Source organism: Lissotriton vulgaris, chromosome 1_1, assembly GCF_964263255.1.
Source record: "Lissotriton vulgaris chromosome 1_1, aLisVul1.2, whole genome shotgun sequence".
Taxonomy (NCBI): Eukaryota; Metazoa; Chordata; class Amphibia; order Caudata; family Salamandridae; genus Lissotriton; species Lissotriton vulgaris.
The window spans coordinates 1109061464-1109205642 of record NC_141685.1 but is presented as its reverse complement, the minus strand read 5'-3'; the positions used below and the strand labels follow the sequence as shown (position 1 = coordinate 1109205642).

The 144179-nt window shown below is 44.9% G+C and overlaps 1 protein-coding gene across 1 annotated transcript; it reads right to left on the bottom strand.

Moving 5' to 3' along the window:
* Window positions 1-41271: 41271 nt before the first annotated feature.
* LOC147748691 (regulator of G protein signaling 5-like) lies at window positions 41272-125546 on the bottom strand. Its single transcript, XM_086963574.1, has 6 exons — window positions 125268-125546; window positions 104801-104865; window positions 75426-75536; window positions 74583-74644; window positions 53912-54075; window positions 41272-45416 (listed from the first exon to the last, which is right to left on the bottom strand). The coding sequence occupies exons 1-6, from the start codon at window positions 125502-125504 to the stop codon at window positions 45255-45257; spliced, it is 801 nt and encodes a 266-aa protein (XP_086819700.1). The 5' UTR covers window positions 125505-125546; the 3' UTR covers window positions 41272-45254.
* Between the last annotated feature and the right edge of the window lie 18633 nt (window positions 125547-144179).

The window sequence follows — 144179 nt, the reverse complement described above, 5'->3', positions numbered from 1 at the left end:
GCTATTAGACTACGCTGAGGAGGCGAAACGCGAGGTGAAGTTCTTGGGTAAATATGCGGAGGCAGGGAGATATGGAGAGGGGGAGAACCCGGGTCGCACACTGGCGGGCATGATTAGACCACACAGATCCACGACGTACATTCACGAAGTACGTACTGCACCAGATGTCATGATTAGGGGTCCAGGGGAAATTTTGAACGCCTTCTTCGGTTTTTATTCCAGCCTTAACATTGCCACCCAGAAAGCATGTCCGGAGGGAATAGAGTCCTTTATGGACTCAATTGGGCTAGTCTGTTTTAATAACACTCATAGAAAGTATGTGGATCTCTTGATAACCACGGAAGATGTCGCTCAAGTCATAAAGAGCCTGCCTCTCAATAAGGCACCTGCCCAGATGGCCTAACTACATATTTGTATATGGCTTATGTTGAGGAGCTGGCGCCCAGACTTATGGTGGTGTATGAAGAGGCCTTGGAGGAGGAAATACTGCCTGCAACTATGAGGGAAGCTATGCTTATCACATTGTTAAAGCTTCACAAGCCAGCAGAGGAGATGGACTCCTACAGACCTCTCTCTTTGATAAACGTAGACGTGAAAATTCTGGCCAAATTAATAGCTAACTGGTTGCAGCCATTGCTGCCTATGATAGCGCTCCCCGAACAATCGGGGTTCATCCCGGGAAGATCGACATCACACAACATACAAACAATATTCTCATCTTTACACTATTTACATCCAGATGTGCATGCTGCAGTGGTGTTCTTGGATGCCACCAAGGCCTTTGATACCCTCAAGGGGCCATATTTATTTGCTATATTGGGGCGGATGGGCTTCACTCTGCTTTTTAATAACAGAATTTGTCTGTTGTATACCCTACCTAGCGCTAGGATCAGAGTAAACGGTTTGGTTTCTGACCCCTTCCCAATTTCCAGAGGTACAAGGCAGGGATGCCCCCTTTCCCCGCTACTGTTTGCAATAGCAATGGAGCCCTTGGCTGCCTGAATCCGACAACACCAAACGGCACAGGGACTAGGGTTCAGCTCCAGGAGCCTTCTTATATCGCTGTATGCAGACGATGTGACCCTTTATCTTATTAACCCGGAAGAAAATCTAGACCCAGTGTTGCGTGCATTTATTCACTTTGGGGGGCTGGGTTGGGTTTCTATAAACTGGTCAAAATCTGTGATTTTTCCTCTGACGGACAATACCCCACAGGTCGCTTCTGAATATCCCCTCAAATGGGAAAAAGAAGCGGTAAAGTACCTGGGTATATGGATAAGCCAGGATATTCAAGAAATTTGGAGGTTAAATTACGGGAGAGCTGTCATGTGGCTGCAGGAGAAGGTCAAGATATGGGAAAGACTGCCTCTGTCACTAACTGGGAGGATTCTTTGTCTAAAATGGCCATATTACCCAAATTCCTGTATTTATTTGCAAACATTCCAATTCCACTTACATCGCACTTTTTCAACACTCTCAGATCGCACCTCGTCGCATTGTCATGGACGGGCGGACAGGCAAGAGCCTCCTGGGATTTGTTGACACTGCCTTTGAAACAGGGCGGCTTGGGCACCCCAGACATGCACCTTTATGGCTCTGCGCTCAGGCCCAATTTCTACATTTCTGGGTTCACCCGACCCCCTTCCAACCCCATGTGGCAGTAGGGCAAGATGCTGTTGCGCCTGTCCCACCGAAGGTGGCCATTTGTGTAAAGGCGCAATGTCCTGGGGGGATGTAGACTCCGCTGGAACACTACGATGGATATGGGAGGAGTTGCTTAAGAGGGCGGGAGTCCCGATACTATGTGCCCCCTCGCTCTCATTGACGCATAACCAAATGTTGCCATGCATCGCAGGTGGGATTAGCAAACCCCTGGAACAGAGACTAAATCTCTATACATTTGCTGATCTGTTCCCAGACAACGAGTTTATGCCCTCTCCAACAGCTGCTGAGGGACAGGCTGTCCCTTTCTCAGAACTGTTTTTGTATCACAGACTACGGGCGGCGTGCCGCGCCTTTAGGGAGGATTTCCCGTCTGCCCTCCCGGTCTTCCCTGCACTGGAGAGCCTGGTGGGTCCCCCGTCCCGCACAGCGAATGTCTTAATTGTTATAAAGCTCAATATATACAGTACAGAGCACAGCAAAATTATTTTTCCAAAACTGACTCTGTTGTCAGAGGATTTCTTTTTCTCTAGCGGGATACTATCTACGGAACGGGATGCCCCCGCCGGGACCACTTATTGGCCACTGATGTGAACACACATTTGCGAGCTTACGTCTATTCTAACGAGTATACCAACTTTACCTAAATTTAAGATTGTTCCCGCTACTACTTTGAAAAGAAAGGGCATTTACAGAAATTCACTGTGCCTTTGGCAACTTATCTTCGAATCTTGTAACCATAGCAAGACTTTTTCCTCCCAAGCGTTCACAAGTGCTACTTTTATACTTGGGGGATGACACGTGACATTGCGCTCCTTTCTATTTGTTAACTCAACTTTCCCAAAAACTATTAGAGGACTACAGATTATATTCGTGTCTACTTAGTTTAAGTTTGAGCCTTGAAAATGTTGTCTACACGACGAAACACATGTCGGCTGTCTGCATCTACGCGACTACTCTGTGTCAACAGTATCAAGAGCTTATTTGACACTTCTTTACTTGGGCACTCCTTTACTTTTTTGGGGGGGGGATCATATTATTCTGTGCACTTAGTTGTTTCCCTGAATTAACTACTTGAAATTAAATCTGACTGACAACAGAGTCAGTTTTGGAAAAATAATTTTGCTGTGCTCTGTATTGTATTTATTGAGTTTATGTACAGAGGGAAAACTCCTTTTTCCTTATACAGGGTAACACTGGATAGGTGGCACAGTGTTTTACATTGAGCACACATATAAATGAGGTTTCTAAATACATTGCAAACGCTATGGAGGTACTGATTGTTTCTTATAAAACCACTGCCACTTGCTCTCAGTGTGACATTGATATAAAGCTGTACTTTCACTTTCTTGAGTTTTCCTAAGCCATAGAAACAACAATTGGAATCAGCTCATGATCTCAGACTGAGCACAGAGGGTGTAGTTGAGGGATATCAGTAAAAACAAAGGAATTACTTTCTGTGTTGTTCAATCTAGTTTAGACATATCAGCCTACATTCAAAACATGACTTTCTGACCCCTATGGTGACACCATTGGCTATAGATACACAGACAATTAAATTGATAATTTCTCTCAAGATTTTTTATTCTTAAAGTTTTTTTCTTTAGTTGAAAAATTATTGGTACACATTTAATAAAACATAATACATTTGAATAGTCAGATATAGGCTTATTTTAACAGTTTTTGTTTGAAAAACATTTAATTATAGTACAAATCTCTGAGTTGCCACTCAGTATAGTGCAATAAACAATCTCAAATTAGTACACAAATTACCGTAAAAAGTATAAAATTGGGTCCTTATGTCGACGCGTTTCGGTGCTTCATTCTTTATCGTATAAACATCTTCCCCAGGACAGAACTTTTAAAAACATGGCTTCTTCATTCTGCTATGTGAGTAGATTAGACAATTTCTTTTGGGTGAAGACAGCGTCGCTTGTGGTTCCGACCGTTCGGTTTTTTGGAACACTTTCGGAGGGATGTTCTTTTTGTGCTGGATTCCTCGGTTGCCAAATTAGAGTACTGAAATGGGTGAAAGCAAACAACAGTCATTCATCTGTTTTTTTTTTAGGGATATCAACCCCATGTCAGTAGCAGTGGCAACACTGAGCAAACAGGCACCCGACGAAGTCCCTTGTAGGACGTGAATGGTGGCTTGCACCAATGTCTTTTTGTATTGCATTGTCGCTATGAAAGACTCTTCAATTTGCAATGGCTTAGAAGCATCCCAGGTATATACCTTTGTTCCTGATGGTGTAAGATAAGGCACAGGGGATAGCCTGTTAAACTTTTCCACTGGCATGATATTGAGTGATCAATGTAATAATAATAATAATAATCTTTATTGCTTTGTTAATAAAAACCATTGCAATCAGCTACATGGAGCGACACATATAAGAGTGCTTAATTCATAAAAAAACATTACAGTCAGCTGCATGGTAAGTTACATGTGAAGAAAATATGCCTAAAACAACCCTTTTTATAAATAAAGTTAGTTAAAATAAGTTTGAGAAATTACAATGTGTTAGAACTATATCAAATGTGATGAATAATGTGTGATTTACTATGAAGTTTGAAAGTTATTTATTAATTATTAATTAAACACAAGGTACAATGTGCAACCATTCATGTATTGAATGGTGCATACATTTCTTTTATATGTATTTTAATATGAACAAAACATAAAACTAAAATAATGAAAATAAAAATATGTTTCTAAATTGACTGCTATAATGTTGGCTATGTATTAAATATACCTAAAGTTTGTGCACTACCTTACTTAGAATTGGCACTGAGACCGGTGCGTGTCCACTTTACAAAACAGAAATTACAATCATTCCATAAAACTACAAGAGGAGTAGAAAAATTGGCACTTAGTGCGTTCAGTAAAGTGAAAAAGGCGTCGTAATAAAGTGCAAGAGGTCGAATTTGGAGTCCATTCATCTACAGGTACCTAGGGCAATGAACGTTTCTATAAAGTTGGCTTTGAGGAACACGGCTGGGCTAGCGTGGCAGTCAAGAGGTGGTCCTCGGGAACAATGTGTTGGCTAGTTGCAACAATTTTGTGACATAGTAACCAATGCGCAGTAGCGCACTGTTTGTAATAAAAATTTATAATCGCTTTTGTAGCATGGTTACTTAAAAACATTGCCTCCGTAAATTCCATGTGACGACAGAAGAAAACAGTTTTGAATGTGCAAACATGTCTGAAAAGCATATGGAGTATTGTACTAATATGGGCACTTCCAAGTTGAACATTGCCTCCATAAAGGCCGTGTAATGACAAAAGGAAGACAGTTTCAGAAGTGCAAACATGTTCAAAAAGAATGTGGGGTATTGCGATAAAGATGGGCACAGCCGGGTTATCAGAGGTCAGAGCTTAGTTTGTGGAGTAACGTGTATCATTTCATGAGCCTCCTTCAAAACAAAATAGAAGATGGAAGAGTCTCAAGTTTTGCATACATATGTTTTAACATAGAGATATTTATTCCTTGTTTGCTACCAAAAAAGCAATAAGACTTAAATGCGGTATGAATTATCTTTGTCTTTCAATGTGATTTTGGGCTAATGTCCAAATAAAATTTGAAATTTGTTGCTTTTTCTTATGAGCTTTCTGAGAACTGTGATCTTCTTTACAGGCAGCTAACCCCAAATGTGCACGCCATCCTTTGGTAGATATCATTAGTGCACACCCATCTTCTTCACTGGTACATGATAGTGATGTTGAAGAATCTTTGTACGATGAACTTAACAGTGATTGATTTCGCCTGGTTTTTACTTGTGTTAGCTGATGTTGATTTTTGATTTTAGGGGCATGGCGAGAATGCGTCCAAAATGTTCTAGCGTCCATCTTTTCTTGCCGTCATGATGGAAATGGTTTTCTTTCCCACAAACTGTGCAGACTTGTCCTACAGCTGGACATTTATCTTCATGGGGAAATGAAAATTCCACATCGGAAGCATAGCTTTGTTTTGTTTGATGACGTCGACTTACGCGTGTCTTGTTTATGCTTACTTTTCACAGTCAATGCTGATTCATTGTGTGCTGTTCCTGCTTTCATGTCAGCAGCTTGTCGATCTGCTCGTTGTGCTATCGCTGCCATCAGCATTTTCTCTCAACTGTGTGTTTCTCCCATCATGCACCTTTAAAATGAATCTGAAAGGCAGCCATCAATGATTCTTAGGTGCATGGCTTCTTCGCTAGTGAAGTCGCAGAACTTGCAATGCTTAATGAGTGCATCAAGTCATTTAACAAACTTGTTCATTGCTTCAACAACCTTTTTTCTTGCTTGGTTGAAGATGTACCTTTCATAGTTGACATTTGGCAGTGGATTGAACTTGGCCTCCAAACTTTTTTTTATCTTTTGATACGATTTTGCATCAGTCTGTTAGACTTTCTTTAGCATTTCTCTTACTCTATCACCTGCAAGGTTTTTCAAGTATTTGATTATCTTCTTGTCATCTTCTTCTTCTTATAGCACTTCTATGAAGACATTGAGTGTATTGATCCATGCAGCCCACCTGGCACCAATGTTCTACTTAGAAGTGCTGAAAGATGGTAGCAGCTTTAGGAACATGGCTGCATTGTATTTCGCGTTCCCTTCTTCTGTCATCTTGATGGCACGCGGTCTTCAGGTGAAAGTGGTGCAGACTGGCAAACAGAAGCAGAAAGGCCGGTCCCTTTGATTTGGACAGATCACTATTTAATCAAATGGCAGATTACCAAGATGTACAGGCTAAATAAGTCTATCAAAGTAGAGAAAAAATACCTACAGAGTCTGGAACTATATCTTGTCAGAGACATTTTCCAAATCATTTGCCAGGGCTCCGATGTTAATTCTGCCTTTGCTATCTATCATCAGGCTCTTACAGTAGCATTAGATAGAACTGCACAAAATTAAGCAGGCCAAGCCCATGTCATCCAGGCACCATACTCCATGTTTCTCTGCAGAACTGCTCGTTATGAAGGCAGCCTGTAAGAAGCAGGAAAGGCGTTGGTGACAATCCAAATCGCCCGAGTATAGAGAGCCTAAAAGTTGATCTCACAAGCTGCCATGTTCATATTCGGAATACCAGGAGAGCCTTCATCTTAAATAAAATTGAAAAGGTTGGTAATTCATCAAAGGAGCTCTACAGAGTTTTCATGGATTTTACCAAACCCCATACCCGCTCCCATTTTATTCCAACCTCTTAGCAACTCTGTGACTCTTTGGCTGACATCTTTGATGGAAAGATAGAAGCAATCTATAAAATGTTTCCCACCAGCCAGACGCACATTAAGAAATTGGATCTGGCACTGTCTCCACCTGAATCCTTACCCATTCCTAGTCAAGTTTGAACCTTGCACAATAGACCAGTTGACTGGGCTTTTGGTTAAAGCAAAATCTGTTTCCCTAGCCAATTTATGCCCACCCAGACTTTCCCCTAATCTCGAGCACTTCATCATGCCCACCATTCTTTCACTCTTCATCCTCTCCTTAGACATGGCTGAAATCCAGCTAGCCTGGAAAACTGCACTGGTCTCCCTGATAATAAAAAAACAAATGCAGACCCCAAACGCCTGTCTAATTACCGCCCTATCTCCCTGCTCCCATAGCAGGGAAAAATTCTGGAAAGCCTAGTAAACAAACAGCTTATGCATTTCCTAGTGAACCATCAAATTCTTGATATCTCCAAATCAGGTTTCAGAGTGGGCCACAGTATGGAGACAGCGCTGGTGGCAGTCACTGACACCATTTGCCTCTCTGTAGATGTGTGCTCTCCTGCAATGCTTGGCTGTTAGATCTGCCTTTATTGGGATGAGCCCTGAGGCGCCCCTTTATTGATGGAATAATAAAGGGTCCAACATTGCTTAACATTTACATAGCCCCCCCTTGCCCAGATTGTTAAATCCTGCAGCTTTTATGTCATCTCATACGCAGATGACACCCAGCTGGTTATCTCGTTTGGACAAGATTATGATGGAGTTACGCTTTGTTTTCTGGACTGTATGAGAAAGATTGCTGCACTGATGACAGCAAACTGTCTTCAACTGTTGTATAATCTCCTCCCCCTCTAAACTGGTCTCCAGCATTTACAGTTTGGTGCAAGATCACAGGCGCACATCACTGCTTAGGGCGCACCTAGACTGGCAAAAGGATTTGGGACACATAATAGATGATGATGGTTGGAGCTACTGCTGCAAGATGACTAGGCTAGTATCGCTCAATGTCAGACACCGCCTAATTTATTTCAAATATTTGAATAGGGTGTATTGCACGCCAGCCAGACTATTTAGATATGGTTCAAGAGATTCTGCATCTGCGCTCATTGTGCGGAGCCAGAGGCCGGGTTCCTGTACGTTGCATGCTCCTGCCCCAAAATTCAATAGTTTTGGAATAGGGTATTCCGGACCCTTCACAATATAATTGGACTACCAATGGATCCTGACCCGTTTGTTGCGCTGTTGGGGTATGATAAAAGAACTGCCAAAAGTGTGCGGTGACTGGTCGCGATTGGCCTGTTACTGGCCAAGAGGCGGGTAGCCATGCGGTGGGCTAAAGGCCCTCCCTCCTCCAAGAATATAGGATCGGTCGGCGGATTTGTTGTATTGTAACCCCCAGCCTGAGGTATACACAAGGTGCTACCTCCTCAAAACTGTCCGAAAAGCTTTTGGAGCCTGTTTCAGCATTATCTAATTGGCAAAGAGACAGGAGAGCCGGGGGGGGGGGGGGGGGGGGCTGGCTTCTGACAAGGCAGAAAGCGGCCTCGTTGATCCAAGTGTGGAGAGTGAAATGTGAGTATAATTGAATGTACGATGTTAGGTTGCATCAGTTCCTCACCAACATATATACTCAATAACATGTCTATAAGTGTTGGCCCGGCTAAAGTAATGTACATGGAAATGTCCTTATTTTTACAATGCACTGTATGATTGTGTTAATGAGCTCAGCACGATGTACTTGACTGGACTGTGGGCGTATTGGTTTTTTTGTGTTCTGTATATCAAAATACAATAAATAAATTAAAAAAATAAAACTGTCTGCAAATGAATAGTGATAAGACAGAAATATTACTGTTTGGAAAAGCTCAGGATTTTTGGTTCCCTGAGTGGTGGCCTCCTAAATTTGGAACAGCCCCCTCTCACAAGCTAAGTGTGAAAAATTCAGGACTAAAATTAGACTAGGCACAGTCCTTGAAAGATCACGTCTCTACATTTTGCGGCACATGCTTTTCTATTATGCAGGTACTGCTGAAAGTCTTCCGCTGGCTGTCATCTGTTGCAAAGAAAACCCTGTTTCAGGCCCTAGTTTTCACTGTCTTGACTATGGTAATGCCAGCGACTGGGAGCAGTCTCGCTCAGGTGGAAGTGCAAGATGAGCCATTTGATGTTCGTGTGACTATAAAGGACATCATTACCCTCCCAGACCAGGAAGCCGGTATCCCCTAAACTCTAGGGTTATTATACCTTAATCCACACTCAAGTAGGACTTACCTATGTTTCTTTGGCTATCATTATAGGTAGCTCGGAGACTAGGCCGCCTTAGTAAGTTAGGGATTCACAGCCCTGAAGAGTGACCCAAACCTGTTAAGGCTAAACATTAGGGCAGAAACATGCCAGCTGAGAGAGACAGGTGAGCCAATGCCCTTGAAAATACTGCCTCAACTCGGTTTTTAGATTATACCTGAGGTCCCCTTTATTAAAGGTGATATACTAGGGAACCACAAGGTATTTTTAATTGATCTGCATCCTGCCTTTGTCCAGTAGTTTTTATCTAAGGACTCTCTCCTGTCAGGGCCTGTCAGGAGGTTGCGTCCGCCCTGGTGGCAGGGTCCTACCAGAGTGGGGAGAGGTTGCCAATGATGAAGCATGACACAAATATGTGTGTGACGCTTCCTCTTCCATAAGAATGGTCTTCCCTTATTTTCTGGCAGTAGTTCTATGAAGTCCCTACTTTGTAGTCTGTCTTGTTTACCCAAATAGGGAAAAAGTTGATTTTCTCTCCCCTGAAGCTACTATACCCTTTTGTGATTAAATGTCCTGCTTATGGCCCCTAATGACTCCTTATTGGCGAGACTTCAGATAGTGCATAATACAGCTGCTTTGATTCTTTTTTATCCTATTTCTAACTGAGGCATTGCTTTTTTATCTCTTAGTCTCCTTTCTGTCTTTCTACCCTGCTTTGGGTCAAGGTCTGCTGGTGAAAAATTATCCCAAGTCTCCTAAAAATTAGTGCAGGTGTCTACCAGAGACACATTAAGTGGTGGGTAGCACCTAGTAAGCGTACTTTGCATAGGAATGCAGTCTCACCTCTGGAGAGTGCAGGCAGCTAAAGCAATACCCTCTACATGGAATATTGCATCTAATGGGGTAGGCTGGCTGCAGAGTTAGTTTGTTCAATCCTTGGATAAAGGAAGTATTACGCTGAAAAAAGGCAACAATACTTTATGTCGAGCTTACAAAAGCGTGAGTCTTCTGCATAAATCAGGAGTGTTTGTTTGTATACTCATGATGCTTAACCACAGCTCCTGTGTGGTGAAATTCATCTGCATGCACCAGGACTGGAGAAGACATACAAATGCACTCATGATAGACCTCAAATGTACTCATGATAGACCTGCTTAACATATGTGTGAAGTCTTAAGATCTGATGTCACTTCTTGAGATGTCACTTCCTGTAAAGTTATGGCTTGTGATGCCACTTCCTCAGATGTTATGTCCTATGATGTCACATGCGATGTTAGATTTGAAATGGTATTTCTGTAATGCACAGAATCGAAATGCTCCCTTTTGCAATGCTCAAACTCTATTCCGTGTTAAGTTAGCATTCATGGCGCCATCGTTATTAGCCCCATCTTGTTCTGTAACTAAGATCAAGCTTCTGTCTCATAATGCTTGCCTCAGCAGAAAGGCTGCCCCTGCGCCTCAAGCTTGTACTTCTCAAGTTTGAAGCTTCGCTGTATTAATGAATGTACTATCTTTTGTTGCATACATTTGCTTTTAGATAGACCTGTTCCCACATCTTAAAATGGTAGACACTTGCTGAGCTGCTTTGGGGTCGGGATAAAATGTCCCCAGCCCTGTGCCATGGCTCATACTTGTTTGCCTTCTTTGTTTACCATGGCCTGAGCTGGAAAAAATTCCAGTTTGGGTGGGACTCTAGAGGTGTTGGAAATGTATATTTTGTGTCACCGTGTGGACGGGGTGGCCAGTCCCTCGGCAGTCATCTCAGGAAACTGGTCAGACTGGGCTCAAAAGCAGCGCAATAATAATAAACGAATTGGTTTGTATTCTCTACTGTCTGACCGACTCTTCATTTATAGTCCCCAATTAGGTAGGTGTTCTCTCTGTTCAATAAACATTTATCAGAAGCGTAGCACACTATTGATCTCCTTGGATGAGGTCTTGTGTCTGATGTTGAACATTTATCTGGGCCCAGAACCGCTATGGCCCTGATTACAAGTTGATCAGAATTTTATGACTCCTGCATGACCCCTGTTTGCGTAGGGATCGGAATTCAGAGGTAAGTTGTATTACTGCATCCAGTAATAACTAGATTTTGTTAAATATTTCACTCCTTTTTAAGTTTTGCAGGTCAAACCTGACCGAATTTAACTGGGGAAGTGTGCAGTATTTACCATACTATGCGGATTTGGGTAAAGTAGGCACCTAAACCCACATGTTATTCCGCAAAAACTCATAATAGGTGCTATTTATCACACCCAATAAATATAATTCCGGAGGGTATTGTTATCTGGTGCAATATTAGCACTTTCAATCCGACAAACTTTGAATCAGTGTGTATGCATCCTGCATTGATGGTAACTTTCTAAATATTTGAAGAATGTAATTTCTCATTGCAGCATGAGAGAAGCTATTTATATACATTATAATCAGGGCCGGACTTGGAACCAAAACCGGCCCTGGCAAAGAGCTTGGCTGGCCGGGGTGGGACTTTGCTAGTGGAAAGCTTTGTGCTGCTTATGTTGCTGGTGGCCGATATTGCAGCTATGCCTCGGTAACAAAAACACCCCCACCCTCCCGGGTCTAAAACCGGCCGCCCACAGGGGAAATGTCTGGTGCCTGCTACGGCCAGTCCGGCCCTGATTATAATGAATTGTACAAAACATACCTCTCTCTTGCACGAAAGCACTGTATAATGTGCCATTGTGGGGAAATCATATTTGCCCACAGGGAGTCTTGGTTGGGTCCATGTTAGTTGTGGTTTATATTGGCACATGCTTCTTGAGTGAAATGTATTTTATGCCATTTGCAGCTCAGGTTCACCTATTGAAAGTTCTTTACTATCCACAAACAGCCACATCTTCAATATCACTGAGGTGCTATGGAGGTAATAAGCGTTATATAAATCCAACTATATACCACCTCTGAGACACAAACATAGAGCATGGTGCCTATATAGGCAACACTCCCCACCTTTGCAAAACTTAGCATGCACAATGGAATAAATAATTACACAACACAATTTTTCGATGGGAAAGGTTTGCTGCAGGTTTATTCCACACAAAAGTATGCAACATGGTGGGTTAATTTACGGGTGATCCTAGGCAGGCAGCGGTGAATGACCCACACTGCCCTGCCCGCCTGACGAGCCAAATTGCACTGTGGCTACCCCAATCAGCGCTACCAGTTATGATGGGATCCCCCTCCCTTGTATCCTGTGGACCACTGGTCCACCATCGTACTCACACCCTTTTCCGGGCAGAGCGTGGCAAGGCAAGCCCCGGGTTGTTCAGGATTACAACCGCCCTGAGGACTAGCGGTGCGCTAACGATTTTCCTCCAGGGGCCTGCCATAAAGACTTCTGGGATTTGGCACTGGCACCCCTATTGTGCTCCCGAGCGTCGGGCTGTGGGACTCCTCTCCAGGGTCCCAAGAACTAGAGAGTTGTTTGTGTGCCTAAGTGGCACTTAGGTGGCCGCAGGGGCGGCTCTAGGCTCATGGCGGCCCTGGGCAGGGAGCGTAGGTAGGGGGCCCCAGAAGAAGGGGTCCGGGTGGGGCGGAGCCCCCCGGAGCTCACGAAGGGGTTCAAGGTGTTTGGAAGTGGAACAGAGCCGGAGGCCACCAAAGTAGGGGGCCCCAGAAGAGGGGGTCCGGGTGGGGCGGAGCCCCCCGGAGCTCACAAAGGGGGTCAAGGTGTTTGGAAGTGGAACAGAGCCGGAGGCCACCAAATCCCTGCCACTGAGGCCGCCACACAAATATGTATCCATCCTCAGAGGATTATTTTATTAAGGATATATATTGGCGTGGCGGCACCTGGGGTTTGGCGGCCCTGTGCAGGTGCACAGCTTGCACATGCCTAAGGCCGGCCCTGGTGGCCGCCCATTTAGGTGGCCCACTACGTGAGCCGTGGGCAGCCACAGTACCTCAAATTCTGCATTATTGGATTTGGTGTTATTGAACATGGAAAGGTACTTCAAGAAAACACTCCTAAAACAAGGCATTGGGGGCGAAAGACCCAGAGGAAAACACAGTGATACACGGGAGGCATCTCAGCACACTGAAACGTACGTGTGCGCTAGAAGCAACATTAGCCGTATCACTATTGCCTCGCAACAAACGGTAATCGCCCACGGTATCGACCGCCCAAAGGAGAAAGGCGGGTCAGTAGGAGATTGGTCGATATTCAATTTCAGGACTAAGTGGAAGTTATGGGGGTATGAGCATTTCCCCAGTATTGCATTTAAGGTCCACCTTTCACTAGCCTAGAGCCTACGGCAAAGGGACTTGGGACGTATGCTAGTATGTGTTCCAGCCCCGCAGGCACAGGGTGGCGCGAGAACAGGGGAGAGGTGTTCCGGCACTCCAGGAGGCAGTAGGGTACAGGACGAATTGGATGTGTCACCAGGCAGGTCCGTGACGGGAAAATAAAGGTCCTCGGTCGGGGAGAAAGGGTTTTCCTGTACGGGCCGTATGGTTTGCGGTGAAGGAAGGAGAGCCACTGGGTTCTGGCACTGCATTCATGCAGCGGGTAAGGATGAAGGGACAGTGACGGGTGGGTTGTCGCTAACACTGGAGGTAGGAGAGAAGGGGAGGCATATCTTCTGGTACTGTAGGGCCCTGGGGTGAAAGAGGGCGGGGCGGGGGCGCTTTGGCACCTAAGGCCCCGGGGTGCCAGGAGGATGCTTGGCTCGCATTGCACCACGGTAACAGGAGAGGGCGATGTGCTCAGGTAATCAATACATTGTAATGAAGGGGCGGTGCCATAGGGTGCGCGCGGAAGGAGAATGAAGGGTTGTTTTCTGTCACAGGATGATGTAATACAAGTGGAGAACCGACGGTGTGTTCTGCGGCTCCGTGTTCGTTTCAGCACGCACGGGCCTTAGGATAAAGGGAGAGTGGGGGTGTTCTGTAAGAAGTGTGACCAAGGGCGTTAGGCCTCACACTGCACCAGAGTGAAGGCGGCAAGGGGGAGACAGAGAACCGAATACATCAGCCTAACGAAAGCAGCCAGACCATGTGACCTTGCACTGCTTGCGCCGCGTAAAGGGAAAATACGAGTGTGCTCTTTCCCTGCCTGCACTGTGAGGAGTGGGAACAAGCGCTGTTCTGCATTGCAGGCGCCGGGGGGATGGAGACAAAGGCGCTGTGTTCTCTCAGTCATGGCGTGTCTTGTGGCGAAGGCAGAGGCAGCGGCCCGCCCTGGCACTGCACGCGCTGTCAGGGAGGGGCTCAGATATATTTTGTCACTGCGTGCCTTGGCGTCAAGGGGGAGCAAGGAAGGATGTGTGGTTTGGAACTGCAAAATGTAGGGGGGGGCGTGCTGAGAAACTGCCGTGCAGTAGGGCGAGGTTGACACGCCAGATGCCAGACGGCTCGGTGTAGGGGGGCATGGGAGATGTGTTCCGCACTGCTACATGCCCTGGGTGTAGGGAGAGCAAGATGTATGTGTTCTGTCACCCCCCTAAAAGAAGGGCGGGGAGGCGTGATCTCGTGCTGACACGGCATGGGTTGGTGTCAAGGGTCTTAAGGGAGATGACTCTGCCTGCACAGTGTCATGGAGACATGGGGGCGTGTTCTGATGTGGCTTACCCTGCTTTATTGTCCGTTTCTGTGTTCGATTTCGGTGCCTTTCCGTTCGGCTCTGTGTCCTGAAGGTTGGGGTGGGCTGGGGCACCTCACCTCATGCACACAGGTGCTGGCCGATTGCGCCGGCCCGTGTTTGAAGTAGGCCTCCTTTGGTGGCCATTACACTTCATGTTGCAGGTCCTTCTACGTTTTGTCCCAGTTTTTACACTATCACGGTGTCCAACATAGACCCAGGAGAGCAGGATGCATGTCAGATAACCACATGCTATGCAAATATTTTATTTTAGATTACTTGTGGTTAAACATGTTTTATGGGAACTTCCAGAAAAACGGGCAAGGATCCAACCGCCCTGGACCTGTTTTGGATACCTCTAAATTCATTGTGCCAGTGGATTTTTCTAAAATGCCCTTTTCGTGCTCACTGAGCCGAGGGGCATAGCTTCTGGTGGTGCCCGGGGCCCAGAGGCCCGAGGAGCCCTCTGAATCATGGTAATTGCTGTATTTTATAATTCGAACAGCTTGGGGAGGGGGTCATTCCCTTTCTTGCTATTGGCCCCATGTATGGGTGACCAACTGGCACGGGTGCAAATTCAGAACGGTGAGTGTAAAAATTCAGGATACAAATTCAGGACAAGAGGTAAAAATTCAAGACAAAACTTCGTGACAAAATGTACGTTTTACAGACGCGTCAGAAGAGGTCGAGCAATAGTATATAAGTAAGTAAATAGACAACCACTTAAGTACAAGTTAAAATAGGTTTATATTAGGTTGAGACAAATGTGCACTTCACGGTTTTTCAGTATGCCAACAGCTTGCTACCTTAGATGATTCAAAACTCGAATCTCGCTCCAGCAGGTATATTAGTCACCAGACAATGGCGAACCACCCCTGAATATTTGAGGCCGCTTTTATTGTTGATTGAAAACTACTGGATATACAAGGAACTTTGCAGTGCCAGCCCCCAGTAACAAAACCGCTCCCCCCCTTTCCAGCCTCCCAGGGAAACACCTGATGCCCAGTTCGGCCAGTCCGGCCTTGCTACCACCCTCCAATGGTGCCCCTCATCTACACATAGACCGTCTCTCGTGTGTATTTAATTTCTTTTATAGTGTTACTCATTTCAAGTATGTAGGGCAGGGTGTCGATGTGCATTACATCACACACACATTATATAGAGACAATGACTCATATAAACGTGAAAGTCAATGTATAGGAAATGTTACTTACGATAATGGGTGCTACAAGGTGTAATCATTCTTTTATCTATCATTCAGTCTTTTACCATTCATTCTGTCCTTCCATCTGTGTGCCCATCTATATCCAAACAAATTCAACCATTTGCAAACCTACTCACCATGTATCCTTCCAGCCATCATTTCACTCATCCATCCCTTCATCCACCATTTTACTCATCCATTATTCATCCATCCACTCTTTCACCCCATCCATCCAAACAGTCATCCATCCACTCTTCCACCCATCCATCTATTCACTCATCCATCCAGCCATTTACCGTTTCACCCATCCAGCCATCCTTTCACTTACTCATCAATCCACCCAGTCACTTATCCTTCCACCCATTCATCCTTTAGTCATTCATCCTCCCTTTCTCTCTCCATCTCCTCTCCCTTTCACTTGTCCATCCACCCTTCCACCCACCCACCCATCTACTCATCCATTCATGAATCAATCCATTGACCCTATTACTGATCCATCCTTTCACTCATCCATCCATCCGTTCTCTCATCCATCCACCCTTTCACTTCTTCACTCATCTATCCATCCTTTTGTCCATCTACCCCCCTTTCACTCACTCATCAATTCTTACATCCACTCGTTCACTCATCCGTCCATCCATTCACCCTTTCACTTATCAATTCATCAATCCATCCATCCTTTCACTCATTCATCCACCCATTCACTCGCCCATTATCTACCCTTTCACTCATCCATCCATCCTTTCACCCACCCATCCACCCTTTTAGCCATCCATCTACTCTTCCACCCATACATCCATCTATTTACATTTTCTCTCATCCATACTTCCACTCATTCACTCATCCATCCATCCTTTCTTTTATTATCTACCCATTCACCCTTTCATTCTTTCATTCATCCATTCACTAATCCATCCAGCCATTCACACATTCCTTCACTTATTTACTCACCCACCTTTTCACATTGAGCTGAGCCTTTGTCGGCAGAGCTGCAGACAGAAGAGGCCCATCAAGAACTTCACCTCGATGTAGTTCCTAAAGCAAGGGGTGGGGTGGGGGAGGTTCACTATGCCCCTGCACTTAGGCAATCTGAAAACGTAGAAGCCATGAGTCATGCATGATGCACAGTGCTAGGACGTAAGGTGACTGTGACATGGTGTTGTTTCCAGGGCTTTAAGTGGTGTAAAAAAACTGGGGGTCTCTTCAAAGGGGGTGTTCGATGTAATTAAGGACCTAGGCAAAAAATCTGTGCTTAGCATCACTATGCTAAGCACAGAGATTTTTAGCTTAGGTGTTTTAAAACACGTAACCATAATACCACCGACTGGTATTATGTTGTTTCTGTCATTGCATCCAGATATATAATACAGCAAGTATCATTACACCAACAAAAAGCCAGGACTATTGGCTTTGTCAATGGTTGTAAGTTGCTTAAAATAAAAAAAGCAGCAACCATGGCTTCCTTGAATATAATATTGAAAATGTGTCAGTTTTAAAATGATGACAGTAAAACAACTATAACCCGTTCTATTTTACTTGTTTCACAGGCTTTCTTATATAAACTGTTTTCTCATGTTTATCCTTCTAACAGAATGCCCTGCTGTACCCTGAGGCAGGAGGGGGCCGACACTTGTATGTGGCAATCAGCGGCATACTGAATGACAATGAGCGGGTGGGGCTGCTCTTGTGCTCCCAGGAGGAGTGCGAGGAACCCCCATCAAGGGGCTACGGCCTCTCACAGGGGAGCAGTGCTGCTCCCTGTGATGGCCAAAATTACAGACAAAATGCGTCCGTAAGAGGGATCCTCACGGACAACGGACATGAGGTCCAAATTACGGACTGTCCATGAAAATTACGGACGGTTGGTCACCGTAGCCCCATGACACACTGACTGCACTGCTGATTCAGCTCTTTCCTTCTCGAGGAAAACCCTGCACGCCCCACTCCCACCTCCTCTTGAAAGGCACTCTGTGCAGCATCCTTAGCACATCGATAATAAGAGCCTTACTTCATTATTACACAAACGACAAATAGCCGGCTTCAACTCTTCGTACAGCTGCAGTACCAAGGATGGGATTACACAGAACCTGATCCACACGCATTCAAAACCTTTTTGAAGAGGTTGGCCCCTGTGTGCCAGTCGTACTTAAGCTGTGTCATGGTGAGGCTGCCGCAAATAATGCTGCCCTACTAGGATACAGCAATTTCTTAATACATGGAAAATGAAGGAATTAACACAAACACTTGCTGGCACATGCATCAATATTGCATTTTGCGATTCCTTAATTGCGAAAAATAAGGAATCGCAATTAAGGAATTGCAAAATGCAATGCATCAAAAAATCGCTAAAAAAATAGCGATTCCCTAAAATTCCTTAATTGCGATTCTCTAATTGAAAATCGCAATTAAGGAATACCACCCCATTCATTCCTTTGGTTCTAGAGGCCCATAGGAATGAATGGGAATTACAATCTTAATTTGCGATTCACCATTAGAAATTCGCAAATTAAGAATGCAATTTCAAGGGTGCATGGGTGTCCAAAGGACACCCAGTTGCACCCCAGAAATCTGCCCATAAGTACATTTTGCCCACACACATGCCCCAAGGGCATGTGTGTGTGTGAAATGAAACTTTGAAAAATGCACTTTAGTGCATTTTTCAAAGTTTTCGCAAATTACCATGAAGGTCAAATTCATGGTAATTTGCACCCCTTATTTGCGAATTCGCAAATTTTTAAAGTTTGATACATTGCATTTAAGGAATCTCAATTTGAGATTCCTTAAATGCAATCGCAATTTAAGAAATCGCAATTGTGCGATTTCTTAAATTGCGAAAATAACAAAAATGATAATGCATCCCAAAAATGGGATTTGCATTCTCAAACGGCCGAATTTTGCAATTCGCACCATTTGCGAATGCAATTTCCTTTGATGCATGTGCCCGTAGGTCTCTGAGTGACGACAGCTGAATTTTCAGACTTCTGACGCGGAACACCTAAATGAGAATGTTGACAGAGAATACGTATATTTACTCTCTCATTCTCTTTTACATTCTTCTGAATAAGTTAAGCACTCCATACCTGCCAACTTGAAGACCAATCTCACCCTGTGAGGAGGGGGCGAGGGGCGGGGCTTCGTGCCCAGAAATACCTAGGAGGCACTTTTGAACCCCACCCTGCCCCCAAGCCCCCTCCTCCCAACAAAAAAAGGTTTCTGACGTTGGTGTCGATGGTCTGGAGTGCTTTCACACTCTATAATTGATGTCGGCAGTTCATAGTCCCCAAAAACGGTCTGAAAACCACTGTTTACAGTGGTTTTAAGCTCTTTTTCCTGCTGCGCCTGTGTGATATCAGCTCCTCAGCGGGAGACAGTGTGATGGGAGCAGATATCGTGCGTCACACGGTGGCACCATGTGAATTGGCAGGTCTGGCACTCATTCTAGAGATCTGTTTTTAAGCTACGTACCACTCACACCTTAAGTGTACATGTTCTGTGTGCGATGAAAGCTCATACAACTCAGCCCTGCTCCATCTGCTCTGCAGGAAATGGAAGACTGCACTTTCTGCCTTCTGTGAGAGAGGGAAGCTTGCTTTGCTACTGCCTTCCTGTCCCTTTTCTGTTAGGGAGTGAAGCTTACACTGCTGCTGCCTCATTTCTACCTGTCCTGTGATGGGAAAAGCTTGTGCTGATGCTACCTTTACTTCCTGTCTTCTAAAAGAGGGAAACGTGCACAGTTTCTGCCCAAGGTGTATCTGTTCTATTAAAAGGGGTGTTTCCAATGATGTTGCCCCATCTCATAAAAAATGATATCTTGAAATCACATACATTACCAGTCCAGGCCTATCAGAAGCTTCTACTGGATCAAGGGTACGGCTAGTAGTAGGGCCCTAACACAGAGACCCTGGTTTGTATTGTAGCTTCTCAGCTTAACCAAATGATGTGGCCCTGGGCAATTACTTTTCTTCTCTCTACCTCCTTTTCAGCGATCATCGCATCTGAGTGCACCTTGAAATAAACCAGTTCAGGATGCACACAGCACACAAACTTCTCATGTATATAGTTTAACAGACCATAATGTAGCTTAATCTATAGCAACAATAAAGCCTTGTATAGGAGGCACAAGACAACTGATTTGCCTTTTGAGTCAGTGATTAACCGCATGCGCGCTAGCGGTTTTCCCGCTGCGCGCTGAAAATTTAAAAAACCTGCGTTACGTGACAAAGCCAGCTCGTCATGCGCGTAGCGCAGGTAACGCCCATGACGAGCTGGCTTTGTCATTAGCACTGAAGGGGTTAAATCGTCATCAGTGCTGAAGGGGGAAAGAACACGATATATATCCAGTATCTGAACTGCACAATGCCTGTTAAGGAAACCTGGTTCCAATCCCAGCATCCGAGCTTGAGCGTAGTGTTACCCTAGTAAATTACTTTCCATCACTGTGCCTCCTATTCAATGATCTTTACATTTGAGAGCACCTTGAAATTGTACAGGATGTTCTCTGTACAACAACCTATATTGTGTATGGTTTAACAAACCTTAATGTTACTCCATAATGATGCTCTATTGCTCTTTACTCGAATACTACCTGTTTAAGCTTATCTTGATTCCATAGATGTAACCTACATGATTCTTGTATCATGAACAATGCTTATCATTTTGCTTAATTTTGTTCTTCACTGTCACTTTAACCCCTTCGATGCTGATGACGGGCTCAGCTCGTCATCAGCCACGGGGGGCGTGTGCGGATGACAAGCTGAGCTCATCATCTAACGCGGCTTTTTGAAAAAAGCCGCGTAGCGCGAAAATTACCGCCGCAGCGATGAGGTTAATGAGCAGAGGCTTGTGTTGTGCAGTCTTCCGTTGCTCCTGCTGACGCTTGTACTATCACCCCCAAGTGTACTCATGATCGCCTGTTCCTAATCTTTGTAAATAGCTTGTTTATCTCTGTAAAGCGCTCTGATACCATAACGGGTCACGTTTGCGCTCTATAAAACACTAAATAAATACTTTTATAAAAAATGGCTTTTAGAAGAAACCAGACAACTTTATTCATTAATAAAATTGTCACTGCAGAAAAGGTGTGGTTCGCTAATTTTAATAAAGGGAATTTAGTGCCGTGGTATAATCTAAGGTGCTAAAGTGAAGCAAACCAAAGTACTCTTTTTCATGTAAAAGTTATAAATAAAGTGGCAGTCATTAATACTTGCAGTGGGGCGAAGGTCCAGGCTGAGCTAAGTGCTGTTCTCCACAACCTTCTCAGAGCAGTTTTTTTCCATACAGGTTTCAACACGGAAGGGTCCATGGTGAATTATGGGAGCTGGCCATCACCGCCTCGCTTCCACTGCCCTCTTGACACTGGTATCAAGGTAGGAGATGATTAGTGTTGGGCACCCAGTTTGCATCCTCAAGGCCTAAGCACTTCTATTGTCCACACCCAATAAGTCGCAAGTGTGGCTTGGCATTTTGGACATGGCCTGTTTCATAGCAAAGGCTGGGAGTATCATGACTCGCCATGCAAAACATACTGCACATGTGGACATACTCACCAACAATTTGTTGAGGGACCTCGTCAAGGGGTGGGGCCTCAGGAAATTCGTCCCATCGCCTGCCCCCTTCTGAAGCTGGTGAACATTCTCTATGAAGCAGGGATTAAGTTACACTATTTGATTCAAGAAACCTATATTCCTGGGGAAGACAGCTAAGCTCGTAGGGGCATATTTGAGCACTGAAATATGTTGATGGAAAAGAGAAGTAGGGTCTGTTGCTTGGCCCTCCTGTTTTTAATGTTGTGGTAGAGAGACACCAGTAGAACATATTTTTAGTTCACCCACGTGCAATTTTAATGTAGGTCTGATAATTTAATAAAGGGAGAACGTAAATGTCTATATAAGTGACATCACCTCAACCAGATAAGCCATATGTGAGGAAATAAGGTGTAATATATGGTGTGGTTATGCAACCTCACTGTGTAATACACTTACCAACAAAAACAAAAAGGTGTATGGAAGGTCAAGGGGAATATTTAATGACCTGTCTGCTCTCAGCCCTAATATCAGGACAAAAAACACCCAAAAGAACAGACCAGGTCTATGAGATGGTGTGTCGCCATACCGAGAGACTGTGAAACAATGAGATGCGTGTATGAGCGAATGCTGTCAAAGACATAAGCTAGAACAAATCCCATCAGCCCACCCTTATGGTGGAGTTAACGTCATGTGGGAGGTACTGATCATTTAATACCACATCCGACCATGTATTGCCGGTGCGGGAGTAAATGTCAGTGATCTTAGCCATATTGTCTGTGCTAGAATGAAGTTAATGGAAGTGCAGTGCTCTAGTGAAGGTGAAAATAAATAAAATTGACTACATAGACTTTGAGAAATGTTCAAAAGAAAGTCAGTGTGTCAAAGATTAAAAACACGCCTAGTAGTTAGACTACCTGATGGCGCTATGCAGAACGGTCGACATGTTTCAGCCATAAGGGCACTGCCCCGGCTTTCTTCAGGACCTTAGATGTAGAGAAAGCTACTGCAAATGAAAGTGATGTGTAAAGTGACACATAACAATAAATGTACTTTAGAAAAGTTACATATCTACCAGGAATTTATCGCGTTTGGATACCCACTGGAAAGAAAGAAGAGTATCTTCTTCCTGAAAAAACAAGAATGTTTTACAATAACACTCAATAACACACACAACCATGAAAGTACACAGAGACTGTATTGACAAACACACCTGTGTGAATGAATGTGCTGAATGCAGCATGATACCAAAAGCATATTAGCTTAATCAACTGGAGGCATTTCCTCCCAGTGATACTCACCCAGCTTTGTGTGGGTGAAGACCTCACCTCACCCGGCGACCGCTCGGGAGTATGAGGCCCCGCTCTGTCGTGTGGAAAAAGGACACTATAAGTGCACAGCTCAGCAGTGCCCACTCTAATTGGTCCACACATTAACCCAACAAACGTGTGTTAGTGACCCACTATCACACCACACCCTGGCCCACGTTAAAAACTACCATTGAACACTTTTAAAAGCACACTAGCTACGATATTAGTATTGTATAGGAAGCCAGCATTGACCCTAATATGTGCCATTAGGCAACTTCTGTATGGCTCCTGGAAGTCTATCTCGAACCACAGTCTATTAACATAAGTAGGGGGTCCTGCTAAGTGCCACAAGAATAGCTATCTAGGGCACCTATAAACTGAATACGAAAGGATAGTGGCGCTGCCAAGGCTCCCTCTAATCTTATCTCTTCAGACAAAGATTCTACCGATCTATTATAGAGCAAGAACTAACTAAGTAGGGGAAGAGGAATCAACCTACAGGTTACTGACCTGTCCGTCGGTGCCTCCCGTATTTGACCAAGCGGAAGTGGAGGTGTGTGTCAGAACGACCTTCACCCTTATATGGCCACCTACAATTGGATAATGAGGCATGCCGGGCGTATACTACGAGCAACAAATTCCGAATGGAGGCGCGTCATGAGACGCCACTCCTTCGCGCGTGCGCGGTACTTAGGAGCCGCCATGACATTATGCATTATTGCAGCGCAAATCGCCGTTTCTTTATAATCAGGGGGGAGACTGAAAAGTAGTGAAAGATTCCATCGCACTCGTATAACCCGGTGCAGTGCGGGCTGTATTTCATCGTAATCCAATACAACAACGGAGCACGCGTGACAAGTGTAGTGTCTATCTCGGTGATGTCCCAGTGTGAATTTACGCACATGATCAGTAAGGATACACTGTTCCTATGACGTGCATACAGCGAGAGATATGAAATCGGAATTCACATGACATTGAAGGTTCCTTTAAAAGATGTCCTGGGTACACCTCTTCCAATCTCGGAACCAACAATATGTAATGAAACTCAGAGCTTACTTGCTACATAGTCATTCATGTTCATGAAGTGAATTATGTGGTTATTTCCATATTGGGAGCATCCATACTGATTCGACGAGAGTTCATGCTCACTGTTCTGTAAGTGGTCAATTTTATTTATTTTCACCTTCACTAGAGCACTGCACTTCCATTAACTTCATTCTAGCACAGACAATATGGCTAAGATCACTGACATTTACTCCCGCACTGGCAATACATGGTCGGATGTGGTATTAAATGATCAGTACCTCCCACATGACGTTAACTCCACCATAAGGGTGGGCTGATGGGATTTGTTCTAGCTTATGTCTTTGACAGCATTCGCTCATACAAGCATCTCATTGTTTCACAGTCTCTCGGTATGGCGACACACCATCTCATAGACCTGGTCTGTTCTTTTGGGTGTTTTTTGTCCTGATATTAGGGGGGAGAGCAGACGGGTCATTAAATATTCCCCTTGACCCTCCATACACCTTTTTGTTTTTGTTATATTAAGAGCAACTTTTTAGTTGCGGGTCTTTAAATGAGTGTAACATACTTTTGGTTACACCCCATAGCTCACCCAACTTAATTGTGTGTGCTTCCACTCTATCTACCACATCTAGCCTCTCCCCACTGTTGACACTTTATGATATTAAACATTCTTCTCTTCTTCACTCTATGATAAATACTGCACAAGCATAAATAATATGTAGCAGTCTATAAAGTGGGTTCACCTCTTTTAAAATCTCTGAGCATATTTGTCCTTTTGAATATATGACCACTTACAGAACAGTGAGCATGAACTCTCGTCGAATCAGTATGGATGCTCCCAATATGGAAATAACCACATAATTCACTTCATGAACCTGATGACTATGTAGCAAGTAAGCTCTGAGTTTCATTACATATTGTCGGTTCCGAGATTGGAAGAGGTGTACCCAGGACATCTTTTAAAGGAACCTTCAATGTCATGTGAATTCCGATTTAATATCTCTCGCTGTATGCACGTCATAGGAACAGTGTATCCTTACTGATCATGCGCGTAAATTCACACTGGGACATCACCGAGATAGACACTACACTTGCCACGCGTGCTCCGTTGTTGTATTGGATTACGATGAAATACAGCCCGCACTGCACCGGGTTATACGAGTGCGATGGAATCTTTCACTACTTTTCAGTCTCCCCCCTGATTATAAAGAAACGGCGATTTGCGCTGCAATAATGCATAATGTCATGGCGGCTCCTAAGTACCGCGCATGCGCGAAGGAGTGGCGTCTCATGACGCGCCTCCATTCGGAATTTGTTGCTCGTAGTATACGTCCGACATGCCTCATTATCCAATTGTAGGTGGCCATATAAGGGTGAAGGTCGTTCTGACACACACCTCCACTTCCGCTTGGTCAAATACGGGAGGCACCGACGGACAGGTCAGTAACCTGTAGGTTGATTCCTCTTCCCCTACTTAGTTAGTTCTTGCTCTATAATAGATCGGTAGAATCTTTGTCTGAAGAGATAAGATTAGAGGGAGCCTTGGCAGCGCCACTATCCTTTCGTATTCAGTTTATAGGTGCCCTAGATAGCTATTCTTGTGGCACTTAGCAGGACCCCCTACTTATGTTAATAGACTGTGGTTCGAGATAGACTTCCAGGAGCCATACAGAAGTTGCCTAATGGCACATATTAGGGTCAATGCTGGCTTCCTATACAATACTAATATCGTAGCTAGTGTGCTTTTAAAAGTGTTCAATGGTAGTTTTTAACGTGGGCCAGGGTGTGGTGTGATAGTGGGTCACTAACACACGTTTGTTGGGTTAATGTGTGGACCAATTAGAGTGGGCACTGCTGAGCTGTGCACTTATAGTGTCCTTTTTCCACACGACAGAGCGGGGCCTCATACTCCCGAGCGGTCGCCGGGTGAGGTGAGGTCTTCACCCACACAAAGCTGGGTGAGTATCACTGGGAGGAAATGCCTCCAGTTGATTAAGCTAATATGCTTTTGGTATCATGCTGAATGCAAATCATTCACGCAGGTGTGTTTGTCAATACAGCCTCTGTGTACTTTCATGGTTGTGTGTGTTATTGAGTGTTATTGTAAAACATTCTTGTTTTTTCAGGAAGAAGATACTCTTATTTCTTTCCAGTGGGTATCCAAACGCGATAAATTCCTGGTAGATATGTAACTTTTCTAAAGTACATTTATTGTTATGTGTCACTTTACACATCACTTTCATTTGCAGTAGCTTTCTCTACATTTAAGGTCCTGAAGAAAGCCGGGGCAGTGCCCCTATGGCTGAAACATGTCGACCGTTCTGCATAGCGCCATCAGGTAGTCTAACTACTAGGCGTGTTTTTAATCTTTGACACACTGACTTTCTTTTGAACGTTTCTCAAAGTCTATGTAGTCAATTTTATTTATTTTCACCTTCACTAGAGCACTGCACTTCCATTAACTTCATTCTAGCACAGACAATATGGCTAAGATCACTGACATTTACTCCCGCACCGGCAATACATGGTTGGATGTGGTAATAAATGATCAGTACCTCCCACATGACGTTAACTCCACCATAAGGGTGGGCTGATGGGATTTGTTCTAGCTTATGTCTTTGACAGCATTCGCTCATACACGCATCTCATTGTTTTACAGTCTCTCGGTATGGCGACACACCATCTCATAGACCTGGTCTATACACTTACCAACCCCTTTAGAACCAATAGGTTTCTTTTGTGAAATATTTACCTCAACCCTGGGTAGCTGTGTCTCTGAGCAGTCAAGCTTACACAATATGTTAAGCATTAAAACAGCTCCAAAACAATTGATGGATAAATACATGACACAGTAAAGGAATTATACACCAATTTATAAAAAAATAGATTGTATTTTTATATATTTTAGACATCAGAACAAAAAGATCCATTGGAGAGTTCCTGAGATACAGATTTTACAAGGTATAGTAAATATTCAATTTTTCACTGAACCGCAAACAAGCATTGACAAATTCCATGAATATGACATACTTTTTCCCCCCAGGAAAAATGTAGGTAAGTATCAATGGGGTTACTTCCAGTTACTTTAGGTGACCAACTCTGGCAGGGAGGCAGTCAAGAGGACCAGCAAGGCCCTCAGGAACAGTTACCTTGGTGGAAGAAGCAGTCTTCAGTCACTTTTATCCTCTTTCTATAGGTTTTATGGAAGTGCTCCTGATGCAAGAGATACAGGATGCTGAAGATGCTAAGGATTTTGTGGATACAATGCTGTGGACGGGGGTATTTCTGTGGCTTCTACTCAGCCCACGAGTGGAGTGAGATGGTCCTGGCCACAGTTGTCAATGCCCCTCGAAGTCCTCTCATTCCTGGTAGAAGTCCAGTTGCCATGGTATTGCGGTTACAAGCAAATCCTTCCATGGGCGATAACTTGTCTTCTGGATGACCAAGCTGTACACCAATGACTTTCCTGGGTCCAGCAGACTCAGGTGCAACTTTGAGCGCTGAGTCCTAGGAGCTGTGGTCTGTGCAGGTAACAGCCGTGGGCCCGTGTAAGGGGAGATTTCAAAGGACGATGCAGGGGTAAAATACATTTATTTTGTCTGCATCATCCTTCGAAATCCCCCCCTTATCCGGCCCCATCGCTGTTACCTGCATGGACCGTGGCTGGGTCCTAGTCTCTGATGCTGCACGGTGGCGAGAGGCAGTGATGCAAAGATCCGAGCTCCCAACTTGCCCCAGCAAGTTCCTTCCGCTGTTGTGGCCCTGTGATACCAACAGAAGGTCAGCCAACTGACATTTGGATCTCTTGCTTTGGCTGGGCTCAGGAAACAACTTCTCCATGAGCCAGACCCAGCAGGCACAGTCCCTTCTCCTTTGCTTGCTGCTATGTTCAGCAGGTGCAGTCCACATCGGTGTAGTCTTTCTTCACCAAGTCCTTGGTGCAGCAGGGCAGTCCTCCTTTGATCCTCTTCTCCAGTCCAACGGGATCTGAGTTCTGGGTGCCTTTTTATGCCTAGAGAATGCCCTGGGTTGGACGCCATCAGCAGCCAGTGGGCTACTAGGTTTTCTCTCTCCCAATGGTGGGATCTGGCTGTCTCAGAATTCTGCCCACTCCCAACAAGCCAGGACCCTTCTCTCGGTGTTTAGAGCTCCCGAGCCCAACCCAGATGTGTCGCTGCCAAGGGGACTGCAAGCCCCTGAAAAACTGGTTTGGCAACCGGTTTTCATTCTCCTGGCTGCCTGTCAGTTTGTTTACCTGTCTACCCAAACAATAGGGCAGCCCCTCTCCCAAGTGTTCACCATTTGCCCTCCAAAGACAACTTTTCCTTTGAAGTTTGCCTTTTAGGCCAACACCCGTGCAGCTACCTGCCAGGAGGAGGTGACACCTCCTGCAGTGACAGGCCTCTATTGTTACCTTTTGTGGGAGTCGTTTTCACATCTCCCGAGATTGGGAAGAAAGCTGTCTCAGGGACAGACCTCGGACAGACCTCGTGTGCAACCGTAAACTGGCAATAGCATTCTTGGGCAACCAAAGTGGCAGCTTCTAAAGTTGCACTTTGTCCACCATTAACATTAAGTTTGATTTAACCTAAACATCGAATTAATGCACTGAATCATTTGATACCTTACAGACAGTACCAACTTTAGTAGTACCCTTTAGAAGAAAGAAGTGCAGAGATTTCACGCTGTAACTCTGTACTTGCCAATAGGGCTACTAGCCTTTCCATGGTAAAATCAACAAGTTAGGGGTTTTAGTGCTGGATCATGTAAAAGTACATGTGCCACCTTTTAATATACAGCACCCTGCCAAAAGGCTTCACATGCATACCTTAGAGATGACTTACATACATGAAAAGGGGAGGAATGGGGTTGCCATTACCTTAAATGGCAAAGTAGAGTTAGCAGTTCAAACAGCCCTTTCAATCTGCAGTGACAGACTGGTACCCATGTTTTACTTGATCCCACTCAGGATGGCACAACAAACACTGGAGTCCCTAAGTGGATACTATAACGTACATCATTTTTTCTTAGCCCCCCCCGAAATGTGTCTCTAGTTGCGCCTCTGCCTCGTACCATATACCAGAGACAAGTAAGTTAGCCTATGCCAATTGGGTTTAAGCCAATTAAGCATACTCCATTTTAAGGGTCAGAGCACATGCCCTAAGTCCTGATTATCAATGCTCGTGCATGTGGGAGTCATAACACCAGCACCTAGTAGTAAAAATGGAGGCAAAAGTGAGGGTGAACCTGCAAAAAGCCTGTTTTCTTACACCATAGCTGGCAAATTGTACAATCAGTGAACACTAGTACTCTTGAATGCTTGTCAGTGCAAGATATGGAATCCACTGATGAAGCATGACATACTGGATAGGTAAACATCAGCCTATGTGAGTACATAAATGTATAGAAATTCCACAAGGTACATGGCTGTTTCTTGCAGGAGTTTTGTACTTCTTGTATGTTTGTTAAAATCGTACAACTGTCCTTTAACGTCTTCGACTCCCTCTGTAGTGTGTTAGCTACCTGTGTTGAACCTGTCTTGCGTATGTGGGAGAATGAGTGTATCCACATGAAATATGTGAGTAGGGTATACTTTTTGGTTTACATGTGAAACAAGCAGTTTTTGAAAAGGAGTTGTCCACGTTTTGAAACCTAGTCGACAAGTGGCTCCCGGTCATGTGTAACACATCCAGTCAATATTGGCATTTTACCCAACAAAACTTTGCATACTCTGGTTTTGAAACCATAACGAAACAGTTAACCCCTTCGATGCTCATGACGAGATCAGCTCGTCATGAGGTACACCTCTCGTGTGCTCAAAACGAGCTGAGCTTGTCATGTAAAGGAGATTCAGTAAATATCAGCACAGGAGGGGGATCAGCTTAGCACCCCAGGTGTTAAAGCAAAACTAACAGCCCAACAATGCAACATGCACTTGGCTGAAAGAAATGCATGTTCATATACTGTGCTCAAGTGTCAAAGCCAGAGTTATGAAATGCAAAATAAAATGTAGTATCTGGCCGTCTTTTTTCTTGTAGGCAGTTACAGGTTAGACAGCCCAGTGGGTGAGAGGGCATATACAGCCTTTCAAATGCAAATGAGACCACCTCCTTCTAATGGGCAATCATTAACACTCCTTCGAAAACTTGTGTGCTAAAAAATCTTATTTATCAGAACAGTGAGAGCGTTTGCAGTTAGATATATCTAGCGTCACAGAGAAAGGAAAATGAATGACCGGTAAACTCAGCTTCTCCAGCTCATCCTCCCTTGGAGTTTTTGTGACTTAGGTGGCGTATTTACAACACCACTGTGATGTGTCTTGCACTGAACAATTGCAGCACATGCCGCAGGTGCTTCCTCCCGAGGGCCGCCATAGTACCCAACAACGTGTGAATAAACAAGATGGCGGAGGCTGCTTGTCTGAGACAGAGGCCAACATAAAGTGAAGCATGTTGACCAATGTTATGTTGAATGCTAACAATTTTTGTAAATCGCGCCTGATAGTTAAAGGCAAGCGTCCTGCCACTAGGATCAGCCAAACTACATAAGATTGCGGATCAAAAACAGTAAAGTATCAAAACAACCAATCTTCAGTTTCTTGCTGAATAAGAGAGGATGAGCAGTCAATCTGAGAAGTGTATTCGGCTCGGATACCCAGTAAGCAAAGGCCCACCCACTGGATCTGGAACGTCTGACCCTTGGGTAAACACCAGAAGAGATGTGGAAAGGTGCAACTTTCAAGGAAGGCAATGTAGTTGAAATTTACGCCTCAGTCACACAGTGTCGGTTCCATATACTGCGCTCTGCGTCAGGCATAATGGTTTAAAGATGGAACACTTTTTGACCGACAGCCAGCACAGCTCCCTGAGGTAAGCAGTCATCAATGTTCTAGAAGGTGAGATATGCTGCCGCGTTTTGGATTATCTCTAGACAATGTTTACGGAAGTCAGGTATACCGAGGTACAGTAGTTCAAATAGACCGGTACTCACTGGCACTGAGCACTGGAACCTCTGAATTTTCTGCCCTTAATCACCGGAACCAGGGCTTTAAGTGGGATGAAAAAACGGAGGGGTCTTTCATAGGGGCGTGGGCGGTGTTATTAAGGGCGTAGCTTAAAACACTTAAGTTAAAAATGTGTACTCCTGGCTCTGTCCCACTGGTATTATGCTGCATCTGTCTATTCATCCAGATATATAACACAAAATGTAACATTGCACCTACTCAAGCCGGGGCTACTGGCTTTGTCAATGGTTGTAAATTGCCTAAGATAAATTAGCAACAACTATGACTTTGTTCTATATAATAGAGCAAATGCTTACAATCCTGTGGGCGAGGTTGTGGCTAAGGCTAGAGTTGCTGCCTTTCAAACTGAGAAAACAGGTTCGAGCCTCACGTCGGCTCAGTGGACATCCTATAATTCAAAACATGAATATGTCCTTATGTAATGTAACTGGTGCTCATGTTTGCGCTATATAAAACTGAAAAATGAGTCTCTTTGAAGTTACATCAAAAGCAGTGAATGATGCAGAGTCAAGCTTTTTTCCCCTCTACCCTGAAGGTAAAAATGGAGAGTCCAATAGGGACCTGTCTCGGCACCTGCTTTTAAAAGCTCCCGGTGCTGATCACCGGCAGGACCTGGCCCACTTAACCGGAACTTCACCTTGGCCAAAGAAAAGACTGGACCAAGACTCATGGAGCGGCAGGGCAAGCTCAGTGGAATAGGTGTGTACAGCAGCGTAGGTGCCGCTGAACAACCAAGAAGACTTTATGTCTGCTTTCATGCAGCACTCTGAAAATAGAGTGCCATTCTACCCTTGTACTGTGCTACTGCTGAATAATTCAGCGGCGGCTCGTATTTATATACATTAATTCAGAGCTGCCGGGCAGTTTGGGAGGAGCGTGCGCCACACTGTGATTAATGGCACAGGGTCCAATCAGGTCCAGCGGAGTCAATCACACTATGGTATGCAAGCAGGGTTTGCTGACAGCCATGTCACGCGACTCGAGGGAAATCTAAGTGAACTCTACATGATAATATGGCAGAGTACGCCAGTCCTGGTTTGTAGCCAGGTTGAGGTGGGAGGTGGTGCTAGTGACAGTAGGGCAGAGAGGGGGGAAATCAGGGCACAAGCCGGGGGTACACACGGGTGAATGGCGTCCACCCACTTTTTTCACAGGGTGGACGCCGTCCACCCTGCCAAGAAGTTGGGCCCCTCTAAAAAAGATGCTGAATTCTTCCCAGTGTATTTTCCAAACACCGGGACACTTTCAGCAGCGCCTGCACCTTGTTATCTGCTTTCGATCTGCAACAACGTGCGGGGGGGGGGGGGGACAGGACTTTCTTATTTCAGACTCCTACTGGGCTCATAACAAATGAAATTAAATTAAATGAAGTGAATTTGTATTAATTTGTATTTGTAAAGCGCACTTATACCCCAACCGGGGTTTCCTGGTGCTGTACGCATACCGCTGTGGAACCCTTCTGTCTTTTCCCTGTGAAATGTCCACTCCTGGGCACCCCCAAGGTGAAGCCAGGCATCCCAGCGCTGTTGGGGCCGTTGTGGAGATTAAGCAAGCTATTGCTCAGAGTCACAGAGTGGGACCCATGATTAGACTAGGCACCGAGGCTAGAATGATCAGGTCTGAGGAAATTGAGCCCAAGACCCGCTGAGGCGGGAGTTGAACCCTGGTCCCGGGCCAGACCTCTGCATCAGGGTCTGCCGCTCTAACCATTAAGCCACACTTCTCCAAAGGCCGAATTTGAGGGGCCATCGGGCCTCCTTTTGTTTGGATTTCCTGGCTGGCAGCCGGCCGGAGCCTCACTCCTAGAAGCAAATGCAGCAGAGGGGAAATAAAGGCTCACGCCTTGTTAGCACTTCACACATACTTAAGAGAGGCAACTTTTCACTTTGTTCAGTCCCTGTTTAGGAGCTTTACATGCACTGGAAGAATGTCAGATGTGTTGATCTTTACCTGTATTTGCACAAAATAAAAAGCATTTATATAGCGCTTATTACCCCTGAGGAGGAGTAGTAATAATTTAAATATCACTATTTTTTCTTTTAAAGCAATATGGGTAGAGGAAGCTTTACGCTGACAAAAGGCACCATTGGTTTATGTGAAGCTTACAAAAGTGTGAATCTTCTGCCTAAATCAGGAGGGTTTACAAGTATACTCGAAATGTGCTCAAATGTACACATCATACACCTGCTAAACATATATGTGAGGGCTTAAGATCTGACGTCCCTTCTTGTGATGCCACTTCCTGTGATGTCACATGTTGTGATGTCACACGCCGTGATGTCACGTGCCGTGAACTCAAACGCTGTGATGTCACGCGCCCTGATGCCACTTGCATACTAATTAATTAGGTGATTCCCTCCACTCCTTTTTAGGTCTCACGACCTATCAATGCGCGCAAGCGCATTGAGCGGAGCGAGAATTCAAGTAACCAAAATCCTTGTCAAACCAAGGGCTTTCTGCTGCGGTTTTGTTTAAGTTCACGTGAATCACGTGACCAAACAAGCACACGCATTCACGGCCGCACAGCACATCAAAGGGCTTCGCCCAGCATGCGCTCTGTGGCTTCTCCTCCCCTGCCTCTATCACACTCTCATCCCCTGCTGCTTCACACCGTGTCGCATTTTTTTTTTTGGCTGTTTGCATTTAACCGGCTCTACACTGTGTCGCATTTCTCCTCCCCCATCCCCTTCCCTGCCTTCCCTCCGTCTTGTTTCTATTTTGTCTTCTGCCATTTCCTTCAGTTCATGTGCATTTTTTTTCACGTTTTAGTTTCCGAGGACTGTGTGCTTCTCTCGTAGGCTCTCCCGCCCCCATCTGGCTTCCCTCCAACCATTTGCCACATTCCTTGCCTCCCCCTCCATTCTCCTCCCCTCGCTCGCATTCCCGCCCCCCACCAGGCTCTGCCGCCCGTTTCTCTTTTTTATCTCTTTCTCTCGATAAACCTGTTTGCCAGGATCCTCCCCTGGGCATCGCACTCAGGACGTATGAGGTGCAGACAGGTACATTAAGGTTTATTACTAGACTGCACTAGACTACATTGTACAAAATACCACAGCAAGACTCCTAGCAAAAAAAACACATACACCGCGCCTGCAAAAGCGTGTGTCAGAAGCCACGTAATTAAAGAGCGCTCTGTTTAATGAGGAAGAAAACGAGAAAGCACTTACGGAGACATTTGTGAATATGTCAACAATGCAAAATCAGCGTGTATTGTTGATTCACACTAAATCAAAGCTATTTAAGAGAGGAGGAAGCTATCGTGTCTTAACGCTTCCCTGCCACTGCTGGCTGAAACCGCAGAAGCGCAATCAGAGGGCAGCGGAGATCCTCAGACGGGAAATTACCTCGGTCGCCATAGAAACAGGCAGGGAAGCCCGTGCAAAGCAACACCGCTTCTTTTTTCCAATCAATGGGCATTCGCTACCCCGGACGATCAATTAAAAGTCATGGAGAATAATTATTTGACATTACTTATTCGCCCAGTTGTGCAGCACTGCTAGGTCGCCTGGCAGTTCCCCCCCACATACGCACCCAGTGCCCCATCTAAGAAAGCAGGCTCGGCCAGTCTCACTCCCAAAAGCGGGGCAATTATTGCTAGCGCTATGATACTACCGCTGCGGTAAACACCGATAGCGGTAACTGCCAATTACTGCGGGGGATAAGTAATACATTTTCGGTAATTAAGTTAATAGCGTTTTCTATCTAAAATATTCCAAAGCCCACCTATGTGCTACAACCAACTTAACCTAACCATACAGCAGGCGTTGAACACCCCAGCCAAGCGCATTTCTACCAGAGGCACCGCACTAGAACTGACACGCAAACAGAGGATGTATGGAAAGGCGGAATCCCAGACTGACAACTGCTGTTCCATATGAAAACGTGAATATACCCAAGGAAATTACTTGCATAGGTACAGGAACGGACTAAATAGTGGAAATCACTGGTCAAAACACAATAGCAAAAAAAGAAATCAAAAGTCCTGCCTTATTCTGGAACTCTCCAAAAAGTTGTGCCACTTTATGAGCAGTCCCGTCCCCATCAGTAATGTTGCAACTACTCCCCCCACACCCCCCCCACACCTTCACCCCAACAGCCGAAGACCCATTAGTCCTCACAACCCTTATGTACTACCCTTGTGGTTGGTTTGACCTTTTGCCGTGTCACTACCCCATGAACGCCAGAGCACAGCCAGGCATTTGGTGGCTACCTGAAATGTTTCAGCATCTTAGAGGGAGAGAGCACCACGGGAAAGCACCAATGCCTTGATGCACTATGCTCACTCTGTTAACCTCGAGTGACTGCATAAATGTTTTGGCATTTGTGCACCCGACACTCTGAAGCAGCTACAAGATACAGGCAGATTTTAAATTACACAAACACCTAAAAAACAGTTGTAAGCAGTCAGCCACCAAGAAAGCCTTTTAGCAGGAGGACTGAGACTTCTAAAATGACGGGTGCAAGTCACACTTTTTGGGCCAATATTTGGATTAGGATAAACATGATCAATGAACAACTCCTCTGTATAAACGGGTTCAATATGCACTGCTTAATTATCTAGGGTTCAGCAAAATGTATCAATCATCACTACATCTGGTAATCACACTGAATGCATGGAGGCAGGCGACCAAACGCACGGGATGGGAAGCAAAACCCACCAGACAAACACCGTTGTGGCATTGCCAGTGGCTGACAGAACTGGGCAAACTCAGGGGCTTCCAACGGTGGGACGATATCGGTATATCAAACATAGGTGACGTGATCTCGAGGGGGGAATTGAAGTCCTTCCATACACTCCGGACTGAATTCGGACTCCACCGCTCACAAATGTTTAAATACACGCAGTTGAAACATGCCTGGAGGGCGCAAAATGTCCCACTTACGGAAATACCTGAATACGCACCATTGGAGGGCAGACACCTACAGGAACATATACTGGGCAAAGCAGTTTCCCTCACCTACAAAACCCTGACTAATAATATGCTGGGAGACTTGGCGAGACTTAGGGGCGTGTGGGAGGCAGAGGTGGGCGAAATGGAAGATCTAGACTGGGAGATTGTCCTCATGCACCCCCGAGAGGTAGCGATCAAGTCTAGGTTACGTCTCATCCAGTTAAATGTGCTTCATAGGACGTACTTTGACAGAGTGAGGCTACTTAAAATGGGGAAAATAAACGACTCCACATGCCTTAGGTGCGGCTGACAGCAGGGGGACTTCTACCATACCATATGGGGGTGCACAAACATACAAACCTACTGGTCACACATCTTTACTGAACTTGGGGAGGTTTTCGGGGTGGAACTCACGCAGGAACCTAAGCTGGCCTTACTGGGCATGACCACCGAAGTAGACCTGCCTCGACCCCTGCTCATTTTTCTGGTCTTAGCGTTGGTAGTGGCCAAACGGGAGATAGCAAAATACTGGGGGGCCGCAGAGGCGCCGAGCATTGAGGAATGGAGACGGGGGCTGGACCTCTACATGGCAGCGGAGAGGGTGACGTATAAGGCAAGAGGATGCCCCAAAAAATTCCAAAGAGTGTGGGCCAAATGGAGGCAGTATCATGGTCTGGAGGGGGGGCAGTGAGGGAGGGCGTCGAAGGGTAGGGGAGGAGTGAAATATAAACTGTTTTTGATCGATCACCCGTATTCGCAGTGACACCCCGCTGCGAGGTACCTCAAGAAGTTGGGAACAGGTTGTGAACTAGGATACTAAAGACTGTGCTTACATGGGAGGGGGAGGAAAGGGATGGGATGGGAAAGGTTGTGCATGTAGATGTCTATCTAAGTGGAGAAAGACCCTCGACAGCAACCTAAGGTGTGTTACGTGACTCGGCAAAAGATTGTGGCACTTGCGGCAGTTCAGTTGAACAGTTGAGGGGGGGGGAGGAGTTGGGGGTTCGAAGGGGATTAAATTCAAATTAAAAAACGCAGATATTCCATATGTACTAGATTGCTAATGCCGGTCACGTGGGTATGCCCTCAGTGTGCACCTTACGAACGCCGCCCGGCCTCCGGGATGTGGGCTGAGTGGCCGTGTGACATTGTATTCTCCTTTACTGTACTGACTCTCCCACGGCTGGGACAGCGGAGAATTGCATACCATGCTGGTTTCTCTCTTTATCTGCAATAAAAATAATAAAAAAAAAATCATCACTACATCTGGGTGGAAGAAACAAAGTCCACTTTAAACATCCTCAGACAAGATGATCCAGACATGGCACCAGATGGAATTTAATTCACTTAGTGCTGAAATGGCTATTACCAGAGGATGATAGTTAATTAAACAAGCACTGGCGTTGCCAATAGGTCTCGCAGTAGGAAGGTTGGAGCTATTACAATTGCAAATAACAATGCCTTTTATTTTTGTTTACATTTTAAAAACATAAAGGGCTTTGTCATTTATAAAACCAATAGCTCCAACTTTCCTACTGCGAGACCTATTGGCAACGCCAGTGCTTGTTTTAGGACTTGTCCACTTTGCTAAACCTCGATTTTCACCAGGGCACATCAGGAAATGTAAGCATTTCTGAAAACAATATTGAATGTTTTGTGTGTGTGCATGTCTGTCTCTGTGCTTGTGTGTACATGTGTGAGTGCTGTCTGCAGTGTCCACCACAGCTGATATATCGCTGCCAGCCCGATAAGCCCTGCATTACCACAGTCCTGCCATGGATCACACATTGCAGGGTTCACTTGTAGTACGTGCAAGGCCCCTCTGTCTTTCAAGTGAGCATCTGATCTCAACACAACTATTTTGTTTTGAAGAGGACATTTTCTCTTGTAGGAATGGGGTAGCTCTGCAAGAGGTACAGGTGTGCGAGCCCAGTCAGAGCCGAGCCAAGAGTCTGGATTGACTTTAAGAGCAGTGCATGAGTCAAGCTTTGAAAACTTTAGGCATTTGACCAACAAACATGTAAAAATAAATAGTCTCTTTAAAATTAAATGAAAAGTATATTCTTTAACACACTGAAGCGTTTCACCTTGCTACACCAGATTATATCACTGTATTAAGAGGCATTTATTAAAAGTGATAGTGATTTTAAAATCATTGGTGCTTGACAGGTGTGCTTTCGTGTTGACAAGAGCGACACAAATGCAGAGAAGCACCATCAATTTTTTTTAAAAACAGACAACCAGACCAGTTGGTAAATGCGTCCACAACTCCGCAGACAGGTAGGCCCTTTTTTTAAATATTTTTTTTTTTTCAGTATTTTTTTTAATTAAATTTATATATACAAGGTGCATTGCACTTACATGGGTAGTAATGAGACGAGACAAAAAGAAGAAGATACAAGGGGCGAAAGAGACACCCCGGGGTGGTGGGGGGTAAACTGTAATCCTTTTTAATGGGAGTTATCAGCAGGCCTCCTCTCAAAAGTGCCCATTTTGTTTTTTAACATCCCTTAGTAGTTAGGCTAAAACCAGAGTCAGTTTACTGGACTCTACAACTGCTATGAAAAAAATCTATCGCCGTACTATTTCATGGGTGTGATACTGGTGGTTTTGTAAGATTGTAATTACGTTTCATCTTAATGCCAAAAGAATAGAAGGTCATTGTTGGGGGTGCAGGCGATTAATTGAAAATATCCTTTTTTAGTTCTAGGGACAAGCTCTCTGGCTAATATAAAGACCGTGGTGTGGAAAAACATGCCTGAAGACAACATGGTTGGTATAAGTGGTTTGAAGTTTTTGGGCACTGGGTAATATACCCTATTAGAATATTGGAATGTTGGGAGCTCCATTGAAAACAATGGAGTACTCTGGGCTTATAATGGCTGGTATAAGCCCGGAGCTCCAACATTAAACAGAATAAGATCACGGTGTTTAATTTCCAAAGTTTTTTTCTTTTAAGTGCCCAAACTATCTGTTACTGCACATAACATATGAGTGAAACATGTCTTTCATGTGCCTTGCATGAAAACATGTAAAATGTGAAAGATAATATTAAATGTACCCTTTTGTACATAATCGGACCAAAGGAATACTCCAGACGTACCATAAATGCTTCTTCCCATCATGCACATCTCCATAACAAGTAAATCTCCATCCCATTAAATGTGAGCCCCTAGCCCGCGCCACACTCCACCCCAAGACCACGCCTCAAGAAGGTGAGTACCTGCACTCATTTTTTCCCACTTAAAGCGCTGCCTTGGTTAACGGCGTTACCACAGTCTAACGTTGAAGTAATGAGTGACTGAACCACTGTTCTTCTGATGACCGGGAAGGAGGGTAAAGATCTTCCTCTGGGTCCTCAGAATGGCAAAGCCTGTTGCGGAAAGCGTGGTTGTCCGTTGAGCAAAGGACAGATTATTGTTTACCGTGGAAGCTTAGGCACCTGTCTGAACTCACTGAAATAGGGGAAGGCCCTTACAGGGCAGTCTTAATAGCATTGTAGGCCCCCCGGGCAAAGCAGTGCACTGGGCCCTGCCTACACAACCACTGACAGGAATAAGAATGTTTAACTGAAAATTAGTGTTAAATTCTGGTCTGCATGGGGTCAGCTAGCGGCTAAATCCACAACATCCTCAGATCTTTGAATAAGCATTTTTACATGTTTAAAAGCATAACCAAGTCACAAAAGTGAACTTTTTCAATGAAAATATTAGGCAATGAGAGGTGATGATTTTGGGGTCCCCCTAACCTAGAGGGAGGACCAAGCAGATGCCTTGAACACAAAGAGCATAAAAAGCACATCTTGTTGAACTTTGGTGGTGGTCCCATCCTCTTAGGACCACCCCAAGCACAGTTATTGACAAAAAAACAATCCCAACCAAAGGCCCTGCAAAGCATTATGGGACGAGATTAGCAGTGGGCAGTGAATATTATAGTATCAAATATCCAAATATTTCTACAAAGAGCTGCAGTTCAACTAGTCGTTACTAGATTTCCTCACGAGTCAAATACAAAGCATTGAAATTATTCTTACATCAAGCTGCAGTTCCACTAGTCGTTACTAGAAGTCCCTCATGAGTCAAATGCAAAACCATTGAAACCCTTTCATCAAGCATTTGCATTTGACTCGTGAGGGACATCTAGTAACCACCAGTTGAACTGCAGCTCTTTGTAGAATTATTTTGATATTGGATACTATATAATATTCACTGCACACTGCTAATCTCATCCCATAATGCTTTGCAGGGCCTTTGGTTGGGATTGTTTTTTTGCCAATAACTGTGCTTGGTGTGGTCCTAAGAGGATGGGACCACCACTGCATCATTCAATAAGATGTGCTTTTTGTTTTCAAGGCATCTGCTTGGAACTCTCCCTAGGTTAGGGAGGATCCTAAAATCATCACCTCTCTCACTACTTGCAATTTTAACAGTTTCACTTTTGTGAAGTACTATAAGCTTTTTAGCATATAAAGATAGAGATACTTCTTTTATCATAAATGCACTGTACAGGATGCCTTCTGCAATTATTTCACAGTGCAGACAAGTACATAGTGCTGATAGGCAAACTGCGCTGGATTATTATAAGTTCTTTAAAATACACATCCAGTGGGCTTTGGCTACATCCAGAGCAGAGTTACTATCCTAGATCATGTTGTTGGCTATGTGGTGTAACATTCCACCTTCCAGTATGTTCTCCCATTGGAATGCATGAGGGACAATTTTACACCTGAATGCACACTCAATGTTTTTATCTCCTGTATGCATTCTAAAAGGAAAACAATCTTTGTTCTACCTTCCCCCCGCTTCGTCAATGCCAGTAGGCCAGGCTTGAAAGTGATAAACAGCTTTTGTGAATGCAAAATGTTTAAACTGCATTTGTGAACGCCTGTGTTTACATAGGGTGGCACACTATAGCCAACCCATTGGCTTGTTCATTCCAGTCTTATGGAATGTTCTTCATCCCAACTTGAAGGATTGGGCAAACTCAATTCTCCTTTTTAATGAAGAAATTCAACATCTTTGGTGCTCTCAGATGTTGACGCGAGTGAAAGGTGCAACTCCTTCACAGTGGTATCTGAACACCACCCCCCCACACCACACACCAGATTCACAAAGTCCCACCCTTCAGCCATACAGCTCTAGTCCCACTGAGATGACCCTACTGGTGAGCAAAGACCTCATGAGTGTGACATAGAGGGAAGCCACATGGACAGCAGGGAGGTAACTGAGAGCCGGTCAGTGTAATCACCTGAAAGCGCTTCCTGAGCTCTACATACCATCATTCAAGGCTCCTAGGACTGTAGAGGTTAGCACAACAGGTGGGTAACTTATTATATCTGCAGTATTTGAGTTTAACAATTTGAGGGACCATTGTTTGTTGTTCCCCATTATGGGCTGTGAAATGGGCTCATTTGGTCAACCTCAAGTTAAACCTGGAATCACAAAGAAGGCTGGGTGTATTCCTTTCATTTGAAAGACTGTTGTGTGTCTGTGTTAAGAATATTGCACTTTAGACAGAAGTAGAAAAACTAAAAAATCTTTATTAGTAGTAAAAATGTTATCAAAATAACTTTTTATAGACATGCTGAGGCCGAGGTACAACGTGGGTCCCAGAGTGAGTGAGTTAGTGTGAACTGAGGAACCCCCTGATGGGAACCTCCTAGTGGGACCTCCAATGTACCTCATCCAAGATCACTTGAAAAGGAGTTTGACTCTGCCAGAGCGCGCCTAGGCCGCGGTCACTTGGTACTTCTCAAGAGATGGAGAGCGATGGATCGAAGTTTCATTTTTTGGTGATGTGTGCTTTTGTCCACGCAAGTGCTCTTGCAAAAGTAATAGCGTGTTGCTGTTTTTTTGTACTATAGGTTGGCTGTTGATAGACGTCAGCTTTTTAACCAAGGCAGTATGCTATGAGGCGGATGAGACAGGTCATGTCGCTACTGGCAGTAGTGGAACTGTGCATCTTGCTGTTTCAATGACAGTAGCTGTGCCTTTGTCTGTGCCTTTCTCTAACTGAAGGCAAAGCTGTGAACAACATGCCCCACCTAGGGCCAGGTAATCACTATAAATTACCCCATCCTATTTGCCAAAACGATTTTGGTGTCACACTGTGATTGGCAACCAAGTGGCATTGTTGTGTGTGCACATGTGCGTGTGTCCATGTGTGAGTTTGTGTGTGCGTGTGCTCTTCCATGATTTCTAATGCCATAATCTAAATGGACAGTGGGTGTCACTGTGGCATGGTTGTCTCTGCCTCCTTCAGTACTACTGCCAATAACAAGCTACAATGTCCACTGGTGTCACTGCTGCACTGGTGTCTCTTCCTTCCAGGACCTCGGTTGGTGCCTTACTGTCACTGACCACTAGTAGTCACTGCTACACCTGTGCTTGCTTCATTCAGGATCACTGCTAATACTAGATTGTGACTGGCCTCTGGATGTTGGTGTCATATCAATGTCTACTCTCTCCAGGACTTCATCCTGCGCCTTACCCTGACTGGACAGCGAGTGTCACTACTGCGTTGAATCTTCCAACTTTAGCTGTACCGCACGGTGCGACGCCAAACCCCAGTTCAGAGTTTCAGAGAATCTTCCACCCAACTTAATATGATACACATAATTTCACCATCTTTAAACTCCTATCTGTGGCTGAGTTGGGTATCAGCCAGTAATAATATGCAGGGTGCACTCTAAAGCAAGCAGAAAACCTATAACGAGGGTTTTCTGTGTATATTCCACCCAACAACGAACAGTCTCAATCAGATGGCTCTACGCTCACTAAGATATGTATAATGCGCTAACTATGGCCCTGGAGGCATTGTTACTGGTGAGATCTCGTTCTTTTGTGCTCTGCTCAGTTGGTAAGCTCCTTCTCAGATGGTCTTTAAGGAGTTAAAGCAGTGCTCATTTGGAGAGATTTGTCTCAGATGCGCTCTATGACGTAGAACCTCTGCTCAGTCACAGAGGTCTGTCTCTTTTTTGCTCTCTAAGTTCCTGAAACCACACACATTTGTTGAGAATGGTCTTCTTGTGTTCTACGCGATGCCTGAAACAATGCTATCTTGCGTTGACTCGTCTTATGATCAATCTCATGTGGGGATGCCTGGTGAGATCAGCTTCATGTTCTCCCTAGAGCCCCTGAGCTGAGCTCAAATGATGAGATATGTAAGCCCACTGTAGGCATACTTGCAAATACTACGGAGAGCATGCTTGGAAGGACCACTGGTGGCGTGTGTGGTAGTAGCTCTGCTGATATTCCTCAAAACACGGATGTGGCATGTTAGGTGTGGTTGTGTATCTACGTGGGTATGTGAAATAAGGCAATTGGTGGCATGTGTGGTGAGAGAATTAGCGGGTAGCATTTATGGGGGCTGCGAGAGGCATGCTGTCTGAGACCACTGGTGTTCCACTTCAACATACCATTGATGGATAAAACGATGTGGTGACCAGGTAAACGAGAGAAACAAATACTGGAGCACAGCAATATATTTAGGGGCAGTAAAGTCGACAAATGCAATGTATAGGTGGTGCTCCAAGGAAAAGAGGGTTGGTTACCATAAACAACCCTAATATACTCTCCAATGGTGAAGGGCAAGTAATGTCAACAAGCAAATCTGAGCAGTCCAGATGTTTGAAAAACTGTCATAAATACAGTTATCCTGAGGTAGTAGTCCACTTTAATCCAATTTCTCAGTTTGAGCCCAGGAGGTGTAAGCCAACATCTTCACACAGGGCTAATAGTGATTTTCACTGCCAGGTCATATTCCAAAGAAGAAATAATCCAATATAGAACTTTTCAAAATGAAAGGCAAAAAGTAAAATCAGCATCGAACCTGTCAAGTGGACTACTACCTCAGGATTACTGTATTTATGACTGTCTTTTCAAACATCAGGAGTCCTCGGATTTGCTTGTTGACATACTGTTGATGGGGTTGTTGGTAAGACTACTGTTGGCGTGTGTTTGGTAAGAACAGTGAGGTGTGCTTGTTGTGACCATTGGTAGCATGTGTGCCAAAGAATGATGGTGGCAGGCTTCACAAAACCACTGATATCATTCTTGGTAAGACATTTGGATTTATGTGTGATACGATTACTGGCGATCTGCTTAATAAGCAGCTGGTGGTGTGTTTCATAAGGCCACTAGTGGTGTACTCTGTAAGTATGCTGGTAGTGAGACCCATAGGAGATGTGTTCATAAATGTGTATCCTAAGACTTGTGGTGGTATGCATGGTAACAGTACTGGTGGCGTGATTAGTCAGACTGCAAACATGTACTTGTTAAAGCTGCTGCTGAAGTGCTTGTTAAGACGACTGGTACATTTTTTGGTAAGTCCACTGCAGGCGTCTGTTGTAAAAGCACTGGTGGCGTGCCTATACGGTTGAAAGTAGATGAGCTTTATAAAACCACTGGAAGTGTGTTTAAGGCTGCAAAGGGTCTTTCTGCTAAAAACACTGGTTGCCTGTTTGATAAGTCCACTGTTGGTTTGTGTGGTCTGACCACTGGTTCCATGTGTGCTAAAACTGGTGATGTGCTTGCTAAGCTAGGTAGTCAGTGCATGGTGTCCTACTTGGTCAAACGGCTTGCGGCGTATGCATACGTCTGCTGGCCACAAGTGTAGTAAGACCTCTAGTGAGTTGCTTTGTAAGAGCATTGGTCATGAGTGGTAAGACCTTTTGGTGGTGTGGGTGCTTGGTGGCGCTGTGCTTGGGAAGACCACTGGAGGCATGTTTTATTTCAAATGGTGGTTGCTTAGTAAGTGTGTTGGTGACATATGTGATGTGACATATAGTGCCGTGAACAGTGAGCCGACTGTTGGTTTACCCAGCAAGAACACTGATGGTTGGCTTTATTAGACTATAGATGGCTTGTTTGGTAGGACCGCTGGTGATGTGCTGACCTAGTCTGCTGGGGTGCTTATGATAAGATCAATGATGGAGTGCGGAACATAAATATCATAACCAGAATATTGACTACCAAAATATAGTAAAGATACATTTTTGTAGGTAAGTATAGTTTTACTATCCTTAATCCACATATACATAACTTGAAGATAAATATATTGCCATGGTACATATACGTGGAATTAAGAGTACTATCTATACTTACATTATATACTTACCGTCATGATATCTTGGGAGTCAACATTCTGGCTATTATTTTGTTCTACCACAAATATTCTGGTACTATACCATAGTGTGTGTGGTATGTCTGCTAGTGGAGTGTTTCTTAAGATCCATGGTAACATATGCAGTAGGACCACTGGTGGCAAGCTGATCAAAGCAGCCGATGTTATGCTTGGTAAGACCACTGGTTATGTGCGTGGTAAGTCTGCTGGTGGCAGGTGTTGTAAGATCGCTGGTGATGTATGTGGTAAGATCACGGGAGGCGTATGTGATAAGACTGCTTGTGCTGTAAGGAGAAAAATTCCTGGTGGCAAGCTGGGTAAGATGGCTGGTGAGGTACTTGGTAAGACCAAACTGTGTTGTGTGTGGGAAGACAACGGTTGACATGGGTCATAAGACTGCTGGCGGCGTTTGTGATGAAACCATTTGCAGTGGTGTTCTCCACCGCTTGCTACTCCATACAGTGGAGGTAGAGGTCCGATCGTAGGAAACGCGGGTAGGAGTCCTTTTCCATCAAACTATAAACTCGCTTCTGGGCTGTGTCGAAACTGCAGAGCGTCGGCTGGGTCAAGCTGGCGAGGATTGAGTCCCGAGTATGAGAATCCAGATTGATCTACAGAAGGAGAAGGAAATATTGTGGTAATAAGACTGCATTTTTCATTAACACAATTTTATGTCCCCTGAGTTCTGATTCATGCCTCTGAATGCTATTTTTTCCCCTTTACTATTACATGTCAGTGATCTTATTTATTGTCCATAATACTATGTTATTTCCCTGAATGCTCCTTGGTGTCGCTGATTGAAATCCTCTGTCTCTGAATAATACGTTGTGCCCTAAAATGTGTTCCCTGTCCATAAATGTTATTTTCTGTCACTGATTCTATTTTGTGTTCCTAAATTCAGTTCCTGTACCTGAATGCTATTTCATACCTCTGAATACCATGTCCTTTTCCTGAATACTATTTCTTCTCCACTGAATGCTAAGTACTGAATATAAGGTCCCGATTCCCAGTTGGTTGGTGTTGTCCGACCTCCACACAAACGTCTTGTTTCTACAGGGGTCGTAATTCAGAGTAGGGTGGTATTTATCATAATATAATTACCAGGTGCTGTGAATACCTCAGAGTTCATTACATTTAAGCAGAATTTAAGAGGGGAAAAAAATACGATATTTCCCATAACGTGCAGATTTTCATTAATTAGGTACCAAAACCTGCATGTTATTCCCCAAAAGCTTAGAATAGGTGCTATTTTTCCCACCCTATAAATTGTGAACCCCATAGTGTTGGGTCTTATTAGGTGCAACAAATATCACCTACTCCTCCAACCAACTGAGAATTAGTCCCTAAAGGGGGTTTAAAGCCTGATTACAAGTTGCCCATGTTGGATATATTAATTATCACATCTGATAAACTCTGACTCCGAGGTGTTCAGAATTTATTGGCTGTCATAATTATCACTTATTCTGACTTTTTAAGAAATAAGATGAAGAGTTTGGTGCTTACTGCAAAAAATTGGACCTTTTCCTTTGTTAAATTCTGATAGGTTTGACCTGTCAAAATGTAACCATAGGCACAGTCTTTATTGCCCCTAGAAATAATGAATGTGATAAGCATTACACCACTTGTAGTCGTGATCCCTGCACATTCAGGCAAGGGAGTTGCCGGACACTTAAAATACCCGCACTTTAAACTAAACCTTTGATGGCACAAGTGAAGCAACTGAGCCCAACCGTCACTAGAAGAGCTCCCTCATCACTTCCATCCAAGCATCTGTCCATTCATCCTTTCAACGTTCCATCCACTCACTGATTACCACTATTTCACCTTTTCAATTTGTCATCCATTAATTCTTTTATCCATCAATACATCTTTACTTATTCCTTCCATCCATCCACTGTTCATCAACTCTGCCCTCCATCCCCCACTCTACCATCCATCCGCCCACTCTAACATCCATCGGCCCACTCTACCATCCATCCCCCCACTCTACCATCCATCCGCCCACTCTACCATCCATCCCCACTCTGCCATCCATCCGCCCACTCTACCATCCATCCCCCCACTCTACCATCCATCCACCCACTCTACCATCCATCCCCCACTCTACCATCCATCCCCTCAATCTACCACCCATCTGCCCATTCTACCATCCATCCACCCACTCTCCCATCCATCCCCCACTCTCCCATCCATCCGCCCACTCTACCATCCATCCCCCCACTCTACCATCCATCCCCCACTCTATCATCCATCCACCACTCTACCATCCATCCCTCACTCTACCATCCATCCCCCACTCTACCATCCATCCCCCACTCTACCATCCATACCCCACTCTACCATCCATCTTCCCACTCTACCATCCAACCCCCACTCTATCATCCATCCCCCACTCTACCATCCATCCCCCACTCTACCATCCATCCCCCACTCTATCATCCATCCCCCACTCTACCATCCATCCCCCACTCTACCATCCATCCCCCACTCTACCATCCATCCACCCACTCTACCATCCATCCCCCACTCTACCATCCATCCCCCACTCTACCATCCATCCACCCACTCTACCATCCATCCGCCCACTCTACCATCCATCCGCCGACTCTACCATCCATCTAGCCTCTCTACCATCCATCCACCAATACTCTACCATCCATCCCCCACTCTACCATCCATCCGCCCACTCATCCATCCCTCCACTCTACCATCCATCCGCCCACTCTACCATCTATCCGCCCATTCTACCATCCATCCGCCCACTCTACCATCCATCCCCCACTCTACCATCCATCCACCCACTCTACCATCCATCCCCCACTCTACCATCCATCCCCCACTCTACCATCCATCCCCCACTCTACCATCCATCTGCCCACTCTACCATTCACCCCCCACTCTACCATCCATCCCCCACTCTACCATCCATCTGCCCACTCTACCATTCACCCCCCACTCTACCATCCATCCGCCCACACTATTATCCATCCGCACACTCTACCATCCATCCCCTCTGTCTACCATCCATCTGCCCACTCTACCATCCATCCCCCCACTCTACCATCCATCCCCCACTATACCATCCATCCAATCTACCATCCATCCAATCTACCATCTATCTGTCCGCCCGCCCACCTGTCCATCCATCCATCCACCAATCCCACCCATCCACCCATCCTTCCATCCATCCATCCTTCCAACCATTCACCCATCCTTCCATCATCCACTCATCCCCTCTGCCATCCACCCATCCATCCATTTTCCCATCCACTCTACCATCCATACACTCGCCTTTTTACCCACTCATCATTTATCCCTTTACTCTTCCATTCTTTCACCTGTACATCCAGCTATCAACCCATCCCTTTACACTGCCATTCTTCCACCTGTCCATCCACATATCCATTCACTTACTCATCCATCTACCCCTTTACTCTGCCATCCTTTCACCTATTTATCCACCTATCCATTCACTCATCCTTTCACCCACGCAACCATCTGCTGCCTATTTATCCACCCACTCATCGATACACCCTTTCACCCTTCCTTCCGTTCACCCTTCCTTCCACCCATCCACTGTTCTTCCACTCGGCCATCTATTCCCCACTCTGCCATCCATCCAACCAATCACCCACTCATCCATACATCCTTTCACTCTTCCTTCCGTTCACTATTCCTTCCATCTCTCCCTCTTCTGTTTACCCATCTTTCACTCTTTTGTGCTCTGCTCACCCTTCCATTGATGCTGTATTCTTTTATTGCAGTATTTATCATCTTTTGTCCGTCAGGTGCCGACAGAAGAGGCCCATAAAGCACCCCACCCCCCTGAAGATGCTAAAGCGGGGGTTCACGCCCCCCTGCATGCAGGTATTTGCACAATGAGTTCAATATTACAGGCCACCTGTAATCCTGCCCTTAGGTCCTTATTACGAGTGACGCTGTAATTGCTGTGACGTTTATAGCAAGTGATAACATCCAACTCAGCTCAGTCGGTATTTAGCAACAGTGATAACAAAAAACACCCAATTACAAGTTTGGGGAAAATAAAATGAGGATTTTGATGCTTACTGCACCAAAATTCACATACTTTAGAAAATACCAGGCGGTTCAACCTACCAATATAGCTCACAAAATGAATAGTTCTGCTAAATATATATTGCAATTACATAGGCTGCTCGGAATGAGTGTCTTAGCAAACATAAATCATATTTTGTATTCCTCAGTGTTATTCTCTGTACACGAATGCCATGGTCTTAATAAGATGTAATATTTATGAACGCAGTTTCATATCCCTGTACAATATTTTGTCCCCTGCAGCTTGGGCTTGCAGATATTTATCCCAAAACAACAATAATTGTGATAAGATAAATGGACCAATCGTAATGAGGGCCCTAGTGAGTATAAACGCCATTTTGTATTCTTCAATGGTATTTTCCGTTCCTGAATGCCGCTTTGTTTCCTTGATTAGATATAATGTTTCTGAATGCAGTTTCAAATCTCTGAACAGTATTCCAGGTTCCTGTAAGCTGTTTTTTCAGTCCATGCTTAGGGGCCAGTTCATGTCCTCAACAGCCTTTTTCTGTTTATGAATGCACCTATATGGTCGAGTCTAGAGTTTCCTACCCAAATGCTATCTCCTGTCCCTAAATGCTATTAGGGGTTCATTGCAAAACATGAGGTAGTGGCAGGAGTATGAAACTGTATCCAGAAACATTACATCGCAGCCGGGACTCAAAGTAGCCTTCAGAACTGAAACTAACATTGAGGAATACAAAATGCCAGATATGCAAATGAGGGCCATACTTACTATTACCACATATAACACAATTATAAGTATCGCGATAAAATCGGTAGGCCAAACCGGGCAATATTTCTAGGCGGGATATGTGTGCTATTTAGCAGAACATACAGATTTTGGTGCAGTTCGCACCAAAATATGCATCTTATCACCCAAAAACGAGTAATTGGGTGGTATGTATCGCACTCGATAAATTCGACCCAGTAGAGAAGGATTTGATCAAGTGCGATAAATATTGCAGCAAATACCGGACCACTCGTATTGAGGGCCCTAGTGACCTTGAATACTGCTACGTGTTTTGATCACTATTTCATATCCCAAATCCTGTTTTCTGTTCCCGGAATCTATTAATTGACCAAACTGTTTCCTGATTCTTAATGTTATTTCACTTCCCTGTCTGCTAGTTCCTTGCCTCTACATGATAGATGCTACCATCCCCCCTGAATGCTCCAAATATCCTACATTGGCTTTTCTACTCCTCTTGCTTGTTACTTCAAGCTTCTGAAAACCATTTCATACCCTTCAATAATGGTTGACATTTTTTAATGCTATTCAATATCCATGAATAAAATACTATTGACCGAATGCTGTTTCATGTCTGTGCATATTTTCCCAGTCATTAAATGCAATTAACTGTCCTTAAATGCTACTTCTAGCGCCCTTGAAGCTATTTCATGTCTCTGAACGCTATGGCCTCTTTACAAGTTGGTGGATTTGGTGAGGCATTTGGCAATGCGTGGTAAATACATCCGGTTCTGAGCTTTAAACTTTAAAATGAGGCATAGTATGCAGAACTGGTATTTAACACTTCGATTCGATTCAAAATCTTTATTCGGTATTTAACACTTAGGGCCCCATTAGGATGGAGGGCAGATTGCCTCAGCCGGGCCGGCGGTAGTCACCACCGGCCCGGCGGGGGCAATCCGACCACCATCCCTGCAGGAAAGACCCCCTGCCATATCACAATGGCTGGGGGGGTCCGCGGCGGATGGAAAGACCGTCTGCCGCTTTTCTGCTCGACATGTTGACCGGGCGGAAAGGGGTTCAATATGGTGGTGGTGTCTGACAGACAACGCCAGTCATAATATTTTGTGGCCTTGAACATGCTTTCCTGTGGCGGCATTACCGGCACAGAAAGGCATGCAGAGTCTGCTTGGGGGGCCCGTTGCGGGTCCCCAGGGACTCTGGGTCGGTGGGGGGTGCACATGGGGGGTACCTATGGTACCCCCCTGCAGTTCCATGTACAACATGGCAGGCACCGCGCGGTGCCTGCCATGTTGTTCATGGAAGTGCACAACATGCCTTCCTGGCATTGTGGCGGGCGGTGCTGAGTTCACTGCCCACCACAATGTTAGGACTACATGAGAAGCCCACCACTGTGGCGGGCGCATCCTAATGGCACCCACGGGACCCCCACCCTTATGGTGGGTGGTCCCTTTTTACGACGGGATGGTGGGCGGACAAAGCCCGCCTGCCATCCTAATGTGCCCCATAGTGTTCGGCATGTTTTGCCTTTTTCTCTTATTCCCTAATTTATCAAGGAAAAAACTGCTGGGAATTTTAACACAGCTGGTAAATTTGTCTTTGCCCAGGCATTGGAACTGAACCCTTCACTTGTAATGAGGGCATTTATTGTGCTACTGGATCCTGTTGTCTGCCCTCGGTTCCTATTTGATTTCATTGAATACTATTTCCTCTCTCTGAAAGCTGTGTGATTTTGCTGCGAATGTAAGACGTTACAACACATACATTTACAATGCATGCACTTACCTGCAGTTTTTACATCACAACATCCACTACAACGCATTCCATTACATCGCATGACACTATATCGCATTTAAAAAAACTACCTTTACAACGCATTCCATTACATTGCATACTATCTTTACAACACATACCATTACAACGCATACCATTACATTGCATTTAAGGTAAGTATTGGATAGTATAGGGGTAAAAATTAATATTCTAACTCCAGGGAGTGCAACAGTAGGGTAAGTATTGGATAGTATAGGGGTAAAAGTTCCTATTCTAACTCCAGGGGGTGCAACAGTAGGGTAAGTGTTGGATAGTGTAGGGGTAAAAACTACTATTCTAACTCCAGGGGGGGTGCAACAGTAGGGTAAGTGTTGGATAGTGTAGGGGTAAAAACTACTATTCTAACTCCAGGGGGTGCAACAGTAGGGTAAGTGTTGGATAGTGTAGGGGTTAAAAATTAATATCCTAACTCCAATAGTATGCGTTATAATGGTATGCGTTCTAATGTCTGTGTTGTAGTGTCATGCAATATAGTGTCATGCGTTGTAATGGTATGCGTTCTAATGTCTGTGTTGTAGTGTCATGCAATATAGTGTCATGCGTTGTAATAGTATGCGTTGTAATGCCTGCGTTGTAGTGTCAAGTGATATAGTGTCATGCGTTGTAAAGGATGTTGGGATGAAATGCCTGCGTTGTAAGTGTAGTGCGATGTAATGGTTGCGTTGTAAAGGTTGTTTCCCTTTTCCTGCTACGTCACGGCTCCCAGTGTTACGTCATGCCCCTGAGTTCTATTTCATGTCCAATGCTATCTCATGTCTCTGAATGCTATTTCATGTACATAATGTGTGCTGTCTTGTACCTGTGAATGCTGCTTCGAGTCTTCTGAATCATGCTCTCAGCGCTGTCACTTGTCCTAGAATGCTATCTTATGTTCCCCTGAATGCCAGGTCGTATCTATACCATGTCATACCCTTGACGCTGATTCATGCACCCAAATGCTATATCTTACCCCTAACCGCTCTTCTTGCCCTTGAAATATAATGTAAGTCAATGAATGCTACATGACGTGATGTGCTCGTAGGCGATCTAATGTCCCTCTTTGCTGTCTATTGTCTTTTTGATGTGCTGTTTCATGTGCCTGAATTTTATTCCATGCTCTTAAATGTTTCAAACTCCTGAGGTCTAGTTCATGCCCCCAAATGCTATTTAAAGTAATTAAAAGCTGTTTTTAGTGCCATCTCAAGGATTTTGGGGGCCAGGCAAGAAATATTTTGAGGGCACCTGTTTGGAACAACTTTGAATTTTACTACCATTGTTTTTCCTATTCAAGCCCTATGGTGCCTAACGATTTTGGATTATATCTTGAAGGTTGAGCTACATAAATACACGCAAGTGAGGTAAACAGAAAGTGTACTTTCCCAGGGTGGGGTTTGGCCCCGGGCAATTACCCACTTTGCCCATGCCTTACAATGCCTCTGGCTGTTTTATTGAATGCTGCCCTTGAATTCTACTTCCTGTAATTTCTCAATGCTGTTTCCACCCCTAAATGACATTTCTTCCCTTGAAAGCTAGTTCGTGCCACTTGATGTTTTTTGTCTGTCACCGGATTCTATGTTTAATTTCTGAATGTTATTTATTATTTCTCAATGCTGCTTCTTGTCTTTGAGTTGTTTTCTATCACTAAAGGCTATTTTTTTGTGTCTGAGTGCTCTTCCATGCCTTGTTCTGAATACTACTCAGTGTCCCTGAATATTATTTTATATTATTCAAAGCTATTGTATTTCCAGTTGTCCATGAATTTTGTTCCCTAAAGTCTTTTCATTATCCCAGAATCTGTCCTTCAAATCGGTTTCATGTCCGTGGGTAAATGTTTCTAGTTTATATATCTTTTATTGCTAATCCATGCAATTTCATACCCCTGAATATTAGTTCATGCCCTTCAGTGCTACTTCATGGCCGTCCTTGAATGCCAGTTTGTGCACCTGAAGCATGCTTTATGCCCCTGAAAACTATTCTTGTCTCTGAATTATTTCTATTCACCAATTACCACTTCCCGTCTTTAATTCTGTCTTTTCTCATGTTTTTTAATTCTATTTATTTTCCCCGACTACTGTGTTATTTTTCAGTGCCATTTTGTGTTCTGTATTTTGTTTCTTAGGCGGAATGCTGCTATCTGTCTTTGAATGCTAATTTCCACTCTGTGGATGCTATTTCTTATTGTAGGATGCTATTGTACATTACTCCTGTCCGTGAATCCTGTTTATTGCCCTGAGAAATATTTTTTTGTCCTTGAATAACATTCCATATCTCTCAATATTTGTGACTGCCTTGGGAGGATAATCCCTGTCTCTAAAAGTTACACAAGGTACTTCAATGCTACTTCCGGTCTTGGGATGGCACTTCCTGTCCTCCATGTTGCATTCTCTTTGAACTAACTGAAATTCCTTACCATGCCAATTTCATGGGCAAATCTTGTTGAGCAAACACTGGGACACAACTGTGATCAATAATACAGCAGAGGACTACATGTTTAGACCCCGTCTGGCTCACCTCTTTCGGTGCTTGCACACCTATGAATTCTGTGAATATCCTCCTGGCAGCGTGGTCCATCTCGGTAATGCAGGTGCTGCGGTATTCCTCACAAGCCAACCAGAACTCTAGATTCTCGTCGCTGTATTCGCTCTGTAGGAAAGAGCGGAATGTGGCCACACCAGCTAGAAGGTAGAGCCAAGGGGGAGAATTAGGATACATGGAGAATGCGATGGAATGTAGCACGCTTTATCAATGAGGCGTAAGCCTGTAACACACAATTCTAGACACTGTATCATTTCTAAAGGTGCTTTAGGAGGGAACTGACTCACTCGCTCAATCACTCACTCCCTCAGACGCGCTACCATGTAACCCTAACTCCATCAGTGCATTCTAAGCCTTGAGCCCAGTATTGTAACTCTGTAATTGCTTTCTAGGGCATGATCAGAGCATGTTAACTCTATCAGTGCATTCTGAACCAAGAGCTTATGTTTTTTTTTTTTAACTCTATCAGTGCATTGTATACCGTACTCGGAGCATTTTAACTCTGTCGTTGGTTGCTTTTTTTTTAAATTATTTTTTTTATTTTACAACAAATAACAATCAGTGCAGGAACATCAAATCATTTTTCGTCATCATTATCTTTACACACATGCTTAGAGTTATGGTGTTTCTTAATTTCCTGTGTCTTTTGCAGTTTACTAGAAAAACAAGGAATAACTCTACGTGGACTTAATGCTCAGCGTCACAGTCTTCCCATTTAATTTCTAATTATTCATCAACATCGGACATTGTGTCCTCTTGAGGGGGCTCCCATATATTGCCACTATAGGTGTTCCATTTTCCCCATATGCGGGCACATTTTTTTGGGGCATCCCCTATGTACATATGCTGCTTTCTCAGTCACCATTATTGCGTCCATATCTTGGCACCATTTTTGCAGGGTTGGGGTCTGCTCAGATCCCCAGTTAAGAGCTATGTTCCTTTTTGCCAGGGTCGAGCCGAGTGCTACTCAACCCTGGTCCGAATAATTGAGGTCTGATGGTTCCCAAATAATAATAAGGCAGCATTTCGGTTCTGGGAGGACTTCTATCCCTGTGACCCGTGACATGGTAGTAATTGCTGCCCAGTACGACTTGAAGTTTGGACATTCCCAGATAGTATGTATGAACGTCCCCAGGAGGCCGCATTGTCTCAGGCAGAGAGGTGTTTCAGTGTTTCCCAATTTATGTAGTAGTGTACGTGTGTAGTATGTTCTGTGTAGGATTTTCAGTTGTAGAAGTCTAACCCTCGAAGAGATTGCTACCTCCCTTGGAGATGCCAATGCTTCCTGCCAGTCTGCCTCATCCATGGGTCCCCGTTGGTTGCTTTTCAAACCTGATCAGAGGTTTCAAATCTATCAGTGCATTCTAAACCTTTAGCTGAGCATTTTAGCTCTGAGTGCATTCTAAACCGCGATCACAACATTTTAACTCTATCATTGCATTCTAACCCTTGATTAGAGTTTTCGTCCACTATCATTGCATTCTAAACCTTGATTAGAGTTTTCGTCCACTATCAGTGCATTCTAAACCTTGATTAGAGTTTTCGTCCACTATCATTGCATTCTAACCCTTGATTAGAGTTTTCGTCCACTATCATTGCATTCTAAACCTTGATTAGAGTTTTCGTCCACTATCAGTGCATTCTAAACCTTGATTAGAGTTTTCGTCCACTATCATTGCATTCTAAACCTTGATTAGAGTTTTCGTCCACCATCAGTGCATTCTAAACCTTGATTAGAGTTTTCGTTCACTATCAGTGCATTCTAAACCTTGATTAGTTTTCGTTCACTATCATTGCATTCTAAACCTTGATTAGAGTTTTCGTCCACTATCAGTGCATTCTAAACCTTGATTAGAGTTTTCGTCCACATCAGTGCATTCTAAACCTTGATTAGAGTTTTCGTTCACTATCAGTGCATTCTAAACCTTGATTAGAGTTTTCGTCCACTATCATTGCATTCTAAACCTTGATTAGTTTTCGTCCACTATCAGTGCATTCTAAACCGTGAGCTGCATATTTTAAATCCATCAGTGCATTGTTGACCGCAACGAGAATATTTTAACTCTATCGGTGCATTCTAAACCTTGATCAGATAATCCAAACAATACCAGATCATACTAAGCCTGCACCAGAGTTTCTAACGCTACTCTATGAGATCATTGTAAACCTTGATCACAATATTTTAAGTCAGTCAGTGAATTTGAAACATCGATAAGACCATTCTAGCATCAGCACATTCTAATCCCTGATCAGAGTATTCTAAGTCTCTCAGTTTCTTTTAAACCTTGATTCTGAGATGGGTGCAAATGCCACAGTTTACCAAAGCAAACTGCATGTCTGCTCTGTAGAGCAAGGGGTTGTTTCTAAAAAAAGACATACCTCTGATGAGCAGGGAATTTGCTACCTTTGTGATAGGTGCATTTCTGCCTTTCTCCTGCCTGGGACTGCCATGTCTGACATGTCTTCACATCCGAAGATCTGCTCTAAATAAGCCACTCTACAGAGGTTCAGAAGCCTGCGGGTCTGTTGCGTGAGGACTGCCAAGGAAAGGTTTTCCATGATGGGGTTGATAGTGCCTTTGCCACCAGAAACCCAGGGGTTCCTCTCCTCTGAAGGAGGTGGGGAACAGCAGGGTTGGTGGAGCTGGACACTCACCGGTTTACAGCGGGTATCTTATTTTTGCCATCCTCCAAATAACCACTTTAGTTATTTTATGCTACCCATTGTCGGAACCTGGCTCTGTATGTACTATGCCAAAGTGAGGTATAGTGTGCACAGAGTCCAGTGGAACTCCAAAGGTAGGCAGATGTAAAAGTAAATAACACCTTACTCTCTATTTGTGGTAGTGTGGGCGAGCAGTAAGGCTTTATCAGAGGACAGTCTTAAGTATTTGCTATACACACTCAGTCAGCAAATGAATGCACACACTCAAAGACTGAACTTCAGACCAATTGTTTTTGTATAAAAATATTCTTTTAGTTATTTTATTTCCTAGAACCAAGCAAGCCTGGCACAGGTAAGTGATAAATACTTTGCAGTAAATATACAATTGTAAAACAGTTTGAATTGCAATGGTAAAGGTACTTTGATTTGATCACAATAGTGTTACTGATAATGTAATAGTTTTCAAGATGGGAAACAACCTTTACAGCACAACCATTACATCACATTACATTTACAACGCAGGGATTACATCGCAACATCCTTTACAACGCATGTCACTACAACACATCCATTACGTTGCAAGTCACTACAGCTCATGACACTACATTGCATGTCACTACAACGCCGGCATTACATTACATGTCATTACAACGCATAGTACCCCCTACACTATCCAACACTTACCCTACTGTTGCACCCCCTGGAGTTAGAATAGTAATTTTTACCCCTACACTATCCATCACTTACCCTACTGGTACACCCTCTGGAGTTAGAATAGTAATTTTTACCCCTACACTATCCAACACTTACCTTAAATGCAATGTAATGGTATGCGTTGTAAAGGTATAATGCAATGTAATGGAATGCGTTGTAAGTGTATTTTAAAAAAAAGTTGTAGTGGTATGCAATGTAAATGTATGCCTTGTAAAGGATGTTGTGATGTAAAAACTGCGTTGTAAAGGCATGCATTGTAAGTGTATGCATTGTAATACATAATTACATAATATAATATAATCATATATTCTTTCAGGATACAGTATATATGCTTTGTATAGGATTTTTAGTGAAATTACAGGTAAGTTACTTTTGAGATTACTTTTCTTACACAGAATAGTATGCCAGGATACTGCACTGGGACATTTCCTGTAAACAGTTAAGTAAAAGTATTTTGGTTAGTTAGTACAATTTTAAAGAATTTCTTTAAGTTTTCCAACTCCACACTTCGAAACTTTTCATAGAAAAACAGACAATGTTATCCTACGGAGGAAAATAGTGTTATCGGTTTAAAGGTAAATACTTTGTTGTGGGAGTTGGTGTTTTGGGTTTAGACTCAGGGGCCCCCCAGGGTCTAGGATGCACTCTTGTTACATCCTCAGTGGCACTAGGGTGGCCGGGTGCAGAGTGCTGAGGCCCAAATGTTATCCAATGGGGGATAGTGGGCATCCGGTTGGCGACTGCTGACGAGCAGGCCACTGGGTTGTGGGAGCAAAGTTCCTGGACTTAAGCTCAGGGAAAATGGGGGTTTAGGCCAGCACAAAAGTTGCATTCTCAGCGGCACTGGGGCGGCCGGTTGCAGAGTGTTGTTTTGGCGTTGGAAGCCCTGTAGCTTTCAAAGGAGAGTCTCCAGTTTGCAAAAGCACTGCAGGCTCAGGGACGAAGGTCTTCTGGGATTGACCTTCACTTGGAGAGGTAAGTTGGGATGTTGGGGGTTGGTAATACACTGTTGTTTGGGCCACCCAAGGCCGTGGGGCGTTAGGTGCAGGGTTGCCTTTTACGGTCGGCTCCTCTTACCAGCTCCTAATCGCGGTTGGAGGACCTTCCGGTTTGAGGCTGCAGGCGTTGGCTGGAGGCTTGAGGCAGATCAGGGGTCACCAGATCTCTGGTCAGGATTGCTGGGGAGACCTCCTCTTGGTGTTGGGCCACTCGAACTCATGCCGTGGGCGTCGGGTGCAGAGTGGTGCAAACTCGCGGAACTTTGCGGAGCTGGAGTCTGGCTTTTGAACAAGAGACAGATTCTTTGGGATTGAAGGCATGTCCTCTGGGTTTCTCGAGGTTGCTGGCTACAGGACACACCAGGATTTCGTTGGAGCAGGTTTGAGGTGGGAACAGGCCGGTAGGGCTGGGGCCAAGTCAGTGGGCGTCCTCCTCTTGTCAGCTTTGGCATGGCTGTTCGATCCTTCTTTTCTTCTTGAATGTTCTTGTCTAAGGAAGCAAGGTTCAGGGGTGCCCATTACAGGTAGGTAAAAATGTTGGGACCAATGGCGTGGGTACACCCCCCTATTATGCCAACCTCCGGTGGGAGGGGGGCATAAACTTTTCACGGGTTGGCTGAGTCTCCCCATCTTCAAGTTGGCGGGGACTGAGAGTTGTGCTTCACCTCGCCTTCCCCACCTGAGAGGTAGAGTTGGCAGAGGTGGGCACACCTCTCTTCCTCACCTGTTTTTCCAGCCGGTTCTCCCACTCAAAGTGGGGTCAGAATCAGTGGGGACCAGTTGCTGAAAGTAGCAAGTGGCCTGGGAAAGCTCACAAAGGCAGCACGCCTTTGAAGCTTCCCCTTTGTGAACCCTGCCCATCCTGGGGGAGGAGGCTTGGCACCTCGTCCCAGGATGTGTATTGTTTCAGCCCGCCGAGAGCAGCAGGCTCTCGACCCAGGGGCCCAGAAACATGTCTGGTGGTGGCAGTTGAAAGCTGCCACTCAGTCTGGACACTAGTGGTAGGTCGTTTTTCAGGGGGCATCTCTAAGATGCCCTTTGTGTGCATTTTTCAATAAATCCCACACTGGTGTCAGTGTGGGTTTAATGTGCTGAGAGGTTTGATACCAAACTTCTCAGTTTTCAGTGCAGCCATTATGGGGCTGTGGAGTTTGTAATGACAACTCGCAGCACCATATACTCTTAATGGCAGCATTGCACTTACAATGTCTAAGAATGGGCTTAATTGTAAGAAAAAGAGGGAGGAACCCTAGTGTTCTGAGTAGGGATGGGGTCAAACCAATGAAAAAAAAACAGGAAACCCTATTCTGTCAGTATATATGTTTGGATCACAGGCTGTCTACCACATTTAAATAATATTGATTAGGTACACAATGTAGAAAAGTCCGCTATACTTCGACCAACATATTTCAGAGAAGTCAGCAACACTTTAAACAACACAATGGATAAACACAGTATGAAAATGTATTCGATATATCATCATAATCACAGTAAGCATTAAAACAATTAATATATAAAATAACATATACTGTTTTTATCCATTGTGTTGTTCAAAGTGTTGCTGACTTCTCTGAATTATGTTGGTCGAAGTATAGCTGACTTTTCAATATTATTTAAATGTGGTAGACAGCCTGTGATCCAAACATATATACAGACAGAATAGGGTTTCCTTTTTTTCCATAAGAATGGGCTTAGACACTGTAGGGGTACAGGGCTCATGCACCTATACCCTCTCCACTGGTATAGGGCACCCAGCTAGAGGGGTGACTGATCTATGCCAGGGCAGTGAGTTGTAGGCATGGCACACAGGGATGTGCGCCATGGCGACTCTTCACTTTGTTCTGCAACAAGGCACACAGTGTGCATAGGCAGTGTGTGTGTAATGATAAAGGGCCTGTAAGGGTGGCACAATAAGTGCTGCAGCCCTTGGAGGTCTTTCCTGGTCACAGTTCCCTGGGTACCTGTGGTACCATTTTCCAGGGGCTGGCCTGTGGTCAGAGATGATTACACAGTGACACTACTCCAGATTATCACTAGATCTAGAGAGAATAGTTGTCCTCTGGGATCCGTTACAGGTCCGCTCCCCCACAGACTCGCCCAAAAATTAGTAACTGGAATTCATTCCTTAAAGATCGCAGGGTCTGATTTTCTGTACTATCTACTCCCCTCCTTGTGAAAGTTACCAGGGGATCCTTCCACCAACCTTTTTTCGCTGTGGTCAGAGATGCCAATTGAGATTTGGTTTTGATGCAGGTTTAGGGAAAGTGCATAAGCCCTGGGCACCTGATTAGCAGGAGGCCAGGGCACACTCAGTCAAAGCACATCAGCAGTTCTGTAAAAGGTGGGGGATACCATGCAGAAAGAGGGCACTTTCTCATATCCATCTACCCGTGCATTCCAACTGTAAGGTGGTGACACCCTATCAGTGCAATCCAACCCTTAATCTATGCATTAAACATTTCTGGCCTTGCACTCAGTCTCTTTACCAGTGCACCCATAATCAGTCAGTTGATTCCAGTTCTCTATCTCTGCACTCTAACCATAATCAATGAGTTCTAACTCTCTATGAACGGTCCTGATAATGAGTGGGTCAGTGTTTTCTGCACCCTACATAAGCTCTTTTTTGTGCAGGGGCTGGAAGTATGAGTTGGGTGAAATTTACTGCATCAGGTGATTACTGGGTGCATTAAATATTTCACTCTTCATTAAACTTCGGCTGGCCAAACTGAGGGGAAAGGGCAATGGCATTTACTGTACCAGGGGGATTTGCTGACGTGCGCAGAAAACATCTGCATGTTATTCCCTAGAAACTCATAATAGATGATATGTATTGCACCAGATAAATAACATACCCTAGGCCTAGAGTGTCTTTATTTTTATGGTGAAATAAAAAGCACCTGGACTCCAACAAACTCGAAATCTGTGTCCATGTATTCGAATTTGACTCCAATCAAAATGGATTAGTGCATTCTAATTCGGTATCGGTGTATCATTCTGATCCTAATATACTAATCACAGTATTTTTGCATTTGCTCAGTGCATTCTAAAGCTGTCAACTCTCTCTGTCTCTTTACCAGTGCATTCCAATCTATCGCCAGTCCTTTCCAAGTCTCTCCCCGTGCACTAGTCTCTCTCAGTGCATCCTGACTCTCTGCTAGAGCCTACTGTCCTCTCGCGTCCCAAAGACTATTGGGAATGAGCATTGACTCCCGCCTTAAATGTACTAAGTCACTGTACATCGACTCCCGTCTTGAATTTGCCTGGTCATTCTGCATTGCGGCACATCTTGAATATGCCAGCACGCTGTGTATAGGCTCAGTTATTGATCATGGAATTCATCCTACTTCAGATCCTATTTTGAAAATGGCAGCTCACTCTGCATCCACTCCTGTCCAGAATATGACAATTAACTGTACATAGATTTCTCTTTTGGAAATGCCAGCTCATTGGACATCAGCTTCCATCCTAAAAATACTTGCTCATTCTGCATGAATTGCCATCCTGAATATGTCTGCTCACGGTGCATGAGTATTCCATCTTAAATAGTCCAGCTCCCTCTGCAGGACTCCATCCCTCGACCCTAAAATCACTCCTCTGGCTCTCTGTCAAAACCAATTCCACATTCAAAACCCTCTGCCGCATGTAAAAACAAGCATTTGCAATGCAATAGGTCTCGCATTAGGAAAGTTTGAGCTATTGGTATTGTAAATGACGATTTTATTTATTTATGTGTTGGTTTTGAAAATAGCAAAATTAATAGCTTTGTCATTTACAATGTCAATAGTTATAACTTTCGCAAATGAGACACCTATAGCATTTGTAATGCAATATGTGTTGTATTTACGTGACTTAGATGTATTGATATTAAAAATAACAAAGGCTTTTATTTTTTAAAAATAATTAATACTTAAATAAAAGTTATTATAATTTATAATGGCAATAGCTTAAACTTTTGTAAATAACTTTTGTGAAGATTATGTTCAGTGTATTTTATTGTGACGAAAATCCAAGAGCAGAAGTGAAATATTAACATCTTTTTGTGACATTTGTAATAAAGCCCAAAACATTGAGAGAACATATTTGAACCAATTGTTGTTGAATGGTTGCACAGATTGATGCTGTGGTGGCGCTGAGTGATGTTGTGGTGGCGACGAGGGATGCAGTGGCGTTCAGTGATGCTGTGGTAGCGCATAGTGATGCTGTTGTGCCCCTGAGTGATGCTGTGGTGGTGCTGAGTGATGCTGTGGTGATGCAATAGATAGATAGAGTGAGTGCGATAGATAGAGTGAGTACGATAGATAGAGTGAGTGCGATAGATAGAGTGAGGGCGATAGATAGAGGGAGGGTGATAGATAGATAGAGGGAGGGTGATAAATAGAGTGAGGGCGATAGATAGATAGATAGATAGAGTGCGGGCGATCAATAGATAGATAGATAGATAGATAGATAGATAGATAGACAGATCAATAGAGGGCGATAAATAGATGGACAGATAGAGTGAGGGTGGTCGATAGATAGATAGATAGATAGATAGATAGATAGATAGATAGATAGATAGATAGATAGATAGATAGATAGAGTGATGGCGATAAATAGAGTGAGTGCGATAGATAGACAGATAGAGTGAGGGCGATAGATAGATAGAGTGAGGGCAATAGAGAGAGTGAGGGTGATAGATAGATAGAGTGAGGGCGACAGATAAATAGATAGATAGATAGATAGATAGATAGATAGAGTGAGGGTGATAGATAGAGTGAGGGCGATAGATAGATGAATAGAGTGAGGGGCAATAGATGGATAGAGTGAGGGTGATAGAGTGAGGGCGATAGATAGATAGATATATAGAGTGAGGGCAATAGATAGATAGAGTGAGGGCAATAGATAGAGTGAGAGCGATAGATAGATAGAGTGAAGGCAATAGATAGAGTGAGGGCGATAGATAGAGTGAGGGCGATAGAGTGAGGGTGATAGATAGATAGATTTATAGAGTGATGGGCGATAGATAGATAGAGTGAGGGCGATAGATAGATAGATATATAGAGTGAGGGCCATAGATAGATAGAGTGAGGGCAATAGATAGAGTGAGGGTGATAGATAGATAGAGTGAGGTAGATAGATAGATAGATAGATAGATAGATAGATAGAGTGAGAGCGATAGAAAGAGTGAGGGTGATAGATAGATAGATTGAAAGAGTGAGGGGCGATAGATAGATAGATAGATAGAGTGAGGGCGACAGATAGAGTGAGGGTGATAGATAGATAGAGTGAGGGCGATAGATAGAGTGAGGGCAATAGATAGAGTGAGGGCGATAGATAGATAGAGTGAGGGCGATAGATAGATAGATAGATAGATAGATAGATAGATAGATAGATAGATAGATAGATAGATAGATAGATAGATAGATAGATAGATTGAGGGCAATAGACAGAGTGAGGGCAATAGATAGATAGATTGATAGAGTGAGGGGCGATAGATAGAAAGAGTGATGGCAATAGATAGAGTGAGGGTGATAGATAGAGTGAGGGTGATAGATAGATAGATTGATAGAGTGAGGGATGATAGATAGATAGATAGATAGATAGATAGTGTAATTATGAGGCGATAGTTAGAGTGAGGGTGATAGATAGATTGATAGAGTGAGGGGTGATAGATAGATAGATAGATAGATAGATAGATAGATAGATAGATAGATAGATAGATAGATAGAGTGAGGGCGATAGATAAAGTGAGGGTGATAGATAGATAGAGTGAGGGTGATAGATAGAGTGAGGGCGATAGATAGATAGATTGAAAGAGTGAGGGGCGATAGATAGATAGATAGAGTGAGGGCGACAGATAGAGTGAGGGTGATAGATAGATAGAGTGAGGGCGATAGATAGAGTGAGGGCAATAGATAGAGTGAGGGCGATAGATAGATAGAGTGAGGGCGATAGATAGATAGATAGATAGATAGATAGATTGAGGGCAATAGACAGAGTGAGGGCGATAGATAGATAGATTGATAGAGTGAGGGGCGATAGATAGAAAGAGTGATGGCAATAGATAGAGTGAGGGTGATAGATAGAGTGAGGGTGATATATAGATAGATTGATAGAGTGAGGGATGATAGATAGATAGATAGATAGATAGATAGATAGATAGATAGATAGATAGATAGATAGATAGATAGATAGTGTAATTATGAGGCGATAGTTAGAGTGAGGGTGATAGATAGATTGATAGAGTGAGGGGTGATAGATAGATAGATAGATAGATAGATAGATAGATAGATAGATAGATAGATAGATAGATAGATAGATAGATAGATAGATATATAGATAGATAGATAGATAGAGTGAGGGCGATAGATAAAGTGAGGGTGATAGATAGATAGAGTGAGGGTGATAGATAGAGTGAGGGCGATAGATAGAGTGAGGGCGATAGATAGAGTGAGGGCGATAGATAGAGTGAGGGCGATAGATAGAGAGAGGGCGATAGATAGAGTGAGGGCGATAGATAGACAGAGTGAGGGCGATAGATATATAGAGTGAGGGTGATAGATAGCTGGAGTGAAGGCGGTAGATAGATAGAGTGGGGGTGATGGATAGATAGATAGATAGATAGATAGATAGATAGATAGATAGATAGATAGATAGATAGATAGATAGATAGATAGATAGATAGATAGAGTGAGGGCGATAGAAAGAGTGAGGGTGATAGATAGATAGATTGAAAGAGTGAGGGGCGATAGATAGATAGATAGATAGAGTGAGGGCGACAGATAGAGTGAGGGCGATAGATAGATAGAGTGAGGGCGATAGATAGATAGATAGATAGATAGATAGATAGATAGATAGATAGATAAATAGATAGATAGATAGATAGATCGAGGGCAATAGACAGAGTGAGGGCGATAGATAGATAGATTGATAGAGTGAGGGGCGATAGATAGAAAGAGTGATGGCAATAGATAGAGTGAGGGTGATAGATAGAGTGAGGGTGATAGATAGATAGATTGATAGAGTGAGGGATGATAGATAGATAGATAGATAGATAGATAGATAGATAGATAGATAGATAGATAGATAGATAGATAGATAGATAGATAGATAGATAGTGTAATTATGAGGCGATAGTTAGAGTGAGGGTGATAGATAGATTGATAGAGTGAGGGGTGATAGATAGATAGATAGATAGGTAGATAGATAGATAGATAGATAGAGTGAGGGCGATAGATAAAGTGAGGGTGATAGATAGATAGAGTGAGGGTGATAGATAGAAAGAGGGCGATAGATAGAGTGAGGGCGATAGATAGAGGGAGGGCGATAGATAGACAGAGTGAGGGCGATAGATATATAGAGTGAGGGTGATAGATAGCTAGAGTGAAGGCGGTAGATAGATAGAGTGGGGGTGATGGATAGATAGATAGATAGATAGATAGATAGATAGATAGATAGATAGATAGATAGATAGATAGATAGATAGATAGATAGAGTGAGGGCGATAGATAGATAGACAGATAGATAGAGTGAGGGCGATTTATAGATAGATAGATAGATAGATAGATAGATAGATAGATAGATAGATAGATAGATAGATAGATAGATAGATAGAGTAAGGGCAATAGATAGAAAGAGTGATGGCAATAGATATAGTGAGGGTGATAGATAGAGTGAGGGCGATAGATAGATAGATTGATAGAGTGAGGGGCGATAGATAGAGTGAGGGCGATAGATAGATAGAGTAAGGGCGATAGATAGATAGATAGATAGAGTGAGGGCGATAGATAGACAGAGTGAGGGCGATAGATAGATAGATTGATAGAGTGAGGGGCGATAGATAGAAAGAGTGATGGCAATAGATAGAGTGAGGGTGATAGATAGAGTGAGGGTGATAGATAGATAGATTGATAGAGTGAGGGATGATAGATAGATAGATAGATAGATAGATAGATAGATAGATAGATAGATAGATAGTGTAATTATGAGGCGATAGTTAGAGTGAGGGTGATAGATAGATTGATAGAGTGAGGGGTGATAGATAGATAGATAGATAGATAGATAGATAGATAGATAGATAGATAGATAGATAGATAGATAGAGTGAGGGCGATAGATAAAGTGAGGGTGATAGATAGATAGAGTGAGGGTGATAGATAGAGTGAGGGCGATAGATAGATAGATTGAAAGAGTGAGGGGCGATAGATAGATAGATAGAGTGAGGGCGACAGATAGAGTGAGGGTGATAGATAGATAGAGTGAGGGCGATAGATAGAGTGAGGGCAATAGATAGAGTGAGGGCGATAGATAGATAGAGTGAGGGCGATAGATAGATAGATAGATAGATAGATAGATTGAGGGCAATAGACAGAGTGAGGGCGATAGATAGATAGATTGATAGAGTGAGGGGCGATAGATAGAAAGAGTGATGGCAATAGATAGAGTGAGGGTGATAGATAGAGTGAGGGTGATATATAGATAGATTGATAGAGTGAGGGATGATAGATAGATAGATAGATAGATAGATAGATAGATAGATAGATAGATAGATAGATAGTGTAATTATGAGGCGATAGTTAGAGTGAGGGTGATAGATAGATTGATAGAGTGAGGGGTGATAGATAGATAGATAGATAGATAGATAGATAGATAGATAGATAGATAGATAGATAGATATATAGATAGATAGATAGATAGAGTGAGGGCGATAGATAAAGTGAGGGTGATAGATAGATAGAGTGAGGGTGATAGATAGAGTGAGGGCGATAGATAGAGTGAGGGCGATAGATAGAGTGAGGGCGATAGATAGAGTGAGGGCGATAGATAGAGAGAGGGCGATAGATAGAGTGAGGGCGATAGATAGACAGAGTGAGGGCGATAGATATATAGAGTGAGGGTGATAGATAGCTGGAGTGAAGGCGGTAGATAGATAGAGTGGGGGTGATGGATAGATAGATAGATAGATAGATAGATAGATAGATAGATAGATAGATAGATAGATAGATAGATAGATAGATAGATAGATAGATAGAGTGAGGGCGATAGAAAGAGTGAGGGTGATAGATAGATAGATTGAAAGAGTGAGGGGCGATAGATAGATAGATAGATAGAGTGAGGGCGACAGATAGAGTGAGGGCGATAGATAGATAGAGTGAGGGCGATAGATAGATAGATAGATAGATAGATAGATAGATAAATAGATAGATAGATAGATAGATCGAGGGCAATAGACAGAGTGAGGGCGATAGATAGATAGATTGATAGAGTGAGGGGCGATAGATAGAAAGAGTGATGGCAATAGATAGAGTGAGGGTGATAGATAGAGTGAGGGTGATAGATAGATAGATTGATAGAGTGAGGGATGATAGATAGATAGATAGATAGATAGATAGATAGATAGATAGATAGATAGATAGATAGATAGTGTAATTATGAGGCGATAGTTAGAGTGAGGGTGATAGATAGATTGATAGAGTGAGGGGTGATAGATAGATAGATAGATAGGTAGATAGATAGATAGATAGATAGATAGAGTGAGGGCGATAGATAAAGTGAGGGTGATAGATAGATAGAGTGAGGGTGATAGATAGAAAGAGGGCGATAGATAGAGTGAGGGCGATAGATAGAGTGAGGGCGATAGATAGACAGAGTGAGGGCGATAGATATATAGAGTGAGGGTGATAGATAGCTAGAGTGAAGGCGGTAGATAGATAGAGTGGGGGTGATGGATAGATAGATAGATAGATAGATAGATAGATAGATAGATAGATAGATAGATAGATAGAGTGAGGGCGATAGATAGATAGACAGATAGATAGAGTGAGGGCGATTGATAGATAGATAGATAGATAGATAGATAGATAGATAGATAGATAGATAGAGTAAGGGCAATAGATAGAAAGAGTGATGGCAATAGATATAGTGAGGGTGATAGATAGAGTGAGGGCGATAGATAGATAGATTGATAGAGTGAGGGGCGATAGATAGAGTGAGGGCGATAGATAGATAGAGTAAGGGCGATAGATAGATAGATAGATAGAGTGAGGGCGATAGATAGACAGAGTGAGGGCGATAGATATATAGAGTGAGGGTGATAGATAGCTAGAGTGAAGGCGGTAGATAGATAGAGTGGGGGTGATGGATAGATAGATAGATAGATAGATAGATAGATAGATAGATAGATAGATAGATAGATAGATAGATAGATAGATAGATAGATAGATAGATAGATAGATAGATAGATAGAGTGAGGGCGATAGATAGATAGACAGATAGATAGAGTGAGGGCGATTGATAGATAGATAGATAGATAGATAGATAGATAGATAGATAGATAGATAGATAGATAGATAGATAGATAGATAGTGTAATTATGAGGCGATAGATAGAGTGAGGGCGATAGATAGATTGATAGAGTGAGGGGTGATAGATAGATAGATAGATAGATAGATAGATAGATAGATAGATAGATAGATAGATAGATAGATAGATAGATAGATAGATAGATAGATAGATAGATAGAGTGAGGGCGATAGATAAAGTGAGGGTGATAGATAGAAAGAGTGAGGGTGATAGATAGAGTGAGGGCGATAGATAGATAGAGTGAGGGCGATAGAGTGAGGGCGATAGACAGAGTGAGGGCGATAGATAGATAGATTGATAGAGTGAGGGGCGATAGATAGAAAGAGTGATGGCAATAGATAGAGTGAGGGTGATAGATAGAGTGAGGGCTATAGATAGATAGATTGATAGAGTGAGGGCGATAGATAGATAGAGTGAGGGCGATAGATAGATAGATAGAGTGAGGGCGATAGATAGATAGATAGAGTGAGGGCGATAGATAGATAGATAGATAGATAGATAGATAGATGGATAGATAGATAGATGGATAGATAGATAGATGGTGTAATTATGAGGTGATAGATAGAGTGAGGGCAATAGATAGATTGATAGAGTGAGGGGTGATAGATAGATAGATCGATAGATAGATAGATAGATAGATAGATAGATAGATAGATAGATAGATAGATAGGTAGATAGATAGATAGGTAGATAGATAGGTAGATAGGTAGATAGATAGATAGAGTGAGGGCGATAGATAAAGTGAGGGTGATAGACAGATAGAGTGAGGGTGATACATAGAGTGAGGGCAATAGATAGAGTGAGGGCGATAGATAGAGTGAGGGCGATAGATAGATAGAGTGAGGGAGATAGATATATAGAGTGAGGGTGATAGATAGCTAGAGTGAAGGCGATAGATAGATAGAGTGAGGGTGATGGATAGATAGATAGATAGATAGACTGAGGGCGATAGATAGATAGACAGATAGATAGAGTGAGAGTGATAGATAGATAGATAGATAGATAGCTAGATAGATAGATAGATAGATAGATAGATAGATAGATAGATAGATAGATAGATAGATAGATAGATAGATAGATGGTGTAATTATGTGGCATGTAATTATGTGGCACTGGGTGGTATTTGGAGTGTATGTTGCATTGAGTGCAGTGTAATTATGTGTTGTCTAATTATGTGGCACTGAGTGGTATTTGGAGTGTATGGTGCATTGAGCGCAGTGTGATTATGTAGCATATCATTATGTGGCTCTTAGTGGTATTATGAGGAGTGTATGCTGTATTCAGTAGAGTGTAATTGTGTGGCGTGTAATTATGTGGCACTGAGTGGTGTTGTTTGGAGTGTATGTTGCATTGTAATTATGTAGCATATAAATATGTGGCACTGAGTGGTATTGTGTGGAATGTGTGTTGTATTCAGTAGAGTGTAATTATGTGGTGTGTAATTATGTGGCACTGAGTAGTATTTGGAGTGTATGTTTCGTTCAGCGCAGTGTAATTATGTAGTATATAATTATGTGGCACTGAGTGAAATTGTGTGGAGTGTATGTTGCATTTAGTACAGTGTAATTATGTAGCATATAATTATGTGGCACTGAGTGGTATTGTGTGGAGTGTGTGTTGCATTCAGTAGAGCGTAATTATGTGACGTATAATTATGTGGCACAGAGTGGTATTTGGAGTATATGTTGCATTGAGTGCAGTGTAATTATGTGGCATGTTATTACGTGGCACTGAGTGGTATTTGGAGTGGTGGTGGAGGTGGTGGTTGTTGACGTGGTGGTGGAGGTGGTGGGTGTGGTGGTGGTCTTGGTGGTGGACTTGGTGGTGGTGGATGTGGTGGTGGACGTGGTAGTGGTGGATGAGGTGGTGGTGGACGTGGTAGTGGTGGACGTGGTGGAGGTGGACATGGTGGAGGTGGATGAGGTGATGGTGGTGACTGTGGTAGTGTTGGTGGTGGACATGGTGGTGGTGGTGGATGTGGTGTGGTGGTAGATGCGGTGGTGGTGGACGTGGTGGTGGTGGACATGGTGGTGGTGGGTGTGGTGGTTTAGGTGGACATGGTGTTGGGGGTGGACGTGGTGGTGGTGGTGGACATGGTGGTGGTGGTGGACTTGGTGGCGGTGGACATGGTGGTGGTGGACATGGTGGTGGTGGATGTGGTGAAGGTGGACATGGTGGTGGTGGACGTGGTGGTGGTGGATGTGGAGTGGTGGACGTGGTGGTGGTGGATGTGGTGGTGGTGGACATGGTGGTGGTGGACGTAGTGGTGGTGGATGTGGTAGTAGTGGATGTAATGGTGGTGGATGTGGTGGTGGTGGTGGGTGTGGTGGTGGTGGATGTGGTGGTGGTGGGCGTGGTGATTGTGGACATGGTGGTGATGGACATGGTGGTGATGGACATTGTTGGTGGTGGACATGGTGGTGGTGGACATGGTGGTGTTTGACATGGTGGTGTTGGATGTGGTGGACATGGTGGTGGTGGATGTGGTGGTGGTGGTGGTGGTGGTGATGGTGGACATGGTGGTGGTGGATCTGGTGGACATGGTGGTGGTGGATGTAGTGGTGGTGGATGTGGTGGACATTGTGGTGGTGTCTGTGGTGGGTTGGATGTGGTGGTGGTGGACGTGGTGGTGGACGGGGTGGTGGTGGATGTGGTGGTAGTGGATGTGGCGGTAGTGGATTTGGTGGTAGTGGTGGTGGACGTGGTGGTGCTGGTGGGTGTGGGTGTGGGGGTGGAGGGTGTGGTGATGGAGGTGGGTGTGGTGGTGGTTGTGGTGGACGTGGTGGTGCTGGACACGGTGGTAGAGGACATAGTGGTGGTGGTCATGGTGGTGGTGGATGTAGTGGTGGTGGATGTGGTGGTGGTGGATGTGGTGGTGGTGGATGTGGTGGTGGTGGATTTGGTGGTGGTGGATGTGGTGGATGTGGTTGTGGTGGATGTGGTGGTGGTGGGTGGTGGACGTGGTGGTGGTGAAGGTGGGTGTGGTGGTGGTGGTGGACGTGGTGGTGGTGGACGTAGTGGTGGTGGATATAGTGGTGGTGGATGTGGTGGTGGTGATTGTGGACATGCAGTTGGTGGACGTGGTGGTGGTGGACATGGTGGTGGTGGATGTGATAGTGGTGGTGGATGTTGTGGTGGTGGTTGTGGTGGTGGATGTGGTGGTGGATGTGGTGGTGGTGGTGGGTGTGGTGGTGGGTGTGGACGTGGTGGTGGTAGATGTGGTGCCCGTGGTGGTTGTGGACATGGTGGTGATGTACGTGGTGGTGATGAATGTGGTGGTGATGGACGTGTTGGTGATGGACATTGTTGGTGGTAAACATTTTTGGTGGTGGACATGGTGGTGGTGGACATGGTGGTGGTGGACGTAGTGGTGGATGTGGTGGACGTGGTGGTGGTGGACGTGGTGGTGGTGGACGTGGTGGATGTGGTGGATGTGGTGGTGGAGGTAGTGGTGGTGGATGTGGTGATGGTGGTGGGTGTGGTGGTGGTGGACCTGGTGGTGGGGGTGGGTGTGGTGGTGGTGGACATGGTGGTGCTGGACATGGTGGTAGTGGACGTAGTGGTGGTGGTCATGGTGGTGGTGGACGTAGTGGTGGTGGATGTGGTGGTGGTGGATGTGGTTGTGGTGGATGTGGTGGTGGATGTGGTGGTGGTGGGTGGGGGACGTGGTGGTGGTGGAGGCTGGTGTGGTGGTGGTGGTGGACATGGTGGTGGTGGACGTAGTGGTGGTGGATGTAGTGGCGGCGGTGGATGTGGTGGTGGTGGTGGGGATTGTGGGCATGGTGGTGGTGGACATGGTGGTGATGGATGTGATGGTGGTGGTGGATGTTGTGGTGTTGGTGGTTGTGGTGGTGGATGTGGTGGTGGTGGATGTGGTGGTGGACGTGGTGGTGGTGGTGGGTGTGGTGGTGGTGGACTTGATGGTGGTAGATGTGGTGCCCGTGGTGGATGTGGACATGGTGGTGATGGACGTGGTGGTGATGGATGTGGTGGTGAGGGACATTGTTGGTGGTGGACATGGTGGTGGTGGATGTGGTGGACATGGTGGTGGTGGCCGTGGTGGTGGTGGAGGTAGTGGTGGTGGATGTGGTGGTGATGGTGGGTGTGGTGGTGGTGGTGGGTGTGGTGTTGGTGGATGTGGTGGTGGTGGATGTGGTGGTGGTGAATGGTGGATGTGGTGGTGGTGGAGGTGGGTGTGGTGGACGTGGTGGACATGGTGGTGATGGACGTGGTGGTGGTGGACGTAGTGGTGGTGGATGTAGTGGTGGTTGATGTGGTGGTGGAGGTGGTGATTGTGGACGTGGTGGTGGTGGATGTTGTGGTGGTGGACGTGGTGGTGGTGGATATGGTGGTGGTGGATGAGGTGGTGGTGGAGAGTGGTGGACTTGGTTGTGGTGGAGGTGGGTGTGGTGGTGGACGTGGTGGTGGACGTAGTGGTGGTGGATGTAGTGGTGGTGGATGTGGTGGTGGATGTGGTGGATGTGGTGGTGGTGGAGGTGGAGGTGGTGATTGTGGACGTGGTGGTGGTGGTGGACATGGTGGATGTGGTGGATGTTGTGGTGGTGGTGGATGTTGTGGTGGTGGTGGTGGTGGGTGTGGTGGTGGTGGACGTGGTGGTGGTGGATGTGGTGGTGGTGGGTGTAGTGGTGGTGGATGTGGTGGATGTGGTGGTGTTGAAGGTAGTGGTGGAGGTGGTGATTGTGGACGTGGTGGTGGTGTACGTGGTGGTGGTGGACGTGGTGGTGGATGTGGTGGTGGATGTGGTGGTAGTGGTGGTGGACGTGGTGGTGGTGGTGGTGTGTGGTGGACATGGTGGTGGTGGAGGTGGGTGTGGTGGTAATCCTGCAGGAGTCTGCCAGCAGACTGTGCAAAATTCAGCAGTGCCTCTCAGCGTTTGTTGCAATGCACAGACTACACACAGAATTTGGCATCACGGTATAGTACACAATAAAACATTTCTTAGCACATAATTAAATAAGAAGCTCAAAAGAGCGCTTTCGGCATCTCTGGCAATTGTGAATGAACAGCACCATAAACCTCTAGGAAACAAGACCAGAACGGGTAGGAATGCGTACAGTGTAGTTTCTGTAAGACTTTCCGAAAGTGACCCTAATCGGGACATAACTAAACCTTTCATGTCTATTTTACAACATCTAGATAGCAAAAGACTAAGATCCAATGATGAAAGCGGAGGTGACACCAAAGTAGCAGGAAGCAACAATATAATATATGGGCGCATTACCTCGGCTGTTTAATCGAGTGTGATCTTGGGCCTGACAGCCTTCAGCGAGCAAAGCCAGAAATGGTGGGGGTGGGGGAGCGGATTCCTTTGAAGTCTGATGCCGGCTGCAAGCAAACCAGCTTGAGTGAGGAGAGAGGCAAATGGTGTTCGATGTGCACGCACCCGCACACATGCACTGTAGGTAAGCCGCCTTTGGGTGCATTTTTGAGAGCACTTACTTAAGTCTCGCTGAGAACGCATGCGTGTTCGCTCAGCGAGACCTAACAAACTGTGGAGTAATCCAAACGTCCACAGTAAAATAAAGTATTTGTTCTTTGGATGCTCAATCTAAAACTGGACCCAAAGCCACAAAACATAGTGCTGCACAAAAGAGGACAGATACTTTGACTTTTAATGATCCTGGTCGTGGAATAGGCCAAACATGGCCAACTGTGTTACGCCCAGCTAACTCACTTTCAGCAAAACATCTTACACATCTTTATTTAATTCCACTTGACATTTCAATCAACCAGGAGGTAGCCTGAGGATGTAGATCTTAGGGCTGCACCAAATAAGTTCATTCATTCACTCACTATAAAAGTACTTGTGCTTTTTGTGAAAGGTGAAGCATACGGAGGACCAAGTGAGAGCCTGGAAGTCCAGACTGGAAAATGGGAATCTGACATGAGAGAAAGAAGAGAACCACTTACAGCTGGAGGAGAGCAGAGTTTCAAGAGACCGGCTCCAGCTCATAACCTCCTCCAATGAGGGCCTGCGTATGAAAAAGAAGAAAGATATCCGTCAATAGCATTTCATGAATATATAGCACAGGATCTTCCTCTGAGTTCATTTCCACCTACTAACCTCCCCTGTAGTATAAACACTTCCCAGCCACTTGCCTTAGTGGGTGAAAGAGGCACCAATTGAGTTCAGGGGGTAAAAGAGGTACTGGCTCTCCATGCCAGAAAGTGCTGTGACTCACCCTTGGTAGTGGGTCAGCCATTGAAGGAAGTCCATGGATGGGATCAAAGTGACGGGATTGGGCAAACTAGCAAGACAGTTCATATGCCGCAAGGCTTGTGATTACAAGGTGTTTTATTGTACAGAAAGTGCACAATGGGGTAAGAATGTATGAGACCAGCTACATTTTAAAATTAATTTGAGACCGATCATGGAAGATGCAACCACATAACAGTCATGAATACGTTTTTTAGGGTTAATTACTGTAAAGAAAGCACTACAATCATTCCTTGGAAAGTGAGGCGATTGTAAAATTTGTATTCAGGCAGCTAAAAGCAGATCTCTGTTTGTTGGATTGGCTTTACACCTCATCCAGCCCAGAAACCCAAGACGCCTTGTATTTCTATAGACGGATACTGCACTTGATGTATGATGCGTGAGGGTGTGTTGTTAGCACACTGATGCCACAGACATGGGCGATCGCGTGATAATGTTGTCATGATCCCCAGTTCATCTCCATCACCCCACCCACATAAAATGGCCACTGACTTTAGCCTCCACCGGAACCGGTAATCTCTGTATTGCACTCTCACCTTGTGGCCTTGTTGAGTCTCTCTGTTTCCTCCACAGCAGATTCATTCTGCTCAGACACAGTATCCTGTCTTTGAAGCAAGAAACTCAGCCGTGAATTCATCTGTCTGGCTCTAAGAGAGAACATAAACAGAGTGAAAGGCGCATTGTGAAAGTAGTTTTAAATAGGAGAATTCAGTGACAACCCTTTTGAAGAAAGTACATTTGTGAAACCTCCTTTGAAGAAACATACATTGGGAAATAAATTTAAGGAATCACAGATTTAAACCGACATTATAGAGAAAAATTGGAAAACAAGCTTGAAATGTAAAAATGTGCCACCACTTTGAAAAAAAGTTACTCTTTAAACCCCTTTAAAGAAGGAGATCTTGGAAACCCCTTTGAAGGAGAATAAATTGTGAAAACTCTGCATGAAGCTGAATTAGTAAATCCCTTTCAAGGAGGAAAACGTGAATCTCGTTAATATAGAGGAAACCCATTTGAAATTGGGAAACCCAATTAAGAGAGCCTGCAAAACCTCTAAAACAAGGGGTAATTGGGAATGTAAAACATATACATTGAGGGAAAATTCGGAAGAGATAAATTGTGAGTCTCTATTAAAGAAAATAAATATTGGCACCCCTTTTATGGAGCTAATTCATATAACTCTTTTAACAAAGAAGAACTGCAAATCCAGTTTGATATGAGTGCATTGTTAAACGTATTTGAAGACGTGATGTTGGATTTATAGAAAGGCATGATGAAATAAAGTTTAAAACAAATAGACTGGAAGTGGTTTGTGGTTTTTTTGCTGACTGTGTTGCTCATAGATTCAGGAATTTGGTAGTCTGTTTGTCACATGATTTTCTGACGAACGTATAAGGCTCATTTGAGGAAGGCAGAAATGGCATGGTTGAAGGGATCCCAATACAAACCTCAACCATTAGTGGATGAAGTGCAGAAAATGTATGAAGTGCTATATTTAAAGCAGAATATTACAAATTACCGATCAGAACTAGAAAAGTACTAATATATGTAAAGAACTCCCTGGGTTGTTGAAAGAGCTCAATGACCCGTTTACTAAAGATACCATTACTGAATAACAGAAGACCTGGTGGGAAACGGTACATAATCAGTGTTGGCCGGGATTGCCAAGCAGTTTGGCACTCTGACACTGCCAGATGAGCCCGCCTGAAAGGACCTGTGTGTGGAACTGTTTTTTGAACCCGTCACGGCCCACAGGACTAAAAAAAAAAAAAAATGTCCTCACACTGGCCCTTTCATGCTGGCCCATCTTCCAGTGGCAGAGTGCCAGACTGCCCAGCAGGCAATTTCAACATGGTACAAAATGACTTTAATTCCAAAGTCTAATAATCCATATGGGGAATAATCCAACTTTAGTTAAAATGTAACTTCTCAGAGGAGATGTTGGTTCCTAAATAAACTACTAACCCCACACCGTGCCTCGGGACTGCTCCCTCCCAATGTTTATCAAGGATTCTCACAAATGCACAGTTCTCTTTATTTGGGCCTTACCAACTGCTAATTTACGTCTTGTTACAGTACCGAAAGAAACATGAGCCACCTCTCTTTAAAAAAAAAAACACGTCCCTCGACAGTTCAGGTACAAAAAAAATATTGATCTAACCTGTAAATTCCCCTTTAAATTTGCTTAAAGTACTACCAAAGCATTTCCACTATTACACATTAACATGCATTTTGATTGCACTGCCATCTTGTATTTCGGTCTTGTACGGTAAGGGACACCGCCGTTGGTGGCAGCCAAGCGCTTTATAAATGATATGGTATGGTACATTGCACACTTAGCCTGGCTTCTTGAGTAAGCGTAGTTTCATTTTGAAGTTGGCATAGACAAGGAAGAAACTGCAGATGTAGTAAAGTCAGCTTGCCACCGTAACCCGGTGTATTCCTGTCACAAGGTCTTCTTGTATTATTCCCACGAGAAGAGCTAGGCACCGGCCCATTTGCGGCATTCTTAAGTTTCATATCAAACTACTTGTCCTACCCTCTGCTTGCTGCATTAAAGATAGTGTAGAAAATAAGGTCAGAAATTAGGTGAATGTAGCATTGTAGCTCCAGTGCCTCCGACGGCGATGCACTGGTTCATTAAAATTGCAAATTCACAATTAGAGCATTTTTCCTGCTTGCTATATTTTTCTATTAAACTTTTATTAGGCTTCAGCGGGCTTCTCAGAGGGTTTCTTTGATCTTAACTGTTAAAACTATAAGCGAAAGCTACACTTTGTCAGTGGCACAACTATGTACAAGCTAATAATATCTTGGGCAATAATAAATCTGGCTTTAATCCCCTGAGAGACACTGGACAACCTTGCTGGAGATCCAAAGTGCTAGCTTGTATGTTCAATCAATCAAACAACTAATATGGATATATAAAATGTGGCTAATTACCTGATAGGGTATCGAGGCGCTTGCAAGTCCCAGAGGCTTATTCGAACAGCCAGATCTTGAGGGCCATTTGGAATTTTGAAAGTGAGGTGATGGTCCGGGGGTGCGTGGGGAGGCTGGTTTGGGTCTTTGTTGTGAATTGGGAGAAGGAGAGTCCTCCACTTCAGCTTTGGTAGAGGCGTGAGTATGGGCAAGTGAAGGGTAGGTGGAGCGTAGTTTTCTCGACGGTTGGAGGAAGTTGAAGTGGTGGTTAATGTAGGCAGGTCCTTGGTTGTGTAGAGCCTTGTGTGTGTGGGTTCGCAGCTTGATTTGGTATCTCTTCTGTACTGGGAGCTAGTGGAGTTTCCCGAGGTGGGGTGTGATGTGGGTTCATCGGAAAAGGCCGATGATGAGTCTAACTGCAGTATTTTATATGGTCTGAAGCCTCTGTAGAGGTGTGCAGCGATTCCTACATAGAGGGCATTGCCGTAGTCCAGTCACTGGTGAAGATGGCTTGTGTCACTGTGTCTCGTGTATAGGGGTAGCCACTTAAAGATCTTATGTAGCATGCGCAGGGTGAGGAAGGAGGTGTAGGAGACAGCGCTGATCTCTGATTTCATGGTGAGTTTGTTGTCAAGTATGATTCCAAGGTGTCTGGCGTAGTTGGAAGGAGTGGGTGCAGGTCCTAGGTCTGATAGCCACCAGGAGTCGTTCGATGTGTTGCTGCTGTTGCCAAAGATCAGTATTTCCATCTTGTATGTGTTCAGCTGTAGGGAGTTGTTCTTCATCCAGTTGGCGACATTTGTCAGGCATCTGTGGAAGTTGGTTCTGGTGGTGGTGGGGTCATCGGTGATTGAGAGTATGAGTTGGGTGTAGTCTGAATAGGAAATTATGTTGAGACCGTTGGAACTGACAATGTTGGCCAGAGGGGTTCTATATGTGTTGAAGAGCATGGGGCTGAGGTATGAGCCCTGGGGGACACCGCAGGTCATCACCTTGGGTTCAGAGGTGAAAGATAGGAGGTGGATCCTCTGGGTTTTTAAGGTGACGAAGGAGGTCATCCATCTGAGCGCCTCCCCTTGGATGCCGATGTGGTGGAGTCTTTCGATTAGTGTGCTGTGGGATACAGAGTTGACGGTTGCCGAGAGGTTGAGGAGGGTCATAACTGCTGTTTGTCCACAGTCGAGGAGGGTTCCCATGTCATTGATGCTGAGATTGCTGTGAAAGCTGGATTGGAGGCGTCAAGTAGCTGGTTCTGCTCTATGTGTGTCATGAGTTGGTTATTGATTATCTTTTCCAGTACCTTCACTGGGAATGGGAGCAGGGAGATTGGCTGGTAGTTTTTGAGTTCACTGGGGTCGACTGAGGCTTTTTGGAGTAGTGGGCTGACTCTGGCGTATTTCCATTTTTTGGGAAATTGTGTGGTTCATGTTGGTTACCTTAGTGGTGCATCTATCGAGAAAGTCTGTAGACGTGGGTTGGGTTTCTGTATATGGTTGCGATCTTGTAATGGAAGAAGTGGGTGAGTTTCTTGCACAGCTCCTATGATGGTGTGATGTTGTTTTCGCTGGCATCCGGGTTGGAGAATTCCTTAACAATGTTGAAAAATTTCTTGGTGCTGTTGGCACTGGTTTCGATGTGTGCAGCAGGAGCTGTCTTCTTTGTTGGTCTCAGCAGGCGGTGGTAGAGGTTGAGGAAGGTCTTGACTAGACCTAGATGCGCACAGTAATCACAGTAAACATCTTGTCCTGGCACGAAAATGGCATGGGCAGTAAAATTAAAAGAGGAGTCATTATGCAATACCTTAAACGGCCCTCCCCAGATGTCATGGTACAGGAGACACACCTAAGGAAATCATTGTAAGGCACTTGACAAGTATGGTTACAAGGTGTACCCACGGGCAGATTATACCTTCAATTCCAGGGGAGTGGGTTTCCTAGTGAAGTAGTCTGCACCATTCAACCCCCAACAATCATGTGCCGATATCATATGTAAGGGAGATATGTGACACAGACCAGGCTGAGGGAAGGAATGATGCTCAACTTTTGTTCAAGCTTCCATACTCCCAGAGATTAGTTTCTTGTTGCTTCAGCTCCCCCCGGACATTCCAGTACTAGGTGGCTATCTAAATCTGGTGATTGATGCAGAATTAGGGAAACCAAGAGTGACGCCCGGGAGATTGGGGCCCCAATGCACTTGTAATTCTTGATATATGGCGAACACAACTACATTAGTGAAACAATATACGTTTTACTCAGGTGCCCATAATATTTTTTTTTGGAGACTATATTATGATGCAGCATTTGAAAATTGGCCGATTTGCCGAGGCCAGACATCTGGCGAAAGGAATCTTGGACCCCCCTCCTGTTTGGGTTGAAGTATGGGGGATGGCTAAAGATGTCAAGGATTGCATTTTGGACCCCTAGTTTGTTAAAAGCAGGGCTATATGGAAGGCTCATTACTGGCACTGATAGAAAATGATGGAACTGTAATCTCAGAGATCAAACTATTAGAGGCCTACAAAACGTTGATAAAGGGGCAGGCAATATCATTAATTACAAGAGAAAAAAGAAGACATAGATGGATAGGTTGAAAGAGGAGAATGCTTAATTTGAGCTGTTGGTTTCCGGTGCTAGGCACTGGCACTTAATTGTCAACATCGGCGCTTGTAACAGTCTGTCAGAAGGTGGCGCTATCTGGCTAATTTAGAGATGACCATAACAGGTAATTATTTATTCAATATATATTAAAAATGACTATTATGCGCTGCCTAAACCATTCTTATAGCTTTGGAGGCCTGAAATAGTCCGAATTATCACACATGTTGATGTGTTATAGTTAGTAGTTGTGTTGTTACGATCATTAGCAGCATGGCAGGGGCAATGTGTGCTTCAAGCTGCACTGACCTCCTGACGAGAACCCTAGGACTTGTTTTTTTACAAATTAAGAACTAGAAGAGGGAATCTTTAGTACAGAGCAGCTTCTTGTCATTTCACTGTATTTGTTTACAGCTATCTAGTTTAGGTTGCCCAGGCACATCTCTGGGCGAGGGCCTCACTGCCATCATTACCTTTGACACAGGGCAGATTATATTGTTATTCTAGATGTCTCCCTGGGGAAACGTCCTTTCGGATGAAGCTGGAATTACGCTGTGCCAACACAGCGCCAGCAATAGAACAAATGTGGAATTAGCCCGCATTTGTTCAGCATGCAAGTCGTAACAATGACTTGCTTTTAGGGGGGCATATTAGTGGAATGGTGTTGGATTTAAAGTCCAACACCTTCCCTACTGTTGCGCAGACTGGAGTTGGATTAGTAAATTGAACTATTTAAACATATAGCACCCCACCAAGGCAAGTCGTTAAAACAACTTGCATGCTGAGCAAATGTGTCCTAAAGATGCGTTCGTACTAAGACGTCGTTTGGAACACATGCGTCCTAAACGCATGCGGAAAACCTTCATATATTCCTATCCCTAAGGTATAAAGTTCAGTATATACAGATGCTTGCTCTGTTCACATTGCACTATTTTCGAAATGACTGTCAGTAATGTGCCTATTGCTTAGTTAAAAGTACAAAATACAAATCAAGTTTATTTAAAAGGAAAATATAGAACAGCTCCTTGGCTCACAGGAAGACGATGGATCAACCCACAGGCTATGCTTGAATATTGAGATCATGCCGAAAAGGGCACTGGCACCACTTTTCTATTCTATTCTATTCTATTCTATTCTATTCTATTCTATTCTATTCTGTTCTAAAGGTTATAGGATGTGGGAAATAGATCAGGGAAACTATTGGATTGGCTGCGGCACAGAGATCACAGTAGAAATTGAGTCTTGCAGGTGAAAAACACAGAAGAGCGATTTTTAAAATGATGTCCTTGCCACGCTTGCTGTACAGACTGCAAAACTACCAATATTCTATCCGGCCATCATGGTTTCGTCAAATAAATGCACTCCTGAATAGCTTCCTGTGGGGCGGCGGGGCGGTCCGGGTGGCTCTGGCGACCTCTGTCCAATCTACCTACTGTGGGGGCATCGCGGCGGCGGACGTGCGGTCGTACTACTGGGCGCCCCAGCTACTGGTAATTAATGATTGGTGGTATAACCCGCAAAGTGATCCAGCCTACGCTGTGGAGCGACTCTTCCTGGAGGTATATTCGCTGCTGGATCTCCTGTACAGCAATTCTACCCTGGAAGCCCTACCCCGGCCTGTCGCATGGTTATTCAGATATGGAGAAGCGTCTCCAGGTACATGAATTGGTGGGGTATGCTGACGTGTGAGACTCCCCTCTGGCGGGGCACGTGCCTCTGACCGGTCTCGGCCTTGCCCAGATTCCGTCGTTGGGACACTATAGGGATCTCGCCGCTGGGTGATGTGAAGCAGGACCCACACTTAAATCCTTCCAAAGGCTGCAGGAGGAGTTTGATCTACACAAGTCCCAATTCCATAAATACCTTCAGCTCCGCCACGCTCTGTCTCCCCTGATTAAGAACCTTACCACATTACCAGAATTTTACCCACTGGAGGGTAGACTGCTGATGGGGGATCTGGGAAGACATAAAATCCGCCAACTCTACTAGACACTGACCACACATTCCAAGACAAACCTACACCGAACAAGGGCAGCGTGGGAGGCAGCTTTACCGATCCTCTCAGACGATGACTGGACCGCGGCCCTGGCCATCCCCAGGGGTTCAGCAGTGTCCTCTAGATACTGATTGATCCAGTTTAAATATCTTCACCGGGTGTACTACACCCGCCTCGATCTCTGGAAGATAGGGGCTATTCCATCCCCCACCTGCCTCAGATGCAAGTCGGAAGACGGATCCTTTTTACACACGGTCTGGGGCTGTACTGCACTACACCATTTTTGGTCTGGAGTACTGTTTATTTTATAGCATTTGTAGGGCGTTCTGTTCTGCCTGGGGCGAGTGCTAGACTGGGCTCTCCCAGCAGATCCTTGACTAACTCTTCTCCACAGTACAGACGATATTGGGGGGAACATACCCAAAAGACATTTACTATTTTTAGAACGTACATTGGCCACGCGTGACATTGCTCAACAGTGGAAGTCCTCCTCCCCCCCAGGGACGGCGGCTTGGAAATCTGCATTAGATAAATGTATGTCAGCCGAAGTGGCGGTGTTTCAGGCTCGGGGTTGCCTGCAGAAGCATGGGAAGATCTGGACCACTTGGGCCAACTACCAGGGCATTGACATTTCCATCTTTCCAACATCAGCAAATTCAGACCCTATCAACAGACTCACCATTTAATGACTCTCCAATCCAATTCGCGGATTAGCCAGCACGGTGATATGTCTGTATGTTTATACGCCTGTATAATGTTCCACGTGAGAAGTGCGGTGCAAGGCAGGGGGGTGGAGGGATGTGGGGGGTGTTGGTTCGAATGTTGTATTGATCCTCAAATGCCACCCTCATCAGCAGCTTTTGTACCTATAATCTGTGATCTGTATGAACATTGCTTGTGGGGGGTCTACCTGGTTGGTTGTAAAATTTCAATAACATTTGTTGTAAAAATAAAAAAAAACACAGAAGGGACGTAGACCAGGACCAACATTGAAATTGCCAAATAATTAGTGTTCTGCTACTCAAGAACTTACACATTCACTGTTGCAAAGTCCTCAGAGGATATACAGGATTACTTTAAGGACTGTTAACTCCCTTGGTTGACGATGGAAGACAAGCAAGCTTTGGAGGCTGAGATTGGAGCTGATGAGATTGCTGTCACAATCAGGGATCTATAATCGGGGAAAGCAGTGGCACCCAATGTGTTACCCATCAAATGATATAAAAGCATGGCTGCCAAGCTATCCCCACTCATGCTCAAAATGTTTTTGGAGGCCTGGGACCAGGACAGACTTCAGTTAGACCAGAGATTAGCCAACATAATAGTAATAATACCGAAGGAGGGCAATCCACTAGACAAGTGTGCCTCTAATAGACCTACATAATTTTTAAATGTTGAAGCCAAAATACTCGTCAAAGTGTTGTCGACTAGGCTGAAGTGAATAATTTCAGCTCTGGTCCATCTTGATATATCTGGCTGTATGCCAAATAGGGGAATCAAGCTTAATCTCTGACAATTATCCGGATTCTTGGGATATGCCGGGAAAATACAGGAGCAAATACTAGTGCTGTAATTGGATGTCACAATGGTATTTGACACTCTTGAGTGCATCTACATGTTTGTGGTCCTGGATAGACTGGGTTTTGGCCCACAATACAGGCAATGGATAGAGCTCTGATACCAACAACTGATGGCTAGGGTAAAGGTAGGGCAGGGACTAGACAGGTCTACCCACTGTTGCCCATGATTTTCATGTTAGCATTTGAGCTCCTTAGCTCCTGGATCCAACAGAATTCACTCTATTATAGGATTGAGATGGAATGACGTCTCTATGCTGATGATGTGTTGCGTTACATGACAGAGCCTGAACTGTCATTTTTTGGGGTTATGCAGGCATTTAGAAACTTTGGGACATATTGTGGCCATCTAATAAATTGGGGTAAATGTAATATACACACTTTAACCGGGGGAATCCCAATGTTGCCAGAAGACTGCGAAATGCCCTTTGCAAGGGTGGGGTTCAAATACCAGGTCATTTATGTGATAACAAATAAGTGAGTATTCCTTGATCAGAACATGCCCTGCTAAACAAACTTAGGAGTGATGTTAGGCAGTGGAGAATTGGCCCTGTCACTAGTAGGCAGGGTGGCCCTGTTTAAGATGGTGCCCCAGCCTAGGTTTCTTCATGCGCTCCAAAATACCCTCTTCGGCATCCTAGTAGCATTCTTTCAAAAAGTGGAGACTGTAGTTATACTGTTTTTATAGAATTGGCGGCCTCCCGGCATTGCACTACCCAAATTGACGGGGATGGCTTTATCAGATATCAAGATATTATTACTGGGTCACACAGCTGGCAATCATCAATGACTGGGTTTTTGCAACTCAATAAGAACCAGCGGTCAGGGCAGATAGATATGTAATGGGCAACAGGGACTGCCCAGCAGCACTATACAAAAACCGGCTACACAAAGATCTACACAACCCCACCCAGAGGACAATGATGCATTGGCGGAGGTGGAAAGTTAGAAGAATCCTCCAAATAGGACCTAATTGATATTACAAAATTGGCAGACTTATGCATGGAAGGAGACATGATCCTCTGAGACTTTCAGGAAAGAATATTAATTGGTGGAGTCTGAAAAATACAAAAACCTACAGGTCAAAGATGCCCTGTTATATTAAACAAGCATTGGCATAGCCAAAATGTCTCGCCTTTGGGACCTTATAAGTGTTTAGCCATGCAGCACATTATACATTCCATTACAAGTTTGCATTGCCAAATGAAATGTATGTTTTAGTCATTTATATACATTATGCAAAGTTCCCCCGTTGCTTGTGCTCTCTCTCTATATATATATATATATTTATATATAAATATATATAAATATATATATAGTATAATATAATAAAATATAACAGTAAATGGCATATTCGCCCTGCCTCTTAAAACAAAAACTCAGCAGCACTTGACATACGTGTAAGAGTAGAAACAAAGTACATACATCAATGAGAAAGGGTTGTCTACAGGCACAGCAAACCACAAACCTCTTTTATTCTTTTTGTCTCTTACCCCTTAGGATAGCGTTATTCTCATGTCTCAGCTGGCTAATTAGGATAAAGATCCGGACTAATTTATAAAGCTAAATAGTTGATTGTTAATATCAGTGGTCGAGATATGAGCAAATACAGGTCAGTAATTATTCATTTAGAAATGCTCTATTGCTACATAATATTGTTATTTACAGGGATGGTATCCCTTGACCTTCCTGACCCTTAACCCCTTTTTGGGACTATACATGCACCCATAAAGATGCAATGAGGAAAACAGGGGGCAACAGGTATCTACTATTAAGCAATCTGGTTGGTAATCAGTGGAGAGAGACCTTTGTCCGTGTCCATCAAAACTCTGCACATTGGGAGGGATTCACAAAGTCATGTGAGAGTATACAAAAGACTACTCCTGGAGTACTACATGTCATTCTGGTTAATACTTTTGTGTACCGGCTCTCTTGTTTTAGTATAAAAAGAAATCAGTGCCTGCCTCTAAGTGCTGCCTTAAACTAGAAATATCCGTAGATACTGATTTTGCGAAACCGGGAGTGGGATGTCCAAGCTACGTTTCCACACATTTTGATCATGCAACCTATGTGCACAAAAGGTTTTGTAAATTGGCCCTGTTTCTGTAAGGTATTATTGTTCGCTCTAGTGCTATTTTCTTAGACTATGTTGCGAAGACGTACCATTTGTTTGCTTTGGGCACCTTCTTCCTGTCGATAACTTTTTGTTATAGTCTGGAAACTTCTTCCGGAGAACGAAGAGCTATGCCAATAGCGTGAGTGGTTAATTGAGACTGGAGTACCAGATGCTCTTATTAGACACATGCTGACAATCTTGTGATGCGTTGTCTTGAAAAGCATGACTTATGCTGCTACAACTGGGGTACAACATATGCGGCTGCTTTGACAGGCGCCAGATGTTATCGCAGAAGGATCTCTCTAAAGCTTAAGGTGAGGCGGTCGTGTGCTCAAAGGCGAGTGCATCAAAGGGGACATGTATATGCAAATACGGCATTGAGAGACGCTCAGCACCCTAACAACTGCATCACAAGGGCAATTAAAAATGTTCTTAAAACAGTCAATCGCGAGAATCTGAATGCTGCCTGGGTATCCACAATCTACACGTAGCATTTTTCAGGTCTGGATGGATTTCAGTTTCTCGCTTAGTCCTTCAACAGACTGTTAATTGGATAACACACGAATACGGGAAGCCGGTTGCATATGGGCCCTTTCTGTTAAAATGTGTTGGCTGGTTAAAGAAACAATGGTACCGAAGATGAACATGAGCAGGAGAAACAAGAGCAGAAAGACAAGCGCGGTCCCGTGGCCGCGAAAGTTAAAGCAACCTGTAGCATTTACCTTCGGGAGCGAGCAGCGGCAGGTGCGATAATTGCTAATAGATGTCGCCGATGCTCGCTCCCGAAAGGGAAACGACATACAAGCACGAGTACTAATAGGAAACAGTGCAAAACATGCACAAGTTTCAACAAAAGCCCGGAGTATTTCCAAGAGGTCACTGCAAAGCAGCCCTTGCGCGCTGCGTAGGCAAGACCTAAAAAGGGACTGAACTAGCGAATTCCTATCCTTTGGAAGCAAGGATACTGACTGATCCCCTGGTCCTAGGAACTCCCCTTACAGCTTGCAGAGACTAAAGGGTTGACTGGGAGACAGATGTGGGGGAATTTGAGCAGGAGATGTGGGAGGAAGCATTGATGAAGCCCCACAAAATAGCTATATGCTGTGGTTTTAGACGCATACAACTCAGCTCTTACTATTCTTGAGTAACCCTGCACCTAAAGGAAAATAATGACTCTAAGAGATGTAAGAGAGAGGATTAAGTGGGCTTCTTCTTCCATATCCTTTGGACACGTTTTTGGAAAAGGATTATGGTCTCAGCTAAGCATGGGCGGAAAATCCGTTCCGCTCGCGGATTTTGCGGATTTTCGGTAAATTCGCAATCCGCGAGATTCACGAATTTCCCGCAAAATCCGCAAATCCGCGAGCAGCGGATTTTATGGCTTGCTCGCACTGTTCGCGTGAGTTCGCGGCTTCCCAGTTCAACTTCGCGCCCCGCGAATAAGCGCTAAATTGCAGAAATACGATCTTAGCAAAACTGAAACTACTTACCAGGTTCAAAAGTTCAAGCTCATCATTAGTAGCCATTTCCTGTAGTGCTTCCTGAGGGGCCCCTCCAGAGTTCAGTTGCCTACTTGCAACTATTATGTGACCCTGCTCTGACCCTCAGAATAGTTACACATATGCCACAAAGGTCCTGAATTACAGCTAAGGGAGACAAGCAGGAGCCAGGCTGGAAGTTCAAATCCAGTGACACATTAATCAGCCCCTAATTCATTATTGTCAGTTGGGGCAGGGCAGGTGTTGTAACTAATTTTGCAACAATGAAAGCACTTAGCAAGTGCAAAAGATCACTAATCAGGAAGCACTAAGGAAGCAGGTGCCAGCTAAAAAAATATTCTGTGACACATTAATCAGCCCCAAATTAATTCAGGTCACTTGAGGCAGGGAAGGTGTGCTTTGCTTTGCCACAATAATGTACACTGGACAACCAGAGGGTGCTGTGATGAAACAGAGGGTGGCATGGGTGGGCCAGAGGGTGGCATGAGTAGTCAGAGAGTGGCAGTGGTGACAGAGAGTGGCAGTGATGAAGAAGAGTGTCCCAAACAGGCTGGACACGTAGAAACAACAAGTTCGCAAAACTTGCGACCCGACAGGTAAGTTCGCGTTTGCGAAATTGTACAAAACCCTCGCGAACTGGCAGAAACCCGCGCGAACACAAAAAAAAAATCCGCAAATTCGCGAGAATTCGCGGATTTTGCGGATTGCGAGTTCGCAAATCCGCAAAATTCGCGAACGCGAGATTCGCAAAATTCGCCCATGCTTAGTCTCAGCTAAACTGTTTCTGTTGTATGTATGGGGAGAGGGTGAGGTCTCTAAGTATTATAAGTTGTGGATACCATTGGGCCTAATTGTAGCAGAGTGCAATATTTCCAATGATGGGAAGCAAGGAGCTGCCAGGTCTGAAGGGTTTGAAGAAAGATAGGGACTCGTACACGCTGGATGAAAAAGTGGTATATGAGAGTAGGGGATGCCGTTGGAAGTTGGAGAAAATATGTGATGCCTCTCCCGAGGCCGACAAGAGCATAGAACATAAGTGGGGGGAACATGTCAGGACTCCTCCTTACGCCATGGAAGCTAGTGTGAATTGTATTGATGCTGGTAACGTAATGTTGTTTTGTCTGTATACAAAAACAAATAAAAATATTTATTAAAAAATGAAAAGCTGCAGGTTGTAAAGAAAGCTGCAGCCAGAGCAGTGCCTAATCTAGTGCTGTGGAAACATGCCTACCTTGCGTTGAGGACATGAATGCCGATGACCACCTGTGAAAAATTGAAAACCCTTATGTTTGCACACAGAGCAATACATCAGCATGCCCCCAAATACCTGACTAAGAAATGTGTCCTTTAAACCCTAGATGGGGTCTTATGTCAGACAATAAAACATGTAGTGTACAACAAAATGTGAATTGAAGATTTAGTGAAGTCAGCTTTCTGTCATTCTTCACTGTACCTTCTTGCCAAGGTCTCCTCACATTCTTCCCAAGAGAAGAGTTAGGTATCTGCTCTTCCAAGTCTATCTTGAGTTTTGGTTTAACTATGTATTCTTTTTCTCCTTGCTGAATTGAAGAAAGTGTAAAAAAGTGTACTGAATTTAGCATATATGCTCCAACAATTCAGGTGGTGAAGCATGGGTCCATTGACGTTCCAAATCACACTTGAAATATTTTTGCTGCTTAATACCGTTTCTCTAATAAACATGTTTTGGACTTCTATGGGATTTCCCAAGTATCTAATTCATTGACAAGGCCATCAAGAGGGCATTTCCATGATGGCTTGCTCAACTTCCAATACACGTCTGTCCACAGTAAGAGATATTGTTGAATATTGTTGAATTTCTATTAATCTAGAACTAAATCAAAACCTTTCTCTTTTAGGGTACAGGGCTCTCATAGCCCTTTCAGTGCTTTATTGCCATTCGTTTAGTCTTCATCTCAATATAAACACTTTGGGGCAGATTTACAAGCCCCTTGCGCCACTTTTGCACCGCCGTTGCGTCACTTTTTGAGAGCGTAAACAATGTGCCACAATGCGGCCCATTTACAACATGACGCGTCATAAGGAATGATGTAAGGCTTTTTAAATGGTACTCGACTCACCTATCTGTTGTGGCACATTGCTGGAGTTGTGCTATTTTCATGAACAACTTCAGCAATGCGTCACTTTTAGGTCAACAGATGAGTCCGAATTTCTGATGCATCTGTCAATCGTGGTGCCATGGTGCGCCGTGAACAGGGCGCATCCATGATGGCGCAAGGGTTTCGTATGGAGGTGCAGGGAAACTGACACATCTGTACAGATACCTCAGTTTCATGTAAATCTGCCCTTGGTGATTTGGCATATCTGTGACAGAGGTGTGTGCCACAGCAGTGTTAAACGCACTAGGTGCAAACTCACTAAGCAAGAAAAATACAACTGCATGCGACCCTACTCGCCACTCCAAGATGCAGTACAGTACAGGGTATAGAAGAAACGAGTAGGGATGGATTGCAAGGCCCCTTAACAATCCACAACCAGCAAGGTGACCTGGGACAGTAGAAGCAAATATAACAGAACCCACAACCGCTTCCATCCGATTCTGCTCATTGAATATACTCGGTCTCGCAAGCATACTCGAAGAACAGGACCTCCTTACTTTCTTTCAAACCTTGTCAGTGGTTGCCCTTCAGGAGACTTGGGCCCAAGAACCATTTACCATTCGTGGGTTCCCACACAGCGCTATCCCGGCGACCAAGAAAGCAAAATTCGGACGCATCAGAGGGGGCCTTACAATATACTTGTCCACGGCTTTAGAAGTCAGAAGCAAAGGGCATACCTCCAAATATTGCATATTACAGTGGCCTGGGGGCACATAGCCAGCACCACAACAGTAAACCTTTACGCACCACCCATCTGCAATTCAGGGAAGCTAAATATATTTATAGAGGACACCAAACCTGACTATCTATTTCTAACAGAAACATGGATGCAGAAGGACTCTACACCCGATGTGGTCAGCACACTGCCCTCCAGGTATAACATCCTGCGCGAAGACCGTGAGGGAAAGAAAGGAGGGGGCATTGCCATCATCTTTAAAGATTCCTTTAAATGCCGAGTTGAACCTAACCCTGTCCCTGACTGTAAACGTTTATTTTTTTCTATCCTACTTACTGCCACATTCACCTTCTCTGTTATTCTCATTTATCGACCGCCGGGGGTGGGTGGACAATTCCTCAATTCGCTACCGGAAGTGGAGGACTCTTTGGCAAGTTCATCTACTAATCTTACGCTCCTATGGAATTTTAACTTACACCTCGAGGACCCAAGCAAAGGAGATGCCTTGGAACTCACCCAAGACCTTGCTGCAATTCAATTAATACAAAAAGTTATAGGGCCCACACATATCAAAGGTCATAACTTAGATCCAGTCTTTACTAACATCATGGAGCTGGTAGTAGAGACACCTATTCCCCTGCCATAGTCTGACCATTAATTGATCCCATTCTCCTTGAAATCACCCATTCAACGTGATTTCAAGGAGTACAGCTCCTTGGTCTAAACTTTCTACTGAGGCTTGGTCAACAGCACTTAAAAACTCTAAACCCACACTTGACTCCAGTAATATTGTATCATCCAAGACTTTTACACACTTGGTAGAATCTTCTTTGGACACAGTCATCCCTGTCAAAAACATCCATCGCAGGATGAGAGAAAAATCTCTCCTCGTACTCACCTAAACTTAGATTGCTTAAACAGACTTGCAAACAGTTAGAGAGGAAATGGAGAAAGGACTTTAGTGAGATCAGTAAAGTGATATACAGAGAGTCCATAAAATGCTCCCAGGCTGAAATTAAAGGGTCGCAGGGACTCTACTTAGAAGAAAAAAGTAATTCAGCAGCTAATGCCCCTAAAGAAATTTTCCGTGTTGCTAAGTCACTTATGGAGCTTCCTCCCGGATACTTCTACAGGCATAACTATCGATCGATGTAATGAATTGCCAGGATACTTCCAGGGAAAAATTCAGACCATATACAACACATTACCAGATTCCCCAGGGCCTAGCGATCTTCTCACCCCAATGAACAATGACATCAATTGGACTTTTGTAACATAATTAGGCATGTGGATTACACCTAGCACACTCTGGAGGAATTTCCACTCTTGGATATGGATACTATATCTGACATCTTTGCGCAAATAAAGTCAGGCTCTCCTATAGACCCCGCCCCCCCCATATTTTGTGTAAGGTGAAAGATGTGGTATTACCAGTCATAACTGATGTGATAAATCTCTCCATCACCAAAGGACTTGTTCCACCAGCCTGGAAACACGCCGTGGTAAAAGCTTTGTTGAAAAAGCCAAGTCTAAATCCATAAGCTTTGAGCAACTATCAGCCCATATCCCTGTTACCCATGCTAGTAAGATCTTGGAAAAGCACATTAACTCGATACTGTCATCTTTCCTAGAAACCCATGTGCTCCTACACCACTCCCAGATGGGTTTCCGCCCCCAACACGGAGCAGAATCCGCTCTGATTGTAGTGGTTGAAGAAGTAAAAAAGATATTCGATCAGGGAGGAGCAGCGGCCATAATCCTCCTTGACCTAGGTGCCGCTTTCGACACGGTTAATTTTAACATCCTTATTGAAAGGCTTAGAAGGGCCGGGGTGTCAGGAAGAGCTATCGCTTGGATCCAATCCTTCCTCAATGGCAGAACATTCCAGGTCTTTGCGGGGGAATCCACCTCTAGGTCTTTACCTCTGAGCTATGGAGTTCCTCAGGAATCTTCTTTGAGTCCCACGCTTTTTAACGTGTATATGAGGCCACTAGCTGAGGTCATCCAGCCATATGGGGTCAAAGTTGTCACTTATGCTGGTATTTCCAAATCACCTCTTAATGTTCCATCTGACCTGGAACCCTGCCCGGAGAAGGTAGCCACCTGGATGCAACATTTGTGTCTCAGACTTAATGGAGACAAAACTGAAATCATGTATCTAAGTACAACATCCAACAAGGAGCTCAAACTGTCATAGCCAACCTGTCTCGGCCCCCCAAGTCCCAAAGTCTAAAATAAAGAGCTTGGGTGTGTGGCTTGATAAGTCACTTAAATTCGACCAGCACGCAGTGGCAGTGTCAGGGGTCTGTCACGGCATCCTTAGAACGCTGCAGAAGGTCCTTACCCAACTTTCCATGGGGGCAAGGAAAATTATGGTCCAGGCCTTGGTCCTCTCGCACCTGGACTATGGCAACTCTTTGTACCTAGGAGCACCTAAATTTACCTTAAGGAAGCTTCAGGTGGCACAGAACTGTGTTGCCCGACTTTTGTTGGGTTCATCATTCAGTACGCAGTCAACCATGCCCAGTCTAAAGACCCTACATTGGCTTCCCATAGAGGAGAGGATTACATTCAACGCCCTATTCACTGCCCACAAGACCCTCACGGGTATAGACCCCTGCATCAACTAGTCCCTTATTACGGCGTATTGTCCAAGGAAACTACTCCATTCGGTGAACTTAAATCTAGCCACCATCCCTAAAATTCAAAGGATGCGGAGCGGGGGTTGCTCCTTTCCATGTAACACAGCTAAATTAGGGAATTCTCTTACTCTGAATCTGCTTTCAGAGACATCCCACCTCACCTTTCAGAAGGGTCCTAAAACCTGGCTATTCCAGAATATCAACTGGTAGCCACTTCCCTATGCCTGTGTTCTGCCGTTAGCACTTGGATGCCTCAGGGTAGCCATGCATTTAATAATAATAATAATAATAAAGAGCAAGAGGGGACCTTGAAGAAGCTGTCTGACAGCCTCCTCAAAGTAGGAGCGCCCCACAGACCTCCATGATCATAGTCACAGGAGACTTTAATATGTATCTGCTTGACACATCGCCAAAGAGGGAATTCACTGAGGCACAAGTGCGCCAATGGGACATCCCAATTCAAGCAAACACAGAGTTGGAGAGGAGGGACCAAAAAGGCCTCCACCTGCTCGGCAAATTGGAACATCTGGGTTTAAGGCCCTCAACGGCATCTACCAAGGCGGCATTACGCCAGCTATGTCCTTCCATTCCACCAACGGCAACTCCCTGATTGATTACACGTTTGTATCTCTTTATTACAGCAAGTACACCCATTTAAAATGGGTGAATGAACAGAGTACAATGATTTGCCCTCAGGATCTCGAACTTGTCCTTGATCTGACTCACCGGGTTCAATCTACCTGGCCGACCTAAGGAGGGTAAAATGGACCATAGAATTCCTGGAACAGGGAGCTGTTTACCACTTAAAACAGATCCTGAGTTACAGGAACTTCCCATGAGAAAATTCGGAAGTCTTCATAGCCTCTTTCTCTCAACAGCATGCTGCAAATGAAAACCCTAAACGTTAGGACGAAATAGGCGCACAAACAGGGCAATTAAACTTCTGAAGAAGGAATTCAACAAAGCTCTGAGAGCAGTGCATTGGTCCCCTCATAATGAAACCCTCATAGCCAACATAAGACTTAAGAAAAAGGAGCTAAAAAGGGTGGTTTGGAGCAAAAAGTGGGGAAACGCAGAATCCTTTTGGGCCAAGCTAATCTGTGATACAAAGCACTATAACCCCAATGCTTTCTGGAGAACAGTTAGGGGGATATTCTCAAGAACATGTGATAATTACCGCAAAAAGCGCCTTGAGACTCCGGTGAACTGTGCGCTATACAAGAAACTATGACTATGACTATGACTAAAGTAGCTTAACGCAACTCTTCTTATCGCAGTCTATCACAGAAAAATAATGCTGTGTTAACGTTGTATTCACAGCATGGCGGTACCATGCGATAGGCCCACAATAACGCATCAAATCTCTGCGATAAAGTCAATGCGACGCCGCAAAAATGCGAAACACAAACTAAAAAAAGTTGCAATGAGGCCAATCACGATACAAAAATCAGCAAAAACCAGAGACAGGCCTGCAAGTCACACACGTTAGGCGGGAAAAATCACCATAAAGGTAGAAAAAAAACCAGACAAACAAATGTCAAACAACAGCGAAGCACAATGGATGTTGCCGGAGCAAGTATGGAGGACAACCAGAACCCCACAAGCCCCAAGGATGACCAGCCTGTAACCTCGGGGTCAGGGGTCTTTCCGGGGTCTGATAGGCAGAGATAGCACAAGTCGTGAAAAAACTGCACAGGAGCAGGCACAGCCTTCTCAGCACGCCAGAGGAGGTTCTTAGCGAACACTAACAAGGTACTTAAAGGCCTTTCCAAATTCAGGAACAAGATTTAACCTACAATAGAAGGTTACCTTAATTTTTCTTTCTTGATTCACTATAGAGACTAGGTCCTCAAGAAAGCCAACTTGACACCTTACGGGCAACTTGTGGCTAAAAAATGTCGACCTTTTTATGGACATTACACAGTTCGGAAGCCCCCTAATCAAGCTTCCTATGCACGCCAAATCTTTTTAACCCGGCTTTCTCTCCAGCATCAATTAAAATTTGTCAATACTGGTCATAGAAGCCTTTTTAATTGAACACCCCCTGCCCAATCTTTCTTTGATCACTAATCACTACTGTACTAACCAGTGGTCTACCTCCTAGTGGAGGAAGCATACTATCAAACCCTATGATGATGCTGTCACGGTGCTGATAATAAGGTGAAGAATCAAGATACACCTCCATTCGAGCCTTGGTACGTGAATGAGGGTTTTTTATCGGCACCGGAAACGAATAGAGAATAAACCCTGGTTACTCAGGACAAGTGATCCCTTCCCCCATTGATTTTTTGATGGTGATAAATTTATCTCCACTTTGGCTGCTATAAAGTGCCGTTAACTCGGCGATAAGTTCTTGAGAAGATGCCCCTTAATGCCTTAAAAACACATCACAGTCATGCTCGGAGTCCAACCTTTCCGAGGAAGCCCGGGCCACTTTTCTTTTTGCACATTTCAATAACAATGCTAGCCTAGAGATCCCACCAGTAATTCCAGGAGGGGTTACAGCCGACGAGCACGGTGCATCATGTACACTGCCCAGAAGCATTGGTATTTTGCAAACTATAGACAAAGCCACAGTCCAAAGATAGGTAACAAAAGTCAGAATTACTGGTGCACTTGGCCTGAATGGAATTCCCCAGGCCATTTACACGACCAATTCAGTCTAATGGGCAGGGCACTTGGTCCCATATTCAATCATGTTTTTTCTGGTGTCATGATTCCAACATCCTTGAAAGGATCCACCATTGCACCCATCTTTAAGGGAGGTGACAAATCAAAAGCTGAAAATGTAGACTGATTGCCCAGATTGATAATGGGGCGAAGTATTACACTGGCATCCAACTGGAACAGTTACTCGACTGGGACAACACAAAATCAATCATCCTGATTGACCATACGGGTTTCACTCAGTGGTGGCCGTCATGACTTGCAGGTGACAGGGTGAGGGTGGGCACATGGGGGCGGGAGGTTGAGTGGGGGCTCAGGGGGGAACAGGGTTGCGCAATGGGGAAAAACAAAAAATATTAAATGATGCTCTTATCTTGCCACTGGATCCCGCATCTCTGCTCCTTGCTCCTGCTCTTCTTGTGGCACAAGAAGCCAGTAAGAACAGCCAATGCAGCGTTGTGATTGGTAAGCACCCAGGCTCCCCATACCAATCACAATGCTGCAATGCAGCATTGTGATTGGTTTTGAGCGTCCTGGTTTGACACTCAACCAGGGAATGGGAGCCTTGGCGTGTCCTCCATGCAAGCTGTAATGCAACCTGCATGGAGAAAGATGAAAGTGCAGATGACTGTTTTGGGCAGCCCAAGAGGGCCGACCAAACAGTCACTGCGCACTTAGGGGTGGGCAAACCACTCCTCCCCTGCCCTCCTACATGAGCATAGCAGACACGCCCACCCTCAAAGGAAACATAAAATTTAAAAAACTGAACGTTATTATCACTTTATATTTCCTTTCCTTTACACTGCTCAATAGCAGTGGGCGAGAAGCCGCCACGCGTTTCACTAAAAAAAAGGACCCTGACAAACATCATGGCTTTGACTGTACTGCTCGATTCTTCGAAAACAGCGAAATCACCAGTATACCTCTGCTTCATGTACTACAGCACTGCCTTCGACTGTGTCAAACGGAACAGGCTTTAGAGTGAATGAAAAATCTGGTCTGCTCCACCAGTGCTTTTAAAAGTGATTGAAAAGCTATACTTCAATACCTAGATTAGAATTAAGCTGGGCCATGGGGACAACCTCTCAAGGGCCATTCCTACATTCTGCGGGCTCAAGCAGGGTTGCGTCCTGGCCTCCAATCTCTTCAGTCTATTTTAGGTGGACCTCCCCACAGCCCTGTCTTCGGTCAACACCCATGCCCCAAAGCTTGCTTTCAAATATCCTCTATGCTGATGACCTGATGCTGATCAGCCGGATAAAGGCTGGGAAGAAACGTCTTCTGAACACGACCCAAGAATATTCAAAAACAAGCATTTGCAATGCAACATGTCTCGCATTAGTTAGAGTTAGAGAATTTGCCATTGTTTATATTTAGCTGCATATGTTTGCTGGTTTGTGCACTGTGTGTGTTAGGGAATGGCAGGTTTGTATGTATCTGTGGAGTAAGTATGTGTATTATAGCATTCCCATGCCATGTTTACATTGCAAGTGAGGCTAACAGTAGACATATACACAGAGACAAACATACAGAGAGACACATGCACCGATACACACATAGAGACAAAGACACACAAATGCACACAGAGAGACAGACACGCACATAGAAACATACACACAGAGACGCACAGAGAGTCACGCACACATAGAAACAAAGATGCACACGCAGAGAAGAGACGTACTTACAGAGACAAATGCACATATAGAGACGCACACACAGAGATAGAGACACACACACAGAAAAATACACGCAGATAGAAACACGCACACCGAGGCAGAGATGTGCACCGAGAGACAGAAATACGCACATAGAGATGCACACACAGACACAGATACAGAAACGCGCACACAGGAAAAAACACATGCAGACAGAGATATGCACACAAGACAGAGACATGCACACAGACACAGAAATGCACACACAGAGACAGAGGCGTATACAAAAGAGAGACGCACACACAGAGACAGACACGCACACATAGAGACTGAGACACCCACACACAGACTGAGACACACAGAGATACACAGACACACAGATACAGACACACAGACAGATAGTTTGGTAGCTAAATGGGCTAAGGCATCCGCTACAGGGGCTTGTGCTTAAACTTTCATTTACAGTTGATTTTAACTGTATCCCTACCCCTTACTGACCTTGCTCCCACAGGTGTGGATATGTTGCCCCTCTGTGTTTAAATACAGTACAAGGCAATAAAAGATATTTATCTTGTAGGAGTAATAAAAGGTTGGGGTATGTGGGGCCTGGAATGTCTAGAGATAGTGTGAAATGTGTGACTGTTTGCAAAGGACGCGTAAATGTTTTAGGTAAACATGAAAGGGATATGCAAAAGTGAAATGTATTGCGTGTGAAACATTAAAGATGCTTAGGTGCTTACTGCAACATTGATTAAGAAACTGGTGGGCATAATATAGGAATAGTGATAGGGTGGTCCTATGAATCACTACAAGAGGCGAGAGCAGGCACACAGCTCAGTAGCCCGCTGCTGGCTGGTCTACATAGGGACTAGCAGAGGGACCACATCAGACTGACGTGGTAAGTAGGAACTGGGACCAAGACAAAGCTGGAAGTATACAAACCATGCGACTAAAGAGGGCTCCGTTGCATCCCATGTGCCTTAGGTTATGGCGGGAAGTAAACGTGGAAGCTTCGCTAATGACAGGAAGTGCTAGGCTCTACTGGCATTCCGGGCCCATCAGAAACACAACGAGGCTGAGAGCCCACAAGCCTGTGAGAAGGAGGTCGCGAGAGGAGGAGCAGTGATTGACACTACTGACAGCGCACACGGCTGTTAAGAAGCACCTGGGATTACAGTGACCGCACACATCACACTTGATGGCAACTCCATGGCTAAAATACAAAAGGGTAACTAAAGCATCCTCAGCCTTTTTCTAGACAGCAATATTTTGTGGTTTTCAATTAACTTATTGTAGGATGTTTTTTTTCCATTTTATTTGGGTCACTTCCTGTGAAACAGGACGCAGATCTGCACATAGATCTCGTCCACATGGGCACTCGCAGTCAAGCAGTATGGTTTTAGACCCTTCAATAAGGAAGGTTTGAGCATTGTTGGCATCAAGGACTAACTTTACCCTCCACAGCAGATTAAATGGACCAATGAGAATGAGCTGCCGATAGGCCAGGCTGAACCTGTAGGAGCGAGGAGTACTAAGCTGTACACAGGGGGCAGTCCCCCAAAAACTTTCATAGGGTTTAGAAGATTGATCACCCAGCAGGATCCTCTTGGGATGTATCGCTAACGCACAGATCAGTGCTCGAGGGGTTGGGTGGAGTGCACAGATATGTCCGCCCCATCCAAGCACCAATTAAAGTAACAGCAGTTATTGTGATGTCAGCGCACTGCACATGACAGTAAGAACAAGTTTAAGCTATTGTCATTGTAAAGGACACTGCCTTTTATTTATGCTTTTAAAAAAAAAATAAAAGGCATTGTTATATGCAATTTTAATAGCTCAAACTCGCGTAAATAAGAGACCTATTGCATTGCAAATGCTTGTTTAAAATAAGCATTGGCAAAGCCAGTAGGTCTGGCCTCGGCAAGTAAGTGTAGTGGTTATTTTTCTATTGCAAGCCTAACCCACAAAAATAAAAGCAAAGCATAAAAATGCATGGTTGCCCATATGCATGCAAAAACATTTGTAAATTAAAAGTGAGGTGGAGTTTTACTAGTTTTGTTTTAACTAGAAAGCTTTTCAGTTGCACCGTGAATTTTATTATTAATACTATTGTTTGTAACGAGACATGAATAAATCATGACCTAACCAAGCACTCATTGCAGACAGCTAAAGTATTACAATGTCACGTAAACATTATAACATTTACTGTTAATTAAACGGATGCGAACAGTGTGCACAAGCGTGCGCAGTTATTCATAGTGATGGGAGCCAACGGGTATTGTGGGCTGACACGTTTCCGCATGCTGTGGTGGGCTGAAGCAAAATGTGATGTACAATTTACTAGACCAGTGGATGATAAGAGTTGACCAAAAAAAACTAAATAGTCACGGTGGGCTTTGACTCCGCACAGGGGTGTATTTCTCTTGCCACGTTTTTGGCTCTTAAGTGTACCCTTTGGGGTTTTCAGAAAGCGGTTCCGTTGAAATGCACGAGGTACTATTTTGCATTCGGAAGGTGTACCCAATCATCTGACTGCTTGGCACGTTCTTTATCTCCTATATGCATTCTATACAGAACACAGTCCTTGTAGCTACTCCCCCCTCCCCCCCCCCCAGCGGTGGCAAAGCCAATAGGGCAGGTTTCAGGCTTTAATGTGACAAACAATTGTAAACAGCATTTGGGAACGCCTGCGCTTGTAAAGGTGGGCACATTAAAAACGGATTGCTTTTATCAATGCTAGTTTTCTCTTGGGCCCGATGTTCTTCCCTTTGCCCATTCCCTTGCCCAGGAGACCTCTACATACCGTCTTACAGAGGTGCCGGATGCCCCGGATTTTGAAGGAGCCCTTGGGCTGTGCGTTGTCCAGTTTGAGGTAGATGCTGGTCCCGGCCCTCTTGGTGAGGGGCACGCTGTCTCTCAGCTGGCTGTCCACGTGCAGGCTCCTGGCACGGCATGACCTGGGTGTGGAAAGGGGTCAAACAAAGAAAGGGCTCACGAACAGAGCCGCCTGAGCATACAGTGCCGGGACACCTCACTGTGCCTCGTGCGCCCAACGAAAGCAAACTTTGGTGGGCTCTAAAACTATGCTCCACCCTTCCCCTTCCGAAACTCTATTCAGTGTTTGTTTTTAGTGTCAAAGTGCATTGAATCACACCGAGCGTCAATTAGCATCTGGGAACCTTCTGTGTACTCCATGCTTCAAATCAGTACCGCATTTCTGAGAAGTCTGTTCGAAGAACATGGCAAAATCACAACGCGCTCTATTAAGTAACCGGGAATGTAATCCATTTGTTTAAAGAGCTGTGTTTGGTACCAGGGAGGTTCGTAGTAGAACTCCAGCTGTCCTGTTCGGAAGGCACCTGTCCCTACATGTTGCCCTAGGGGTAACGTGTGTGTGTGTGTGAGGGGGGGTGTCTTGAGTAGCCATAGGGTAGCAACATGGGTGAAGAGCGTCTCTTACCTCGGGCACGTTCTAAGCTCGCCCGGCTGGCTTCGCTCGCTGCTGCTGCAGAGCCCGACGGCAGGTATGTGACTACTGACTGGTGTTGCCAATGGAGCTCCTCGGTGTCTGTGGCTAACATCATTTGGTTACTGTCATTGCAGATCCCGGCACCACAGCAGTGGTTTGCTCCGCAGTGGCTGGTGTTGCTGCTTTCCCAGTTGAACTTTGCCGAATCGTCTGTCCAAGTGAGAGCGTCCCTCGATGTCCTGTATCTAAGACTACCTTTTGGCCTTTCCCACTCCTTGCTGTGAACGTCGACTCTCATTGACCTTTATAGCCCACGACCCACCTCAGAGCGGGCAATCGCCGATCAGAATGGGACATTCCTCCAGCACCTCCGTCCTCTGATGTAACCCCCCTTGAAGCGAGCTGCTAGGTGATTTCAGCAGAAGCGAGCGGCAGATCAACGACAATACCAACAAGACGTCAGCGCTTCACCGTGAAATGGATCAAAAAAAAACCCAGATGTTTGTAAAACATAAACCTCTAATCGCAAATTGGAAATCATATTTGTAAAATGCTTGAAATTAGGAATGATAATATATGCATGGAGAAAGAAAACACCAAATTGCTCTCACATCACAATTCACAACAAGGGTAAAATGTGATACATCAGTCAGCAGTGTTTGTTACGCATCTACCGAGTCCAGGCGGAAACTCGCGAGTCTCCGCTTCTCACAAAGGGCGCTGCAGCACAGTCCGTGACGGCTTCTTTGAAATGTGGCACTGGAAGCGATCGCTATAGAAAAAAAAAACGGCCGCGAGTGGTGCGCACGCGCGCGCCACTGCCAGCATATGTTTTCAATTATTGCGCCTGTGTCGGCACGATAATTGAAGACATATGGGCTTTGGTGCGGGTAACAGACACCAATAGGCCATAGGCGAAGCTACGCGACCGCCTACAGCCTATTGCGAGTTCTGTTAAAAAGCAGCATGCACGCAAAGCCCAATCAAAATGGACCTAGGAAATAACACGCACGAGCTGTGTGGAATTTCCAGGTCCATTTTTTAAAACCCTACAAAAGGGCTTTTCGCTTCGCGAGCCCTAAAAATGGCCTGGCAATCAATATAAAGAAAACCAAATCATGAATTGTTCCAGTAAAACAAGCAGTAAAATCAGCTGGTTTCTTCACTCTACCAATGTTGATGAAGTGACAACAAAGACAAATACCGCGGACTCGCACTCAATAGATATAGGAATCTTCAAACCCAAAGAGAAGAAATAAAAAAGACAGGGCTTGCATTGGCAGCTGGCCTTAGGGCGGTATTCAGGAACCTGAATGATCTGTTATATAGCCCCATCTTAGAAATAGCAAGGGCTAAGGTGATGCCAACCCTGGCATATGGATGTAAAGTATTCAGGGTAATGTCACAAAAACTCTGGACAATACGATTATAAGAGTCTACAGGGAACTCTTACAACTCCCAAAATACACCTCACCTGCCCAAATCAGATTGAAATTCAGCCGGGTCAGCAGGCAGCAGAAAATCATGCTGCTTTAACCACCATGCCATATGCTACGGGTTTAAATCCGCTGACAAGAACACCATCAACCACAAGTTTGCCTGCAATTAAATGAAAAATGAACTCAGTGGCAGGAGAATACCTAAAAGGATCTATCAGCTTGCTAGGTCTACTTCATTTGTGGTCCATATCGCCTAGTCCTGAAACGATTCGAAGTTCTGTGAACAAATTCTCAAAACCAATTTCATCCCTGGAGGACAATGCATCCCTCATGAAACGCGCCCAAGCATGGATTCAGGTAAACAGTTACACCCAGGGCTTTAAGTGGGCCGGGTCTGACCGGGTCTGAGTACCAGCAGTTATTTTAAGGGGACCTCGAAACGGGTCTCTTTCGGGCTCTGTTTTGTGCACTGGCACAGGCGGTCCGTTTTTTCCAGACTGCAGTGACAGCAGGCACATCGATGTCGGCGTGGTCACACTGCTCGCTTCTCACTAATGGAAAAGTTACAGCATGACGTCATGCCATGTGAGCATTGTAGGGGAAGGGAACTCTTTTAAAGAGAGTCATTTTCTCTCTGGACTTCCCTTCTCTTTTTGAAACTAAGGAACAGCAACATTGTTGTGGTGTCACCAGGGCTTTAAGTGGAAGCTTTTTCAATATTATATACAAGCCATAGTTGCTGCTTATTTATCTTATGCAACTAACCATTGACAAAGCCAACAGTCCTGACTTGTTGTAGCTATGATGTTACTTGGTGTATCATATATCTGGATTTAATGACAGAAACAGCAAAATACTAGTCGGGCGGCACACCATGATAAGCACAGATTTTTAGCTTACATATTTTAAGCCACGTCCTTAATTACATTGGCCACGCCCCTTTGAGAAACCCTCCAGTTTTTTTCATCCCACTTAAAGCCCTGGTTACACCTCCCTTAAACCACAGCAATATATACCTGGGGGAGACCTTCAGCAGTAGGATTAAGGCTAACTTTTTAAAACAGCGCCTAGGCATCCCCCCCTCTAACACGCATGCAACGCCATGGTTAAGAGCAGAAGGAGAGGCCCTGTGCAGGCAGTGCGGCTTACCAAAGGAGGATGCAATTCACATCAGTTACCTTTGCAGGGCCACCTTAAGCTTGCGCTGCCGCTGGCTCCCACCCTTTTGGAACCAGGCAAGGAAGCGTACCTGTAGACAAGCCATAATAACTTGCCTAAATGCCAGTGACCCCCCCAGATATCTTCAGAACAGTAAAGAACCTTCAGGGAGCTGACCAGGCACAAAAGAAAGCCCCCCACTTGCCAGGACAGCTTTGCCAGCCTCGACCAACTGCTCCCCATGTCAACAAGGGTGCAGTTCATTTTTAGTCACAACAACTATGTCCCATGGGTTAAGGCAACTCCAGTCTACTTTGATGCCCCAACCTGCCTGCCCAAAGCACTTTTTCTATCAATGGGCTACCGCTACACAAACCATTTGGACGTTTGCACTGATGAATATTTATAGCAAGCCAACTGCCTCTATTGCTATTTTAAATAACCTTTGCTGAAGTTCTCTCTCTGCTAAGCGGACTTGCCGGCAGCTTTAGGTAAGATAACGACAATCTAGTGTATGTGACTGTCATGCAGCCCCTTGCACATTTGCACAAAGAAAGACTCCAATAGCCTAGACGACAGACCTGTAAACTGAACCCACGTCGAATGCCCGGTAAGCAGCTCTGTGCACATGGCATAGAGATTGTCCCCCAACATCCTAGCAGACAGACCTAGGCACTGAATACCTCCTCTTCCCTACCTGGCATGGACTTGTTATCACTTTTATTGTATTTACATTTATTTATTTATTGATTGATCCCTCTTATATTGTGATGGTTTCAAATAATTGATCAATAAAGTTTAGTTTGACGTTGACATCTGTAAAAACTGAAGGTACAGTTCCCAGTTCCCGGTCAGCAAGAGAATCACCTTCCGTCTCCTCACCCACGCACACAAAGCCCTGCACAACCAAGGCCCGAATTACCTCAACATCCGCCTCAACTTCTACGCTCCCACACGCCAGCTCCGATCGACCAACCACGCACTCGCCGCCGTCCCCCGCATCCGAAGAGCCACAACGGGAGGAAGATCCTTCTCCTACCTGGCTGCCAAGATGTGGAACTTCCTCCCGACCCACCTCCGCCTGACCCAAGACCACCTCTCCTTCAGGAAGCAGCTCAAGACCTGGCTGTTCGAGCAGTAGCGGACCCCCCCTCCCAAAGCGCCTTGAGACCCTCCGGGTGAGTAGTGCGCTATGCAAATGCATGATTGATTGATTGATAGTGCACTGGTGAAGTCTATAAGCATCCAAAGGTGGTATTTTGCCTCACACAGGTCTACCAGGTACAGTGGTGTCTTTGATCTGTCTAAGTGGTTTTGTGTGTGTTTTTTACATGACGTATTGTTGCAGTGATTTGCCACTCACATGTTTCTGTTTTTCTTTTCACTCAGCTGATTACTGGTTCTTGATACGTCCTTGGAGTTGATACACTGCATAACAAATGAAAAGCAAGAGAAGAGGTTTAGGATAAATATTGAATCAAGATTCATTTTCTCAGCAAAGGTTACTCCTATAAATTCAGTTTTTGTAGAAAATGTTGGGGGATGTACCTAGGGGTAGATACCCAGGATCACACTTTATCTGTGCTTACATCTGCAGATTTTGGCAATAGACAGGGAGTTATTATTTTGTGGGAGTACACCACCGCCCCAATGGTCCCCTTTTTCCCTCCCCTATAACCAGTCATATTTATGCCTGTACCCATAAACTTAGTACACCACAGATTCACAGATGTTCTGTGGCATTAAGTTTAATTTATTGTTATGAATGTCAACAGATCCCGAGTCAGGGACTCAATGTCATTAGCATAAGCTGTTGCCTTGTTTGCAAGCCTTTAGTTGCACACAATGGTGTGGGTTCGACCCTCTGTTGTTAGACAATACTTCTTGCTTTACAATCACACATCTCTTGGCACACACCCTTCTCTGCACAGTACACACCCTGTATGTGTACATTACCTGTGCATACACATTCCTCTGCCCATTCCGCTGAAACAGTTGTATGTTACATTTTCAAACTCTTTAAGTTCAGATTACAGTTATTTCAGATCATTCATTTCAGAGCACCATTGTATATACAGAGTAGGTTTCTAAGCATTTATGTAGTCCATATTTATTTTAACTTTACATTTTATCATGCTAATTCTTTACCTATTAACATGTAGTTAATAATAAGCTGTACAACCGTTCTATATATGTATTACCTAGATTGACACTGGTTAGTTATAGGTAGGGCTACGTAATTACGTTTTCCACAGGAAATGGCTTTTTTGGTTTGCAAATAACTTTGGGCAATTAAATGAATCTTCACGAAGCTCTCCAGACAGTGTGCTTTTTACCTCAGCTCTTTCCTGGAAAGTTTTGGGGTGATCCGTAAAGTGTAGGCCTAGAAAAAGTGGTTTGGGTTCCCAAAAATGCAATTGCCCCATAAAATTTCCATAGCGATTTTTGGAAAGCAATACAGCCAAAACAGCTAAACTGAAGGACACAAAATTTGTCAGAAAGCCAGATATTGGTCGAGAAAACGTGCTTTTTGTGATTTGGTCTACATTTGTTCAGTAGTTTTTGAGAAATTAGCGATTACAAACTTCGTTTATCTGGATCGTTTGCTGAAATAAAAATAAGTAAGCCTTCTGATTGGCTGAGGGTGCTTTTTCAAAGCGAACACTCTCACTGGCTGGCCATAGCATGAAAAGAAATGTTGCAGCAGCCATTACAGGTCTAAGGGACTAGGGGCCAGATGTAGGAACCATAATACCGGTCAGTGACGGCCGAAATTACCGAATTTCGGCCGTTACCGACCGGTATTAGGCATTTTGGATGTATGTGGCTACATTTCAGATTCAGTAATTTACCGAATTGGTATTTAAGAATTCGGTAAATTACCGAATTCTTAAATACCGATTCGGTAAATTACCGAATCTGAAATGTAGGAAGCACTCAAGTGAGTGCTTTTCACCCCTAAGGATTCGTTATTTACCACCAACCACAAGGTGGTGGTAAATTACAAAAACCCTAAAAAAAGCAATTTTTTGCATTTAATAACAGTAGACATACATGCCCTTAGGGCATGTATGTGTGCCACATGTGCACCCATGCACAATTCAGGGATGCAACAGGGTGTCAAAGTGACACCCTGCCACCCTTGAATGTTTCCCCCCTTTTACCAAATCGGTAAATACCAATTTGTTAATTCCTATTCATTCCTATCGGCCTACAGGCCCATAGGAATGAATGGGAATTACCGAATTGAATACCGAATCCTACCGATTGGGTAATACTTACCGAGTAATTACCTACATAGCATTTAACGATTCTAAAATACCGAATCAGTAAAATTCGGTATTTTAGATTCGGTAAATGTACTTTACCTACATCTAGCCCTTAGACCTCTGTCCTGAAAACGTTTTAATAAAAAGAATATAAGAGGGCAGGTTAGGGATACCCTAACTCCCTAGTCCTGTTGGGAGAGTGGTCCAGAGGGACCCCTTCTTGGGCCCAAAAGTAAAAAAAAAAATAGTGAATTAGTTTTGACTCGATCCGGCTGTTCCCCAGCTGGATCACAGTAAAAGAAATGGCACCTATATCTTTTGTTATCAACAAATGACCCCTGGGGTGAAATATATATATATATATATATATATATATATATATATATATATATATATACTAGCAGCCCATCCGACGTTGTCCAGGTATGAATTGCTGCCGGCCAGTAGTATATTGTTTTGTAGGATTTCGTTTTGATAGCATTTCTTATCTGTGACAGGCATGTGAAACGCTCCGATTCACAGTGCACTGCTGATGCACTTAAGAGTGCGCGTTCAGTAGTGTGTGAACTCGAGTTTCCCTACTTTATTTTTCCTTGCAATATTATATAGCGCGAACTCGACAACATGGCATGAGCACAATTTACATTACAGAAGAACACATTCTTTTGTGGTAGGCACGGGGAGACAAAGCGATTTGCCTGGAATCACAAGATTTTGAGCTGATGCCGAGATTCGCACATAGCTCCCCAGCTCTAAAGTTCGCAATTCTAGAACTTGTGGCGGGAGGTGTGTCTAAAAGTGTATGTCGGTGCTGGCAATCAATGAGAGAGACCTGTGCATTTTTCAAATCGGTGGTGAAAAAATATGAGTATGTTCCTGGAGATGTGGGCCGCCGTGCCACCAATTTACTTACCGGGGGGAGGGTAAACACCCATTATTCCGCAACTTTCTTTCCGCATACCATCACTCCGCATACTTTCATTCCGAAAGTACCATGACTCCGCAATGCCATTTTAACGCATGGCATTACATTTTATATGCTTTTACCACACATACATTTACAACGAAATTTGTTGTAAATGCATGAATGGTAAACGTATGATTTTTTAAAAATGTTTGGATAAGGTAAGTATGGGTATAGGAATATATGTTTTGGGGTACTGAGGTATATGTTTTGGGGTGTTTGGGTATTTTAAGGGTTCAGATATAGTTTTGGGTTATGGGGTACAGGGGTAGATTTAGGGTTTAGGGATAGGTATGGGTTTTGGGGTACAGGGTTATTTTAAGGGTTCAGGGCTAGGTTTGGGTTTTGGGGTATAGGGGTATTTTAAGGGTTCAGGGTAGGTTTGGGTTTTGGGGTACAGGGGTATTTTAAGGGTTCAGGGCTGGGATTGGGTTTTGGGGTACAGGGGTATTTTTAGGGTTCAGGGCTAGGTTTGGGTTTTGGGGTACAGGGGTATTTTAGGGTTCAGGGGTAGGTTTGAGTTTTGGGGTACAGAGTTATTTTTATGGTTCCGGGCTAGGTTTGGGTTTTGGGGTACAGGGGTATTTTTAGGGTTCAGGGGTAGGTTTGGGTTTTGGGGTACAGGGGTATTTTAAGGGTTCAGGGCTAGGTTTGGGTTTTGGGGTACATGGGTATTTTAGGGTTCAGGGGTAGGTTTGGGTTTTGGGGTACAGGGGTATTTTTAGGGTTCAGGGCTAGGTTTGGGTTTTGGGGTACAGGGGTATTTTTAGGGTTTAGTGCTAGGTTTGGGTTTAGGGGTACAGGGTATATTTATAGGATTAAGATGGGTTAGTTTTTAAGAGTGTTGGGGTATTTTAAGGAGTAAGGGTGGGTTATGATTAGGGGGTGCAGGGGTATTTAAAGGGAGCACGGTGGACACCCGGAGCTGGAATGTACAGAACCTGGGAAGAAAAAACAATGAAATATTGGGCACAACGCTCGCTTTTTTTCCCCCGTAATCCCGCACCCGCACACGCCCACGCCCCAGCACACGCCCACAGTACACGATATGAGACATGGCATGAAGGGCACAAAGTACCACATGCCCCCAGCGTTTGTCACGCCCCCAGCACACACTCATAGCACAATGCAGACACGCCCACAAGGGATTACTTTGCTGGCACGGTTATTTTACCTTTTAAATGTATATGGTGGGCGTCTGCATAGCCTATGTCCTTCTAAGGCAACTGACCTTTCCAACGCTGTATTGGGTGTTGTGATTGGTGCTGTGGTTCCTGAGATTACCTGCCTCAAAGGTTTGGGCTCTCTCTTTATTATATTAGTATAGATATATATATATATATTCCAAATATGGGATGGGGGCGTGTGTGCGGCCCAGGGGTCCTCATTCCCCCAGGGACTGGTGCATTTGTATGATCCCAAGCCCTCCACACCCCAAGGCGATTCTGGCCCCAGGAACCCCATCCTCCAGTTTAAAAGGGGAAGTGTAATATATTATGGTGCCTCTCCCCTGTCCCCAAGCCTGCAGAAGGCTCTGGGGCCCCAATCCCCTGGAGTCCTTTCCAAATTAAGGGAGGGGAACGTGCAGCTCTCCTCCCGGTGATGCAAATCGACCCAGAGACCTCATCCCTTGAGGCCAGAGCTAAACAGTGTTCCATGGGGCTATAACTGTAACGCCTGCCCTAAAGTAAGTATAACTCACACCCCACCATGCAGAGTTGTCATCAACTATGTCATTTAAGATATTGAAGTGATTTTATCAGTGATGTCCTAGAACACGTCATGAGTGATGTCATATGTGAGGTTATAAACAGTAGGAGTACTAGATTAGGAACCTAGCTAGGGTCACATGAGACCCAACTCAAGTCGAGTTAGACAGTCTTGTTCAGACAAGAAAGAAAAATGTATTTCTTGAGTCCCCTCACTCACCAAGATTTCCCCTTGGTGACATGCTTCATCATTGGGGTCCTCTCAATCCGCTGCGGATTGAGGCGTGCTTCGACTTGCAAAATTACGCAGGTGCACTTACGTGAAAAAATGTGTTGTGCAGTGTTGTGGAGTGGAAGAAAAAAGATGTTAAAACTACTTGGCTAGTGGGCGAAATAATTTTTTTCTCGCTCCTAGTCGGTATATTTAAAAACAGGGTTACTAGAGAAAACAATGTAACCATAATGAGTTAAATGCCTCTAGAATTGGTCAACATGTTTCGAGCGTCCGCAAGGCTCTTCCTCCAGACCACAGGGACCAGCCCTACTCGTTCCACTTCTAAGTGACCTAAATGTGAGGAAAATAAATAGTTAGTAAAATGTGATGTGCCACACCTACTGTGTGTACACTATTTGTTTAAGACATACGATTTGACTCAATGGATCATGGTATTTAATGTGAGGTTCAGTATTGCCCCATGGTCTGGAGGGATCGAGGGGCTCGTGGTAACACTTTGAGCAGAGCATGCTTCACAGTGATTCACCTAATCGTACCCCTGGAGACCGCATATTAACATTAATATGCGGTCTCCATGGGTATGATTAGGTGTGGCACATCACATTTCACTAACTATTTATTTACCTCACATTTAGGTCACTTAGGAGTGGAACGCACTGGGCTGGTACCTGTATGGTCCTGAGGAAGTGCCACAACACTGCACAACACATTTTTTCACGTAAGTGCTACTACGTAATTTCGCAAGTCGAAGCACGCCTCAATCCTGAGCGGATTGAGAGGACCCCAATGAGGAAGCATGTCACCAAGGGAAAACCCTGGTGAGCGAGGGGACTCAAGAAAGAAATTTTTCTTTCTTGTCTGAACAAGACTGTCTAACTCGATTTGAGTTGGGGTCTCACGTCACCCTAGCTAGGTTTCTAATCTGGTATTCCTGTTTTTCTGTGTCCATTACTGAAAGGAGGGTGGATCTAGCTTTATACCCTCTACCTCCCCCCTATTTTTGAGTGTGAGATTATAAGCAGCGCAAGGCGAGGGCACAAGTTATAGTTACATTAGGGCATGAGTTCATATTAATATAACTGGTGAATTTCAGGGGTTTTATTTGTTTAAAATTGTATGTTTTAACTGACATTTTCCTCTAACTATAACGTGCCTTAAAGCTTTGTTTCTTCAGTGAATTTCCCAGGTTTTCTTTAATGCAAAGGAACAAAATATTACAATACTTAGTAAATTTCTATGTTTTTTTCACATAAAGTAAAATGTGCAAAATTAAAAAAATGTTTGGTGATGCCCTTGCCTCTTCTAGGGGCACCACCAGCAAGAAAATATGTACATGAAAAAAGCTGTCGGGCATTATGGGACGCTCCTTGGTTGGAGCAGTAAATAAAAAATGAGTGGCTTGTGCCGTTTTATTATTACTATGGGTGCCCAGGAACGACAATAAAGCAAGTGGGATTACTGGAATACAAGCATTGAGCATGCCCCAGGGGATCAAGTGCCAAGGACATTTTGAAGCTCGAGGAGGGGACTACATGCTGCCTCTCCTTTAATTAAATAGTGGCCTTTGGGAATAAGGGCCACAGTGAGGATCGGGGAGGGGGGCGAGCACCCCACTCCCCTTACATTAAATTCCTGCAATGAGGAATGGGGTCCCAGGGGCCTTGGCAAGGCTCAGAAAGGGGAGCCTCCCTCTCCTTTAATTAAATATCAGCCCCGAGGATTGGGTCCCTGGGGCCTCAAAGATGTTGGAGAGGGGGACCATGATTCCCTTCACCTTTTATTAAATATCAGCCCCCGAGGATGGGGTTCCTGGGGCCTCAAAACGGTCAGAGAGGGGGGCCATGCACCCCTCCCCTATAACTAAATATCATCCCTGGGGGATGGGGCCCCCTGGCCTCAAAATGGCTTTAGGTAGTGCTCAGTTAGGTGCAGAACACCTTGCATAGGCTGGGCTCCACAGCCAACCCCCACTGAATGGCCAAAGGCTGTGCAGTGGGGGTTGGATGCCCATAGAGGGTTGGGTACATGCCTTGCAGCTAGCCCCTCCTGCACATGACTAAAGTCATGCCCGGAGCTCAAGCTTGATGTGACAATTAAAAATGACAAATGCTGTTAATCGTCTAAGATATTAGAATGAATATTACAATTTCTCTAAAGACTAGGAAAGAGAGGACTATCAATCTAGTACTATTTAGGTGTTGCGTATGTGTTTATAATTAATTATGTTGCACGTTTAGGTGTTGTGACTTATTGGTACAACTATTATGAGGTTGTAAGCATTGCTTTTGGTATTTCTGAAATAGGGCATTTGCAGAGCTTTGGTGTGACTTATAGATTGCGGTCCTAAACATAACTTGTACATTTTTGTGGTTTAATTTGGTTTAACTCTTGTTTTTAAGTGAATGTCTCCGGTTTCATTAATGTTGCATTAGGATGTTATAGTCAGAGCTAACCAAAACTTTGGTTTATCTGCGTGTGTGTGGGTGTGCATGCGTGGGCTGGTATTCACACATAGTCCCCACAAGTATGGTAACACGTGTAGTTGTGTGTGCATGCGTGGATGCGTGAGTGTTTGTGTGTTTGTGTACCACACTCGTAAATGTGTAGTTAAACTTATTTCAGAGTTTCCATAGGAAGAACTTTTTTGTTTACGCAAATATCTTTGGCACTGTTTGAGCAATCTGCACAAAACTTTCCCAAAACAATGTTTAAGCACCTCGGCTCTTTCATGAACTGTCTTTTGCTTATCCATTACGTGGAGGGCCAAGAAAAGGGGTTTCAAAATGTTGATTTCCGATGTTAATTTACATAGGAAACTTTTTTCTATGATACAGGAAAAATGGCTAGGCAGAGCTACACCGAATTTGACAAAAAGTTTGAACTTTACTCAAAAAGCATGCTTTTTGTGATGTGATGTAAGTCCTTTTAACCATTTTCAGGAAATTAGCTGTCAAAGAGGGGCGAAGCTTGTGCATGAAGGTATCTGGCTGGTTGGTACTACGGGAGTCCAGAAATACCGAAAATTAAAAACATAGGACCTTCTAATTGGTTAAAGAAGCTTTTTTTCCCCATCCATCAATTCAGTACATTGGTACCAGTTCTGGGATACCGAGTGATCTGTTTGGTGGCTGCAACTCTAAAGAAAATGTCGCAGCTGTCATTGCAGACTGTTTTTCACTTTTGACTGTATATATATTCACTGCATTACCACTGCTGGTGTTTTTTTTTTTTTTAAAAGTGGTTTTTATTATGTTTTAGAATGTAACCCTGCTTGGGAGGTGAAGAATACATTTTATGATTATTTTTAATTGACAAAAATTGCTTGCTTAGTATGTTTTTGAGTTGAATTGATTTTGTGTTAATTGTCCACCCTGCCTTGCTTACGTTATTGGTTTGCTATAAGGATAGGGAGAATTACTCTTCCTCCAAACTCTAACCCCGTCTAGGATAAATGGTTCAGCAATTCTAGTCTGCAACGGCTAAGACAGGGACTCCAACCCCCTTTTTTTTACGTTAAGATCCCCCTCCCTGTCATATACCACAGGGGAACCTCCTTCTTTCTTTCACGAGATGGGATAGCTGCCATTTAAATCTTAAAAACCACTGTAATTCACAAGTTATAGTATACTGCGCTAACTATAACTTGCACCACTGCCATGCACTGCGTATTACCTCACATATTACATCACTCACCACATGTTAAACTGATGACAGCACTAATGACATCTCAAATTACATAATTGATGAAATCACTATTAACATCATTCCATCATTGTGACAGAATCCTGTAGGGTTTACAGACTTGAAGTAATTCAACGCGCTACGCCCATGGCCAATTTTCTATCGTCAATCATGTGACAAAGGACACATAACATATCCTCTTAATGACTTTACATGACCCACAATTTTAAGTCAAGAGGTTGACATGTATGCATTTGTTACTGAAGATATCTTCTGCCAGATCCTATGGAGTTTGCTAAAATACACTACATGATTCCGGAGATGATCACAACAGCACAAAACATTATGGCCATGCTTACAACCCCAGTCTGAGATAAACCACCTGTAAGTGGGACACCCCTACATTCTACATTATTCAACAATCTACAATGCCTTAAAATCTTCAGAGAAGTTCGGGAAGAAACATCAACACCTTATAAATGTCCTTGTTACATAGAATCTGTCTGTAACACTGTATTACAAATATTTAACATGGGTACATGCCCAATATCCACTAGTGGATAATCTATTGTCAACAGAAGCTTTGGCTTTTTCCACAGATTTTTTGTAATAGGCTTTGGGTTGAAGCCACAGCCCACTTGAAAACATACCTCTGCAACCGACATCAGGTAAACTCAGCATTTACCTTGTTTATCATGTAGGAATACTTTCACCCCAAATTTTAGTAAGTTGTCGATGGGTATGCCATATACCTTTTAACATACACAATGCTACTTGTCTCCAAGTCTTACGCTATTTCCATGTTATACATCCACACATGTACACTCAGCAACACTCTATGCTGTAATTGGCTATAATATAATTTAACATATCATAAATGATGTACTATATGAGATCATAAGGTTGCTTGGCAGACCTGCAAATTATAGTTAGCTCAGTAAACTATACCTTGTGAATTTGAGTGGTAGTTTGTTTTTAAATATTTGTTTTAATCTCAAATCAATCAATCAAGCAATCAATCAATTATCTTTATTCGATCATACCAAAGTAGATCCAAAAAGATAGACATATTCAAAATACACATGGATAAAAAGACAATAAATAAGCTTTACATTTTGGCAGAGAAAATTTTAAAAAACATTGCCACAGTGTTAGCTAAATCCGTTAAAAACAAGCCACAATTGAAACTATTTAAAAACAATACCACCAATGAATATACTGTAGTACAATTGTTACAAAAACAAAGAAAACTAGTTTGGGACATAAAATGCAGTATCATGTGATAGGACTTCACTTAGAACAACATACTCTTCCTTTGTCTTAAAATTCTTTTCAGGAAGCCGCCAACTGCATTACAGATATAATATTCTTAGAGTTGTTTGAGAAAGAGCAAGGTGATCCTACACTTGGTAAAGGTATATCCTCGAAACGGGCAGAAAAAATCTCATTGTGAAGGAAATATAAAATTTGCAGAAGAAAACGGAGTGCAGTAAGGAGGGGTGAGTGCTCATTGCACGAGCAAATGCATATATGTGCAGAAGAAAATTGCCCTTGTTGAAAACATAGCATCCAGTGAATAGACCCTAATCTGAACCGAGTCAGTAGTGTTCATTCATATACATTCTGCACAAAAAGCCAATACGAAACAATTCTAGGACACACCTGGATCATACAATATTCTCTCACAGCTGCCTTCACTATTTCTACAGCCTCCCTTGTGGCCTGTCTGTGCTTAATAAAGCAATCCTTAACTCAATCTGTCTTGTTTGTGATTGTCTCTGGTTTTTGAAAAAGATATGCACAGCCCAAGGCTAAATATGTTTCTCTTATATATTTTAGCCAAGGGATGTTCAGCCAATAATTGCAGGAAAGCAGTTGCTAATTACTTCCGGGTTAAGTTATGCTTCCTTGTTCACCCAGATTAAGCACCAGAGTACCAATGGGGCTGCATTAATAAGGTCTTGGACATATTCTAGGCCTAATTCCAAGTTCAAAGAAAAATAGGGAGTTGAAAGGGAACCCCCATAAAGTGTCAACAAAATCTATTTTCTTCCGCTTGGATAGCCCCTACGTCTCTATAGCCCTATACTCCCATCCTGTAAGTCACAATCGAAAGACATTTATTTTGATAGATTTCCAAAATCGGTGCAACAGGTTTTTTTCCAGTGCAAGTCACAAGTGAAAAAGTGGTTCCCACAGCATGCAAACGAGTCAACCTATTTTTAAGGTAGGTGGACCAGGAACAAGCTTCATCAAAAGCCAACCCAAGATATGGAATGGAACTCACCCTGTCCAGTTTTCTTCCTCCTATGCATAAGCTGCAGGTTTTAGTATTTATTGGACCACACACCAATATAAAGGTTTTCAAGAATTTTGTTTCCAGGTCAAGCCCCTTCATGAACACCACGAAGCTGGAAATCAACTTCTTAAGACCATTTGCTGTCCTGGCCAAAAGAATTGTGTCATCTGCATGTGGGAAGGTGGGCATGGCTTTTTTATCAACACGTGGAATGTCTTCCCCAATGAACACCAAGGTCCTTTCCAATTCAATAATAAAGAGTAACAAGCATTTGCATTGCAATAGGTCTTGCATTACTGATAGTTTGAGGTATTGGTGTTGCAAATAATAATGCAAAGCCAATAGCTCATACTTTCAGTATTGCAAGACCTAGTGCGTTGCGAATGATGGCATAGTGAGCCAGGAACCAGCATTGTATGTCTCAGTGCAGTACCACAAGCTGCTCCTAGAGATCCCTAGTGAGCAAGGCACCAGCACTGCATGTCTAAGTGCAATACCGCAAGCTGTTCCTAGATGTCCCTAGTAAGCAAGGCACCAGCACTGCATGTCTAGGTGCAATACCGCAAGCTGTTCCTAGAAGACCCTAGTAAGCAAGGCACCAGCACTGCTTTTCTAGGTACAGCACAACAAGCTGCTCCTAGAGGTCCCTAGTGAGCATCATAAACTTTGAAGATATGATAAATCGACACTACTCATAATGCATTGCATGCAAGACCGTACACAAGTACATTCAAATAGCTGTGTACATATATACAATTAGTAGCTTTGGATTGTGACATAAGAATTATATTAATTCCGGATTAGGTTCGGTTTATGTGAAGCTGATGAAGGTACATTTATAGAAGGTCTAATATAAATGTGAGATGTGGTAGGTGCTGTACCACAAGCTGCTCCTAGAAGTCCCTAGTAAGCAAGGTATCAGCACTGCCAGTACCTCAAGCTGCTCCTAGAGGTCCCTAGTGAATATCACAAACTTTTGGTCACATATGATACTCCCATAATGTATTGCATGCAAGACAGTGCCAATTAGGTTATGCTCTATTTGGAGCTGAGAGTGATGAAGGGAAATTTATAGAAGGTCTAATAGAAATGTGAGATGTGTTGGTGCAGTACTGCAAGCTGCGCATAGATGTCCCTAGTGAACATGATAAACTTTGAAGATATGGTAAATCCAGCCTACCAATAATGCCTTGCATGCAAGACAAAACCACAGTACATTCAATATATACAATTAGTAGCTTTGAAATGTGAGAAAGAATTATTATATTATTTCTGGATTAGGTTGTACTCTATGTGGAGCTGATGAAGTGAAATTTATAGAAGTTCTAATATAAATGTCAAGTTTGTTTAGGACAAAGTGAGTGTCCTGTCAGAAGTCCTTTAAGAAAATAGTGCCTTGAGGTTGTAATTAAAACCTAAGGCATAACAACACATGTAATAGTGGTATTCTCATGGGAGGTTACAAAAAGAGCCAGGGAGGTAGTAAGGTGGGACTACAAAGCCTAATAACCAATGAAAAGCCACAATTTACAACGGACAAGGACAGTAGCCAATTAAAAAGATGGGCGGGATGTTGCTGGAGCTTTATGCACATATCCTGAATATAGCCTGTCTTGAAGAGACAGCGCAAGCGCTGCCTAGGCGAGTCCTAAAAAATAGAATGGGGTCAAGTATGCAACCTTGGCATACTCTTCAATTGATTCTAAAGGATGGAGTACACTCGCCATTGTCCCCAAATCTAACTGAGGCTGAGAGAACCTGTTGTAGGAGTTGTTAGAGAGAAACCAGGTCCACCTCAAGGCCCATGCACACAAGAATATCCATAGTTTGGATCTGTTGACACAATCGAAAGCACTTGATAGGTTCATGAATACAAGATGAATGGAAGTGTCATTTGCATTTTTGTATTTGGTCACGTTGAGATGTAAATTAAGACACTGTTCAATTGTGCCAAGACCCTTCCTAAAGCAATATTGAGCCTAGAAGAGAATATTACTTTCACTTAGCCAAGAAAGGAGCTGTTCCAAAATGACTCTGCCAACTGCTGACTAACTGGTTCATGACTAGCCTCATATCGGCATAGCGCCAGACCAACCCACGCCCAGCATCTTTAGTAGTTAATACCTGGCTACACCCTGCAGTGGTGTTCTGACGCTTCATGGGAATTGTGGTTAGACATAGTAGGGGGTTATGACCACTATAGATTGAGGGAAGCACTTCACCCCATTATCAGTGGCTGCAAATTCCGAGAGGAGAAAGCATAATCAATCATTGTCCCACTTCCCCTCCTAATGAATGTTGGGATCGCTGATGTTGTGGGATTGGGGACCATGCTTTCTAAATCAAAGGATGCCAAAAAAGTGTACAAGTGATGCTCCCTAGCATCCATTACATCAACATCTACTTCCTCTGTGATAGGGTAAAAAAACGTTGGTGGTAGAGAAGGTATGGTGCCCAACTTGGAGTTAGTCACCAGAAAAAAAAACGTTGAACGGTCTACTTGCCTGTGACATGTTCAGCTTGGGAACCGATCAAAGAAAACAATCCCTGTAAATTCAAATTGCCCTTAGTTCAGAAATCATTATTATGAAAGTTCACCATAAAAAACAATTTTGCTTCCCATCGAAGGTCAAAGGCCCGCACCACATCCATTTCTGTCACGATGGGGGAGATTTTACATTCAATGTTTACTTTAAACAAGGCTGTCAACCCCCATTTTGCACAACCCACAGGAGAAGGAGAGGCAGGGAGTTTGAAGCACATAAACCCATCAAATACAATTTCATTCACCACCCATGTTTCCTGCATAAACACAATATCATAATCCTTAATAAAGGTCTGCCAACCCTCAATTTGTAGTTTTGACGCCAGACCAACAATGTTCCAGCTAAGGAATTTTAAAGTCATGCTTTCCCCAATGGGTTAGCCAGTCTCGCCCTCCTTTATCCCTTTACAAATCAACTACGAAAGGTGTGTGTCAGAGTTGTCTACGTCAAATAAACTTTGGTCCAACCAATGGAATAGATGACCACATCTAGAGTTGGTAATCCCCCCCCCCCCCCCCCCCCCACAGAAACAGTCTTTCTCACACAACAGAGATTGTCCAGCAGGGGCACAAACATGATTATTCCCTTTCACAGAATTGCACCCAGATTTGCAGTAGACAAATTAGCTGAGCCGTCAACACTATGCAAAGAACCCTGATTTACCAGCAACGGGAGGGTGGTCGCACGACTTCAGGGGCTATGGGTCTGATCAGTATTGGCCCCACAAGCATCAGCAGCGCAATCACTCTCCCTACCAGGATGTAAGTCAATGTCTTCCAAGCCTGCGAGGGCTTAATACCTGTTTTTGAAAGGTGGGTAGAAATTTAAGCCTGGGGGGATATTGATTAGGAGATTGATGCCAATATTTCCTGAGCATGGCTGGGGTTAAGTGTTTATAAAAGAAGCCCAGTGTCAGAATCCCAGTGGCAGAATCCTGATCGGACCTCATTTAACCATACCAGCTCTAGCTAACACCAGAGCTTCACCCTTGACCAGGGTGTTATGTATATTAATGATTATGGTGTCACCAGGAAATTGTCTCTCTTGAAGTCCAATCCACCTGCTGCGTAAAAAGGATCTAAAGAAAAGGATTGTTTAAATCTAATTTCAACACTTAAGTATAACATCATTTATATGCATATATATATATGTATACTTCTGTAGTAGGAAATTCTGATCTTAGGTGAGTTGGACCCTCTGGACATTAGAAGATTATGGACCGTTGGCTTGGGGGGCCTCCTATAGCTGCTGCCATGGCCAAACATTTAGTGGTTCAACTCGATAGGGATTTATCCTTTCTACTGCACGTTCAGTCCTTGATGGGCACCTGGTTTTTTTAAACTCTTTTTATTCATCTTTATTTTCCACAAGAACAATACAACACAACATACGTCCATTACACTTGTATCAGTGTCCGGCATAAACAAACTGCCCACCATACTAAATCGCGGGACAAGTCTATTGCGGAGTAGCTGAGAGTCGGGTCCACCCCCGCCCCCCCACGTCTGATAGCAATCCCAGGTTTCCCCTCCTCTCAGTTGTCTCAGTGCACCCCTCTTCCAGGGGGGACCCTGAGGGGCCACACTAGTCCAATCCAGGCCATGGTATGCCCACCACTGTTCCTACAATTTCTGAAAGTTCCTTAGGCAGCCCCATGCCTCATAAACCACTCTTTCTGCTTCCATACAGTGCCCCATACCTTTTTTTCCACGAGGCACCTGTGTAGGAGGTCAGGGCTGCTTCATTTACTGGTTATGTCCCTTTTGGCTTTGTAGAAGACTAGTACACAGAATATGAGCTCCCGCCTGGGGTTTTCGGCATCTCCTGGTGTTCCTAAATGTGCAAACTGTGGTGAAAATGGGATGTTAGCCTCCAAGATCCCCGCTATCTCAGCAACTACCCCCTTCCAGAATGTCTGTATATATGGGCCAAACTAGAGAATATGAAAAAAGGTGCCCCTCTCCATCTCATAAAGTTGGGGTTCCCTGCCCGGCCCTTTATGCACAGTGGTGGTCTTGAGCAATATGTCCTATGTAGGACCTTGAGTTGTATAATCATATGACTAGTTTTTATTGCCACTTTCTGTGGATGCATCAATGCCGCCTCCCATTCTGCATCTTCCCTGGGGAACAAGTCCACTTCCCACCTGGCTCTCAGTGACCATAGGTTTTTCTGTCTGTTGTTTAGGAGAATGTGATATGTTAAGAAAATGGGACTAGAGGGCAGGTCAGTCTGAAGTATCCTGCTTTCTAGGGGGCTACTGTCTTCCAGCTCATCCCACTGTATACCCTCCGCCTACATGGCATGACATATTTGGATATATATTGATAGACATAAGTGTCAGGGAGGTCAAATTCAGCGTGTAGATCCTGGAAGGATTTAATGCCTCCCTTCCATCCCAGATCCTTGAGCGTGGAGATCCCATTCTGGGCCCACGGAATCACTTTGGGCAGCTCCATGAACTCTCTCAGAGAGTCGCTGATCCACAGTGGGGTGAACAGGGAGAGTTTGCCCCTCCAGCCCAGGTAGGCCGCTGCCTTTACCCAGACCACTAAGGCACTTTTTGTGGGTCCCAACAGTTGTGATCTGAACTTCTTCCCGTAAATGTACTGCATATGGGATGTGCCCTCTATTATTGATCTTTCCAGCAGTGTTCCTGGATCAGATCTCCCTGCTTTCATTTCCAGCCTGGAAAAGATTATCAACAAGCAACTCACAACACACCTGGAACAGAACCAGCTACCCAATGCCTCCAAATCCGGCTTCTGCAGCAAACACAGCACTGAGTCCGCCCTGATTGCAGCCAACAATGACATCATAACCCTCCTCGACTGAGCAGAAACAGCAGCCCTGATCATCCTTGACCTGTCGGCAGTCTTCAACATCGTATCTAACCACAGACTGAAAGAAAAGACTCCACAACATCAGCTTGAAAGGGAACTCAATTAGATGGATCACTTCCTTCCTCACTGGAAGAACACAGAAGACCCACCTACCACCTTTCACCTCCGAACCCAAGGATATTGTCTGCAGTGTCCCCTAGTGCTCATCCCTCAGCCCCACTCTCTTCAACAAATACATGAACCCGCTGGGCAACATCGTCAGATCTCATGGTCTCAACATTATATCCTACGCAGACAACACTCAACTCATCCTCTCACTCACCGATGACCCTACCACCACCAAGACCAACTTCTACGGAGGCATGACAAGGGAGCCAACTGGTTGAAGAACAACTGCCTGAAGCATGTACATGGACAAGATGGAAGTACTGATCTTGGGCAACAACAGCAACTCAGGGAACGATTCCTGGTGGCCGTCAGACCTAAACAACTACACCCACACCCTACGACCATTCCAGAAACCTAAAAAGCATAATTTATAACAAGTTCATCATGAAATTACAGATCAATGCAATCTCCTCCACCTGTTTCTTTACTCTATGTATGCTGAATAAGTTCTTCAAATGGCTTCCACTGCACATGTGATGCACCTTGACACAGGCCCTCATCACCAGCTGACTGAACTACGACAATGCTCTCTATGTAGGAATCGCCACACATCTGTTACAGAGAATATAAACCATACAGAATGTCGCAGCCAGTCTCATCCTTGTCCTCCCCTGGTGAACCCACATCTCACTGCACCTCAGGCAACTCCACTGGCTCCCTGTACAGAGATGGCAATTCAAGCTGCTTAGAAACACCAAAGGAAATGATGGACGGAGCATTGACAATACAAGCACTCACCCCCAGTCAACTGATCTGGGTTTAATCCATCACCGTTCTTTAGCCCACTCTGCCACCCCAGTTCAGACATGGCCATATGCAAATCAGTCTGACCCTGTGCCTCTTGGGAACAGTCCAGCCATGCCTTCCCTGGACTGGAAACAAGCTACCGAGGACCGGTTTCTGGCATTTCAGCCGTCTTCAGCCCGGCTTGCTTGAATCCAGTGGCAAAGTGAGCAAGGGACTCACGTCTGAGCATACCCTGCCAACGTATGGCGAACAAAGATGCCATGTCTGAACTGGGGTGGCAGAGTGGGCTAAAGAACGGTGATGGATTAAACCCAGATGAGTTGACTGGGGGTGAGTGCTTGTATTATCAACGCTCCGTCCATCATTTCCTTTGGTTTTTCTTAATTCAAGCTGCTTACCCACACACACAAGGCTCTACATAACCAAGGACCTGCCTACATCAACCACCGCTTGTACTTGCATCATCCGTTGAGAAGATTACGCTTCTCCTCCCTTTCACTACCGGAGCAGAAGTGGAGGACGATCCATCTCCTACATCACAACAAAGACATGGAACAGTTACCCCTCGCTGTTCCAGACCATCACCTCACTTCCAGATTTATAATGGCCCCTCAAGACCAGGCTGTTTGAATAAGCCTCCAGGGCCGGCAATTGCCTGGATATCCTATCGGGTGATTAGCTGCACTATATAAATTCTGATTGATTGAGGCATTCATAACTGTGTTAAAATCCCCTCCTACGATGTGGAAGTCTGCAGCCGCTTCCAGCTACATAGGACTTAAGGTCTCAAACACTGTAGCGAATAGTGGGCGAGTAGACACCAAAGACCAATAGGTGTTACTTGCTCTAAACCTCAGTACCCCCACAAACCTCCTCAATGGGTTGTAACATGTTTTTGTGACCTGGAGGAGGGGACTTTTTTCACCAGAATAGCGACCCCCCCTTGATCCTCTGGTATACCCAGTGTGGGGCAGTAGAGTGCAATGGCCCTATTAAGACATGGACACTGGTCCCAACCAGGCATATCTCTTGTAGCAATGCTATGTATGAGGTTTGTCTCTTAAGGTGACCACCCCTCTTTTAATTTACACAGGAGGCCGTTCTTTTAATTTTACACAGGAGGCCGTTAATGTTCTATAAGAGGATTTCCAGCCAGTGTGCTTCTGTCCTAACTGGGGGAGTCCTACAATCCCCCACCCCAGAACTGCTCCTTCCCACCCCATCAAAGGCTGCTGTTGGACCCACACCCTTTGAACTGGATGCTTGTGGATTTATCTCGACAGTGGACCTGCCCTCTATTCCACCGCCATCTCCTGACGCAAGTGGGGCTTGGGCACCCTCCCTGTTCAATGTGGTGTTTGCTCCAGTAAGTGGTCAAGTTTTGGTGGTTTAAAACATGAAACAAAAAAATAAACCCCTAAACCCTGACCCTGAAGTATAACAGAAACTCTTCCCAAAGCTAGGTGGAACACAACCTGGAAACAAAACTCGCCCCTCCCACCCCTCAACCATGAAAGTATTCTTGCAAGGCCACCGAATATGAAGTTGCCAAAACAAACGGTTGTGTACAGTGGGTGTCTCCCATTGACTCTTGTTGTCTACCCCACCTATTTTGGGGGACTCCCCCCATATGACGCCTGTCCAGATGACCAGAGTGTTTGCCTGGCCTCGCACTCACCCTACACCTTCCTCCCCACCACCCCTTAGGTTCTGTGTGTACACTTGTCAGGTAGGGAGTGTTCCCTCCCCAATACTGGCTTAGGGTCAGCATTTAAGACCAATGTTGCATTTTCTGAGGACCCTTCTCAACGTCCATCTTCCCCTCTGACAGTGAAGAATCCCTGTGGGCATGGAGTCCCTGGGACCGAATATGGCCCAGGAAGGGGCTGTGTACCCCCCATTCAAATGTGGCGCCGCCCTGGGGGTAGGGGTCCCCGGGGCCGAAATTGACCTGGGGTGGGGGGCCATGCGGCCCCTCTACCCAGTTCAATTGTTGCCTGCCCACTCACACACACACTCACAGACCCACTCAGACACTCACACACCCAATAAGGACCCACTCAGACACTCACGTAAAAACTCAACACCCTCTCAGAGACTTATGCGCCCACTCACAGATACACTCAGAGACTCACACACCCATTCACAGTCCCACTCAGACACTCATGCACCCACTCACAGACCCACTTAGACATTCAGGCATCTACTCACAGACTCACTCAGAGACTCACGCACCCACTCACAGACCCACTCAAAGACTCTTGCACTCACTCACAGACTGACTCACACACCTATGGAGGAACTCACAAACCCACTCAGACACTCTTAGACCCACTCACACCTACACACAGACCTACTGAGACACTCATTCAGATACTCTTGCACCCACTCAGACATACCCTCAGAGACTCACACACCCACTCATAGACCCACTCAGACACTCATGCACTCACTCACAGACTGACTCCCACACACAGAGGCACTCACAAACCCAGACACTCTCTCACCCACTCACAGAACCACTTATACACTCCTGCACCCACTCAGACAGTTACACACCCATTCACAGACCCAGTGATATACGTATGCAGCCACTCCCAGGCCCATGGAGACACTCACACACCCAATGAGACACTCACTCACACACCCACTGAGATACTCATGCACTCACTTTCAAAGGTTACAAGTTAAAGTTAGAAAATAAATTTTAAACAACCTTAAAAATTCACTGAAAAAAACTAAAGGTTACAGGTACATTATAGCTATGAAATAGAATTTAAAAAACCTTAGAAATTCGCTGAACAAACCAAAGGTTACAGGGACGTTATAGTAAGGCTCAGATTTCACTTAGACAAAACCAGAGAAATTTAGCAGTTATAGTTATCTGAGTTAACTATAACTTATGCCCCCACAATGCACTGCTTATAACCTCACATATTACATCACTCGTGACTTGGTCAGTGTCATCACTTGGCAATCCTGGACAGGGAAATTGACTACTTAGGGTGTAGACCATCTCTATGACTAGGCTACCTCATGGTTGATGGGCCACCAGGTCAAATGATTCCACTTGGGAACCTGCTGATGCTTCATCCTGTGGAAACTCTGGTCTTTGCACACTTCTCAATGAGGCAGGCACGCCATGACTTTGGTGGGATTGGAGCCCTGCCAGTTTACGGTGGGGCTCTTGCTCCACTAAAATCTAATTAAGGCTCAATGTGTCTCAAACGTCTGCTGCACAGGGCCCAATTTCCGTATTCTCATAACGATTATTCCTTTTCATGAAACCCAGCTCTCAAATCTCCTCCATTGAAGCAGTTGAGCTTTACTTTATAGGAGAACTTACAAAAATAAAGTCTAGGCTCTTACCATTCTCGGGCTATTGAAGGGGGAAAAAGAAGGGGCAAAGGGATCACTCTTGGCCTCAGTCACTGGATCCAGAAGGGGTTGTTCAGCGAGGGAGCTGACTGAGATGTCCTGGTAGACTAATTCCTGTGGCATCAAGCTCTCACGTGACCTGGTCTTGGAATCTTTCTCTTTTGCCATGTTGCGCCGTGGGGTCGTATTCTTTCGAAGTAAAAAGCAGTCACACAATCCAGAGGGCATCTTGGAACACTTGGTAGGGGCAATGGCAAGAATGCCAATCCAACCTTTGGTTACAAAAGATAGGCACCACAGTAAAGCTCAGATTAACCACCAGCCAGTGGAAAGTAGAACATTGTTATATCTTTGAAGAGAAGAACATTCCCTATTGCAGTTCGACAGAGAAGACGTACGAAGGGAAAGGTCCAAAGAAAGAAGATAGAAATTATGAAAATGAAAGAACAAGAGGTTAAGGTGAAAGACATCAAGCAATGAGGGTAAACATGAACATAAGGAAGGAAGGAGTATTGATGAAGAGCACCAAGGCAGATGGAGAGAACTAAAAAACAAGAGTAGACTGAATAGGACCAAGGAATTAGGCTTTGAGATGAAGGGCATGCACGAATGAGGGTGGAGAGATAAAGAAGCCTAAGGAGCAAGGGTAGATTGAACAAGACAAAGGAAGAAGGATTGAGATGAACCGCAACAAGGAATGAGGGCAGAGATGAAGACGACCAAGGAGCAGGGGTAGAAAGAAAAGGCACAAGGGACACCTTTTGTAGTCACAGCACCAAGAAATGAGGTTAGCAATAGTAGGCCAATTAATAAGGGTAGTGGTTTAGAAGATAAAAGGAATGAGGGTAGAAAAGAATAGAATAACAGAATGAAGGCACCATGCTTTAGGACCATGGAAGAAAGGATTATATAGATGCACCGTGTAATGAAGGTAGAAAACTAGAAATGAGTGTAAAGATGAGCAAAGCTAGGGAATAATTGAAGAGATGGACACGACCTAGAAAATGAGGAGAGATGTATAGGACTAAGGAACAAGGGTAGAACCCGCAGGAGTATGGAGAAACGGGAAAGGTAAAAGTAAGATGAATAGTAGCAAGGGAATAGGTGAAGAGTGCTAAAACCAAGGCTTACGTTTTATGATGCAGATAAAGAGGACCAGGAAAAAAAGCAGTGAAGAACATAACCAATGAACAATTGTAGAAGTGAACTGGACCAAGGGATAGGGTTGGAGGTGAATAGAACAAAGGGAAAAAATAAAAGATCAAGGAATGAATGTAGACCTGGATATGGTTGTGGAATAAGGAAAAATATGGCCTTGACAAAGCAATGACAGTAGATGTGGACATGACCAAATAAGGAGCTTTACATAGGAGAAGGACTAAGGGAACATGGTTAGACATGGATTCAGAGAAGAAATTAAGATAGTTCTGGGCTTAATAAAGGTAGTGATGAATAGGAACATATGAATGAAAATATAGAGTATTGTACTCTCTATCCTCATTCCTCGGTCCTGCCAATCTATATCCAGATCCTTTGGTTGTGCTAATCTCAACACTCGTTCTGCTGTACAAATGAAAATGTCTATGAATAAGGGCAATGATGATCATAACCATTGAACAAGTGTAAAAATAAACATACAAAGGCAGGACGATAGAGAGGCTAGGGCAAAGTGAGGAGGAGAGAGATGGACAGCACCAAGGAAACAATGTAGAGCTAGGCATGACCAAGTAATGAGTATGGAGAACAAATACCGAAGAAGAAGCGTAAAACTAAATAGGTCATAGAACAAGATTACAGATGAACAAGGGTAGAGATGGAAATAAACAAGGAACAGAGAATATATTTTATGATGAATACTACAATGAAATACACATAGAAACAGAGGCTCAATACCAATGTTAGTGATAAATGAAAACTATGGGAGTGTACAGATGATACATACTAGGGAGCAAGAGTAAAGATGGACAGGAGCAAGGAACAAGGGTAGAGATGGGTACAGTTGACAAACTAGTGTACACATAGGCAAGATTACGAAACAAGGGTAGAGTGAACAGGTCCAGGAAATGAGGCTAATAAAGATGTACATAGTCACTGAATCTTGCTAAATAAGTATACAACTAAATAAATTAGGGCAGGAAGAGAAACAGAACAAAGGCGCCAGAATACAGGACTAGAAAACCAAGCAACAAGGCAAAGTTGGACAGGACCAGGAAACAACAGTAGAGATCTAGAGACCTAAATAAAGAAAGTAGAGATAAGCATGAACAAGGAAGAAGGTAGAGATAAACAGGACCAAGAGACGAAGGTAGAAATGAAGAGGACACCGAATGAGGGAGGGAATGAAGAGTACTAGAGCAAAGGAATGTGGTTACAAGTAAACAAAACAATTAAATGAGGGTATAGATGAACAAGGCCAAGGAGCAGGAGATGGCTAGGTACTGGGAAGACTAAAGGGAGTTGAGCGATTCAGAGGAGTAAGACATTAGGGTAGATATGGCTATAGCCAAGTAGCAAGATTGGAGATATGAACACCATTAGAGATATGAACACCAAGGCATAGGGATAGTGAAAGATACAACCAGTCAATGGATCTCATGACAGACACAAACAAGTAATGAGGTAGCATTAGACACAACCAAGGAATGAGTTCTGTTAAAGACAGATCCAAAGGATGGGGCTAGTTATAGACACAACCAATGAACCACATCTTTCAGCATCACCCCACAATATGACCCACTTCCAGCCACTCAGAGCTCACCAAATGACTGTAATGAGTTATAAAAGGACCCAGAGCCTTCCCTGTGGGACACTACCACAATTCCTACTAATCCTACACCATTGGACTGATTGCCTTCAAATCAGAACCCATCGAAGGACTACAAAAAAACTTGCCAGAGTGTGTCCTTGTACCTCAATGTCCTTCGCTAAAGGCAGACAAAGACTAGGGTGTTTCTTGTTTGGACCTCTTATGGCCAAAAAACACCTATGGCCTGAATCCAAGTTCGTTACTGGAAGAGCAGCAAATACCAGCAAGGTAATAATTCATCATGTGCCTCACCCAGCCTCCTTCACTGCCTGTCCCCGCAACCACACCCTGAACAAGACCAGAAAAAAGCCCTCACACCACACCAATACTACACACAGACGTAACCTCGAAAAGGTTCCCCTAACTGCGAGGAACCCACACACGGCCAAGCGCATACTCCATAAAATGCTAATTAATGTGTTATATACATCTATGACCTCTTCAAAGCCTGCACCCTTGATGCACTCTTCATCACAGAAATATGGGTCATCCCAACATTCCTATGCATCCTAGAAATCCTCGTTTTCACAGGCTACAACATTTATTTGCTGACCATGTGGTCAAAGGTGAGAGACTTTCTGCCTTTGACAGGGTGTCCTTTGCCTGCCCCATAGCTGAAGAAGCTCCTCTAATGTACCATCCTGCTGTCTGCAACCCTGTTTGCTATCTTCTACCTCTTCAACAATCCCCCAGTACAGAACAAAGACTTCATATATTGAGTATTAGACCTCCTCAATACCTCCAACACCCGCTTAACAACCTCCTCAGAAACTTTACGTTCCACAAAAATGTAAGCTTTAGGAAAACAAGACACTCATCAAAATTACCACCGTCTGCACTTGGACAACTCAGTCTCCCAGAAGCACCCCTTTGCCTGCAGTGTTGCAGTGACCCATTCTGTTCCCCATTACCTTGAACCACTACATCAAGCCCCATAGATTTCTACTCATAATAGCAGCATGAAGATATACAAATAAACCAAATTCACACCACTCCATATGAAAGTCTCCTCTAACCTTGACATTCACAGAGCTAATCACAAAGGTAACTTATTTGCGTGGGTAATTTACATGTGTAATTTACGTTTACACACTTTTGAGTAACTTTTCTTCTTTTTGGTATTCATTCAAAATCAGAGTATAAATTTGCTCCAAGGTAAAGACATACTCCTCTCCTCCTCATTAAGAAGGGGGTGGAGCCAACTTTATGAGCCACTACTGCCAAAAAAAGAAAAAGTAGTAAGTCCAACACCAGGCATGGCCAATCAATGGGTCACTTAATTGAAATTAGTGGAGGTGGAGACATAATACATAATAACATTTTTTTATATAAGTGGGATTGTTTTATATTTTAACCTCAGAAAAAACTGCTATTTGATTTAGTATCTTTAAATTAATTAAAAAACAAATTTAAAGATAATTGTGTCATAGCAAATTTTTGTTTTGCTCTACATTTAAAATAAATGTGTAAAATTAATTTAAAATAATATTTAACATAAAAAAGGTTTACTTATTTATTATAAAGTTGAATGTACTTTTTAAACTTCCCCTATATTTTACCATAGGGAGATCTCCACCCTGACTTTGGAGTCTTGCTGAACTAAAGTATAGGAAAAAGTAAACATTTTTATTTACCTAAAAACACATTAGTAAAATATTTTTATGATAAATATTATTGTCAATTATTTCCAACAGGGCTTTATTTTAAGTCCCATTATTTTGTATGAGGGGAAAGTGCAGTAGCAATGGTTGGCTATGTGTGGTGCTGGGTATATTACAGCTTTGAGCAGGAGTAATTTACCGCTGTTTTTGGCTGTAGGAATGTTAGAAGTTCAGTTTGTGAATAGCAATGGGCTACTCTTTTATGGGTGGGTGCATACCCCTCCCTACACCCACCCGCTCCCTAAACTCCTTACTACTACTACTACAACTAATAATAATAATAATACCATTTCTAAAGCGCATGACTACTTTGCATGAAGTGTCCCAGCACTAGGAGGCTGAAAAAGGAAAAGAGTTATACACAGACAAGAAGAGCCTAGCTGGAACCAAAAAGCCAGGTTTACATTTTTTTCCTGATAATCAGTTCAGAGGGGGCTAGCCGAAGTTCCACAGGTTATGAGCTCCAGATTTTAGGAGCCGGTGACTGAAAGCATAGTCACCAATTCTGGCTTTTTTTTAATCTAGGAAAGTAACATAGGCCAATTTGGCTGTGGCCAACCTCAGATTTCTGGCTGGATCATAGAGAGCAACCATAGCCTACAAATAGGCAGGACCTTGGCAGGAAATGACAAGTAACAATAAGAGAGATCTTTAAATGTGATTCTCTGTTTCACTGGCAACCAGTGCAGTTTTTTCAAGCAGAGTCCGAGCTGATGCATTCTGCGTGCGTTGAAGCCTATTCAAATGCGATTGGGTGACACCCAGATACAGAACATTGCAGTAGTCCAGTCTGGATATGACCAGCTTCTAGACTATTGTTTCTGGGAGGAATCAGGAAGTAGGTCAAGAATTTTTTTGAGCCTCAATATCCTGAAGCACTCTCCTGTGCCGGCAATTATCTGGGCATCGAAAGAAAGCTTTTCATCAAACCAGATGCCCAGGTACTGAACCTTGGGAAATGATGGAGGACCCCGATTATCTGGCCACCAAGGATTTGGACCCGACATTGAGATGCTTGCCCAGTACCAGAGCCTAAGTCTTCTAAGCATTCAGTTTTAAACAATGAATATTCCATCCAAATGGCAACACCTACCAGACACGCATGAAGGGAAGAGGCCACCTGGGACAGAGTTATGACGAACTGTGTGTTATCAGCATATAAGATAATAGTAAAACCATACTGCTCAATGACCCCAGCCAGAGGGCTGATATAAACATTAAAAAGAGTTGGACTCAAAGATGAGCCCTGATGAACTCCTTGTTGCAGAGAATGAATCGATAACTGACATGGTTTTTGTGAGAAGGGGAAGGTAAGTCCCTGCAAGAATGAGGTCAATCAGTTTAGTGCTGTGCCACTAATGTCCCTGTTCCAAAGGTGCTTGGCCAAAATATTGTGAGATACAGTGTCAAAAACAGCACTGAGATTGAGCATAAGAATAGCCATGTGTTACCTTCATCCATAATCCGCCGTGCAGATTCGGAGGCAAGCAGCAAGGCTGATTCTGTGCTAAAAGAAAGGCAAAGTCAGATTGAGTTCTGTGTAGGAGCTTAATATCCTCCATGAAATTGGACAGCTGTCTATTTACATGCTTCTCCGCTAACTTGCCAAAAAGGCGCAACAATTAATTAATTGTGGGTTTGTAATGCGCTAGAATCGACTCCCGAAGGAGTATCTCTGCGCAGTAGACCGCTGGGGAACCCGTCCTGGTTTTCCCTGTGAGATGGTCCCTACTGGGTATCTCCAAGGTGAAACCAGGCATCCCCGGCATATGTGGGGGGCCGTTGTGGAGATGAGGCAAGCTAATGCCCAGAGTTGCCGAGTGTGATCGCTGGTTAGAGTAGGCACCGAGGTGAGAATTATCGAGTCTGCTGACCCTGGTCCACGACCCTGCCACGTCAGGAATTGAACCCTGGTCCCAGGCCATACTCTGCTCCCGGGTCTGCTGCCTCTAACCAGTGAGCCACACCACTCACAATGATATGGGCCAATAATTTTCAGGCTTCAACGGATCCTGTAGAGTTTTTTAAACAAAGGGACGACAATGGCATGTTTCCATTGTTGAGGAATGCAGCCAGAGGACAGGGAGAGGTTAATTACTTTACCAACTTTAGGCTGGATAATCTTGCAGCCATGTTCCGGATGGTAGGGGAAATTAGACACACTGGAGACTCAGATGTAACGATGAAGCAGAGGGAAGTCAATTCAGCAGTGGAGATTGGGCTAAATGACTACCCCCTTACCTATTAATTTAGTTGTAAGTATTCCCTTTTTCCTATCCACTCCCCCAGCCTCTCACATATTTACTACTTTGGGCTCGATTTGGATGTCAGACAGAGAGCCTCTGACAAGCGGACGGAGGCTCTCCATCCGACATCCAGAGTTTTCCCTCCAACCGCCGTATATTGATCACGGCGGACAGAGGGAAAAACGCAAGGAGATTCCCTACCTCTTCCGACTGGTTCTGTGAGCCCTTCAGAACAGGAGCGGAATGGTAATCCCTTCAATGACAGCAGAACCAGGCTCAGCTCCGCCCTCTGAATTACAAGTCGGTTTTTGACAGCCTACCCATGTCAGCCTTTTGGACATGGATTGGCTGCCGGAAAGCGACTATGGGGGCCCCTAGCAGAGCCCCCTTGCCCCCTGGCCCTCCCTAAATGGACCCGGGAGCACCTATGGTGCCCCATCAACATCCCTTCACTTCATGGCAAGCACCATGAGGTGCATTAACATCACTGCACTGTGCGGCAAGCACCATGAGGTGCCTGGCAAACAGTGCAGGGATGTTTACAAACTTCCATTTTCCAATGGGAGCTTGTGCTGCGGGCGGTTATGGCCCGCCGCACAAGCTGCCCTAGAAAAATGGAAGTTTGCCACTGCACCATGTGCGGTCACATCCTAATTAAGGTGTCGGAACCGCTGACCTATGGTCGGGTGGTTCCTTCCCCACGTCCGTCCGACAATGTAATAAGGGCCTAAGTAGTAAGCTCACATAGAGAAGATAAGAGATGTGGAAGTGGAAATTTACACTCATAGGTTTGTGAATAGCATGTTTTAGTACTTTAGTGGTGCTATTGTAGTACCAATACAGTACTACAAAATGCAGTCTCTGAAGAGACCCCTTAATGTCTGAAAGACTGCCTGTGCCTCATCCACACCTGGATGTCCAACATGGCCAGGAAACTCAAACACATCAAGACCACATTTCTGTTCCCAACAGCAACAAATGACAACCGTTCCATATGTGGCTCAACAGCATAATCCTGCATGGATTCAACTCCAACTTCCTCTATGCTAACTCAATCAGACTCACCCTTAATGCTAATCACGCCATTAAGGAACACATCACCAAGAAGCTCCCAATTGCACCAGAGATGCAACACCTTATGGATAGTGACAAAGAAGTATAAGAAAAACAATTCCAAAAAAACAAGCCATCTCTATCTATCAACCAGGATCTTCAACAACAGCCCAAGACACCTTCATTTTATGAAAAAGCTCAAGACACACTTCTTCAAAGCGCTCTACATCTCATTACATTTGAAGGTCCCTTGCCTTTCTATGAACTCGGCCCCCCACCTCTCCTCCACCCGGCTGACTTGCTCTGATCGTGTTCTTTGCCTTGTGGCTCTCTGCTGAGCTCCATTGCCCTTGACTAGGGTCATTCACTCTATATACATAATACCAGTATACATACCTATATGAGGTTCAATGAGACCAGCGATAGACACAGTAAAGGAATGGGACTAGTGGGAGTCAAAGCCAAGGAATGAAGGTAGCAGCAGACACCACTAATAAATGGGGGTAGCAAGAGACATCACCAAAGAATGAGGGTAACAAAAGGCAGAACCAAGAAATGGGACAAATGACAGGCAAACAAGAAACGAATGCAGAGATAGATACATCCAGAGTTTGAGTGAAGTGAAAAACCCAAACAAGGAGTGGGGCTAATGACAAAAAACAACAGAGAAACGAGGGTAGCAAAAGCATCGACAGTGAATAGGGTTTCTGATCGACACAACCATGATCGAGGTTTGTAATATACACTATCAGGTAGCGGGCAGAGATAGACATAAAGAAAGGGGTTAGTGATAGACAAGACCAATGAACAAGGATAGCTAAAGACAACCAAGGAATAAGGGTCGCGAAAGACACAACCAAGGAAAGGAGTGAGGGGTGATGGTAAAGACGGACAGTACCAAGTAACAGTGGAACAGACGCACTGGGCCGAAGAAGTGAGGGTAGAGGTGGCCAGTGGGGAAGAAAACTGTAAGCACCTTTCACACGTGAGGTCCGCGCCTTCCTTTCCGCTCAGTGGAAATCATTGGGGGTTTGGACTTGCCAAGATTTCTAGAGTTGCCATGATGTCCACTCGGAACTCCTGGTCTTCGTTTTTTCAGCCACCTTTATGGTAGAGTCATAGGTGCTGGCATGAAACAGAGTCGCTCGGGCCCTTCTTCCTGACACGAGGGTGCTTCTTAGGCCCTATGCAATGGACAAGAACCAGTGCTGGTGCCTTGCTGACCTCACAGGGCCACGATCATCTCCTAGAACGGGCTAGACAGAGTAGTCCCAGGTTGGCCCGATGCAGGTTGCGTTGTGCGTTTCATACTCTCCTGCGACGCCTTTCCTCAAGCAGGTTGAAGTAGGATAGTCCCAAATGCTGGCGTCTCCCAGGCTTCCCGTTCTCCACACACAAGCAGCAGTAGGCCTTGCTTGGCCAGTGGGACTTCTGCTGTTCTCATGAAGGTGGTAAAAGAGCTTTCTGGAGAGGTGGCTTTACACTGGTGTTAGTATGGCACGATTGGATGCGGTCGCTTCCCGGCTCCTCATGCACCTGGGTGTAGGGTCTGGTCGACCCCCTGAGATCTTCCAGTTTCCCAGGGATCTCATGCAGATGGTCATAGAGTTTAATTGACCGCTTGGCACTTTCCATACAGGTGGCAATAGAGTGTCCTTGACCGCTGAGTGCTCCCAGACCCCTTACTGTCCTCACCAAGGAGGGGTATTACCAGCTTCAGCGATTTCCAGGCAGTCATAGTTTATTCTACTCCAGTGAGTTCTGTTTGTCATAGCTGGGTGTGGCACCGTTTACTGGACCGGTGTTGTACAGTTTACTGCACTAGTGGGTGCCATGCCCCTTTGCTCATCTCAGGTGGGTATAGTATAGGTGATACAGTGGTGGGCCCCCTCCACCCCCTGTTAGTGTGAGGCGAGTGTATGTGTAGAGCAGTTTACTGCCCCGGTAGGCTCTTCAGCCCTTCTATGCCCTCACGTGGGTCTAGCTGGGCTTCCTCCTGTTAGTCTCACTTGGGATCGGATACTTTCTTCCATCGATGGACTCTCCCAAATCTTTCAAAAGTCTTACACAGGCAATGGAAGGGGGCTCGGGACTGGTGTAAGTTCCGGATCCCTCCCAAAAAGTCTTGAGCAGGCAGTTAAAGAGTTGAAGGGACCGATGGGGACTTCTAGTTCCTTCAGCAGCACCACTCACCGATGGAGGCTAGAGCCTCTCGTTTGGCGTCCTCTCATCTTCAACTGACCCACCTGCCCCGGCTGCTCACTGCATAGGCGCTCTTCGTGCCAGTCCTGGGCACTCAGTTAATGCGGGCATCATTCGTGACTAAGGTTTGGGAAAAGTAGCCCCTTGGCAGATCCTCCCCCACAACCCCTGTCCTCTGCCCCCACCTCCCTCACTTTCTCTACCAAGACCCTCCGTGAATATAGCATCCAATCTCTAGTCTGTCGCCATGGAGACACCCGTTCGAGGGGCGCTGGAACCGGCTAAGACAGAGCAGCCAATGGGAATCCAGAGGGTGGTTGAGTACCATTGTCTCCCGTCTCCATGGCAACAACTTCTGTAGAGTGGCGGGTCCTAACTGGATCTACGAGAAAGAGTTGGGAGCGGTGTGATGGGGGATGGGGCGGAGAAACCGCCCCACTCCCCATTCGTCCAAGAGATGACGCCCCCCTATACTGTGGGGCTCGAGCGTTGTGCGGGGAGGAGAGCTGGGGCTCTTAGAGCTCCGGTGGGGCCATGGCACACGAGAAGGGGGTCCAGGGGCACTGTCATTCTGCATCGTTCCATCCTTCCGTCCCGCCTTCTAACCTTCCTCGTTGCTTTCCTCCTTTCATCTCCTTCAATATTTCACTCCCCCTCCTTACCTTTCCTCTTTCATTTGACCTCATGTTACAGCGCCTCCTTCCATTTCCCCATTCTCCACCCTCCTCTTACATCTATCTCGTTTTCGTCTTTTCTCTCCTTCTATCCCTCCTGTCCCGTGCCCCTCTATTTCTCCGTTCTTTTCTTCCACCTGATCCTTCTTGCTTTTCCTTTCTTTAGAGTCATTGCTTTCTATTTAACTTCCTCCTTCATTAATATTTTCTTTCTTCTATGCTTGTCTCATACCCTACATTTCGATCTCCTGCCCACTTTTTCGTCTGTCTCTCTTCTTCCACGTTCCTCTGTTCCCACTCTCCTGTTCCGTATTTCATTCATCCCTTCTTACTTCCCATTTTCCAGTTCTCTGCATCCATTTCCATTTCCTCATTTTTCTTTCTCCCAATTCTTTTCACCTACGTTTCTTACTCCTGCTCCTTTTCCATCCATGGCTTTACTCTCCTGCAGCCCAGCCCGCTCTTTTTATTGAATTCTCTCAGTCCATCGATCTCTATCTCTCTAATTTTTCAGTACACTCATTCAATCTGCCCATTCCCCTGCTCCTTTCCTCCATGTCCAGTCTTTCCTATCACACCCTTCAGCATACCATTTCTCCTTCTTTCTGTAATTCCTTCCCTATCCCCACCTTTCTTCTGCTTTGAGCTCCTTCTCCCTCTTCCCTTCGCCTCGCCTTTAGCCTCCTTCCCTCGCACCTTCCTTTCCTCACTGCCTCTTTTTTTCTCATTTTGCTTACCCGCGATTTTGTATTCCACCACTTCCCTTTTTCTTCTCACTTTCCCTTACTATCACTCGCCTTTCTCTCTCCATCCAATCTGTTTTCCTCTCTCTTCCCTCTCCCCGTCCATCATCCCTCCGGCCCACTCCTTTCTCGCGTTCCTTTTCCTCTCCTTCACATCTACTTCACACTCTAGTCCCCCTCTCCTTCCCCAACCAGCCGCCATTTCATCACTTATCGAGCTCTTCCACTGTCAACTACCTTGCTTTCTCCCCTCTCCCTCCCATCCCACCCCTTACTTCTCACCAGCCTGCCTCCTTTCTTCCAGCTCAACGTCTCCTCTCATCACCTTCTTTTCTCCTCCCTTTCCTATTTCCTAATGCACCCCATCCAATCCATCCCCTTTTCCTCTCCTCCTCACCACTCACTCACCCTTCATTCTCCTGACCTCACTCGGTCCTTGGCTTCTCGATTCACGCTATAGTCTTTCTGCTCTGCACTCACTTCCCTTGGAATTCAGTCTCCTTTGTCCTCTCACTCCTCCGTCTTCTCGGTCCTTTCTCCACCATTCTCTCTGTCCACCCTCCTCTGTTCTCTACCTTCTTCTACCACACTCATTCCCTTTCCCCCCATTAGGACATACCACCTAGTAGTGTTTGGAAAACCTGCCCTGCTTTTCCCTGTTCGTTTTTTTGTTGCTCCGCCTTACTGTTTCCCCCAGTACCATTGATAGTCTTCCAGTCCACAGGAGGATGTCCGAGGGCTTTGTGTGTGACGTTGAAGGTTCTACCATCTACGAGAGGGGTGCAAAGTGCACCTACAGCCACAGTCCAGTGTGATTGTTCTGCAGCACACCAGGCTTACCAGACTGTTAGGATTCATGGGCAATTCTGCCTCCGATTTGTCTGGTAATTCCTCATCCCCCCCCCCCCCCCGGTTTTATATTTAGATTCAGTGTGTAAATGAACAGATCTGTGAAATTAAGAGGTCAACCGAGGGTGTATGGGATGATTAATGTTTGGTGGCATGTTAGTGCTTCAGAGATAACTTTATCACTGGCCGCCACCCCATGTCAGTTACCTAACTGGGATCTCCGCCTTACCTACTGTGAGTGGGACACTGTGTGTGTGGAGCACATGTGCGTTCATTCATGTGTGCAGTATCAGGGTATGTGCGCCTCAGAGATGGTCATTTCCCTGCAGGTTGCCTTCATCCCTTGAGGATGTGACCCCCTGCAGATAATTTGTGCCTTGGGAGTCTGACTTCGGAAGTCACGTGGACAGACGCAACGAAGACCCTCATTAGAACAAGAGTTACCACACACCGGAATCACACGGCACCCTCGTAATGAGGGCCGCTGAGGAAGGGTGCTCCTCCCCTTTATTGGAGGAAGAGATATTAGCATTTAAAGAATCACGGCACTTTGGTTGGCACCCTGAGTAGAATAAAATCTTGTTCTTTGTCTGGACTTAGAGGGTACACTTTTCACCAGAACACTCGGCAGAGGCCTGGGGCAGCCCTAGGGCCTGATTTAGACACTTTTTACCCGACACTTGGCAGAGATCTGGGGCAGCCCTAGGGCCTGATTTAGACACTTTTTACCCGGCACTCGGCAGAGGTCTGGGGCAGCCCTAGGGTCTGATTTAGACACTTTTCACCAGAACACTCGGCAGAAGCCTGGGGCAGCCCTAGGGCTTGATTGAGACACTTTTCACCAGAACACTCGGCAGAGGCCTGGGGCAGCCCTAGGGCCTGATTTAGACACTTTTCACCAGAACACTCGGCAGAAGCCTGGGGCAGCCCTAGGGCTTGATTGAGACACTTTTCACCAGAACACTCGGCAGAGACCTGGGGCAGCCCTAGGGCCTGATTTATACACTTTTTACCCGGCACTCGGCAGAGGTCTGGGGCAGCCCTAGGGCCTGATTTAGACACTTTTTACCCGGCACTCTGCAGAGGTCTGGGGCAGCCCTAGGGCCTGATTTAGACACTTTCCGCCCGGACACTTGGCAGAGGTCTGGGGCCGCCCTAGGACCTGATTTAGGCAGTGCAAGAAGCAGAAACATAAAATGGTATTTTAAATAACCTTTTATGTTTCTGCTTCTTGCGCTGCAAGAAAGCAGAAGACAGGGTATGCCTGGTTGAGGGTGGAAGGGTGGGCAGGTCAGGGAGGAGTGGCTTGCCCAATGTTGTGGGCCCTGTTTGGTCGGCCCTCTGGGGCGGACCAACAAGTCATGCGCACTCTACATTTTCTCTATGTAGGCTCCCTACAGGCGCCCGGCTGTGCGCTGTCCCCATCAATCACAATGCTGCCATTGCAGCGTTGTGATTGGCTTAGGGGAAAGGAGGGAGGATGCCTGTCCCTGCTCCTTTAAAGCAGCAGGAAAACGCGAAACGTGGGCCCCGGCCACAAGCGGAGGCGGCCCAGGACCCGGTAAGGTACGTTTAAAAAATGTATTTTTTATCTGCCTCACCCTGCGGGAACCCCCAGCCGACCCCACACCCGCGAGTCATGCGAGCAGCGACTGCTAATGTTTTGTAGACAGTCACAGGGCAGTGACTCCCTTCATCTCAGTCCTTGGAAACACCGGCCCAGATCCTGCTGTGTTCTCCCTGGGCTGCCAGTGCCTTCCTGGCAGGCGTGGACAGTGACAGGGCAGTGACTTGGGTCACCTCTGTCCTTGGAACCACATGGCAATGCCAGTGAAAATCGCTACCTCTGTCCTTGAATCACAGGACCAGATGCTGCTCTGCGCTCACTGGTCAGACAGTGCCTGCCTAACAGGCGCGGGCAGTCTCAGGGCAGTGGCAAGCATCTCTTCGGTCCTTGAAACACAGGCCCAGATCCGGCGGCGTACTCCCTGGGCGGCCAGTGCCTGCCTGGCAGGCATGAACAGTCCCAGTACCACCAGCATGTCAGTATATATGTATACATTTTCTCCCTGGCATTGTTGTGACTCGCATATCTGTATTTAATATAATTACTGTTTCCTTATCCCTTCTCTATGTATAGGCATAGGAGGATCCACTAAGGTAACAAATACAACATATATGAGACTAGCATGTTGTTGTTTTCACTTTGGTCCTGAAGAATCGCGGTTAATATAGCCTTAGCGAGAAACATGTTGACCACATTCACTTCTAGCCTCTTCTAGGGTCACACAACCCTAATTAGTTGACACCTAGGAAGCTAGCCCCACCTTTTAACTGTAGCCAGAGGACCCCCAGAATAAAGGTCATTACGGTACCCCTTGCTACATTTTAACCAGTTCAATAGGAATACACCATCCTGCCCACATACCCCCACTTCACCACAAGGCTGTTGGAAAAAGATCTCCGCCAAAGAGCCCCTCTTTGAGGTGAGCCTGTCGGGGGTTGCACCGCCTCCCCGACGAGGAGCAACCGCCGATGATGAAGCATGACACTCTTCGGGGTGTGTGAGGCAATTACATCCAACATAATGGATGCCCCAGGGTATCATTGTAACACCCTTGGTCACGCCAGGTAAAACTTTCCCTACTTCCTCACCTCACTCCAGGAACAGTGCAGCACCCCCTCTTTTTGCAGGCATGAACAGTCACAGGGCAGCGACAAGCGTCGCCTCTGTCCTTGAAACACAGGCCCTGATCCTGCTGTGCGCTCCCTGGGCAGCCAGTGCCTGCCTGGCAGTCGTGGACAGTCACAGGGCAGTGACAAGGGTCACCTATGTCCTTGAAACACAGGCCCAGATCCAGCTGCATGCTCCCTGGGCAGCCAGTGCCTGCCTGGCAGGCGCGGACAGTCACAGGCAGCAAGAAGCATCTCCTCTGTCCTTGAAACACAGGCCCAGATCCAGCTGTGCGCTCCCTGAGTGGCCATTGCCTGCCTGGCAGTTGTGGACAGTCATAGGGCAGTGACAAGCGTCACCTTTGTCATTGAAACACAGTCCCAGATCCTGCTGTGCACTCCCTGGGCGGGCAGTGCCTGCCTGGCAGGCACGGACAGCCACAGGGCAGTGACAAGCTTCACCTCTGTCATTGAAACACAGTCCCAGATCCTGCTGTGCGTTCCCTGGGCGGCCAGTGCCTAACTGGCAGGCACGGACAGTCACAGGGCAATGACAAGCGTCACCTCTGTCCTTGAAACACAGGCCCAGATTCTGCTGTGCGCTCCCTTCAAGCACCCGACATCGCCTTGTTCCTTCCTGCATAATTCCTAGAGATAGGGAAAGGTCTCATGACCATAGAAAGCTGAATAAGATTGTCCCTCCCTATCAGATTGGGGATGACATCCACAAATGGATAACTGCTTTGAAGAGGGCTTGCAAAGTACATCAGGTACCCCAAAGTCAGTGGGCAGCAATCTTGTGGCTCTCCTTTTCAGATAAAGGCAGAGATAAGCTCCTGATAGTTAATGAACAGGATGCTGACAACTACTATGTTCCTGAAGAGTGCTTTAATAGATGGGGTTGGCCTAACCACTGAGCAGTACAGGGTGCTGTTCAGGGATGCCCAAAAGACACAGACTCAGGACTGGACTGATTTTGTAGATTGTGTAACTAAACTAAGGCTCTGGAGAGCTGTTTACTGGGCAGTAAAGTCAATGAATATACAGGATTGTATAATTTGATGAGAGAACAAATTCTTAACAACTGTCAGAACCAGTATTGCATCATCACCTGGTTGACTTTGATCTGACCTCTCCCCAAGAATTGGGAAAGAATGCAAACAAATGGGTCAGAACCAGGGTGAAGCAGAAGGTACAGAACCAAGGTGGTGATCAGAAGAAGCAAGACCAACAGGGTGGGGAGAAAGCAAAATACCAGAAGTCTTCTCAAGGTCCTCAAAAAGCTTCTAATGGTGGGGTTCCCAACAATCTAAAACGAAAGAAGGCCCAAAGAAACCATGGTGCAAGTTTTGTAAGGTAAATAATCACTGGACCAGTGATTGCACCAAGAAGGAGGCAGCTCCAGCCACCATTGCCCCTAAGGCAATGGTGGCTAGTTCAGCTACAGTCCAGCTACAGTCCCCCTAGTCCAGCTACAAGTGGTGGTTCTCAACAGAAGGGTGTAATAGGGTTAACCCTGGGAACTAAGATGGATTCTGGCCTAGTCAGGATGGCACTGGATTCTGGAACAATGGACCAGTTGCCTACCAGGAGGAGAAGCAGTAGGGTTAAGGCAGTGCTTTTCCTCTTGCCTCAGGAAGAGGATCAGCCTTCTCAGGAACCCAGAAGGAAACTGTCCTAGAAGAGCTTGAGCCTGATCAGGTTAAGTTTCTTGGGACAGGGGTACCCTCCAGGGCAGATCTGAGGCAGGCGCAGTTGGACTGCCCTTCTCTTGAACCCCTCAGACAGCAAGCTGCTGCTGAGGCTGCAGGGGATGCTAGTGGGACCCACAAAGTTTACTGCGATGATGGGCTCCTTATTCAGAGGCTAGAGACCCCAAGCCTGAAGCTTCCAGGAGGTTCGTCATACCTTTGGCATTCAGGGGCTTCCTTCTCACACTAGCCCATGATATTCCCCTTGCAGGTGATCTTGGCCAGAACAAGACTTGGGACAGGCTTGTCCCTCACTTTCACTGACCTCATATGTCAGAGGATTCCAAGGAGTTTTGTCGCCCCTGTGTCACCTGCCAAGCCAGTGGCAAATCAGGTGGCACCACAAAGGCCCCCCTAATACCACTACCTGTGGTTGGGGTTCCCTTTGAATGGGTAGGGATTGACATTGTTGGATCAATGGATCTCCAAATAGCCTCTGGGCGCAGATTTATTCTGGTGGTAGTAGATCATGCCACCAGATACCCATAAGCTATTCCCCTAAGGACCACAACAGCACCTGTTGTGGCAAGAGCCCTCCTGGGAGTTTTCTCATGAGTGGGTTTTCCAAAGGAGGTTGTCTCAGACAGAGGTGCAAACTTTATGTCTGGATATCTGACTGCAATGTGGAAGGAGTGTGGAGTGAACTACAAGTTCACCACGCCCTATCATCCACAGTGGAATGGTCTGGTTGAGAGATTTAACCAGACCTTAAAGGGCATGATTAAGGGTCTCCCTGAAAAGCACAGGCGGAGATAGGACATCCTGCCGCCCTGCCTTTTGTTTGCTTACAGAGAGGTCCCACAGAAGGGGGTTGGCTACAGCCCTTTTGAACTTCTGTTTCGATATCCTGTAAGAGGACCCCTTTGTCTGGTGAAGAAGGGATGGGAGTTACCTCTCAAACAAGACATTGTGGACTATGTACTTGGTCTCCGCTCCAGGATTGCCGAGTACATGAAAAAGGCATCCAAAAACCTTGAGGCTAGTCAGGAATTGCAAAAGGCCTGGTGTTGGACTTGGCCCTTCTGGCAGGTTCACCCCTGAACTTTTTGCCTGGTGTTATTAAATAATTATAGTGATGTCTTGGTTTCTGCGCACTTTCACTGTGTCCCAGTGGAAAGTGCGTGCGCACTCTGAGTGCGTGTAGTGAGGTTGGCCTGCCCTCCCATAGGAATGCATGGGGAATGTATGTGTCCCTGGTAGTTCCTGATGCGTGGGGTGTACAGGCTCGAGTTTGATATGTGCAAACTCGTGTGATTGAATGCTGCGCAATGATATATGCGGCATGATTGTGTTTAATATGGAAGTGCCACTTCTAGAAGTGTGCCTGTTTGTGTAATTTGTGTCTGGCTTGTGATTGGCTAGAGTTGGCTGGTGAGCCTGGCTCCAGGAGTCTGGATGGGTCTGCCCGGTGGTGAGTGTGAGATTAGCATGCTGATGGCTGGGGAGGAGTGCACCTGGGTCCTGAATAGGGCAGGTCTTTCCCCATACAAAGCTGGCTCCGTCCCCTGTGGTGGTCTAATGTCCCTAGCCCTGCCAGTGAATAGAGTGAGAGGCTGGGCACATCAAGGGTGCTCCCAGACCAGCTGCGACTGGTTCTTCCCCCACCCTGCACCTTTAGACAAAGGATTTCTCTGTATAAAAGGAGGCTGTGACCTCTTGTCAAATGTTCTTGTTCCCAACTAGAATCCTAACAGGGGCATGCTGCTGCTGGGGCCCGGGGGAAGGCTTGCCTCCCTGGGCCCTGCCCAGCCCTTGGACTGCTGAGACTCTGGGCCCCTGAAGGACTTTGTTGTTCTCTGCTTGCCCTATTGCTTCCCTTTGGCCCCTAGCTCTTGAGAGCGCTTTTCCTCCTGCCTAGCGCTTTGGAGCGCTGGTTATTTCCTTCTAGCGCTTGGGAGCGCTTCATTTCTCCCCAGCACTGAGAGCGCTTTGCTTGCCAAGCCGGTGCCCACCTGGCATTTGCCCAGGATTGATGAGCCTATCGAGTGCCCACCCGGCACTTTGTTTTATTATTTAATTAGCGAGGGAGCCCACCCCTCGTTAACCTGAGAAAATCACCGCCGCCGGCCCAGGCGTTGGGCCCGCCTCCCTGCCGAGGGCCGCGCTGCCATTGGCGGCCCTTAGCACAGGAAGTCAGGCAGGCCGGGGGCGGGACCGCGAGACAACAGGAAGTCTCGGTAGCTTCCCCCGGGGCTCCCAGGAGCGAGAGAGAGCCCCGGAGTGTACCGCCAGAGGAGACGTCGCC

Excerpts from the sequence above, each read along its gene's own strand:
- LOC147748691 (XM_086963574.1), bottom strand. The coding sequence starts at position 125,504 with ATGCCCTCTGGATTGTGTGACTGCTTTTTACTTCGAAAGAATACGACC. Across the intron at positions 54,076-74,582 it reads AACTCTGCTCTCCTCCAGCT|CTGGTGTGGCCACATTCCGC; the intron begins GTAAGTGGTTCT and ends TCTACCTTCTAG. Across the intron at positions 45,417-53,911 it reads GTGTGCAAGCACCGAAAGAG|ATCAATCTGGATTCTCATAC; the intron begins GTGAGCCAGACG and ends CTCCTTCTGTAG.